Source organism: Patagioenas fasciata, chromosome 3, assembly GCF_037038585.1.
Source record: "Patagioenas fasciata isolate bPatFas1 chromosome 3, bPatFas1.hap1, whole genome shotgun sequence".
NCBI lineage: Eukaryota > Metazoa > Chordata > Aves > Columbiformes > Columbidae > Patagioenas > Patagioenas fasciata.
This window is the reverse complement of record NC_092522.1, coordinates 125,637,998-125,776,885: the sequence shown is the minus strand read 5'-3', so window position 1 is coordinate 125,776,885 and position 138,888 is coordinate 125,637,998. Positions and strand designations below refer to the sequence as shown.

At 58.8% G+C, this 138,888-nt stretch overlaps 2 protein-coding genes across 2 annotated transcripts in view; both read left to right on the top strand.

Annotated features, from left to right (window-relative positions):
• Positions 1-14,582, top strand: part of KIF3C (kinesin family member 3C) — a 17,165-nt gene extending 2,583 nt beyond the window's left edge. The window contains exons 2-8 of the mRNA XM_065833701.2: positions 3,203-3,304; positions 3,388-3,510; positions 3,599-3,717; positions 6,360-6,476; positions 6,686-6,794; positions 9,276-9,451; positions 10,273-14,582. Coding sequence (XP_065689773.1) covers positions 3,203-3,304; positions 3,388-3,510; positions 3,599-3,717; positions 6,360-6,476; positions 6,686-6,794; positions 9,276-9,451; positions 10,273-10,366 — 840 coding nt within the window. The 3' untranslated portion in view covers positions 10,367-14,582. The remainder of the gene's footprint in view (positions 1-3,202; positions 3,305-3,387; positions 3,511-3,598; positions 3,718-6,359; positions 6,477-6,685; positions 6,795-9,275; positions 9,452-10,272) is intronic.
• Positions 14,583-36,509: 21,927 nt separating this feature from the next.
• On the top strand, positions 36,510-136,608 carry ASXL2 (ASXL transcriptional regulator 2). The gene is made up of 13 exons (XM_071807223.1): positions 36,510-36,735; positions 58,834-58,916; positions 78,670-78,778; positions 83,990-84,140; positions 109,052-109,167; positions 113,692-113,863; positions 119,001-119,141; positions 120,197-120,360; positions 125,170-125,266; positions 126,671-126,776; positions 129,034-129,757; positions 131,451-135,806; positions 135,839-136,608. Exons 1-12 carry the CDS (start codon positions 36,679-36,681, stop codon positions 133,758-133,760), a joined length of 4,230 nt encoding a protein of 1,409 aa, XP_071663324.1. The 5' UTR covers positions 36,510-36,678; the 3' UTR covers positions 133,761-135,806; positions 135,839-136,608.
• Positions 136,609-138,888: the final 2,280 nt, after the last annotated feature.

Genomic DNA, 138,888 nt, shown 5'->3' with positions numbered 1-138,888 from the left:
GCATGACAGTGCCCAGGGACGTGTGGCCGTGCCCAAGGATGCATGGTCATGTCCAGGGATGCGTGGCCTGGATGCCTGCATGGGTATGGGGGCTCACACTGCGACGTGCCATTGGGGCAGAGCCGTGGGGGCACACCGGTTGCTGTGTGGCCTGTCGGGTGCCCCATGCCGGGTGCCCCATGCCGGATGTCCCATGCCGGGTGCCCCATGCCGGATGTCCCATGCCGGGTGTCCCATGCCGGATGTCCCATACCGGGTGTCCCCTGGGGTGTCCCGGCAGAGCAGGATGCCCGGCGCAGGGGTGGGCTCCGCAGCCGGTGCCCCGCGGCGGCGCAGCGCGGGTTGTGGCTGGCAGCCGTCCCGCGCGGTGGCCTCGTCCGGCACGGTGCAGCCGGGCTGGCTCGGGGCCACCGCGTGTCCTGTAACTGCTGAGTAACGGGCAGGGCTGGAGGCGCGATGACGCCGCGTCCCCTTCGGTGGCCTGCAGGACCGTGGGGTGCGGTATGGTCACACCAGCGAGGTGTCGCCCTGGGGGCAAAGATCCACCCCCCCGCCCTGGGCCAGCGGTGGGGACAGAACCAGCTGTGATTGTCACCGCAGGCACTGCCAGGGCCCTGCCCAGGGGACATTGTGGGGGGCACGCGGTGGCCCCCGGTGCCCAGGGGCAGCTCTACCACACGGCACAGCCAGCAAGGAGGCACCGGCGTCAAAAGAGACCCATGTCCTGCTCACACGTTTGATGTCTCCATAGTGACCACGGCACAGGCGGTCGCAGTGACCGGGGGGCACAAGGGGTGCCTCACACATGGGTGACACTCGCTGGGTCCCATCTTTCTGTCACACTCGTGGATGTGGGCGCTGCCTCTGCCGTGTGGCACTGCCGGGGCCCGGCTGGGACACGGGGGGACGCTGAGCCCCCGACAGACGTGCACCTGGGCACCCAGACGTGCACCTGGGCACCCAGATGTGCACCTGGGCACCCAGACGTGCACATCAGCACCCAGATGTGCACCTGGGCACCCAGCTGTGCAGCAGGCGGGTGCGGCGGAGCCCCTGCCCGGTGCTGTGCGCAGCCCCGCGCCCCACGGCGTTGGCAGCTGCCGGGGTCAGCGGGTGGGGAAGAGCGGGGGACGTTATTTGGGTGCCGGAAATGAGTTCCGTGAGAGGCTTAACCTTCCATCTGTGCCAGGGTAAAGGACATCGGGACTCATTTCCTTAGAGGGAACGAGTGCTTGGGCAGGGTGAGATCAGCAGGGCTGAGAGACCCCTTGATCCCGTGGGGACCTGTGGGGAGGGGACAGCACCCTGCCCGGGCCCAGCACCGTCCCCCGCCCCCGGCAGCGCGTAGGGGACATTTGCTATCACAGTGTGTGACTGGGACCAAGAACCGGCTCTGGAAGAGGGGGCGCGAAGGGCCCAGAGCACCCCAGTGCCCCCAGTGCGGCTGCTATGGGGAGCGCTGGCAGCGGGGGGACAGCACGGGGCTGAGGGGCTGCCCTCGGGGGTCTCAGCCCCCCCGGCACCCCGGTGGCTTCCGGCAGGATCCCCCGCCAGCGGCACTGGCCGAAGGCAACAGGGCTGGGGGGGCCCTGTGCTGGGGCTGGGGGTGCAGGGTGGGCTGGATGGGGCACCCGTGGGAGGTGCGCCCTGTGGTGCTGAGCGGCCGTGGGGGTCTCACAGGGGAGCTTTGCATGTGGGGTCCTTGATCGAGGGGTGCAGGGGGACCCCGAGGGCACACACCCGCGGGGGAGGGCAGGCACTCGCTGGTATGTGAGGGTCAGCAGCTGGCGGTGACGGTGACGGTGACGGTGACGGTGACGGTGACGGGCGGTGCTGCCGCAGGCGCTGGCGGGGACATTAATTTTTAAAGCCATGTGCAGTGGTGCGGGGACGTCTGGATCCATCCCTGCTCGTGCCCCTGAGCCCCCCGCCCTCCCCTTCCCCGGTGCCAGCCGCTCCGTCCCACTGACACCCTGACACGGACGTGGCTGCGGGCGGGCACGGGGCTGCACACGCATCTTGCACGGGTGTGCACACGCACAGTGCATGGTGCGCACACACACGGTGCATGGTGCGCACACACACGGTGCATGGTGCGCACACACCTGCGTCTCTGTGCATGTGTATTCAGTGTGTGCACACACCGGCACACCTGTGCACGCGTATTCAGTGTGTGCACACACCGGCACGCATGTGTGCATGTATTCAGTGTGTGCTCACACCGGCACACGTGTGCATGTGTATTCAGTGTGTGCGCACACCGGCACGCATGTGTGCATGTATTCAGTGTGTACTCACACCGGCACACGTGTGCATGTGTATTCAGTGTGTGCACACACCAGCACACCTGTGCACATGTATTCAGCATGTGCATGTGTATTCAATATGTGCACATACCTGGTATGCATGTGCACGTGTATTCAGTGTGTGCACGTGTATTCAGTGTGTGCACACACTGGCATGTGTGTGTGCGTGTATTCAGTGTGCACACATCAGCACGTGTGCCTGTGTATTCAATGTGTGCACACACCAGCATGTGTGTGTGCGCGTATTCAGAGTGTGCACACACCGACACGTGTATGCCTGTGTATTCAGTGTGTGCACACACCAGAATGCGTGTGTGCGCGTATTCAGAGTGTGCACACACCGACACGTGTATGCCTGTGTATTCAGTGTGTGCACACACCAGCACGCGTGCGCGCATCCCTGTGCACACTCATGGGCATGCATGCGTGTGCTAATGTGTGTGTGCATGGGGTGTGCACACCTGGGTGTGCTCTCATGTGTGTGCCCTGGGGCTGTACACAAGCGTGTGTGCGCACAGCGCGAGGGAGAGCAGACAGAACCCCGGTTCGGCTGGGGCCGGTCCCGGCAGCTGCTGCACATCTGGGCTCGCAGCTGTGCGGAAGGAAGCGGGACCCCAACCAGCCCGGGCTCGGTGCCAGCGGCCTGTGCCACGTCCCCGTGGAGGGACACGGCGCCTGCTCCCCCACTGCAGCCCCCGGCGGTGCCGAACCAGCCCTGGGCCGGCGGGTGTCCGTGTCCCCCGTCCGCTGGGGCCGCAGCACGTGCCACACCAGAGCTCCCACCTCCCGAAGTGGGGGGAGGACAGGGTGCCCCGGACAGGGACCAGGGCTGGGGGTGACACCTGGGACAAGCGCCGTGGGGCCGTGCGCTGACCCCCGCCCACCTGCCCCCCCAGGCGATGGAGAGCAAGCTGCTCATCGGCGGCAGGACCATTGTGGACCACACCAACGAGCAGCAGAAGATGCTGGAGCTGAAGCGGCAGGAGATAGCCGAGCAGGTACCGGCGCGGGGGCCTGGGTGCCAGAGTGTCCCGGGGGCTGGTCCCCCCTCCCCGCTCTGAGCGTTCCCCCCGCGCTGCAGAAACGCCGGGAGCGGGAGATGCAGCAGGAGATGATGCTGCGGGACGAGGAGACCATGGAGCTGCGGGAGACGTTCACCTCCCTGCAGCAGGAGGTGGAGATCAAAACCAAGAAGCTGAAGAAGGTGAGAGCGTGGCAGGGGGACACAGCCGTCCCTGCGCCCCCTGGGCCCCGCAGCCCCGGGCCGCGGGCTGAGGGCTCCTCTCTCCCAGCTGTACGCCAAGCTGCAGGCCGTGAAAGCGGAGATCCAGGACCAGCACGACGAGTACATCCGCGTGCGGCAGGACCTGGAGGAGGCGCAGAACGAGCAGACGCGGGAGCTGAAGCTCAAGTAGGTGCTGGTGCATCCCCCCTGCCCCGGAGCTGCCGTGCAGGGGTGTGCAGGGCACGATTGGGGTGCACAGAGCAGGGCTGGGGTGTGCAGAGCAGAACTGGGATGTGCAGAGCGATCTGGGGTGCACGGAGTGATCTGGGGTGTGCAGAGCAGAACTGGGGTGCACAGAGTGATCTGGGGTACACAGGGCAGAGTGGGGGTGCACAGAGTGATCTGGGGTGTGCAGAGCAGAACTGGGGTGCACAGAGTGATCTGGGGTGTGCAGAGCAGAACTGGGGTGCACAGGGCAGAGTGGGGGTGCACAGAGTGATCTGGGGTGTGCAGAGCAGAACTGGGGTGCACAGGGCAGAGTGGGGGTGCACAGAGTGATCTGGGGTACACAGGGCAGAGTGAGGGTGCACAGAGTGATCTGGGGTGTGTAGAGCAGAACTGGGGTGCACAGGGCAGAGTGGGGGTGCACAGAGTAGTCTGGGGTGTGCAGAGCAGAACTGGGGTGCACAGGGCAGAGTGGGGGTGCACAGAGTGATCTGGGGTACACAGGGCAGAGTGAGGGTGCACAGAGTGATCTGGGGTGTGTAGAGCAGAACTGGGGTGCACAGGGCAGAGTGGGGGTGCACAGAGTGATCTGGGGTGTGCAGAGCAGAACTGGGGTGCACAGGGCAGAGTGGGGGTGCACAGAGTGATCTGGGGTACACAGGGCAGAGTGAGGGTGCACAGAGTGATCTGGGGTGTGTAGAGCAGAACTGGGGTGCACAGGGCAGAGTGGGGGTGCACAGAGTGGTCTGGGGTGTGCAGAGCAGAGCTGGGGTGCACAGAGTGGTCTGGGGTGCACAGGGCAGAGTGGGAGTGCACAGAGCAATCTGGGGTGTGCAGAGCTAAACTGGGGTGAGCAGGGCAATGCTGGGGTACACAGGGTAGAACTGGGGTGCACAGGGCAGAGCTGGGGTGCACAAAGCAAAGCCGGGGTGCACAGGGCAGAGCTGGGGTACACAGGGCGGAGCTGGGTGCACAGAGTGATCTGGGGTGCACAGAGCAGAGCTGGGGTACCCAGGGCAGAGCAGGGCGCACAGAGCAGAGCTGGGGTACCCAGGGCAGAGCTGCGGTACCCAGGGTGGAGCGGGGTGCACAGAGCAGAGCTGGGGTACCCAGGGCAGAGCTGGGGTGCACAGGGTGGAGCTGGGGTACCCAGGGCAGAGCTGGGGTGCACAGGGCAGAGCTGGGGTACCCAGGGCAGAGCTGGGGTGCACAGGGTGGAGCTGGGGTACCCAGGGCAGAGCTGGGGTGCACAGGGCAGAGCTGGGGTACCCAGGGCAGAGCTGGGGTGCACAGGGTGGAGCTGGGGTACCCAGGGCAGAGCTGGGGTGCACAGGGCAGAGCTGGGGTACCCAGGGCAGAGCTGGGGTGCACAGGGTGGAGCTGGGGTTTGCAGAGTGATCTGTGGTGCACAGAGCAGAGCTGGGGTACCCAGGGCAGAGCTGGGGTGCACAGAGCAGAGTGGGGTGCACAGAGCGAGCTGGGGTACCCAGGGTGGAGCGGGGTGCACAGAGCAGAGCTGGGGTACCCAGGGCAGCACTGGGGTGCACAGGGCAGAGTGGGGTGCACAGAGCGAGCTGGGGTGCGCAGAGCAGCAGTGGGTGTGCCGCCGGAGGGGGCGATGCGCCTGCCGACAGGGACGGCTGAGCGCTGCCTGCCCTGCCAGCGGTGGCAGAAGCTGTAGGACAGACTTACCCCGTGGAGCGGGGCGCGTTGCGTGCAAGAGCATTAAAACAGTGCTGCCAAAGGAGAGAAACCAGAAAATGCACGAGCAGAAACCCGAGCGCGGCAGCACCGTGGCTGTGGCTGAGTGAGTGACGGGACGTGGCGGTGGGGGCTGGAGCGCAGTGTCCCCCCAGGGCACAGGGACACCTGCCCGGTCCCCAGCGCTGTCGGCACAGGGAGAGCAGCCTGGGGGAGTGGGGTGGCCCCAGCGCCGCAGGAGCTGCTGGCACCACGGCAAAGCCGGGCGGCGCTTCCCCAGCAGGAGCCGCAGCTGCGGGTCCAGCCCCTCGCTGGGTTTGGTTTCACCTCGAGCAATGAGCGTATTCAATGTCTTTAAAAAACCCCACCTAGACAAATATATATACATATACATATATATAAACATGTTCAAGATAAAATATTTATACTTTTACTAGAAAGAAAATTCTGCTACCTGTTCTTTCAAACACAATTCCAACCTTTCAAAAGCCAGTGGCTCCATGAAGCAGCTCATCGACTCGCAACGATTTTCTGCAGCTGCTCAATTTGCCCCCCAAATGTGGACAAAAAAGATTCCCTTTGGGTCTGTTTTGCACCATTGAGTTTTCCTTTGTTTCCTGGTGGGGAGCAGCGGGTCGGAGGCTGCCAGAGCTGCCAGAGCTGCCAGAGCCTTCGTCCTCACCATCCCTGCCCTCCCTCTCCCACCTCTCTGTTGGCCACATTTATTGCTTCAACTGCTCCATTTCTGCCCTGTCTCCGTCGTCTGGATGTTCTCCCATTTCCCTGTCTCCCTCTCTTCCTGACATCCCTTTCCTCTCCCTTTCCCACCTGTTTTCTGTCACTTGTCACATTAACCCCATCCTCTCCCGCTCCGTCTCTCGCTGGGCCGCTCACTTGCTCAGGTACTTGATCATCGAGAACTTCATCCCACCAGAAGAGAAGAACAAGATCATGAACCGCCTGTACTTCGACGGTGAGGAGGACCAGTGGAAGTTCCAGCCGCTGGTGCCCACCGGAGGGTATGTCCCTGTTCCCAGGGCTGGGGGACATCAGGGGTCCTGGGATGGTCGCAGGTGCCTACGGGTGGAAATCATCTCCAAGCCAAGCCCCAGCAGGAAGGGCGCCCCTTCACTCCCCATGGACGAGCTCCGTTCATCACTGTTTGGACACGTGTTCAGTAGGGATCCATGTTCTCTAACGTATGCTCCCCTCTTAATGTATTTCTCAGAAACAGCAACCAGATGAAGAAGCGGCCGACCTCCGCCGTGGGGTACAAGAGACCCATCAGCCAGTACGCACGCGTGGCCATGGCCATGGGGTCTCATCCTCGCTACCGGGTACGTGGGAGGGCACCAGTGGCTGCTGGGGGACAAGAGGTCATTGGGTAAATGGGAGGGGGGGATGGCTGGGTGGGTGGATGGGTGCATGGGTGGATGGGTGTTTGGGTGGGTGGATGGATGGGTGGATGGATGGGTGTTTGGGTGGATGGATGGGTGTTTGGGTGGATGGATGGATGGGTGGATGGATGGGTGTTTGGGTGGATGGATGGGTGTTTGGGTGGATGGATGGATGGGTGTTTGGGTGGATGGATGGGTGTTTGGGTGGATGGATGGATGGGTGGATGGATGGGTGTTTGGGTGGATGGATGGGTGTTTGGGTGGATGGATGGATGGGTGTTTGGGTGGATGGATGGGTGTTTGGGTGGATGGATGGATGGGTGGATGGATGGGTGTTTGGGTGGATGGATGGGTGTTTGGGTAGATGGATGGATGGGTGTTTGGGTGGATGGATGGGTGTTTGGGTGGATGGATGGATGGGTGGATGGATGGGTGTTTGGGTGGATGGATGGGTGTTTAGGTGGATGGATGGATGGGTGGGTGGGTGGATGGATGGATGGGTGGGTGGATGGATGGATGGGTGGGTGGATGGATGGATGGGTGGGTGGATGGATGGGTGTTTGGGTGGATGGATGGATGGGTGGGTGGATGGATGGGTGTTTGGGTGGATGGATGGATGGGTGGGTGGATGGATGGGTGTTTGGGTGGATGGATGGATGGGTGGATGGATGGGTGTTTGGGTGGATGGATGGGTGGGTGTTGGGGTGGATGGATGGATGGATGGGTGGATGGATGGGTGTTTGGGTGGATGGATGGGTGGGTGGATGGATGGGTGTTTGGGTGGATGGATGGGTGTTTGGGTGGATGGATGGGTGGGTGTTGGGGTGGATGGATGGATGGGTGGATGGATGGGTGTTTGGGTGGATGGATGGGTGGGTGGATGGATGGGTGTTTGGGTGGATGGATGGGTGGGTGGATGGATGGATGGGTGTTTGGGTGGATGGATGGGTGTTTGGGTAGATGGATGGATGGGTGTTTGGGTGGATGGATGGGTGTTTGGGTGGATGGATGGATGGGTGGATGGATGGGTGTTTGGGTGGATGGATGGGTGTTTAGGTGGATGGATGGATGGGTGGGTGGGTGGATGGATGGATGGGTGGGTGGATGGATGGATGGGTGGGTGGATGGATGGATGGGTGGGTGGATGGATGGGTGTTTGGGTGGATGGATGGATGGGTGGGTGGATGGATGGGTGTTTGGGTGGATGGATGGATGGGTGGGTGGATGGATGGGTGTTTGGGTGGATGGATGGATGGGTGGATGGATGGGTGTTTGGGTGGATGGATGGGTGGGTGTTGGGGTGGATGGATGGATGGATGGGTGGATGGATGGGTGTTTGGGTGGATGGATGGGTGGGTGGATGGATGGGTGTTTGGGTGGATGGATGGGTGTTTGGGTGGATGGATGGGTGGGTGTTGGGGTGGATGGATGGATGGGTGGATGGATGGGTGTTTGGGTGGATGGATGGGTGGGTGGATGGATGGGTGTTTGGGTGGATGGATGGGTGGGTGGATGGATGGATGGGTGTTTGGGTGGATGGATGGGTGTTTGGGTAGATGGATGGATGGGTGTTTGGGTGGATGGATGGGTGTTTGGGTGGATGGATGGATGGGTGTTTGGGTGGATGGATGGGTGTTTGGGTGGATGGATGGGTGTTTAGGTGGATGGATGGATGGGTGGGTGGGTGGATGGATGGATGGGTGGGTGGATGGATGGATGGGTGGGTGGATGGATGGGTGTTTGGGTGGATGGATGGATGGGTGGGTGGATGGATGGGTGTTTGGGTGGATGGATGGATGGGTGGATGGATGGGTGTTTGGGTGGATGGATGGGTGGGTGTTGGGGTGGATGGATGGATGGGTGGATGGATGGATGGGTGGATGGATGGGTGTTTGGGTGGATGGATGGGTGGGTGTTGGGATGGATGGATGGATGGGTGGATGGATGGGTGTTTGGGTGGATGGATGGGTGGGTGGATGGATGGGTGTTTGGGTGGATGGATGGGTGTTTGGGTGGATGGATGGGTGGCTGGATGAACAGTGGAAGAGGAAATGGAATAAACAAGCAGCAACTGATTTGAGATAGGTCAGATCAAGCCGCCAGCTTTATCCTCCCACGTGGCAGGATGGGTGGCCGTGCTCTCAGCTGGTCCTTGAGCTGCTGCCCAGCGGTGCTGGAGCTCCTGCTGTTGGGAGGGATGGGGCCGTGCAGTCTGAGGAAGGACCAGCAGAGCCTGAGCAGAGCAGGGACCCGGGCTCCAGTTTGGGGCCAACCCTGAGACTGCGACAGCCAGAGCAGGGTCCCGCTGCCCGGTGTGCCCATCACCTTCTCTTGGCAGCGTGGACTTGCCGGAGCTGGTGCCGTGTTCTGCCACACGGTGACTCCCAGTGGTGGCTTTCCCTTTGCCCTGTCCCGCTGCAGGCTGAGAACATCATGTTCTTGGAGCTGGACCTGTCCCCCCCAGCCATCTTTGAGTTTGAGCGGAGCAGGGACCCGGCGGAGCAGGACCCCCGGGCTCTCCACCTGGAGAGGCTGATGCGCCTGGACAGTCTGCTGGAGCGGCCGGCGGCCTCGCGGGTGAGGAAGTCCCGCTCCTGGTGAGTGCCACGCTGGGGCCGCGGGGGCCGCGGGATGTGCCGCTGGGACGGTCTGCGGGCTCGGGGCAGGCGGAGGAGCCGCAGCAAACCCCCTGTTCCTTTGGGGCGGAACTGGCCATGAGTTGTTGGGGTGTGATGTGTTTCAAACGGCTGACCTCGCTTTGCTGATGGTTGTTGGATGCGAATTAAAAATAGGGTGTTGTGTATCATCATATGCAGCTCAGCACAGGACACACACGGAGCTGCTGCAGAGGGGCCAGAGCAGCCCCAGGAATGACCCGAGGCTGGAACAGCTCTGCTGGAGACAGGCTGAGAGAGCTGGGGGGTTCAGCTGGAGAAGAGAAGCTCCGGGGAGACCTTAGTGCGGCTTTTCAATGCTTAAAAGGGGTGATAAGAAAGATGGGGACAGACTTCTGAGCAGGGCCTGTTGTGACAGGACAAGGGGTGATGGTTTAAACTAAAGGAGAAAGAAATTGTTTGTGCTGAGGGTGGTGAGAGCCTGGGCAGGTACCCAGAGAGGTGGTGGCTGAACCATCCCTGGAGACATCCCAGGCCAGGCTGGACGGGGCTCTGAGCACCCTGAGCTGGTGCAGATGTCCCTGTCATGGCAGGGGGCGGGGGGGCTGGGAAGGTCCCTCCCACACAAGCCATCCTGCGACTCGATGATACAGACACCCCGGATGCTGAGACACGAGGTCTCGTCCTGCCCAGCGCTGGGTGTCCCTCGGCGCTGCCCGTGTAGGTGCCTGAGACAACAGGTGGGTTTTGGGGAAAGGGGAGGCGGGGGGAGAAGGAAATGAAGTCTTCCCATCCCGCCCCAGGTGCCAGACGCCGCGGTCGCTGCCGTCCTCAACCACGCATGTGTCCCTCGCCGCCAGCTCCCCGCGCGCCACCACGATGCCAGCTCAGGAGTGACCTCCCGGAGCCCCTTGTCCCCCGACGGCCCAGGCCGGGGCCCCAGCCGGCAGCATCTCCACTGGTCCCAGTTCGTCTTTGTCTTCAGCTACTTTGTGTGCTCGTGTGTTTGTGTGAGCCGCTCATGAACAGCCCCCGGGGCGAGGGGAGCTGCCCCAACTCCTTCTGCCCCTTCCTGCCCCATCCAGATCTGTCACTTTATTTATTTAACGTATTTATTTATGGAGTGGTCGATGCGCCGAGGCAGAAGGCGCCTTGGGACTGGAGGACGCCCGAGGCGGGCAGCGGGCACCACGCCGAGCGCGCCTCGGGGACACTGGGCTCCCCGCCACCCCCGGGCCACTGCCGCAGCCCCCGCGCGTGGCTGGGACATGGGGACACTGCCGGGTGGTCACCGCTCACCATCGCGCCCCACAGAGCCTGCAGGGGGGCCACGGGCCCTTCTCTGGTGGCTTCTGCAGGCACTGAGGCTGTCCCCGACACCGGTGGGGCTGTCCCCGACACCGGTGGGGCTGTCCCGGACACCGGTGGGGCTGTCCCGGGCACCGGTGGGGCTGTCCCCGACACCGGTGGGGCTGTCCCGGACACCGGTGGGGCTGTCCCGGACACCGGTGGCGCTGTCCCCGACACCGGTGGGGCTGTCCCTGACACCGGTGGGGCTGTCCCCGACACCGGTGGGGCTGTCCCCGACACCGGTGGGGCTGTCCCAGGCACCGGTGGGGCTGTCCCTGACACCGGTGGGGCTGTCCCCGACACCGGTGGGGCTGTCCCCGACACCGGTGGGGCTGTCCCAGGCACCGGTGGGGCTGTCCCTGACACCGGTGGGGCTGTCCCCGACACCGGTGGGGCTGTCCCAGGCACCGGTGGGGCTGTCCCGGACACCGGTGGGGCTGTCCCAGGCACCGGTGGGGCTGTCCCCGACACCGGTGGGGCTGTCCCCGACACCGGTGGGGCTGTCCCAGGCACCGGTGGGGCTGTCCCTGACACCGGTGGGGCTGTCCCCGACACCGGTGGGGCTGTCCCAGGCACCGGTGGGGCTGTCCCGGACACCGGTGGGGCTGTCCCCGACACCGGTGGGGCTGTCCCCGACACCGGTGGGGCTGTCCCGGGCACCGGTGGGGCTGTCCCGGACACCGGTGGGGCTGTCCCCGACACCGGTGGGGCTGTCCCGGACACCGGTGGGGCTGTCCCCGACACCGGTGGGGCTGTCCCGGGCACCGGTGGGGCTGTCCCGGACACCGGTGGGGCTGTCCCCGACACCGGTGCTGCGATTCCAGGGAGTCTGGTGACTTCTACAAGGATTTGGGGACTTTGCGGTGGCAGCTCCTCACACTGGGTTTGTGAGACGCCCAGAGGGACTCTCCAGCTCTGGTGGCAGCAATGACATCTCATTGACTTCTGGGCATGGCTGGCACCCAGAAACGCTGGTTCCATCCACAGAGAGGACTTGCAGATCAACCAAACCGTGTCAGTCCTGGTGGTGCCGGGACTCTGTCCACCTGTGCCGCGCTCTGGAGATGGCCAGTCCAGTCCTGTCCCGTCACCTGGCACCCAGCTCCCGTCCCTATGAGGGTGTTTAGCTCCTTACAGCAAGCACAGGAGGTGGGAATCTCCGTCCCCTCCCGAAGACGCCCGCAGTTGGGGAGCGATGCTACCTGAGAGAATCCAGAGGGGAGTCTCCACCATCCTGGCAGCTGAAGGCAACGGAGAGTGCAGGACAAGATGGAAGAAGCAGCGCTGAGCCAGTGTTTGAAGCGGTGAAGGGTTTAACGCTCTAGTGCGATGGCGGTGATGCCTGGAGCAGCGATCGGCGTCGCTGTCCCCCGGGCTGGGTTGTACCACGTGGAGGTCACCGTGGGCTTGGGAGATCATTCCTGGTGATGGCGTGGGTCGTGGAGGGATAGACGTGAGTCACGGGTAAGGGGACAGGGACAAGCCACGAGGCCATGCTGGCGATCTGAAACCCGTCCCAGGCAGCAGCGCATGCGGGCGCCCGGACGTGGCTCGGGGCTCCTAAAGGTTCAGCTTTCGGCAGTTGGATTGAGGGCAGGTGGTCCGTGCTGAAGACCATCCCTGGCACGGCCAGGCCAGCAGCTCTGCCTTCCCTGGGATGGTTTCCAGATGTGCGGAGATGGGCAAGATCCATTTGTTTGGCAAGATCCTAATGAATGAGGGAGAGACCTGCAGGCTGACGTGGGAGGATACGGGTTTTCGGAGGGAGAGACTCGGGCCGGGCCCAGGGCAGGCAGGTCAGAGAACATTGCAGGTAGGGACCATGTCTTGGGGTGATGGAGAGAGTCACTGCTCACGCTGATGGCTCCTGCATGCGGGAGGGAGAGGGAACGAGGCACAGACACGGAGCAGAACCATAGAATCATAAAATAGTTTGGGCTGGATGGGACCTTCAGAGGTCATCCAGCTCAAGCCCCTGCAGTGAGCAGGGACATCTTCAATGAGCCCTTTGACCAGGAGTGTCAGTTGCGTCTGCTTGAGAGCAGCGCAGGTCCCACCAAGCAGGAGCGACCCCCTGCTCACTGGGGCACCCAGAGCCCTTCCTGCCGCCTCCCAGCCCGTCTCCTGCTCTGGCCTCTGTCCATCCCTGTCACACCGTCCTGCTCCTGATCGTTGCCCTCTGCCACCGTCTCTCCCCCCCACCAGTGCCCCTAACACCGTCTGCCCTCCGACCGCCGTGTCCCCGTGTCCCACGCAGCAGCAGGCGGTGTGGGGGAGCTGTCTGTCCATCGCTCCTCGTTCCGCAGGGCAGCAGCCGGTCCAGCCACGCTCGGCCTGGGGAGGGGGCGCAGGAGGGTGTGCGGGAGCCGGAGGTGGGTCCGTGCTGCTCCGGGGCCAGCTCCTGCCCGCAGGCACCGCTGAGCCGGTTGTCCACGTGCATCCCCAGAGCGAGCTGGCTCTGCCCTGCGGAACCCGCGGGGTGAGAGGCCCTGTTCCTTGTTTCAGTTCCAGGGGAGCTTCAGGGAGCCCGGGTCGGGAAGCACAGACCCCAGAGGGGAGAAGCCGTCTGCCGGGCAGCCCGTGGGAATGTATTTTCCTCCTTGTTTTTGAATTGCCCCGAGTTCATCTTCAGCCGAATCAGCGGCTCGTGGGGCCCTGAGGCGGTGAACCGGTGACAGAGTCTCTTTCACCACTCTCTCTGTCCAGGATAAGGGAGGCAAATCTCGAGAGCTGAGGGTGTCCAGTGCCAGGGTGAGTTAATGGTTGGACTCGATGATCTTGAGGGTCTCTTCCAATGTAATTGGTTCTCCGCTCATTGCCGCGGCTTGCCCGGCAGTGGAGCGGTGCAGAAGGGTGGGTGTGCTCCGCAGGGCTGAGCTGGTGGCGGTGGCACCACAGGACACCCTTCCAGCAGAGCACAGCGCGGGACACGTGTGCCCAGCGCCGGGGACGGGCCGAGCCGCTCCCAACATCCAGCGCCGCTCGTATGGCGTCTGCGGCGGGTCCGGCACCCGCTCCGTCCCTGCGCCACCGCCGGCCACCAACCGCCGGCCACCAACCGCCGGCCGCCTCGCGGCACAAACACGGGCAGGTCGCGAGCAGACGCCGGTGACCCGAGCGGGGACCGGGCGAGCTGGCGGCGGCGTTTTCCCGCTTGCCCCGGCTCGGGTGCCCCCGCAGCCCCTGCGCGGCGGCTGCCTCGGGTGTACATTTGCAATGTTCTGCGGTCTCTGTGCGTCGGTGCGTGTGTTTGCCCGGGCGCGTGTAGGTGTGTGAGTGCGCGCGTGTAGCCAAGGGGTCTGTTCACTGTCGGTGTGAGGGGCTGTACAGGGGAAACTCCCGGGGGGGACGGGGCTTGTTTTGGTTGTTAAATCGTTTCGTTACCTTGGGTTCCAGGTTTGGATTTCTTTTGCGAGGGGGTGGGTCGGGGTCTGTTCTGGATTGATTGACAAGGTGAGGGGCCTTGATTAGGACCAAATTTTTGTGCCTGTTGCTCTGGTGATTTATTTAGAAATCAGAAGTTTACTGTATGGTGGCCCATCCTTGTCACTCTATACATATGAATATACAGGACATATTATAAATATATATATATTATACATACTGTATGGAGAGAGGTCATTAATCACCCTCTGGCTTTGGATGGACACCTCCTGACCTGCTGTAATGTAGCTTTGACCCGGTGCTGGGAAGGACCAGAAAGCGCCAGCGCCCGTTGGAAAACTGGCAATGACACCAATAAAGGAATGAGCATCATCGCAAAGGGCGTCTGCAGCTCCTTCCTGCGCACCCGCGCGTCCGTCTGTCCGAGCGCAGCTCCGCGTCACGAACCCAGCTCGGGGAGCCTCACGGGCTGGGGTGGCACCCCAGGTGCAACCGGATGGGGCTCTGAGCACCGAGCTGGTGAAGATGTCCCTGCTCATGGCAGGGGACTGGGGAGCTTTAATGGTCCCGTCCCACCTAAACCATCCCGTGGTTCCATCATTCTATGACTTCTGTTTTGTATAAGAGGGAGTGTTTCTACTAAAACAACTGTTATTTGCAGGGAGCTTCACTAGGACAAAGTCTAAGCAGCAAAAGCTGGTTTTGCTAGGTAGGAGCTCTCTCTTGATCTATAAAAGGCAGTGTACAAGCCCTAAGAGTGTAGAGAGGCCCATGTAAAATTACTGAGTTTATTTGGGGGGGATTTCATTTTACGTACTTGCCACGTTCCTTCCAGCTTAGCGATGACAGCACCAGGAGTGGGTCCCGGCATGGTCTGGTGTGTCGGCAAGGTCTGGTGTGTCAGCAAGGTCTGGTGTGTTGGCAAGGTCTGGTTTATCAGCAAGGTCTGGTATATCGGCATGGTCTGGTGTGTCGGCAAGGTCTGGTACATCAGTAAGGTCTGGTGTGTCGGCACGGTCTGGTGTGTTGGCACGGTCTGGTGTGTCAGTGAGGTCTGCAGCAGCGTGGGGCACACGGGGTGACAAAGGGGGGCGCTGGCATCGCTGCTGGCCACAGGATCGTGAGATCACAGAGTGTCCTGAGCTGGAGGGACCCACAGGATCACGGAGTCCAACGTCTGTCCCTGCACAGGACACCCCACAGGTCACCCCGTGTGTCTGAGGACCCTGTCCAGTCTCTTCTTGAACACTGTCAGGTTGGGCCGTGACCCCTCCCTGGGAGCCTGTTCAGTGTCCAGCACCTCTGGGTGAAGAACCTTTGCCCCATGTCCCACTGGCCCTCCCTGGCACATCTGCTGCCGTTCCCTGGGCTCTGTCACTGTCACAGGGAAGAGCTCAGCACCCGTGGGTCACACGCATGGGGAGGGGGGGATTGCCAAGAAAGAAGGGAAGAACCTGGGGGTAGAAGCAAAAATAAGAGGAGTGAGGTTAAATGGGGACAGTCACACCCCAAAAGGAGAACCGGGACCCGTGGACATTCTAATATTGGCCTCAGCATTCACTGTCAGGCTCTGGACCGGGGCAGCAAGGTCCCTCCCGCTGTGCGGATCAGGATCGTGACCACCCGAGGAACATGGACACACACAGACCCGTGGGACCCCAGGGGACACGTCCGGAGTGCCGCGGGTCCCCAGGGGCAGTGTCCTGGTCACGCTCTGTGGGTTCCGAGAGCCCGGCACTCGGGTAAAGCCCCTGGGGATTGGAGGAGGGGAAACATCGCACCCGTTTTAGAAAGGGTAGAAAGCAGGATCCTGGGAACTGCTGACCCGTCCGCCCCACCTGTGCCCGGGGAGGCCATGGCGCGGACCCTTCTGGGCGCTGTGCTGAGGAACATGGGGGACAGGGGGGATTCGGGGCGCCCAGCACAGCCACACCGAGGGCAGGGCCTGCCTGACCAGCTGATGGGGAACCTGCACCAGCGGGCAAAGGGGGCTGGAGCAGCTCTGCTGGGGACAGGCTGGGAGCTGGGGGTTCAGCCGGAGAGGAGAAGCTCCAGGAGACCTTAGTGCGGCCTCTCAGTGCTTAAAAGGGGCCCATAAGAAAGATGGGGACAGACTTTTGAGCAGGACCTGTTTTGATAGGGCAAGGGGTGATGGTTTTAAACTAAAACGGGAGATTGAGGCCGGACATGATGCAGAAATTGTTTGTGCTGAGGGTGTGAGAGCCTGGCCCAGGTTGGGCAGAGAGGTGGTGGCTGAACCATCCCTGGAGACATCCCAGGCCAGGCTGGACGGGGCTCTGAGCACCCTGAGCTGGTGCAGATGTCCCTGTCATGGCAGGGGGACTGGGGGAGATTTAAGGTCCCTCCGACCCAAACCGTCTGTGGTTCCATCGCTCTGGTGACTCTGGGCTGTGGGGGAGGCAGGAGGTGCCCTCGCAGTTTCAGGAGCAGCGATACCGAGCAGAAGGACACCGGCCATCCCCAAGTGCCGCTGCACGTTCCCCCTGCCATTGGAAACTGGGGAGATTCCCATGTCTTACGCATTAACACAGCTCTCCCGAAGAAAAGCCTGCGAAGGCGCAGGATTCCCGTGCTCTGGGAGGGTCCTGTCCCGGCACCCTTGGTGTGCTCTGGGATCACGGGTATTGGGAGTCGCTCGCAGCCACCGCCGGGGCTCCTTGTGCTGCCCAGCGTGGGCAGCCCGGGCCCAAAGGTGACACAGCGAGGGACAAACAGTGTGAGACAAGGCAGGGGAAGGAGAAGGAATCCACAGCTGCACCGGTGGGAGGAGGAAATGGAGAGAAGGATGCTCCACCGCGCACCGGGGAGCGAGCGCTTGCGTCCGAGCGAAAAACTGAGCATGCAATCATGTTTATTGCTTCAGTCTTCGTTTAAAAGGTCACTTGCGATCAGATGGTTGACAGCAAATGTCAGCGGAAAAGGGCTGAGGACTCTGGCTAAAATAAGAAAACAGAAGGTTACAGATTTGTTCTGCACGCTGGATGTTTCCGAACGGGCTGGGTCTGATTTGATCCGTTCCGACGTGTGTAGGAAGCTGGTAAAGCAGCCCCTGGGCTCAGCGAGGGGTTTGGGGAGCTGCAGGGAGCATGCAAGGTGTCCGAATAGCAACCGGGAAACATAAAGAGTATCTCTAAAACACGGGAAAGGAGGGTTCAGGGAATTATGTACAAAACTTAACTCCTCAAGAGACCTTGGATGGGTCAACAAGATCCATCTGTGTCTGCAGGGACCATTTGTCAAGATTGGTAAGAGATCAAGGGGAAGCGTGCAAAACCATAGAGGCTGAAAGAAACGGGGTCGGGGAGGTTTCCATCGGGGGCTGGAAGGCTGGAGAGAGGTGACAGTGATCTTCAAACACCGCCGAAGGCACTGCCGCAGGAAGGGTCACCCTGCTGCGGCTGTAACAGGAGACAGGGCACCAACTTCTGCTCGTAAACACAGCGGCAGCGTTTAGATGAGAACGTAGGAAGTGCGTTGTAAGCCCCCGAGGATAACGCGGCGCTGGAACTCCGGCCCACGCGGGCGATGCAGAATCACTGCCGCTGGAGGCTCGGAGTGCGGGTCGGACTGACAGCTGTCAGGAGCCATTTCTGAGCCGTTAATTGCGCTGGAGAGCCAAGGACCATGCGGTGACCCCTGACCGTCTCCTCCGGTCCTGTTTTGGTGATTCTGCGGTTTGAAATCACGGCAGGGCCCGAGTCGGGGTGCCGGGGGGCGGCCGAGCCCTGCGCAGAGCTGGAGGAACTGGAGGGGGGAGATCGGGAAGGAGAAAGTTGGGTTTGCCACGTTCGGTCTGTGCCTGTGCTGCCCCCGGGGCGGCCTGCGAGCAGAGCCCCGGGCCATAAAGGGACAATGAAAGGGGGGGAAATGTCACACTATAAGCATCGCCATGCGGCCAGGAGCTCCACTCATTCCAAGGGCGATCAATGATCGCGCACGAAAGGTGCAGAGAAGGGCAAAGGATTTTTCCACGCCGAGTAGAGCTGCCAAAACCATTCGGAAACGACAGCTGTGGCAATGTGCACGTCGTGTCCCACAGGACAGGAAGGTGGCAGCAGGCAGGTAAAGATGCTCTGGTCACCAGCAATACGCTGTCCTTGCAAACTGTGGAGTGTCCAGTTAATGATGTTGCAGACTCGGGGCTGTTTGGTTTTCCCTGCGCTGGCAGCAGAGTCACTGGGGAGCAGCTGCGGGCCGGGCTTCATGAACACCGATACCTCCAGAATCACGGGATGGCAGGGGTTGAAGGGCCCTGGAAAGCTCACCCAGTGCAATCCCCCCGGAGCAGGAACACCCAGCTGAGGTTCCACAGGAAGGGGTCCAGGCGGGTTTGAATGTCTGCAGAGAAGGAGACTCCACAACCTCCCTGGGCAGCCTGGGCCAGGCTCTGACACCCTCACCCCCAACAAGTTGCTTCTCCTCTTTCAGTGGAACCTCCTGTGTTCCAGTTTGCACCCATTGCCCCTTGTCCTGTCACTGGTTGTCACCCAGAAGAGCCTGGCTCCATCCTCCTGACACTGCCCCTTTCCATATTGATCCCCATGAATGAGTCCCCCCTCAGTCTCCTCTTCTCCAGCTCCAGAGCCCCAGCTCCCTCAGCCTTTCCTCACACGGGAGATGCTCCACTCCCTCCAGCATCTTGGTGGCTGCGCTGGACTCTCTGCAGCAGTTCCCTGTCCTTCTGGAACTGAGGGGCCACAACTGGACACAAGATTCCAGGTGTGGTCTCCCCAGGGCAGAGCAGAGGGGCAGGAGAACCTCTCTGACCTACTGACCACCCCCTTCTAACCCACCCCAGGTACCATTGGCCTTCCTGGCCACAAGGGCCCAGTGCTGGCTCATGCTCACCCTGCTGTCCCCAGGACCCCCAGCTCCCTTTCCCCTACACTGCTCTCTAATAGCTCATTCCCCAGCTTACACTGGAACCTGGGGCTGCTCCTGCCCAGACTCAAGACTCCACACAGATATTTCCTCTGTCTTTGTTCGTCTCTCCCACCCCGACACGGGCAGAGCGCCCGCGAGCGTGCACGGGGCTGGTGCAGCGCTGGGACGGCTCAGCCACCCCTCGCCATCAATATTCATCATCCACGCTCATTTCCAATGCAAAGGATCCCCAGGAGGGGCTGTGTTTTCCAGCTCCGCTGGCTCGCTCTGTGATCCGTGTGCTTGTTCTTCGGGTTCGTCTGTTCACAGCGTCTGCTCCGCGTTCTTTGATGACCACGTTCAGCGGCCTCAGCAGCCAGGGGAGCCTTCTCACGTTCAAGGTCTCTGCTTCCTGCAGAATTACCCAGAACGCTGCAGCTTCCATGAGAATATTGAATCAGGTTATAAAAACGTGATTTTAAAGAGAGACGTCCCATCTACTGACCGCTCAAAAAATATTATAATTTCTAAGTGAAATCCAGAAAATTTGAGGTAAATTCACTATAACAATATTGGGTTGATTATCCCTACAATATGTAGGACTTTTTCTGCCATGAATTTAAAATGTATGCCTAAGATTTGTATGGGTCTATATGCCAATATTTACATTTTCAATGATGAGTGTAAGTGAAAATTTTAAAGGGCCAAACACCCACATCCCCCCACCTTGGAAGAAAAACGCCCGTGGAGACCGATTGTCCCCTGTGACCCCTCCGTGCTGGTGCAACACGGGCAGGCTCCGGAGCGAGGGACACAGGAGCCACACGCTCAACACAAACCAAGGAGCAAGAGAGGCCGGAGCTGAACTAGCAGAGCCGTGCCACGCCGTACACGCCGGGGTGGCCGGCTGGTTGTGGTGAAGATTGGGGGCGCACGGACGCAGAGCAGATGCTTGTGACTTCAATAAATCCTGACATAACCCCAGTGTTCGGATTCTCTTGGAGGTGGAAACCCCTTTGAAGACACACGTTGAAGAACCAGCAGAAAAACCTGCAGGAGAAGCAGCAAGAACCAGCAGAAGGCTGAAGAACCAGGTTGAAGAACCTGCAGAAGAACCAGCCAGAAGCTTGTGTGTCGCCAGCAGAGGGTGAGTGCGGTGGGATGGAGGCAGGTGGCTACCAGGGCAAGCTCCACAGCCTACAAGTGATGACATCTCCCTGCAGAGTGCCCAGCTCTGCTTCTCAAGCGCCAGAAGATGGCTTTAGTGGGCAGCGACCTGCAGGGCGGGGGACACGGGTGGCAGAGCCAGAGCTGCTCCCTGCGCCGTGAGACGCAGGAGAGGTTCGGAGTGGAGAACTCACGAGAAAGGGGTTGGGTTCCTTCTGGAATGGGATGGCTGCAGAGCGGGTGCTAGAAGCGCTGGTCTCTGGACCAGAGTCAGTCTTAGAGCAGCAGAACCACACAGTCCCAGGCTGGTGGGGCTGCAGGAGCTCTGAGGATCCCCATCCCAGCCCTGCTCACACAGGGTCACAGGGCAGATCACACAGGGTCACAGGGCAGATCACCCAGGGTCACAGGGCAGATCACCCAGGGTCACAGAGCAGATCACACAGGGTCACAGGGCAGATCACACAGGGTCACAGGGCAGATCATGCAGGGTCACAGAGCAGATCACACAGGATCCCAGGGGGTTTGAATGTCTCAGAGAAGGAGACTCCACACCCGCTCTGGGCAGCCTGGGCCAGGCTCTGGCACCTCCCAGCAAAGAAGTTTCTGCTCATGTTCACATGGAGCCTCCTGTGTTTCAGTCTGTGCCCGTTGCCCCTCACCCTGGCGTTGGGCACATTCATGGGGTAAGTGATGCGAATTCAACCCCGTCTGAAGGGGAACTGGGTGCTAGAGCCATGGTCATCAAAACCACACCTGTGCCGGGGAGGGACATGGGCCCCCTCAGCGTCCGTGCCAAGGACAGAAGGATGTGCTCGGGGAAATTTGTACAGCTCCTGGATCCTCTTCTTGCTCTCCTCTCATGTGTGAGGAACAAGCCACCCAGACAGAGGCTTGTGTCCAAAATCTCTGCAAGGTGTGGTTGAGACGCACAGGGTGGCTCAAAGCAAGGTTCACCAAGTGCTTCAGGTCCGTCTCATTCAGCACAACCAGTAACGTTTGCTGCTTCAGCCCTGCCCTGCAGCTCTGGGTGTGGGTGACTGAGGTCCTGCAGCTCTGGGTGCTGGTGACCGGGGTCCTGCAGCTCTGGGTGTGGGTGACTGGGGTCCTGCAGCTCTGGGTGTGGGTGACTGGGGTCCTGCAGCTCTGGGTGCTGGTGGCCGGGGTCCTGCAGCTCTGGGTGCTGGTGGCTGAGGTCCTGCAGCTCTGGGTGCTGGTGGCCGGGGTCCTGCAGCTCTGGGTGCCGGTGGCCGGGGTCCTGCAGCTCTGGGTGCTGGTGGCCGGGGTCCTGCAGCTCTGGGTGCTGGTGGCCGAGGTCCTGCAGCTCTGGGTGCTGGTGGCCGGGGTCCTGCAGTTCTGGGTGCTGGTGGCCGAGGTCCTGCAGCTCTGGGTGCTGGTGGCCGGGGTCCTGCAGTTCTGGGTGCTGGTGGCCGAGGTCCTGCAGCTCTGGGTGCTGGTGGCCGAGGTCCTGCAGCTCTGGGTGCCGGTGGCCGAGGTCCTGCAGCTCTGGGTGCTGGTGGCCGGGGTCCTGCAGCTCTGGGTGCTGGTGGCCGAGGTCCTGCAGCTCTGGGTGCTGGTGGCTGAGGTCCTGCAGCTCTGGGTGCCGGTGGCCGAGGTCCTGCAGCTCTGGGTGCCGGTGGCCGAGGTCCTGCAGCTCTGGGTGCTGGTGGCCGGGGTCCTGCAGCTCTGGGTGCTGGTGGCTGAGGTCCTGCAGCTCTGGGTGCCGGTGGCCGAGGTCCTGCAGCTCTGGGTGCTGGTGGCCGAGGTCCTGCAGCTCTGGGTGCTGGTGGCCGGGGTCCTGCAGCTCTGGGTGCTGGTGGCCGAGGTCCCAGGAGCACACGGAGGGGACAGGGACATCGGGGTGCTGCTATCGGGACAGCTCATCACTCCCCTGACCCCACTCCGGAGCCGTGGTGAGCAACCTCCTCCGAATCCTCATTTTCCTGTTGCTAACGCGGTGCCAAAGCCTTGTTACCCTCTTTGCAAAATACTTTGAGATTTACGTTTTAGAAAGAGTTGTAAAAGAGCCGAATGTTTTTAGTGCTGAGTAGCTTTTAAACACTTTCAGCAGCGAGGTGAGCACAGCCGCTACAACACACACTGCGCGGCCGCCCCAGGACCGGAGCCGCGCAGGAAGCCTTTGTTCGGAAAGGCTTTCGGGGGTGGGGTATTTTGCTGTTCCTCGGTCTCTGGTGACACCCTGTGGACTCCCCCTGCACTACTGCAGCTGTGCGAACACCTGGCCATTCACTCCTTCTCTCCCCAATGGCTCTTCTGCTCCATTTCCCTCCGTTTTCCTCTGGTGACCTTTTTCTTCAGTGTATTAACCCAGTTTTCAATGTTTTTTAGCAAGGGGGTTTTGTCACTAACATGACCTGGCATGTTCTGTCCCCGTGCGTTGCTCTTGCTAACGTGTTGTTCTGCAGTCAGATGGAGCGACTCGAGCTCTCCGTGACCAGCTGTGCTCCGCAGCACATCTGGAGGTGCAGCAGCAGGTTCCAGGTGTTCCGAGCGCTCTGTCTGCTGGGACGATGGGGATTTGACACCTCCACAATGGACTCCCCCGGTCAGACTGTCTGGAGGAACACCCTTGTCCTTTGTCCCCTCGGTCCCAACTTCTATGCCTTTAGAAGGATGTATTTGTTATTTGTAGCCTCAAAGCGGGTTGCCCGTGTGCTTTGTGGCGTTGTGGGCACGTCCAGGACCGAGCGCTGGTGGTGGGGCCTCCCCACGCCATCCGCACGGCTCTCAACATGGGACGGGCTTTTCCTTTAGTTCCCTCAATCCCAGAACAGATATGAAAGGATGGAAGAAGTAGGAGTCAAACTTTCTCCTACGAGCGTTTGTCTCCATTGGAGTTCACACCGTGGATGGAAGCAGAACCACCCAAAACAGCTGGAAGAGAGCATCGGAGTTTGAAGTGGGCAAGGATTAGGCTGAGGACACTGGAGTTTTCAGAGCCCCAGGGAGCTCCTGCACAGCGCCAGGCTGGGTCATTGATAACGCGTGGGCAGATGTCGGGTGACGGCGCTGCAGAGCAGACACATCCACGTAACACACACAAAGCATCAGCCCCCGTGCACGCAGCTCGGGGCAGAACAGTCAATGTTCTGACAAAGTGAGGTTCAGACTAAACCCTGCAAGAAAACTTTGGCTGGATTTTATCAGTAATATCGTCCCAATTGATAGCGACAGAAGAAGAGTCAATCTTAGAGATTTTGATCGTCCTCTTCAGTTTCTCAGTGGTGAAAGCCACCAGGAAGTCTGTCTTTACTGGAAGATGAGGACAGTGGACAGCCAAGGGCTTGCACGGCAGCTCCACTGAGACCACATCAGGCTCAACCACCCCCAAGGAATCTTGTGGGTAATGAGGGGAAACCCTTGAGGGATTATCAAGCATGTAAGCATGGAGAAAGAGAGGAGCGTTCCTCCGGGGGGTGAGGGCAGACACAGCCATCGGGTTTATTCCAGAGGCTGGTGGGGATCTCAGAATACCTCAGCCCAGCAGTAGTTCAAAACGCTAGGTGGAATACATTGAATGGAGGCGGCTGGGGTGGACGTTCACCAGGAGGGAATTCCAGCCCTTTGGTTAGACGCCCGCTGGAAGGTTTTCTGCTCAAAAAAGCACCTGGCACCCTGCTGTGAGCTGGCGGAAGATGCAGCTGGGCTGAGAGAGAGGGGATGATGGATGGTGGGATGATGGGATGGTGGGATGGTGGATGATGGGATGGTGGGATGGTGGGGTGGTGGGGTGGTGGGATGATGCGATGGTGGGATGGTGGATGATGGGATGGTGGGATGGTGGGATGGTGGGGTGGTGGGGTGGTGGGATGATGCGATGGTGGGATGGTGGATGATGGGATGGTGGGATGGTGGGGTGGTGGGGTGGTGGGATGGTGGGATGGTGGGGTGGTGGGGTGGTGGGATGGTGGGATGATGGGATGGTGGGATGGTGGGATGATGGGATGATGGGATGGTGGGATGATGGAATGGTGGGATGGTGGGATGGTGGGATGATGGGATGATGGGATGGTGGGATGATGGGATGATGGATGATGGGATGGTGGGATGGTGGGTTGGTGGGATGATGGATGATGGGATGGTGGGATGGTGGGATGGTGGGATGATGGATGATGGGATGGTGGGATGGTGGGATGGTGGGATGATGGGATGGTGGGATGATGGGATGATGGGATGATGGATGATGGGATGGTGGGATGGTGGATGATGGGATGGTGGGATGGTGGGTTGGTGGGATGATGGGTGATGGGATGGTGGGATGGTGGGATGGTGGGATGATGGGATGGTGGGATGATGGGATGATGGGATGATGGATGATGGGATGGTGGGATGGTGGGATGGTGGGATGATGGGATGGTGGGATGATGGGATGATGGGATGATGGATGATGGGATGATGGGATGGCGAGATGGTGGGATGGTGGGATGGTGGGATGGTGGGATGATGGGATGGTGGGATGATGGGATGGTGGGATGGTGGGATGGTGGGATGATGGGATGATGGATGATGGGATGATGGGATGGTGGGATGATGGGATGGTGGGATGGTGGGATGGTGGGATGATGGGATGGTGGGATGATGGGATGATGGGATGATGGATGATGGGATGATGGGATGGCGAGATGGTGGGATGGTGGGATGGTGGGATGGTGGGATGATGGGATGGTGGGATGATGGGATGGTGGGATGGTGGGATGGTGGGATGATGGGATGATGGATGATGGGATGATGGGATGGTGGGATGACGGGATGGTGGGATGGTGGGATGGTGGGATGATGGGATGGTGGGATGATGGGATGGTGGGATGGTGGGATGGTGGGATGATGGGATGATGGATGATGGGATGATGGGATGGTGGGATGATGGGATGATGGGATGGTGGGATGATGGGATGGTGAGATGGTGGGATGATGGGATGATGGGATGATGGGATGGTGGGATGAGGGAGTGGTGGGATGGTGGGGTGACGGGATGATGGGATGGTGGGATGATGGAATGGTGGGATGGTGGGATGATGGGATGATGGGATTGTGGGATTGTGGGATGGTAGGATGACGGGATGGTGGGATGGTGGGATGGTGGGATGGTGGGATGGTGGGATGGTGGGATGATGGGATGGTGGGATGGTGGGATGGTGGGATGATGGATGATGGGATGGTGGGATGGTGGGATGGTGGGATGATGGGATGGTGGGATGATGGGATGATGGGATGATGGATGATGGGATGGTGGGATGGTGGGTTGGTGGGATGATGGATGATGGGATGGTGGGATGGTGGGATGGTGGGATGATGGGATGGTGGGATGGTGGGATGGTGGGATGATGGGATGGTGGGATGATGGGATGATGGGATGATGGATGATGGGATGATGGGATGGTGAGATGGTGGGATGGTGGGATGATGGGATGGTGGGATGATGGGATGGTGGGATGGTGGGATGGTGGGATGGTGGGATGGTGGGATGATGGGATGGTGGGATGGTGGGATGATGGGATGATGGGATGATGGATGATGGGATGATGGGATGGTGGGATGGTGGGATGATGGGATGGTGGGATGATGGGATGATGGGATGGTGGGATGATGGGATGGTGGGATGATGGAATGATGGATAATGGGATGATGGATGATGGATGATGGGATGGTGGGATGGTGGGATGGTGGGATGGTGGGATGATGGGATGGTGGGATGGTGGGATGGTGGGATGGTGGGATGATGGGATGGTGGGATGATGGGATGATGGGATGATGGATGATGGGATGATGGGATGGTGGGATGATGGGATGGTGAGATGGTGGGATGATGGGATGATGGGATGATGGGATGGTGGGATGAGGGAGTGGTGGGATGGTGGGGTGACGGGATGATGGGATGGTGGGATGATGGAATGGTGGGATGGTGGGATGATGGGATGATGGGATTGTGGGATTGTGGGATGGTAGGATGACGGGATGGTGGGATGATGGGATGGTGGGATGGTGGGATGATGGAGTGATGGGATGGTGGGATGGTGGGATGGTGGGATGGTGGGATGAGGGAGTGGTGGGATGGTGGGGTGACGGGATGATGGGATGATGGATGATGGGATGGTGGGATGGTGGGATGGTGGGATGATGGGATGGTGGGATGATGGGATGATGGGATGATGGATGATGGGATGATGGGATGGTGAGATGATGGGATGGTGGGATGATGGGATGATGGGATGGTGGGATGGTGGGATGGTGGGATGGTGGGATGATGGGATGGTGGGATGGTGGGATGATGGGGTGATGGGATGATGGATGATGGGATGATGGGATGGTGGGATGGTGGGATGATGGGATGGTGGGATGATGGGATGGTGAGATGGTGGGATGATGGGATGATGGGATGATGGGATGGTGGGATGAGGGAGTGGTGGGATGGTGGGGTGACGGGATGATGGGATGGTGGGATGATGGAATGGTGGGATGGTGGGATGATGGGATGATGGGATTGTGGGATTGTGGGATGGTGGTATGACGGGATGGTGGGATGATGGGATGGTGGGATGAAGGGATGAGGGAATGATGGGGTGGTGGGATGATGGAATGGTGGGATGGTGCGATGACGGGATGATGGGATGATGGGTGATGGGATGGTGGGATGGTGGGATGATGGGATGATGGGATAGTGGGATGGTGGGATGAGGGGATGATGGAATGGTGGGATGATGGAATGATGGATAATGGGATGATGGATGATGGATGATGGGATGGTGGGATGGTGGGATGATGGGACGATGGGATGATGGGACGAGCAGCCAGTCAGCAGAGATCCTGGTACAGGGATGAGTCAGATCCCAGGACGATGACTCAGGTTGCTCCCCGCCGTATCCCTCAGCCAAGTTTGGAACAGAAGAGAAAAGCAGCACATCGACTTCACCTACCGAGGGAGGAGCAACGCCCCGGGGAGGACGGTGGAGCCGAGGCTGCTCTTCCTCCTCTGTGCACGGGGACGCGGGCAGGAAGGCTCAGCTGCAGAAGATGGGTCCTGTAGTCCAGCTGCATGGGGTGACCCGTCCACCGACCCATCCGGAGCCCGGGCTGCAGAAACTCGCACCTGGAGCTTAGCGCATCACTTCCCAAGGAAAGGGAAATGGAGTTTGCATCCTTTTTTGAGGGAAATAGAACAAAGGGATCTTATTGTTTGTTATCGTGTAGGACAATCCTGTGTGCATGAGTGAAAGCCCAGACCTGCTCTCATCGCTCCCTGATTTCGAGGATGTTGATGCATCTGCATCCTGGAGCACAAGTGTGATGGAGCGGCTGAGGGAGCTGGGGGGTTCAGCTGGAGAACAGGAGCTGAGGGGAGACCTTCTGATCTCTGAACTGCCTGAAAGGAGCTTGGAGCCAGGGGGGTCGGGCTCTGCTCCCCAGGAACAAGCGCCAGGAGCAGAGGAAACGGCCTCAAGTTGCACCAGGGGAGGTTGAGGTTGGATGTGGGAACAATTTCTTCCCCAAAGGGCTGTGGGGCATTGGAACAGGCTGCCCAGGGCAGTGCTGGAGTCACCATCCCTGGAGGGCTGGACAGACGGACAGGAGGTTCTCAGGACATGGGGCAGGGACAGGGCTGGGTTATGGTTGGACTCCATGATCTTGAGGGGCTTTTCCAACCCAAATGATTCCATGATTCTATGTTCTTGTAATACAGGTGAGATCACCAATTCTGAGCTTTGTCAGCTGGAAATGAACTCACACCCAAGCACGGAGTCACGTTTTCCTGTCGTTTTGGATCATGAAAGAGCACTGGAAGTCATCCCATTGTGTATCTTGTTCTAGATTTGCCCAGCTGTGGTTGTCCGGAGGAACAGCTGGTTAGTAAACGAGATTTAGACAATTCTGCTAAACAGGGTGAAACCCGTGGGGGTCAGGTGAAGTCTGCCGTGAGGAACCGTGGTCACGGGCGGTTCAACGACTCAGGACTCCCAAACCAACCTTTTCATCTGTAGCCTGAGAGTCCCATGTTCTCTGAACAGGATCTTACAGATATTCTTCACATGGAGGGTTTAAAGTTTAATACCAAATTTACGTATTTATTTGAGGATACCTGATGCTACGTGTGATTTGATTAAGCAGAGCTGTGTGCCCGAGTCGTCGTTTCAAACCAGCGTGGAACAGCTTCAGCAGCAAAATCCCACCCAAGGGTGAACCCAGGAGAGCAGCTGGAACAGCTTGAGGGGAGAAATCCCAATTCGCTCACCCAGAACCACCACGGTCGGAAGATCTGGGCTGAGACTCAAAGCACTTGCGGGTCAGTCGAGCGAGGGTGGGTTTTAATCTATTGTCTCCCAGGGGGAGTTACCAGTCCCCGTCCTTAGTTCAGTCGCGTCCCACGACTCTTGTGCGAGTCCTTGACACGGTGGGCAGGCAAAGTCCCGGGACGTGCGAGCCACACGCGGACGGGCAGGAAACCCCCGCGAGGAGCCCATGTCGGGAGTCAATGCGCTGCTGCGGGCACAACGGTCCCAACTCAGTGACTTCACTTTGTTTCCTTTATTGTCAGCTCACGTAAACGTTTCATTACTGGTTTAGGTACTGAGAAGAACTAGAAGCAGTTCAGCGAATGCTTGGGGAAGTTGTTCTTCTCCCCCGCCCCAGGCTGACCCTGGGTCCAGCAGCTTTGCCCCCGTGAGTCGCTGCTCCCCTTTCCCGGGAGGCAGAGGGTGTGCAGGAGCTTCGGGCGCTTGAGGTGTCTGCCCACCCCTCCTCGCTTCTTACTCCCTTCTCCTGCCGTGCTGCGGCAGCCGCAGCCCCTGGGGGTGTCCCCGCTCCGCTGCGGTCCTGCACACAACACACACGTCAGAGCTGCCTCCTGTGGCACCAAGCGGCGCCTGTCGCGTGTCCCCGGCCATGTCACCTTCCATGCGCTTTGTGTGCTCCCTCCCTTTGCGTTCCTTCTCACCCACCTCCTCCTGCGCCCAGGTTGTGCCCGTGGGTGTCCGAGGAAGCTCAGCCTCCCTGAGGCCAGGGTCGGTCTCCAGCTGCATTCACCACTCTGTCAGGAGATGGCTTCTCCTGGCATAGAGCCACAGTCATTCTGTAAGTGCTTGGGACAGAATGACCCCACCTGAAACAGGCGCTGCGGGAAGAGTCCCTGGAAGAGATCGGCGAGGGTTTGGAATGGGAGGACTTGCAGGGTTTGCGGATGGACCTGCGGGGTGGGGAGCCCTGGTACCACTCTCCAGGGAGCAGGTTGCCGTGACATTTCACTTCTGAATAGCCGGGAACAGGGGCCGCTGGGCGGGAGGGCCGGGTCCTCATTCGCACCCGTGGTGTCACCTCAGATTGTCGCTCCGGCTCCAGGAGCGAGGTACAAACTCCAGGGAGGTTTGTCCCTCCCCACTCGCCAATGGCACAAGGGCTTTAGGAGCTCATGGCCCACGCTGGACCCGGTTGGGAAAGGGACAGGGAGTTTTGTGAATAGTGGGGACAATTAGTAACTAGTGGGGGTGCCTGCGGGTACAGGGATGAGCCCAGAAGATCGTAAGACAGCTCGCAAGTTCAAAGTTAACAAGCCCTTATCAGTACTAAACAAGGACTCCAAAGGGGGTGCTCTCCTCTGCTTTGTGTCTCCAGGAGAGCAGGAGAAGCCAGGAAAAGCCGCTGAGCAGCTCACAAGGCTGGTGACAGTGTGAGGATACCCCGGGTAGGCACCCATCGTGGGGACAGAAAGTGCCTCTGTGCCTCTGCTGAGGGGGAAAAGCTGGCGGGAAATCACAGAATCATTTTGGTTGGAAAAGACCTTTGGGATCGTGGAGTCCAGCCATTAACCGCACGCTGCCGAGTCCGCCTCTGAACCACGGCCCTAAGGACCTCGTCTGCAGACGTAGCACAGCTATTGCTGCTCCTGCAGCAGAACTGGCTCCTAAATATTTAGCCTGATTGCCACTGCACCGTGTTCCTACTGTTTCGTTTTCCAGACGATGCACAGCCCAAGGCCGGGGCAGCACGTGGTTGCGGCACAGTGGTTCACCCGCTCACGCTTGGATTTAATGGCACCAGTGCTGAGGAGTGCGCGATTTGCAAGGTGGCTCTGCAGCAGCCCTGCTTGGATTTCCTGCGGATAAAGCTGTGCCTGACTAAGGACCCGAGCTGGACCTGCGTAAGCCCAGCTCAGCTCAGCTATCTGCATCCCAGCAACCCAGACCTCCTGCCAACGGCTAACAAGGGGCAATGGCCAATACAGCACCGTGCTGTGCAGCGTCCGTGTTACATTTCTCCTCTCCATTAGAGGCTGCATTCGCTCATTTGCACAAAGATTTGGGTTCCTGGTTTTTGTATCACTTTCGGAACTTAAAATAATTTCTGAGAGGCTGTATCCCCGTGGCCCTCCCCGCGAGAACGGCCGTCTGCTCCTCGTTCCAGCTTCTCCCCGGCTGGAAGCACCAACGGCAACCACCTCACTGCTTGCTTTGAACTTCAGTTTAAAAATGGGATTTAAACACCGATTCTGCTTTAGCATTCATTCCTGTTTAATAAATACAAGTTGCTTAAGCTTAAAGCAAGTTGATCGTGATAACCTTGCTCCTGATGTTTGTGAAGTGGGACGGTGCTGTGTTCATGTATATAAGGCCAGTGAGGGCTGGGCTGACCCCGGACACTGAACCACGTGCAGCTTCCACCGATAAAACCAGACCCAGGACCAGCCGAGCGGCTCCGAAACTTCCCCGGCCGGCTGCACGCCGTGCTTCAGCCGTCCTGCTCTTGCCACGCTGAGAGCCGGATCAAGTACGAATTGAAAGGGGATGGAGGGGTATTTCTGAAATAAAAGGCAGCAGTTCGATCCCGTGGCTCCCGCAGCTGCTCTGGACAGACAGACGTGTCTGGAGCCCGGCTCCGGGGGGGCGCCGGCGGGCAGGGCTGGTTCGGGACACACAGCGGGGAGAAGTGGCCAGGAGGCGGCGGATGCCCCGTCCAGCCTGGCCTGGGGTGTCCCCAGGAATGGAACCTGGGCCAGGCTCTCACCACCCTCATGGGGAATCATTTCTCTCTCATATCTGATCTAAATCCACCCTCTTTCAATTTAAAGCCTTCACCCTTGTCCCGTCACAGCCCCTTGTAAAAATTCCCTCTCCAGCTCTCTTGCAGGTCCCTTTAGGTACTGGAGGCCGCACTCAGGTCTCCCCGGAGCTTCTCTTCCCCAGCTGAACCCCGGCCCCCTCAGCCTGTCCCCAGCAGAGCTGGTCCAGCCCCGCACCGCCTCCATGCCTCCCAGGGCTGGCTCCAGCAGGTCCGTGTCCCCTGATGCTGCCCCGGGGCTGAGCGCAGCGCTGCAGGTGAGGTCTCCCCAGCGGTGACCATCTCAGCAGAGGTCACGCCGCCCTGATGTCCCTTCCAGCTGAGCGGTGACCATCTCAGCAGAGGTCACACCGCCCTGATGTCCCTTCCAGCTGAGCGGTGACCATCTCAGCAGAGGTCACACTGCCCTGATGTCCCTTCCAGCTGAGCGGTGACCATCTCAGCAGAGGTCACACTGCCCTGATGTCCCTTCCAGCTGAGCGGTGACCATCTCAGCAGAGGTCACACCGCCCTGATGTCCCTTCCAGCTGAGCGGTGACCATCTCAGCAGAGGTCACACTGCCCTGATGTCCCTTCCAGCTGAACGGTGACCATCTCAGCAGAGGTCACACTGCCCTGATGTCCCTTCCAGCTGAGCGGTGACCATCTCAGCAGAGGTCACGCCGCCCTGATGTCCCTTCCAGCTGAGCGGTGACCATCTCAGCAGAGGTCACACCACCCTGATGTCCCTTCCAGTTGACTGGTGACCATCTCAGCAGAGGTCACATCGCCCTGATGTCCCTTCCAGCTGAACGGTGACCATCTCAGCAGAGGTCACACTGCCCTGATGTCCCTTCCAGCTGAGCGGTGACCATCTCAGCAGAGGTCACACCGCCCTGATGTCCCTTCCAGCTGAGCGGTGACCATCTCAGCAGAGGTCACACCGCCCTGATGTCCCTTCCAGCTGAGCGGTGACCATCTCAGCAGAGGTCACACCGCCCTGATGTCCCTTCCAGCTGAGCGGTGACCATCTCAGCAGAGGTCACACTGCCCTGATGTCCCTTCCAGCTGAGCGGTGACCATCTCAGCAGAGGTCACACCACCCTGATGTCCCTTCCAGTTGACTGGTGACCATCTCAGCAGAGGTCACATCGCCCTGATGTCCCTTCCAGCTGAACGGTGACCATCTCAGCAGAGGTCACACTGCCCTGATGTCCCTTCCAGCTGAGCGGTGACCATCTCAGCAGAGGTCACACCGCCCTGATGTCCCTTCCAGCTGAGCGGTGACCATCTCAGCAGAGGTCACGCCGCCCTGATGTCCCTTCCAGCTGAGCGGTGACCATCTCAGCAGAGGTCACACCGCCCTGATGTCCCTTCCAGCTGAGCGGTGACCATCTCAGCAGAGGTCACACCGCCCTGATTTCCCTTCCAGCTGAGCGGTGACCATCTCAGCAGAGGTCACACCGCCCTGATGTCCCTTCCAGCTGAGCGGTGACCATCTCAGCAGAGGTCACACCACCCTGATGTCCCTTCCAGCTGAGCGGTGACCATCTCAGCAGAGGTCACACCGCCCTGATGTCCCTTCCAGCTGAGCGGTGACCATCTCAGCAGAGGTCACACTGCCCTGGATGTCCCTTCCAGCTGAGCGGTGACCATCTCAGCAGAGGTCACGCCGCCCTGATGTCCCTTCCAGCTGAACGGTGACCATCTCAGCAGAGGTCACGCCGCCCTGATGTCCCTTCCAGCTGAGCGGTGACCATCTCAGCAGAGGTCACATCACCCTGATGTCCCTTCCAGCTGAGCGGTGACCATCTCAGCAGAGGTCACGCCGCCCTGATGTCCCTTCCAGCTGAACGGTGACCATCTCAGCAGAGGTCACACCGCCCTGATGTCCCTTCCAGCTGACGCCTGCACGAATTTGTGACTCACAACACAAATCCTGGGGGCCACCCCGACATCGCGGGTTGGAGCGTGTACCCTGTTACATTCCGGTAAAAGAGGAAACTGAGATTCCGGGAGTCAGTTTGGGATTCACTTGGGAGGTGAAGAAGCGGTTTTGGATCTTAGGTTCCGGGTGGGCTCACCTCCCGCGAGGGCGCAGGCTGCCCTAGCGTATTGAAAGAGACTCCTTAGCGCTCTTTCACAGCCTCGGTGAGTGGTTCTTTTTTCTTCGAAGATTAGTTCTCAATGAGAACTTGCTCCTTTCCCTCGATGCTCAGTTCAACATGGTCTCGTGGCCATTGATGCTGCGCATTCATGCCCATTGCTCTGTTTTGGCATTGTTGTTTAATCGTTGCTCAGAAGCTCCGACCCCCCAAGGTGCTGTGAGAATTGAGGTGCACAAAGACCTCTAAGGACACCGGCCCTGACCCCCTCGTGTCGCTGTCACGGCGCTCGCTGACGGTGGCTTTCCCACACTGCAATTTTCCACACTCTTTTCCCATAGAAACAGGACCATACGATGCTGCACACCGTGAGGAGCTGCTCATTTTCCTATGAAACCACAATATGGAAAGAGCAACCGTCTGAGGCGCTGCACAGGCGTACGTCCTTCGCAGGGGGTGACAAGGGCTGGCTGGCAAATAGCGCAGTCATTGGCTTTTCTATCCGGCCAGGGATATCTTCCTTTAGCAGAGAGGATGGAAATAAAATGACCAGTCTGGGTGGGTGGGGGTGTCACCGGGGGGCTCCTGGGGCTTCAGGGGCAGAAGTGGCTCTTGGTTGAGGGAGGACGGGAGCAGACTGGGGAGGGCGAGGTGGGCTGGGGGCGCTGTGCTGAGAAGGGGACGCGGAGCCTGCGGAGCAGCGCTGAGGGACAATGCTGACAGCTGGGGGTGCGAGGGCACACGTGGTTCAACCTGTTCATCAGTGGCCTGGCTGCAGAGCTGAGTGCACCCCAGCCAGTCTGCTGCCGGTGCCAAACGGGGAGGACGGGCTGACCCAGCAGAGGCTGCGCTGCCGTGCGGAGCCCTGGCCAGGCCGGGCTGGGCACACAGCACCTGAGGGGTTCAACAGGGGCAGGTGTGGGGTCCTGCGCCTGGGCAGGAACAACCCCCAACCAGCACAGGTTGGGTGACCTGCTGGAAGCAGCTCTGCAGAGGGACCCGGGAGTTCTGGGGACAGCGGGGTGACCACGAGCCAGCAATGTGCCCTGTGGCCGAGAGCCAGCGGGACCTGGGGGTGTGAGGAAGAGTGTGGGCAGCAGGTCAGGGAGGTGAATCCTCCCCCTCTGCTCTGCCTGGGGAGGCCACGGCTGGAGTTGTGGGGCCAGTGCTGGGCTCCCCAGGGCAAGGACCAGGAGTCACTGCAGAGTCCAGGGAGGGACACAGAGATGCTGAGGGGTCTGCAGCATCTTTGTGATGAGGAGACTGGGAGAGCTGGGGCTGCTGAGTGGAGAAGAGAAGCTGAGAGGGATGTGATCAATGATCAGTAGCTCAGGGGGGTGTCAGAGGATGAAGCAGACTCTGTTCAGTGGTGCCCAGCACCAGGGTGAGGGGCAACGGGCACAGACTGAAACACAGGAGGCTCCATGTGAACATGAGCAGAAACTTCTTTGCTGGGAGGTGCCAGAGCCTGGCCCAGGCTGCCCAGAGCGGGTGTGGAGTCTCCTTCTGTGAGACATTCAAACCCGCCTGGACCCACCTGTGTGATCTGCTCTGGTGACCCTGTGGGATCTGCTCTGGTGACCCTGCGGGATCTGTTCCACTGACCCTGCGTCCCCAGAGGTTCCTCCAGCCCAGCCAGACTGGGGTTGTGTGCAGGCACTGCCAGAGGCAGGTGGCCCCTGGGATGGCGGTGACGGTGGAGCTGGACACCCGAGGATGTGGGCAGCAGCCCCGAGTGCAGGTGCGGGTGTTGGGGAACACGCGTGGTCACCAGGCGGGGGCTGCAGGGTTGGTTGGGGTGTGTTGGCCACGCCAGAGCAAAGGGCTGTGCGGCCAGGGAGGGCACACGAGGGGCAGAGGTGACGCTGCTGTCCCTAAACCAGGTGAGCCAAATTCTGCACACAGACCAGGTACTGGTTTTATTATGGAGCTGTGCAAGTCCAGGTGCTGGATCAAACCAGCGTACCGGCAACACCGAAGGCTCAGTCATGTACACAAACCCGTGTTGCTATACACGCGGCCCCAGGGCAGGGCTGATCGGCTGCAGTGTTTGCATGTTATACCACGTAACCCTCACCACGCACCGGCGAGCCGGGTCTGCCCTGGGCGGCGGGCGGCCCCCAGCAGCCACGGGCGGCCCCCAGCAGCCACGGGCGGCCCCCAACAGCAACCGGTGGCCCCCAGCAGCCACGGGCGGCCCCCAGCAGCCACGGGTGGCCCCCAGCAGCCACGGGCGGCCCCCAGCAGCCACGGGTGGCCCCCAACAGCAACCGGTGGCCCCCAGCAGCCACGGGCGGCCCCCAGCAGCCATGGGCGGCCCCCAGCAGCCACGGGTGGCCCCCAACAGCAACCGGTGGCCCCCAACAGCGACCGGTGGCCCCCAACAGCCACGGGCGGCTTTGGGTTAAAACCATGTTACAATGGGCAAAGTTCACTGTGGGTTAAGTACGCCCACCTTTGGCAATGACCGCTGGATAATCAACTGTCGATGGCTGACTTCTCCACTCCAGGATAGATTTTGCCGTACAATTGAAAGTTAATTACTGCTAGACGTTTAATCTCTTTAATTAGTCTATTATTAACTTTTTCACTGTCCTCATGCTCAGGTCCTTTGGCCTGTCTGGTGACAAAGCCATGAGGGGGTGTGGGCGAGCTGGGGTCTGTGGCTGCCCGTGTCGGGACACGGCGGTGGGTGGCGGTGGTGACACGGGAGGGGCTGGTGGCCCCATGGCGAGCGAGGGCACAGGCAGCGAGCGGGGCGGTGGGCGGGCGGGCCTGGCGGAGCCGGAGGCCGCTGCTGGCGGGCGGTGGCGGGGCCGCTATGGCCGGAGCGGCCGCTGTTCCGCGGGGTGACCCTGGGGACACGGAGCGGCCGCCACCGCCACTTCCGCGCAGCGGGGAGGGCAGCGCCAAGGCGGGGAGGGGCGGGGCCAAGGCGGGGAGGGGCGGGGCCACAGCGGGAGGGGCGGGATCACAGCAGGGGCGGCCGCGCCCTTTGGCAGCCGCCGCGGGTCGGGCAGCGCGCATGCGCAGGCAGGGGAAGGGCGGGGCTGCCCGTACAGTAGGTGGAGTCACGCGGGCGGGGTCACATGACCGAGGCCCTTTACAGTGGGTCCCAATATGGCAGCGGCGGCGGGTGCTGGGGCTGCTGCGCTCCGGGCCGCCCGCGTTTAGGGCCGCTCCCCGGCTCCCGTCCGCTGCCCGCCGCTCCCCGCCCGGGCGGGAGGAGCTCCTAGGGTACCCCGGAGTCAGCTGCGCCCCGTCGCGTCCGACATGAGGGAGAAGGGCCGCAGGAAGAAGGGCAGGACCTGGGCAGAGGCCGCCCGGACGGTACGTGGGGCCTGCGGCCGCGGGGGGTGAGGGCCTGCGGGCCGCCGCTCCGGGCCGGCCGGGCTCCTCCTGCGGGGGCGGCCGCTGCCCGGCCCTGCCGAGAGCCCCGGTGGCGGCGGGGCGGCCTCGGGCTCCGGCTGCGTGCGGGGCAGCGCGGGGGAGCTGCCCGGGCCGTGCCGCCCTGGCCGTGCTGCCCCGGGCTCTGGGCGCCGCTCTGCCCGGCGCCGGCCGCTCTTCGGACGCTGACCTGTTCTCCAGTTGCTTAGTGTTTTCAGGCACAAATTTATACGGAAATGTTGGTGGGGGAGGGGTTATCTCTTCGTATTTACAAAATGCTGTGATTAATGAGGATGTAAGTAATTTTAGCAAACAAGCCATGTGCACAAGGGGGTTTCTTTTTTTTTTAGTATTCTGTGTCTATCAGTGTCTTTCGTGCAGCAGAACTTGTTGCGGTGGGGCCTGCTGGGCTGCATCAGGTCAGGCAGTGAGTTGCAAACCCTGATAGGAGAATTCTTATCTTCTAATTTACCTGGCAGTCTTTGTTTTTATGCTGTATCTGAGATGGACTTAACTACAGTTTCTGTGTGGGGCAGGCACGCTGGGGAGTGGATAAAAGGGAAGTTGGCTGGTGGGATGGGTGAGAGAGGAAACCGCACAAGGGCAGCGTGCGGGAGCTGGACGGAGCGTTGAGCTGCGGGAGTGCAGCACGCGCTTCCCAGAGAGCTGCATTTCCAGTGTGGGTTTCAATCTGCCCAGTGGAGAGGGGGAGGAGTTCAGGTTCCACCATCAGCATTCTGAAAGAGGTATCTGTTAAAACAAGACTTGAAACGCCTGGCTGGGAAGCAAATGTAAATAGGCATCTGCAGCTGAGGCTTGCAAGCGCTATTTTCATAAATAGGAACTTATCTGGGCCTTGTATTTACAGTTTGAAAGGCATCAAAACAGCCGCCCTTCTTTTCTGAGCTGTGATGCAGTTAGCTGCTTTAAGAATACAAGATGCTATCCTGCAGGTGGACACTTGGGTTTCTCTGCGTGTGCTTTTGTGTATCTTTTTTTTAAAATTTGTTTGGAAAGAAGAGTGGAAGAATCTCCAGTGCAGGGTAGAAGTGGAATCGGATCTTTTTCAGCCCATGTGCGCTGCTGTTCATCCATTGATCTCTTCCAGAAGCCACTTAAAGGCTAAAACACGTATTTAGAAAAGCTGCACTGAAAAAGTTCAAAACTGAAGGTTGCATGTTACCCTGGGCTGCGTACCTGGATTCGTGGCAGAGGCAGCCAGAACTGGGAAAAGATGAGTAAACGCTTGCCAAAACCTCTGTTTTGGCAAATATTTCTGTATTCAGCGGGGATGTTAAAATATTCTGGTTAAACTCCAGCTCCAACCTTCAAAAAGTTTCCCTGCGTTTTTGGTTTGAAATAATGTCTTTTGATTCTTGTCCTAGCATGTGTGCTCCTCTTGGCTTCCCAGCTGCCGGGGGCTGGAGTTTGTAGGGTGCATTATGAAGCTGTGGTAAGAAACGTGGCAGCTCTCGGGTGCCCTGTTCTGCTGCTCCTGGAAGGTGACATGAAGCTGGAGGAAAGCTTCCATTTGACCTGCAGCAGAGTGCTGCATCTCTGCGCCCTGTTGTGCTCACCCTTGGAGCTCCAGGCTGGCCGTGGGGTGAGCCCTGGTGGTCCCAGCTCAGCATGGGGCTGCAGGGCAGGGCTTGGGGTGCTGGGTTTTGACAGCCACTGGCTGTTGGTCCTGAACAGCAGCGCAAGGTTGTCACAGTGACTGTGTCCCCCCTCTGCCCCCTTGCTTGGTCACCTCACCGCTGGTGCCATTGGGTGGTGCAGGGAGCTAAACCACCAAAATACCATCATCATTGTGGTGCTGATCTGGCTTTATGCCCATTTAGCCTTCCTAACCGGGCTGGGTCTCCTCTGGTTCGAGGGAGGTGGTGGGAATGTGGGGCAGGGAGAGCTCCCAGGTACCTCCACTTAAATTAGCTTAAACTGTTGTAGCGGTTGGGGCTGAGCTGGAGCAGGGCGGTGAGCAGCGGGAGCCCGGCCTTCCTGCCCGGGGGAGCGCCCGGGGCGTGTGTGGGTGAGTGGGGTTGGTGGGACGCGAGCTGTGCTCCGTTTGGGTGTACGGGGCCGTTCGGCGGAGCACAACTGCAGTGTGAAGGAAGGAAAGGGTGCCCCGGGTGCAGTGTAAAGGAAGGAAAGGGTGCCCCGGGCAGGCAGCGCCTTCAGGGAGGAAGTCGCTGTTGATAAACAACCTTCTTCTTATTTCCTGGCTCATTCAGTCAATTTGCAGCTGCAGTTGACTGTTAACTTGTGACTTTTCTTGGGACAGTGGCTGGGTGTCCCTGCAGCTAAAGTAAAAACTTCATTAGGAAGCTGATACTATATAGTACACAAGCTAAAGAAAATAGTGTGCAATTTAAAGATATCAATAACTACACTGTGTATGTCTCTAGCCTGGAGCGCACTCTTTAGATCCAGTGGTGGGACAACCCAACTGCAGACACACACCAGTGGGCAGTGTGTCTAAAGGAAGGAGGTGCTTTATCTCTCCAGATGAGACCTAGAACACGCAGGTCACACCTGTGCTGGTGAACTCCGCTTTCAGGGCTTGTTTCCTGGCCCCCAGGCCAGCGGGCAGCGTTGTGCGTACCCCAGTGCTGCCCCTCCGTCCCTCGCGCTGGCTGCCTGCGGCAGGCTGGCCTGTGCCTGTGCCTGAGCTGCACCCTGAACCCGCTCTGGGCTCCGTTTGTGACCCGGTCAGCCCGTCTGTGCCGGGGACCTTGCACCGAGCTCGGGGTGGGGGCGGCCGGGCTGTGCGGGGCCTGCTCGGTGTCCCAGTGCCCAAGAACTGCAGCTGATGCCTGTCCAGCTGGTGCAGGCAGAGGAGAACTAATATTCAGTGCTACTTGCTTTGGTCTATTTGGGTAAGCATTATCATTATAGTATTAGCTCCAGGGAGACCTTACTGCAACCTGTCTGGACTTAAGAGGGGTCGATAAGAAAGACGGGGACAGAGTTTTGAGCAGGGCCTGTTGTGATAGGACAAGGGGTGATGGTTTTAAACTAAAGGAGGGAGATTCAGGCTGGACATGATGCAGAAATTGTTTGTGCTGAGGGTGGTGAGAGCCTGGCCCAGGTTCCCAGAGAGGTGGTGGCTGAACCATCCCTGGAGACATCCCAGGCCAGGCTGGATGGGGCTCTGAGCAACCTGAGCTGGTGAAGATGTCCCTGCTGGTGGCACTGGGGGAGCTGAGGAGGGCCCTGCAACCCAAACAGTCCTAATAAACCTATACAGTGGCTGTGGCTGAAGGGGACAGTGCTACGTTGTGCGTGGCAATGGGACTTTGGTTGTGCCACAGAGAAGTTCTGTGCTGTGTTTCACTGCTCAGGTCTCGCAGTTGTTGCTCTTCCTCTTGCTTATTTAACACGGCCCTTGTGGTGCAGCTTTCCAGGCCGGTGAGGGGGGAGCCCAGCGGAACGCCCCGTGTGCCCCCCGCTCTGCCGAGCGATGGAGAACGGGCTGCTGTGCCGCGGTGGGTCCTGCTCAGACCCGGACAAGAAGCCCCGTTGCTGGACAGGAGCCACAAACAGGCTGTCTCTGTGCTTTGTTTGCCTGGAGGAAAGCCTGCGAGCTGTGTGCCAAGTCTGAAGAAATTTGGTGTTTGTTTTCCATGGGAAGTCCCCGTGTGTGACCTGACAGAACCCTTTCTGCCGTGCAGCCTCCGAGTGCCGAGGCGCTGGGGCTGGGCCATCCGGGGACACAAAATGCAGCTTTTTACACTGCCTGGTCCTGCGGGGGGGGGGCCTGGTCCTGCGGGGGGGGGGCCTGGTCCTGCGGGGGGGGGGCCTGGTCCTGCGGGGGGGGGGCCTGGTCCTGCGGGGGGGGGGCCTGGTCCTGCGGGGGGGGGGCCTGGTCCTGCGGGGGGGGGGCCTGGTCCTGCGGGGGGGGGCCTGGTCCTGCAGGCTGGGTCACACTGGCAGGAGGGTGGAACCAATGTGAGAACAGGCGGAGACCCAACCGTGTGGTGCTGGGCATCCCCAGCGGGTCGGTGTCCCAGGGTGGGCCCTGCTGTGGTGCTGGGAGTTCCTGCGCAGCTCTTGCAATGTGAACTCTGCTTCTCTTGTGCTGTTGGGGTTTTTTGCGTTGATTGTGTCAGCTGAAGAATTAAAAGCAGAAGACAGGCCGTCCCTGCAAGTGGCGGCGCAGAGCGTGCCGTCGGATCGGGCGTTCGCCTGCCCATCTGCTGTGTCAAACAGAAGACGATGTCGTGAGGTCAAGAGGCAAGATTGAGTAGAAAGCTTATTTGTTTGGGAAACAAATGGTGCGTGCTGCAAGGTGATGTTGTGGGGACTGTCCTGTTCAGAGGCTGCTGTTCACTGGGGTGGTGGGTGAGGTGTCGGGGATGTCCCTGCTGGCTGTTCAAGGAGGAGCGCGGCTGGAGGGATCCAAACTGTAGGAGCTGCCCACCTGTCCACAAGTACCCGGGTCCATTTGCTCACCTGTAGCTACAGACTCGAAAATCTGCGGATTCCAAGACTGCTGCAAAAATCCGCACAAATCGAGAGGGTTCAGTAAAAGGTGAAGCTGTGGGGCGGATCAGCCTGGTAGATGATGCTGCTGTTTGTCACTGCTGTGTTGTTCCAAGCGCCCACTACAGCTCTGTGGTGTGCAGGCTGGAGGAGCCCAGCGCTGTGCTGGCGGGTTGGTTTGTGAGAGGAGCCTGTCTGGTGCGACGGGTACAGAGTACAGGCGCTGTCTAGGAGGGTTTGTTCCACCGGCCCTTCGGGGGTCCCGTAGCTCCGTCGGAGGAGATCTGGGGGCGATGTGGAGCAGGGCAGGTGCCTCCTGCTGCACCTGAGCGCTGGCTTTTCCCTTTTCAGCGCGGTACTGAGCGAGGTGGCGCTGGGGGAGTGCAGGGATTAGTTGAACCTTGGCACTAATTTGTTACGTGTTGATAGAGAGCTGCAGTTTTCTTTGCTTACCCGTGTGTCTCCTATTGACCGCAGCACTTGGATGCATTTTTCTTGCATCTTTTCATCTTTATTTGTTTTCAGGATTTAAAGTCGGAGCTCGCATGCTGCTTTGGCCCAGTGCTGGTGGTACCTTTGATATATACTCTTCTGGATAATAAAACTTCTAGTGAACTGGAAGTTGCTTTAGACTCCTCTTGGTAATCTGGAAGAGGGAACTAGAGGCTTAAAAAATTGAGTTTAATATGGAAATAGAATTTTGAAAGAATGAGGTAGGGGAGCAGTCTGCTATTGCTGGAGGAGCAAACCAGCAGGCCACAGAATCTGCCCTTCTAATCCCAGTAATCCAATTATTTGACTGCCATTTAAAAATCTGATTTCTAAGCTATAGCCTGTGTTCCTGGGAGCAGCTTAAACCTTGTAAAGGCGTCAAAATCCAGGTGGGTTATTGCATGTGCGGGTACCTCCTGTGTGGGGCTCAGCAGCCTGGGCTGGCGGCTGATCAGGGGCTGACGCTGCAGAGCTGGGCCACGTGGGCTTTGCTTATTAGGAGTAATACAGCTGGAGTTTGCTAACGTTGAGGTTGGGTCTGGGGAACAATTTCTTCCCCAGAGGGCTGTGGGGCATTGGAACAGGCTGCCCAGGGCAGTGCTGGAGTCACCATCCCTGGAGGGCTGGACAGACGGACACGAGGTTCTCAGGACATGGGGCAGGGACAGGGCTGGGTTGTGGTTGGACTCCATGATCCCGAGGGTCTCTTCCAACCAAAACAATTCTGCGATTCTAACCTTTTTTCAGAGATACTGGAGGGGACAGAGCCCAGGGAATGGCAGCAGATGTGCCAGGGAGGGTCAGTGGGACATGGGGCAAAGGTTCTTCCCCAGAGGTGCTGGACACTGAACAGGCTCCCAGGGAGGGGTCACGGCCCAACCTGACAGTGTTCAAGAAGAGACTGGACAGGGTCCTCAGACACACGGGGTGACCTGTGGGGTGTCCCGTGCAGGGACAGATGTTGGACTCAAGACCCTGTGGGTCCCTCCAGCTCAGGACACTCTGTGATCCTACGGGTGGTTTGAGGGTGCTGCAGTCCGCCTGGCTGCACGTGGGGGTGTTTTCCCGGCAGAGCAGGGCGCGCTCCGATGAGCGAGCGAGGCCGCGGGAGCAGCGGGACCGGCCGGGGATCCCCAGCGCTGTGCAGCCTCCCGCTCTGCCCGCGGAGCCTCCCGGGGCGCTGGGGACTTGGGCGACTCTGCGCCTCGTTCCCTATTCCGGTAGAAAAACTCAGTGCTCCTCTGGAGACATTCAAACCCGCCTGGACGCCTTCCTGTGCCACCTGCTCTGGGGACCCTGCTTTAGCAGGTGCCTTGGACTGGGTGATCTCCAGAGGTCCCTTCAACCCCAGCCAGTCCGTGATTCTATAAGGGATCTTTTCTTTTTCTTTTCTTATTGAAAAGTAATGCAGTTTAGATATTAATTTTATTAGAGAGTTTTGATATAACTTTCTTTGGAGTCTCTTGTTAACTTTAGCACAGAAGGTGCTAAAGGTGTCACGCAAACCTCCTTGGTTGAGCTGGTCTCTGAAGCTGCAAAAGCACCGAAATGGCTTTTCTGCACAAGCTGTGGTCTCCTTTCGCCAGCTGAGAAGTGCAGGTGTGCTGGTGGCTCTTGAGTGGTTTTGAGCGATGCTTTTCCAAGGGAGAAGGTTTGAGAACAAAAGCTGGTTCTGTTTCCTGGATGTGGTCTTTGCAGCATCTGCACAAGGTGGTTAAAACGAAGCAAACCACTGTGTAGTAACCAGCGCGTCGTCTGCCATCCTACACAAATGAATCATCTTTTACTAAAATGTAGTTGAATTCTGTGTATCATGCAAACTTTTTCTACAAGAAGGGGGAAATTAAAATACTTTGTGCTTAAGACCCATGCCTTACCATCTGCATTTTGTGCACCAAGTGCTATTTGCTTCAGCAAGGAATAGGGACTGATAAAATCACCCTGGATGGTGAGGAGGAGTCGATCTCGGTGCTGTGGCTGCTGCGGGGCTTTGCTTTGAGGTCACAGAATCGTTTGGGTTGGAAAAATCCCTCAAGCTCATGGAGTCCACCCATAACCCACCCTGTCCCTGCCCCATGTCCTGAGAACCTCCTGTCCGTCTGTCCAGCCCTCCAGGGCTGGTGACTCCAGCACTGCCCTGGGCAGCCTGTTCCAATGCCCCACAGCCCTTTGGGGAAGAAATTGTTCCCAGATCCAACCTCAACCTCCCCTGGGCAACTTGAGGCCGTTTCCTCTGCTCCTGGCTTCACCCATAGGGAACCAGTTGCGTTCTCCAGCGGCTGCTCCGGAACGGGACCTGAGGCACCTGCAGACACATCAGAGCCGGCAGCCTGGGCGCCCTCCCGGTCAGAGGTAAAACTACAATTACACAGATGTGAGAGGCGGGTGTTATTGCCCAAATACACCGATGCTGGGTGGAGATCATCCAGCAGCACCTTGGATCAGTCCTGTGTGTGTGTCTGTTTCCCTACAGTGCATGTTAAAATACACCAGATGGGGATGCTTGATGTATCTGGGGGGGTGTGTGTGTGTTTTCTTTTTCCTCATGATGGTCAGGATTTGTGCTGACGGGGTCAGCTTAAACTGTTTGGAGGAGTGAAAATAGGGGGCCAAGAAAAGCCAGGCCTTTTGGTCTAATTTTCCCTGGGGCTGCTGTAACCGGCTGGGGGGACTCGCACAGCTCCGGTCTGAGTTCCCGGGGCTGCTGTAACCGGCTGGGCGGACTCGCACGGCTCCGCTCTGAGTTCCCGGGGCTGCTGTAACCGGCTGGGGGGACTCGCACGGCTCCGCTCTGAGTTCCCGGGGCTGCTGTAACCGGCTGGGGGGACTCGCACGGCTCTGCTCTGAGTTCCCGGGGCTGCTGTAACCGGCTGGGCGGACTCGCACGGCTCCGCTCTGAGTTCCCGGGGCTGCTGTAACCGGCTGGGCGGACTCGCACGGCTCCGCTCTGAGTTCCCGGGGCTGCTGTAACCGGCTGGGCGGACTCGCACGGCTCCGCTCTGAGTTCCCGGGGCTGCTGTAACCGGCTGGGGGGACTCGCACGGCTCTGCTCTGAGTTCCCGGGGCTGCTGTAACCGGCTGGGGGGACTCGCACGGCTCCGCTCTGAGTTCCCGGGGCTGCTGTAACCGGCTGGGGGGACTCGCACGGCTCTGCTCTGAGTTCCCGTGTCTGCTGTAACCGGCTGGGGGGACTCGCACGGCTCCGCTCTGAGTTCCCGTGTCTGCTGTAACCGGCTGGGGGGACTCGCACGGCTCCGCTCTGAGTTCCCGGGGCTGCTGTAACCGGCTGGGGGGACTCGCACGGCTCCGCTCTGAGTTCCCGGGGCTGCTGTAACCGGCTGGGGGGACTCGCACGGCTCCGCTCTGAGTTCCCGGGGCTGCTGTAACCGGCTGGGGGGACTCGCACGGCTCTGCTCTGAGTTCGTGTCCTGAACGAGGCAGCTTCAGCAGGACGTATTGAAGATACTTTTCATTGCTACCGAGTAGATTTTCACATAAATGTGAAAAACTGGATAATCATGCCAATTGCTTATGTTCTGTAGATGCTACAGAGCACCACTGTACGAAGTGAAGCAGTGTTACTGTTGTGGAGGTGAGTACAGAGGAAAATTGGGAGGACTAAGCTTACCACTTGCCAGCCGTGACAGTGAGGTTGTACCTGGAAAGCAGGAGAGGGCTCCAGCGCCACAGCGGCGGGTGCTGAGCGCGGGAGCCGAGGCCGGAGGTGCCCGTTCGGGAGGGGATGCGAACGCGCTCCTGCAGGACCCCGGGGGTGCGGGAGACCTGTGCTCGGGTCACCCCGTACCCGCAAACCCCTTGGGTTTTGTGAGTCCTGAGCAGCTCCCGGGGTTTTGGGTGTGGGTGGTTACACGGAGGGTCCATGAAGCTCTGCTGTGGCCTCGTGTGGACTGGGATTTCAGTGCTTGGTCCCACTTCAGGCCACCAGAACAGTTTCCTGCTTTTCTGTGTGAACAAAAGGTTTTCCTGGTTCCTGAAGAACCGGCCAACACGATCCCAAGTTGGTTCTTTGTTGTCCGCAGAGGACTGTGGTGACTGGGGAAGGCTCCTGGGAGGGGGAACGTGTCCCGTCACCTCCAGAGCGGTGGGGACACCGGCTGGTCCTCTCCGCTGGGCCCTTGGGGAGGTGTGGGCAGACTCTTTGGAACCTGCTTTCTCGTGCATGCAGAACGTGGGTGTGGGGACGGCTAGAGTGGACAATCCTTTTGGAGCTGAGTATCTTTGAGATACTGAAATGTAGTTTCATGTTGTAATAGGTAAGCGTTGGCTCTTCTGCAGGTGTCTGTGCTGTGGTTATAAATGTGCACGATGAACTTCCTCAGTCTCTCAAATTATCATGGGTTTATTTGCCTGGTTCAAACCAACTCTGTACCTGTAGGCTCTGCAGCTTTGAAAGTATACACCCAGCTGGGTTATGGACTTGGGTGAGTTTTGTTTAAATCTGAGAGATATATTTTAAATTACTGAGGTATATGTACAAAGTGAGCAGCAGCAGGGTTAGGATGTGTCTGACACTGCGCCGCGAGCGCAAACCCGCCGCACTACGGGCAGTGTTGCGGTTGCGTGTGGTTCTGCAGCAGTTCCAGACAAAACATCCACAGGAATCCTTGCTCAAAGGCGTTTGTGTTCGCTCCAGGCCCAACCGATGTGACGCGCGGCCACGTCAGCCAGGACGCGCTCCCGGCGTCACCGCGGTGACGCAGCCGGGGCAGGAACGGAGCCGCCGAGCTTCTCCCTTTGGCGCAGATTCCAGTTTGTTCCCCAGAGCACAAAACACGTGCGTCCCACGGCTGGTGACGGGGTGTTGCGGTGAAGCTGTGTCCAGGGGCGTTGCGGATGGGAGGTGCTGTCTTCCCTTCGCAGAGATGGCCCTGTTCTTCTGACAAGCCATTGCATTCTGCTGGGAAGAATTCTTTCTTCCACACTTTTTTATGTGGGGAAATTTGAATTTGTTCTTAAACCTATTATGAGATACAGTGATAAACATGATCGCTTAGGCTTGCAGTTTAGCTGTTCGGAAGCTTTTTCTGAGCTCGGTCTACGCTCTGTCCCAATGCACGTGTGCAACCTAAACAGAGCTCAGCAAGTCAGGAGAACCCGCAGAGCAGGGGCTGCGCTGATCCGCTTCCCTTCCTCTTTTACAGTTACCTGCGGTCTTATTTGGTATCGGTGTAAAGCTGGAAATACTGCACTGAGGTTTGCTTTGTCTTCATGTAATGTGGCCGTAGCTCTTCTGGTGGTCAGCAAATCACTTCTGCACTTTGTCATGGGAATTAAAGGGCAGATCCTTGCCCTCTCCCCAGCGCGGCTGTGGCTGGACCGGCCGGCACTGCTCCAGCTCTCCCCAGGCAGGGTTAGATCCCAGCCAGCGTTTGTTTTGTGGCACTGCCATAATGGCACTGAAATTGGCTTTCAGCAGCCAGTGGGCAGGAGGAAAGCAGCTGTTTCGGTGTGTGTTGTGTGAACGACCGCCTGCCCCTAGAACAGGGAGGTTTGGGGGTTTCGGCGCTGAGGTGGGTGATCTCTGTTCTCAAGCCATGGTGTGCGTTTATACGTTAAAAGCTGCAGGTCTCCGGGTCTGCCCCCTCACCTCCTCGCAGCTGATCCCGTCGGAACTTGCAAATCCCAGTTCTTGTTTGAAGGTCGAACCAGAACTCAGAAAACGGCAAAGAGAATTGTATCCTCTCAGCAGTGCTGTTCCAAGAACGGGTTTGTTCTTGAATTGTCTCCTCTCAGCAGTCCTGTTCCAATAACGGGTTTGTTCTTAGTCAGGAAGACTTTGTTCACGTCTGAATTCGGGTGGTTTTTCTTCCACTAAATAAGCCTCTGTTTTGGAAAGGCAGCAGAAGTGAAGAACACCCGCATCTTGGCGTTTGGCCCTCTGGCTTTGGGCTGCAAGGTGAGTTACCGCGAGGGCCGTGCGGCACGGCACAGGCAGAGCCCCGGGAACGTTTCCGTGTTTCAGGCGCTGGGCCCTGCTCTCTGTCTCTGACCTCACGGCTCCTCGGGAGCTGCGTGCGGCTCCACCTTTCCCAGTCCTCAGAGGAAAGAGTGAGCGGAAAGGTTTCCTCTGTGCTCTGCAGACCGAGAGTGCGGAGCAGGGTGATCGTTCCAGACCGTCCTCACCATGAGCTCGTCGACCCCTCATCTCACGAGCACCCAGGGTCCGCTGCTCAGGGTCCAAACAGCTGCCGTGGCCTTGGCTCCCAGCGAGCGCCTCGTGTTGAAATGCGGCCTGAGAACGTGAGTCTGGGGGGTGAAGGGTGATCTGTGTTCAGCCCTGCCCGCAGCAGGCGGTGCTGCTTCCAGAAGCGTGGTGTCCGGGGTGCGGGTTAAGCAGCCCCCGAGCCGCTCCGTGGCGCTGGGCGGCCGTGTGCGTACCACGCGCTGTCGGGAGCGCGCGTTTCTCGCTTTCCTCCCCACAGGTGCCGGTTCTGCGGTGCTGGGAGCCGTCCCAGCTGCTGCCAGATGTGGGCTGCGCGATGCCTGCTCTGCCCCTCCACCCGCCTCGCTGCCGTGGGCTGTGCCAGGCTGCTTGCAAACTCAGTCCTTAAACCGTGCTGGGCGGGCTCTTTTCTTTCTGTGATGTTTTTTAGCTCGGATGAGGTCCCTGCTCTTGCTGAGCCCTTTGCCAGCCCATGGGAGGAAGGGAGATGTGCCAAGGGCACAGGACCAGCTCCCAGCATCGGCCCGGACCCTTCACCCCCCAGGGTCTGGGGTTTTAATGGGATGTCCAGGCGTTGGAGACAAACGTGTTTTCTTGGCAGCGAGGGAAGTAAAATAACTTGCCTAAGCTCAGTAGCTGGTTGTGTTGACTTTAACACGCCCGTGCTCTTGTCTGCAGACACTGAGCACTGGTAGGCCGGGTTTGCTGCCTGCTTTAGGAGCTGGGCTCAGCTTAGCAGGGCGGCGTCTGGGGACTGGTGACTTTGGAGATGTTGCTGTTGTGCCGCTGGGTCTGGGTTCTGGCCCTGTGACCCGCCTGCTCTGCAGCTACCTCGCTGTTCACTTTGGGGCTGGGAAGGGGTGATGGCCCCAGCCCGCACCCCTCGCTGCCAATCACAGGCACCAGGCACGGCTCAAACTCGGTGGTGTCGATTCCACAAACGCTCGTTGGGAGCTTAAGGCCATTTCTACGTGAAGAAGCATGTATGTGTGAACATGAGAACTCTGTAGTACTTCACATCGGAATCCTGAGCTGCGGAGCGGTTTGGGGCAGCCAGAATCAACCAGGAGCAGTTCAAGTCTTGCTTAGTGGTGGTCGCTTGCTAATTGTGGCCTTCTTGTTTCACTCTGATTGCTCCTGCGAGACTCCTCAGCCCTCTCCTCTCTTGAGAGAGGATGCGGAGGGGTGTGATTGGGAGTTTTGGTGTGTGTCAGTGGGTTTTTGTTCTGGTTTGTGCTTTGGAAAGGCTGCTGTTAGTCCCCCATGGACCGCTGTCTGAACGCAGGATTGCTGAGGCCCCCCGGGAGGGGCCTGTTGTGCTCCGAATGGGGCTGTCGGCCCTCCATCCAGAGCCCCTGACCTGGCTGGTGGGGATGGTCGCTTGTTTTCCCGCTCTGGGCACCGAGCTCCTCCGGTGGCTGAGGTTGGAGTCACCGCACAGCGGCTCTCCCGCCGGTGCCTGAGTTGATCAGCTCAGCTCTGCGGGCGAGCACCCCGCCTGGCCCTGGGCGAGCACCTCACGGTCCAGGCAGGAACCCTCACAGCGGAGCATCCGAATACAGACCGCTTTGGGGGCAGGCTTCTGGTGACACGGAATCGTCCGTTCCTTCTTGACCTCGTTTCTGGTTGAAGCCTTGACCAGCATTTGGCTAATTGGATGAGCAGAAAAGACCTTGCAATTTAGGTCAGGTCTTTCAGCCCCCCCTTCTCTCCACGTGCTACTGCCGGAGTCAAATGGCGTTGTGTGTTCTGCCCGGTGCTGCTTCTGTAGGATGGGCAGAAAGGCAATTTCACATACACTTTGATTGTTGATTTATTTTTATAGCTGGCCCACTTGTCTGTAGAAGTTTGCATGGCACACGGGTTATTTGTCGCGGGAGGAGTGTGTAAGGAGATTTGCACCATTGCTGGCTCCTGCAGCTGGAGTTCTCCCCCGGGAGGCGAAGAGCGGGAGGTCAGAGGTTGATGGAGCTGAGATGGAGCTAAGGAGCAGGTGTTGCCTGGCCCTCTGGAGCCCGGGCCATCGAGGTGGTAACCAGCTCCTCTGGTTGCTGTGGATTTGTGGCTTTTAGGAAGTTTAAATTCTATTTCCAGGAAGAAGGCCAAGTGTAAGCGATGGTTACGTTTACTGCATTAGGTTGCCAGTTTTAATTTCCCCTTTGTATAGGGGAGTAATCAGTAGCAAGGGTTCCTGAGGGCAGTGTTGCCAAAGCTTGCTGAAAACGTCAGTGGACTACGGTGCTTTTCCTTACTGAGCCTGGGAGACTCTCTTGCTGAAACCTTGCTGGGTAGATTGTGTGAAGAAAAACACAACCAAACCAAGCGACAGAAAACCCCAAGCAGTTCCAACACTGATTTCCGTGGGTTGCTGTCACAGTGTTCGTCCTGCTTGCCTGGTATCCAGCCCCGCGTGTCCCGTTTTGTTCAGCACTTCTGAGCGTCCTGGAGCCGCGGCACTGGAAGTGGGGGAAGGAGCTGGTTCCGGGTGTTGTCTGGAAGGGCCCAGCGCCGGGAGCGTTCAGAGCCCGGTGTCCAGCTCGTATCGTATGTTCCAACAGCGTTGTTTCATGGTTCTACTGATGTTCTTCATGTTGGCATTTAAAGATGGGAAGATGGCGCTGGGATGGGTGCCTCTGGTGGGGGGAATGGTGCACAGTCTGTCCTGACATGGGATGTGTCCGTCTGTCAGTCAGATACCAGACCGTAGTGAGACCCGGAGAGCTTCCTCATGCAGAAGATGCTGAAAGCTGGGCTGAGCAGAGCAAAGCCTGTTCTCCCAGCTTTCGAGAGCCACCAGCAGCTGGGCGAGGCGGGGGACGTTCAGAGGCAGGGGAAGACGTGCCGACGGACGGGGTTCAAACGGCTTTGCCAGAGTTATTGTGGTTTTCTTGCTCTGCTCTTCCCACCAGTAGCTGGGCAGATCCCCCGGAGCTACGGTTGTGTTCTCACTGAAACTCGGAGCCTTGCAGTGTGCAACAAGGAGCAGGTCACTAGGAATCACAGCTGAAGGGCTGCTGAGGTGGGCACAGGGCTGCTTGAGGGGGCTTCTGCGAATGCTGCAGCACGAGGGGATGGAGCATCGCGGGACTCGGACCCGGACACGGGCAGCCCTCGGGTGCTCGCTGGTTTTTGGTGAGCTTTCCCTCGTGCAGATAAGAGGTGAACATAGGTGGGGTGTGCCTGGAAACCGCGTCTTCAGCCCTTTGGTCCCCAGCAGGCACTGGTGGGATGAAAACCACGTGGTGTCACGTTGTCTGCGCCTGCACGGGTGGAATGGAGGAGCCACGGGTGTCGCGTGTGCCGGGTGAAGGAGCAGCAGAGGCTCCTGCTGTTAAGCAGGTGATTGAATCTTCGCTGGGGTGTTTGTCGAGCTGGGCCAGCAGTGACACCATCTCCGGTCGCTCTGACTGCGTGCAGGACGCTTCAGACCCATGGTGGGAACACGCGGTGGGCTCCGCGCCGGTCCAGGAGCCTCAGGGTCCCTGAGGTGGTGGTGCAGACCAGGAGGGGAGGACGATGCAGCTCCTCTCTGGATTTGTGATCCGCACAGGGACCATTGCTGGGGCCATGGGGAGGGAGGATGATGCAGCTCCTCTCTGGATTTGTGATCCGCACAGGGACCATTGCTGGGGCCATGGGGAGGGAGGACGATGCAGCTCCTCTCTGGGTTTGTGATCCAGCACAGGGACCATTGCTGGGGCCATGGGGAGGGAGGATGATGCAGCTCCTCTCTGGGTTTGTGATCCGGCACAGGGACCATTGCTGGGGCCATGGGGAGGGAGGATGATGCAGCTCCTCTCTGGGTTTGTGATCCGGCACAGGGACCATTGCTGGGGCCGAGGCTGAGATGTGTTTTGCTGCAGACAGACCCGCCTGTTCCAGGGCTGCCTGGAGGGGAGCTCCTGGCTGACCTCTTGCAAGGACACTCGGTTGCCCCTGTTCCTTCACACACATTCAGTTAAATTAGTTTTGCAACTACTACCATCTAAGTCTTCCTGTATCTGAATAATGACTTCTCGTCAGAGTTACAAAGCGGTCATACAGTCTCTTGTCTTCCCTAGAAATACAACTACAGAGGGTGCCTGGGAAGCAGCGTCCCCGGTATCTCGGGGACGTGCGGGGCTGTGTTCCAGTAGGTGACTGGAGGGGGGTGTCTGGTTCCCAGCGCGCGGTGCTGTTGGGCTCATTGTGTGTCATTGTGTGTCATTGTACCGGGGCGCTGGTGGCCACGTCACGGTCCGTGTTCTGCGTGGCATCTCCGCTCATGGAGCTTCGTTCCTGTGGAGCCGGGGGAAGAGCCGCCGTGGCCTTCGTTATTCTCACCTGCTGGCTTCAGGGCCTTCGTGCTGGCTCTTCATGAGCTCTACAGGAAGAGCGGTTTTACTTTTCCAGTAAGGAGCTGTAGGAGGATGCAGAGTGTGAGGAACCACACATTTAGTCTGCCTGGTTTTAGGCAGAATCTCGGTGTGGAAGTCCCTGCTGAGCTAAGCCTGGATCTTCGGCTCCTGAGCACGTCTCCATGTGAATGCCGGCGCTCCTATTGACTGGCGTGGGCCGAACGCGGGGGTGCGTGGGCCGAACGCGGGGGTGCGTGGGCCGAACACGGGGGTGCGCGGGCCGCGGTTCTCGCTGTCTCTGCCTCAGCTGCTAGCAGATCATCGTCAGTCCGTGTGGTCCTGGCCTTGGGCTTGTTCTCATGCTTTGAGGTTCTTCCTGAGGTTTCCCTTCTTTTCTGTCCAAGGGTTGAAGGAAGGAATAAAATCCAAAGTGGGGAGGTTGTCTGGTCTGTCTGGTATTGTATGAGAAGATATCGTTGCAGTTTTAACTGTTAGACCAAAGGTGTAATTGTATAACCAGAGCTGCAGTTCAGAGATCAATGTCCCACTGCTTGCAGGTCGGGTGGCCCAAGACGCCAACGTTTCTCGTCCCGTGCTGGTTTAACAGCACTGATGCGGGTTGGTTTGTGAGTGGCGTGCGGGTCGGTGTTGGGTGGATTCCCGGGGCAGATCTGGCTGTGCCAGGGCCTGGTTCACGCCGCACGTGTGCGGGCAGCGCTCTCCTCTTCCCTCCCTGTCTCTTACAGCTCTTACCTTGCTGCTCGTCACTGGGAGCTGCCGGAGCCCCTGCTGCCCTGGGGCTCGGAGGCTGTCGAGGGTTGAGATTGCGGGGTGACAGTAAAACCACAGCAGAGGTACAGTGAACGCCACCCCCCTTCTCCCCTTCAGCCCCTCGCTCTCCCCCTTCCCACTCAGGACAGGCGATCGGGAGGGAAAGAAGGACGGGGAGAAGAGAGTTGGGAAAATTAACAATGTTTTACTAATGCTACTGATAAGAAGAGAGAAAATAATACAAAATATACAAAACCAATCCTGAAAGTCCCAGCAACCGCAGAGCCCACACCCGAAGTCCTGGACTGGACTCTGCAGCCACCCGGAGCTGGATTCAGTCTGTCACTGGGCTCAGTTCCAGGGACGACTCGCGAGGTCCTCTCCTAATGTCGCCATAGGGAAAAGGGACGAGATCCTCGTGATCTCCCACTTTTCTATGGAGTATTCACGTGAATGGGATGTTATACTCCGTTGGTCGGTTTCTGGTCACCAGTTTCTGGTTGCCCCTCTGGCCAGATGTCCATCCGTGCTTATCAATAGCTTCATTCCATTGCTGTGTTCACCAAAACATGGACCTGGTTCTCCAGGAAAATGCAGCTGATATGAAGCTTGAGCTGACAGGCACATTCACTAAAAGAGAAACTTGTTTTTAACAAAGCCAGGGCAGAGATAAGAGCTGATCATTGCCTTTGAAAAGAGTCTAAAACGAGCAGGAAGCCTTGATGGAGAGGTGGGATTGTTTGGTTTGGGGTTGACTGTGACAGAAAACACGCGCCGGGCTACGCCCCATGCAGCCAGCCCTCGATAACCACGGGCAGAGGTTGATTTGTGTTGAACTTCTAAACCCCCCGTTTGCACTTCACTTGTGTCCTGTTGGCAGTAGGGATGTTCTCCCTGCAGGTGAGGAGGACGCTCGCTCCTGGCAGTCCCGTGGGCAGGAGGTGCTGTCAGTGCCGCTTTGTGTGGGAACCCGGCTGTTCCTCCTCAGGGCCGGGGTGGCGCTGGGCAGCGTGTCCAGAGCTCAGGGATCCCCCGCGTCCCCCTGGTCCCGGCTCGGCCTGGGAGCAGAGCTTGGAGCTCGAGTTCAGTGAGCTGTGAGTACAGAGATGAGACTCAAAGTGATTTCTGTTGGCAAGTTTACTTTTATGGGATCTCTTGTCTTGAAACATCATCTATTTGGACATTTCTCTGTTTTATTGCACGTTCTGGAATAACCCCTCTGTTCACATCTTTTCTTCTGAGATGTGAAATTAGGAAATGTCTCCTCTTCCGATGGTCGTGTTTTCTTGGCCACGTGAGCAGCAGCCAGGAGCGTCCGCTGGAGAAGAGAGAACTGGCACTGGCTTTGTTAGTGATAAGGCAATTAGAATATTTCAACACTGAACACAGCGCAGTTAGAGCATCAGTGCCACCGTCTCTAGTGCGTGGCTCTGCCGATACTGGGCACCTTTTCCGTGGGTTCGCCGCAGCTGATGCTGAGCATGGGACACAGCTCGTTTATAAATCCCCACTCTCCATTCTAGAATGCCTCTCAAGTTCAGTTCTTTGGTGGGTAGTACTGGTTTATTTATTTACACACGGTAACTGAAAAAGGACTCAAGTGCAAGATCTGATATAGGATGAAACGGGCAGAAGCCAGAGCAAAGAAGCCATTAGGGTGTATCTATATTTTTAAGAGTCTCTTTAATCTCCTTACACCCGGTTCTTCTGGATCAGCTCGCAAAGCACAGGGGTTATTGCTGCGCCTCCCTGGGTGAGCTGCTCCGCTTATCTGGGCGGGGTGGGTTGGTGCTGAGCAGGGTGCTCAGAGCATGAGGTGACAACCGTGTTGGGCTGGTGCGGGCGTCTCGGTCCTGTGTAGCCAGAGCTGGTGGCTCTATCGGCTTCACCTGCGGAGGTTGCCCAGCACACACACTGGGGTCCTTGGTGCAGGATTAGCTGAAGCTAACAAGACGAGCTTGTCTAGGCTATGTTTAAGTATCAGGTGTGTTTCACAAATCTTAGACCCTTCTCATGATTTTGTTCTATTTAAACTGTATCTAATTACTTTAGATCACAGAGAATCACAGAATGGACTGGGTTGGAAAAGACCTTGGAGATCAAGTCCAACCCTTGGTCCAACTCCAGTCCATTACCAGATCATGGCACTAAGTGCCATGTCCAGTCTCAGTTTACAAACCTCCATGGCTGGTGAGTCCAGCACCTCCCTGGGCAGCCATTCCAATGCTGACCACTCTCTCTGCACAGAATTGCTTTCTCATCTCCAGCCTCAATTTCCCCTGGCAGAGTTGAAGCCCCTGCCCCCTTGTCCTGTTGCTGACTGCCTGGGAGAAGAGCCCAATCCCCCCTGGCTAGAACTGCCCTTCAGGTAGATAAAATGGACAAGATGTGTCTGGTGATCCGGAAGCCTGCAGACCATGCCCTGTTCCGTGCATGGGTTGGCAGTAATGTCAGGTTTCACTTTCCTCCTGGGATGTGTTCCTGAGCTGGCAGGTGCCGGGGGTTTCCGTGGCTCCCTATGGCACAGGAGCAGCGGGTGCGCGGGCTCTGTCCTGCGGCCAGGCCTTGGTCCCGCAGTCACAGGGAGCCGTTCAGACTACGGTCCACACCCGTTTCAATCTGTACTTTTCTTTCTGACCATGACTTGTTTTGTTGCCTTGCGGCTTCATGTGCTGGTTTTCCGGTGCTTTGGGGTGAAGGCAGCGTGGGGATCAGAGCTCTCCGAGATTTCTTCCCGTGCGCCGTGTTTGCATCCTTGCCTTCCCCGTCGCGTTCCCGTGCTCGGGTGGCAGTCCGAGACCCCTCTTGCTGGGTGGCTGCTGAGGTGACGTGGATCCTGACATCCGTGGCTACTCTCTGAAGGCTGTTTCTATTGTTTTAACAATGTCTGTGTTGTCTGATCAGACTCATCCATCATAGTAGTGTCTTGACAATAGATCATAACAAATGCTTGAGGAAAAGTCTTTCAGCGAAGTGTGGAGGGGTGTTCCACTCCCTGTGCTCTCCCAGCTGCCTTGGTGTGAAGTTCCTAAAGCCATGGTGTTGGATTTTATTAACATTTTCCATGAGCTTGCTGTTTTTTGGGCATTGTTCAACGCTCTCAAGAGCCCATGCCAAGTGGTTCACAGCTGGGATGGGAAACACCTCCCGTGGATTTAACCTGGCAGGAACCGAGAATCAGTGCTGATACTCGACCTCAGTCTGTAGTGACTGAACCAGCTGCTCTGATGGCTCGGGGAAGGTCTGGATCGCGGCATCGCAGCCACTGGGGCTGGAGGGGCCTCTGGAGCCTGACCGGGGCAGTCGCTCTGCCCAACAGGTCCCAAGGTGGAACTTGTGGAGAGCACGGCCACGTGGTGAACGTCAAGAGGAAAACGATGCCTGAGAAAGAAGATGCACACGCAGGTTTTGGTGTGTGAGAAGTGCCCTAGAGTCCCCGTTAATGGCATCACGGCACTACTCTGCGCTCGTGTTTCCTTGTGCCGGCTGCAATGGAGACGTTGGCACCAGGATGGAAGCCGAGATGGCCGGAGCTCTCCTGCCCTGCGCGGGCCCTCCCGTGCGGACGCGCTCCCCGACCGGCTCCGCGGCAGTGGGATGGAGGCTTGCAGACTCTCTGGCAGTGCCGAGCAAGCGTGGATTAGGTGCTGATACGAATCTAGAACCTGCGGTGATCTGGCTTAACGCTCTGCAACGACCTTAATTTTGTATGGTTTCACTGCAGGCATCCTTTGTTACAATATACCTCGAAATGAAGGGGAATGGATCACTGAGGCTGATGCCAGAGGGAGTGTGAATGAATTCTGCTGAAATCTGTTTTAAGCTCGCCTGTTTGAACGCGCTGCTCCGCGGTTGCAGAAGCGGCAGGACGCGGAGCCGTGCGGGTCGGTGCCGTGCCCGGAGCCTTGGCGAGCCAGCGCCCGCTTTAGGAGCAGCTCACGGTGCTGCGGGAGCCAGGCTTCGGCATAACTCAAACCGGAGGTCTAACGGGACGGGGACATCGGCCGGGGCTTCCCGGGCTGGACACAGAGCTGTGCTCCGCTGGGCACAGCCGCAGCACCGGGACAACGGCTGTGTTGGGAACTTCTCACATGTTGCATATGGAATTGGGGTAAACATAAGGAAAAAAACCATCCGAGTTACTGTCGGCACCTCCTTACAGCTTTGTGCTGAGGGCTTGAAATACAGCGTATTCCAAGCGTGTTTTGTGTGCGAGGTCGGGTTTGGGTCCCTCTGGGCAGCCTCCTGCTGGGTTTCCCGCCGCTGGTGGTGCGGAGCTCATGGGCTTCCACGGTTCATAGAGGACCTTGGTTTTGGCCTTGACTGCAGCATCCAGCGTGGTGCTTTGTCATGGGTTAACCTGTAATTCTGTAGCAGGGATTCATTTGACGAAGTTAATCCTCCTGGACCGCTTATGTTTTCTTTATATCTCTTTTCCATTCCTAAGGATCAGGAATTCACCTATTTCTTCAAAAGGAGCCAGTGTCAAACTCCCCGAACAATTACAGTGATTCCACAACTTGTTTGTAATCAATTATTTTCCCATTTGGATGCTCTAGTTTTCTGAAATCAGTGATCATTTTTTGATCAGTAGATATGGCAACTGAGCTGTTGAAGTTTTCTCGTATGCTCAATCCCTGCACAAATTACCCTTTTGATTTTCCTGGGCATGGTGGGCTGGCACCCAGTCGCTTGTATCAGTGAGTTGCTGTGTAGTTGCTCTTCCGAGATGCTATTTAAAATGTACGAGCACTGGTGGTTGCGGCTGATCCGTTGCAGGTTCGTTTCAGGCATTTGTGACATTTTCTAATCAGCTGTGCAAAATATCCATCATTTGTCAGAGTAACTTCCAGATGTTTGTAGTGTGTGCTGGTCTATTTGTTTCACTTCAGGTGGGAGCCAGCAGCTCCGCAGCTGTGGAGCGGAGGAACCGAAACTGGGCATTTCCCTCTGCGGGGGCACTCCTGGGGTTCTGTGCTCACCAAACCCACGGTTGGGTTCTGTTAAGTCAGAGCTCAGGGGCTGATGTGCTGGGCTTGGGTCAAAGCGGATGATTAAGAAGGAAACGAGGCATTTCCTGCCCATCCCCCCAGCACAAATATTGCTTAAAATACCCAAATGACGTCTGGTGGCCGGCGTCCTCCCCCGGGAGCCTCCAGCGCCCTCCGGGCCGGCGTCCTCCCCCGGGAACCTCCAGCGCCCTCTGTACCAGTGGGAGTCGCTGGTGCACCCCGGGCCTGCGGGCAGGGAGCCGAGGGGCTGGGGGCTGACTGACTCCATGGAGGAAGCGTCTTCCTAGGCCGGGGTTACAAACGTTAGGCTTGGACTGCGTGCAGAGACTTTTCAAAGCGTCCTAACAGTGTTAAAACACCAAGTTTCCTGTAGCTGAAGTGCTGAGCGCTTTGGTGAGTATTATTCAACTTTGCAAGCATTAAGGATTTGGGTTTTGGAAGCTTTATGCCTGAGAACTCCTGAATCATTCCCAAGTGAAGCTGATGGTTGTGAAGCCACAGTTACCGTGGAGCATTTAATTCTCCAAGAAGTGTTACCTGTGGGCAGTGCCTTTGAAATAAAGTCTGGAATCGCACTACAATGAGTCGTTTAGCGAGTGTTGTAGAGCCGCTTTGCTCTTGCGCTCTCCGGATGTGGCTGGAGGCGAGGGCCGGCAGGCTGGGGTTCCTCCTCGGTTTGCCCTTGAAATGCAGTTTTCTGTGCGGTAGAACGTGAGTGAAAATGCCGATGAGTAACTTCCTCTCCATCTCCGTTTGCTTGCAGGTCCTGGAGAAGTATCCGAATACACCCATGAGCCATAAAGAGATCCTTCAGGTTATCCAGAAAGAAGGGCTGAAAGAGATCAGGTGAGTGAAGTACCCGTACCGCTAAAACACGTCCATACTTGGCTTCTGATTAATTCAGTTTACTGCTAACCCCACCTCACAAGTATTTTGGGGACTGGAATGTAAAATACCTGCAGGATTGGAGTCTGGGTCCCATTTGCAAACAAGCTCTCAAGTCACTGGTGCTTCTCATCAAGCAAGCTGGATCTTAAGTCAGACTTAATTTCTAGGTATGAGCTGGATGCCTCTTGTCTGCAGCTCTTGTATGAGCTAAGCCAGACCAGGTCAGGTAGTCCACGCTCCAGCTACTGAAGGAAACTTAAATACCTTTTTTTTTCTTTTTTAAAAGGTGAAATAAAGAGGGCGAATAGCCCGTTCAATGGCAGTGACCTAAACCAAACCCTAAAGCTATCCAGGAGATGAAAAGCAGTCTTGTTTACGCATCCATATGTAGAGAGCTTTCTGCCTCGCCCCGTGTTCCTCGGCATTTCTGGAGCAGAGCGTGGCTCTGCTGCGGAGGTGGTGCTGAGCCCAGGAGCAGACGGGGGGTCTGGGGCGCTGGGCACCGGAGGGCGGCTGGGCTGGCGCCGACTGCCTCGGGGAACCAGAGCGGCCCGGGGGCTGCGGCCCCAGCTGAGCTCTGGAGTCACATCTGTGCCCAGAGGTGCGCAGGGGATCCGAGATGGGGAGCAGTTGTCCGTGTGAAGTACAAACTCTACACTCCTCTTTTCTGAGAGCAAAGAGAAAGGGAGAGAACAGAGGTCTGGATGTGGCGGTTTGTGTGTGTTGGAGGGGAACAGCCATCCTGGGTCTGAGTTCGTCGCGTTCTGCACGTTGCAGGGTTCACACAGCAATCCAGCTGCTTTGGCAGAAACGCTCGAGGCCCAAGTGCAGGAAATCTGCTCTCGGTAGCAGGATCTTCCGCTGGAGCTGTGCACAGTGCCAGGGTGGCTTGCTGTTTGCAAATGTCAGTTTGTCTGAAAGTAAGGAACCAAATACAGTGATTTAGCTCGCCAGGAGGTGCCAAAAGCAGGTTAATCCCTGCCCTGGGCGTGCACCGTGCTTGGGGCAGCACTGCAGTCAGTCCGTGGATGGCTGAGCTGTCCCGGGCAGCTCCAGCTCTGTGTCAGACGCTGTGGATCATCAGGAGCAGTCCATGGATGGCTGAGCTGTCCCGGGCAGCTCCAGCTCTGTGTCAGACGCTGTGGATCATCAGGAGCAGTCCATGGATGGCTGAGCTGTCCTGGGCAGCTCCAGCTCTGTGTCAGATGCTGTGGATCATCAGGAGCAGTCCATGGATGGCTGAGCTGTCCTGGGACAGCTCTAGCTCTGTGTCAGATGCTGTGGATCATCAGGAGCAGTCCATGGATGGCTGAGCTGTCCTGGGACAGCTCTAGCTCTATGTCAGACGCTGTGGATCATCAGGAGCAGTCCATGGATGGCTGAGCTGTCCCGGGCAGCTCCAGCTCTGTGTCAGACGCTGTGGATCATCAGGAGCAGTCCATGGATGGCTGAGCTGTCCCGGGCAGCTCCAGCTCTGTGTCAGATGCTGTGGATCATCAGGAGCAGTCCATGGATGGCTGAGCTGTCCCGGGCAGCTCCAGCTCTGTGTCAGATGCTGTGGATCATCAGGAGCAGTCCATGGATGGCTGAGCTGTCCCGGGCAGCTGCAGCTCTGTGTCAGACGCTGTGGATCATCAGGAGCAGTCCATGGATGGCTGAGCTGTCCCGGGCAGCTCCAGCTCTGTGTCAGACGCTGTGGATCATCAGGAGCAGTCCATGGATGGCTGAGCTGTCCCGGGCAGCTCCAGCTCTGTGTCAGACGCTGTGGATCATCAGGAGCAGTCCATGGATGGCTGAGCTGTCCCGGGCAGCTCCAGCTCTGTGTCAGACGCTGTGGATCATCAGGAGCAGTCCGTGGATGGCTGAGCTGTCCCGGGCAGCTCCAGCTCTGTGTCAGACGCCGTGGATCATCAGGAACAGTCCATGGATGGCTGAGCTGTCCCGGGCAGCTCCAGCTCTGTGTCAGATGCTGTGGATCACCAGGAACAGTTCATTGTAAGCTGACCTGTCCCGGGACAGCTCCAGCTCTATGTCAGATGCTGTGGATCATCAGGAGCAGTCCATGGATGGCTGAGCTGTCCCAGGACAGCTCCAGCTCTATGTCAGATGCTGTGGATCATCAGGAGCAGTCCATGGATGGCTGAGCTGTCCCGGGACAGCTCCAGCTCTGTGTCAGATGCTGTGGATCACCAGGAGCAGTCCATGGATGGCTGAGCTGTCCTGGGACGGCTCTAGCTCTATGTCAGATGCTGTGGATCACCAGGAGCAGTCCATGGATGGCTGAGCTGTCCTGGGACAGCTCCAGCTCTGTGTCAGACACTGTGGATCACCAGGAGCAGGAGTGTGAGCAGCAGCTCTGTGTCTGCCCTGGCTCACACACAGGGACCAGCACACCTGGTGGTGAAGCACCAGCCCAGCAAACACCCAGCGCTCGGCCAGGGCCTCTGCAGCGATCCGGAGCGTTCTTGGGCTGAGCTGTCGCGGGAGCTCAGCTGTGCCGTCGAAGGCCCAGGCTCCGGCTGGCCAGGCCACGTTTTTGACCAGACAGCCGTCAAAAAGGCTCCGAACGGAGATGCCGTGGTGCCTTACGGTCCTTCTGAACCTCGACTCTCGTTGGAGCTGATCTGGGGAGTTGCTCTCCTGTCTAAAAAGCTGCTGCTGAGCACCAGGACAGCGCAGACTCCTCAGCGCCTTAAGTCCCAGAAGAGGTTTGTGGGCGCAGTCGGACGTGAAGCTCAGTTTGTTTAGCTCAGTGATCCACCGCTCTGGCTCGCGGTGCTGTGCTGTATCTCCCCCTTCCGTCGGTGTAACAAACCTTTATGGAGGCGAAGACCTGCGGCATTGCCAGTCCCTGGTGCAGCTCCGGCCTGCCCCGCTGGGCCTTCCTTCCAGCCTGTGTGTCAAGGTGTTGAGTTGTTCCTCAGCGCAGTTTGCCCTTAATAAATGAAAAAGGCAATTGTTTGGATCGTGTGTAACGCACAGGCCGCAAGCTGTTGTGGTTGCGCTGCTGTGGCGGGTTTGGAATCGCAGGGAGCCGAGCGCGGTGCAGGCGGGAGCAGAGTGCAGTGCGGACAGGAGCCGAGCGCTGCCGCCTGCAGGACAAACGGACGTTTTGGACGCGGTTTGGGCTTTCCGAAGATGTTCTGTTTTGTAGTAGCAGTACAAAACCCTCGGGTGATAATGGCTCATTATCTTACCTGCCTTTATAATTTGATCCTAGTACTCAAATAACGAGGTTTTTAGAGGTCAACCCAGGACCGGTGCTCGGTGTCAGTTCCAGAGATCCGAGGCATCCCGAAGCCAGAACTGTTGGTTTCTGTGTGATCTGCCGTCCCCATTTGCTCTCTTTGCTGTCTTGCCTGGCCACCCTGGTCCCGTGGGGCCCTCTCCTGCCTGCAGGGCGAACCCGAGTGGGTGCACACCGGGTGCACTGGCAGCCTGAGCCCTGTCTGGCCCTGGGCTTTGCTTTGGGAAGTGCTTTGTGAAATCAGAATTGTCCGCTTGTCGTTGGGTTTCATTGATCCCCTTGGGCATGTTGAAATCGGCACGAGCGTACCCGAGGAGCTGCTGGTTTTGGGAGATACCTTCCACCGCGTTGTTCTTATTAGCCATTGGGTTTTTGTAGGGGACACTAAAACGCTGCGCTGGCTTGTGAACCTCTGGCCCAGCACAGTGACCTTTTTGCCGTTAGCACTAATTAAGCAATGAAACACATGCGAACATCAGCTCAGTGTCAGTGAGAGCTGACACTGCACGTGGTATCTCGCTGCTTTTTGGGCATCCCTGGGATGTGTGGCACAAGGGAGCTCCGCGCTGAGCTGCCCGCCCGCAGCCCTGGGTTCCCAGCAGCCTTCTTCACTCCTTCCCCCATTCCTCCTGCCTTTGCTGGCTGGAAATGAGAAGCCCGCCATGGTTCTGCAGGCCATTAATCCATCTTTTAGACGTTCTTGCCCAATATACAGGATTATTATGGAAAATATTTGATAATCCATTTGATTTCCCATGGAGTAAGCGTGTCCAGAGTTTTGCCTCCATCCTTGATGTCTATAGTCAGAATGATGAGGAAGCCATTTGTGCTGTGCGGTCTGCCTGCTGTCTCCTTTTGATGAAGATCTGTGCCTTGGCACCTCAAGGTTGTGCTGAGCAAAGCGTGTTTTCCTGGTGAGCTGTTGCCGAGAGCTCCGATGCTGAGCGAGGAAACACGCGCAGGTCAGACAACACTTACAGTGTTGCTCTTAGGCTGGGCTCAGGCCCTGGGTGAGCTCAGCTTTAGCGTCTGCTCGTTCCTCTGGCCGGGCAGGACGGGACGGGGCGGCGGGACCTGCTGCAGGCCCGGCTGGGCACGCGGCTCCTGCAGTGCAGATACACAAATGCAGTACAAATACACACTGATGCCTCTAGAAAATAACGCAGAGACTGTCGTAGCAGCATCGTCACGTCTGACACGCAGGCTTTTCAGTGCCCGCGTTGTGTGGATCGCGTGTTCCGAGGCCCGGGCGGCCAGTGCTGTGGAGCTGCAGGGAGGGATCCGCCAGGCAGCCCTGTCCGTCTGTCCGCCCCGTGTCTGTGCAGCCTTCCCTGAAGGGCTCTGCCTGTGGCTGTGGCTGAGCTGGTGCTGTAGGGGTCAGGATGGGTTGTTCTGTGGCTGAGCCGGTGCTGTAGGGGTCAGGATGGGTTGTTCTGTGGCCGTGGCTGAGCCGGTGCTGTAGGGGTCAGGATGGGTTGTTCTGTGGCCGTGGCTGAGCCGGTGCTGTAGGGGTCAGGATGGGTTGTTCTGTGGCTGCGGCTGAGCCGGTGCTGTAGGGGTCAGGATGGGTTGTTCTGTTGCTGAGCCGGTGCTGTAGGGGTCAGGATGGGTTGTTCTGTGGCCGTGGCTGAGCCGGTGCTGTAGGGGTCAGGATGGGTTGTTCTGTGGCCGTGGCTGAGCCGGTGCTGTAGGGGTCAGGATGGGTTGTTCTGTGGCTGTTGCTGAGCCGGTGCTGTAGGGGTCAGGATGGGTTGTTCTGTGGCCGTTGCTGAGCCGGTGCTGTAGGGGTCAGGATGGGTTGTTCTGTGGCCGTTGCTGAGCCGGTGCTGTAGGGGTCAGGATGGGTTGTTCTGTGGCTGTGGCTGAGCCGGTGCTGTAGGGGTCAGGATGGGTTGTTCTGTGGCCGTTGCTGAGCCGGTGCTGTAGGGGTCAGGATGGGTTGTTCTGTGGCCGTGGCTGAGCCGGTGCTGTAGGGGTCAGGATGGGTTGTTCTGTGGCCGTGGCTGAGCCGGTGCTGTAGGGGTCAGGATGGGTTGTTCTGTGGCCGTGGCTGAGCCGGTGCTGTAGGGGTCAGGATGGGTTGTTCTGTGGCCGTGGCTGAGCCGGTGCTGTAGGGGTCAGGATGGGTTGTTCTGTTGCTGAGCCGGTGCTGTAGGGGTCAGGATGGGTTGTTCTGTGGCTGTTGCTGAGCCGGTGCTGTAGGGGTCAGGATGGGTTGTTCTGTGGCTGTTGCTGAGCCGGTGCTGTAGGGGTCAGGATGGGTTGTTCTGTGGCTGTTGCTGAGCCGGTGCTGTAGGGGTCAGGATGGGTTGTTCTGTGGCCGTGGCTGAGCCGGTGCTGTAGGGGTCAGGATGGGTTGTTCTGTGGCCGTGGCTGAGCCGGTGCTGTAGGGGTCAGGATGGGTTGTTCTGTGGCCGTGGCTGAGCCGGTGCTGTAGGGGTCAGGATGGGTTGTTCTGTGGCCGTGGCTGAACCGGTGCTGTAGGGGTCAGGATGGGTTGTTCTGTGGCCGTTGCTGAGCCGGTGCTGTAGGGGTCAGGATGGGTTGCTCTGTGGCCGTGGCTGAGCCGGTGCTGTAGGGGTCAGGATGGGTTGTTCTGTGGCTGTTGCTGAGCCGGTGCTGTAGGGGTCAGGATGGGTTGTTCTGTGGCCGTGGCTGAGCCGGTGCTGTAGGGGTCAGGATGGGTTGTTCTGTGGCCGCGGCTGAGCCGGTGCTGTAGGGGTCAGGATGGGTTGTTCTGTGGCCGTTGCTGAGCCGGTGCTGTAGGGGTCAGGATGGGTTGTTCTGTGGCCGCGGCTGAGCCGGTGCTGTAGGGGTCAGGATGGGTTGTTCTGTGGCCGTTGCTGAGCCGGTGCTGTAGGGGTCAGGATGGGTTGTTCTGTGGCCGTGGCTGAGCCGGTGCTGTAGGGGTCAGGATGGGTTGTTCTGTGGCCGTTGCTGAGCCGGTGCTGTAGGGGTCAGGATGGGTTGCTCTGTGGCCGTGGCTGAGCCGGTGCTGTAGGGGTCAGGATGGGTTGTTCTGTGGCTGTTGCTGAGCCGGTGCTGTAGGGGTCAGGATGGGTTGTTCTGTGGCCGTGGCTGAGCCGGTGCTGTAGGGGTCAGGAGGAGGTGCGGAAGGAGTCGTCCTTCCAGCCGTTGTCCTTCCCCACGGAAGCAGCAGCTTTGGTGCACTTGGTTTGCAGTGCTGATTTATTCAAACAGAGCTTTTCACAGCTTCTGGCAGTAACCGGTCTGCTGCCGTTTGATGCTGTCCCGCGGTGGGAGGCCGGTACCCGCTGTTTGCCAGATCAGCACCGTGCGGGGTCTGGGGCGGGTGGAACTGCTCCCGGCTCTGGCGGCACCGAGTCACCCACAGCGGAACCTCCTCCCGCCTCAGCTCTTTGTACGCCAGGACCCTTCAAAGCTGCTGCATCCGAAACGGCTTTTTGTAAGCTGGTGGCTGCGTTTCTGGTGAGCGTTCACTTCTTCCATAAGAAGAAAACCCTGTGACCTGGAGCCAGGCTCTCCATGGGGGCTCACAGCGCTGGACTGAGGGCAATGGGCACACACTGCGAGCTGGGGAATCCTGATTAGGTGTGAGAGGAGGCTGCTTTCCTTCACCGTAAGGGTGCTGGAACACCAGAGCAGGACTCGTGGAGATGGTCAGAGCTGGACTGAGGTACCTGCTGCAGCCGCTCCTGCGTTGGTGGAGGTTGGGCTGGCGGCCTCGGCGGGTTCCTGCCCATGGCAACGGCTCCGGGTCGGGGGCCCGGCCCCAGGGGCCTTAGCACAGCGGCCTTTGGCTGCGGTGCCAACCGCAAACAGGCTTATTTGTGGCCATGGAGCTTGGCTGAATGGGCTGCTCCTCGATGTGCAGCTGGGGCACGGGCGTCCAACCGCTCACACTCTTCATACAGAACACCTCTGACTTTCCCAGCTCCCAGGGTGTGAAGCTGCAGATGCTGGAGCTGGCTGGGAAGGTGCTGAGCTGTTTGGGAAGGTGCTGAGCTGGCTGCAGCCATCAGCTGGCTGTCCACTAACACCACATTCTCCAATCCGCAGCTGCTTTAAAGGTGCCCTCCAGGTGAGCTGGAGCAGCTCGTGCGCGTCTCACGGGTTGGATACCGGTGACGCTGAGCGCGGACGGGGGTGCACAGGGCAGGGGCATCTGCGCTGCTCGTTCAAGAACCAGCACGCTCGGGTTGCCTCCAGTCTCTCAGGTTTGTTTTTGTTCATTCTGCGGGAAGGCGGGAATGAAGTGCCCATGGAGGTGTTGGTGAGCTGCTGGGGCTGTCCCGCGCAGGACTCCGGGCTCTTTCCTGCTGCTCTGCTGCAAAGGGGACGGGCAGGACGCGGCTGCCTCGGGGCCGGCAGCAACGCGCCGGGTCGGTCCACACTCATCTGCAGCTTGGCTCCGTTCATTACCGAAAGCCTTCAGGAGAAGGGGCTGGAGCAGGAAATGCTGCCGCAGTCCTTTAGTCAGCTGGAAGCTGGATTTGGCTTTTCCTGGAGCAAACAAAGAGTTACCAACTTGCATTAGTAACTGAAGACCAGCAGCACAGGGTATTCTCTGAGACCTTCATGATGTCTTGATGTCTAAGTGGGGTTTGTGTGGGAAGTCTCTGCTGCCAGGTACAGGTTAGAGCTATTTTTGGCCAAAGGGCTGTCAAGCGTTGGTCATAGTGATAGTTACACATTAATATTTAACGAGGTCAGGGGTATTTTGGGTGAGTTGTCTCTTCTGGCCACTCAGGATCTTCTGCACTGGGCAGGGACTCCTGACCGGGACTTTTCCTCAAGTGAGGAAAAGCTGGAGGTGCAGCTCATGGCCCTTGGCCACCACCAGCCCCAGGCTGCCTTGTCCCGTGGTTCCGTGTCCCCAGCCTGTGTCTGCAGGCAGTGCCCACGCTGCACGGGCAGCCTGGATTCATGGGGGTACAGGGTGGTTTGGGTGGGAGGGACCTTCCCAGCTCCCCCAGTCCCCCTGCCATGAGCAGGGACATCTTCACCATCTTTCTTATCACCCCTTTTAAGCACTGAAAGGCCGCACTCAGGTCTCCCCGGAGCTTCTCTTCTCCAGCTGAACCCCCCAGCTCTCTCACCTGTCCCCAGCAGAGCTGTTCCAGCCTCGGGTCATTCCTGGGGCTCCCCTGGCCCCTCTGCAGCAGCTCCATGTGTGTCCTGTGCTGAGGACCCAGAGCTGGACCAGCACTGCAGGGGGGGCTCACCAGAGCGGGGCAGAGGGGCAGGATCCCCCAAACCTGATGCTCACGGGGCCGGGGACGCAGCCCAGGACACGGGTGGGTTCTGGGCTGCCAGCGCACATGGCCGGGTCATGGCCAATGTCTCACCCCAGCACCCCAAGTCCTCCTCCTGGGGCTGCTCCCCATCCCTGCATCCCCAGCCTGGACCGATACCGGGGTTGCCCTGACCCAGGGGCAGGACCTTGCACTTGGCCTTGTTGAACCTCATGATGTTCTCATGGCTCCACTGCTCCAGCTTGTCCAGGTCCCTCTGGGTGGATCCTGTCCCTCAGTGTCCCCTGCCCCACTCACATGGTGTCACTCCAGCCTTGCTGATCCGTGCTCCCTATCAGTCCCAGCACACAGAGCCGATCCTGCAGGGTCCCCAGCTCTGGCTGTGCTCCCTATCAGTCCCAGCACACAGAGCCGATCCTGCAGGGTCCCCAGCTCTGGCTGTGCTCCCCATTGGTCCCAGCACACAGAGCCGATCCTGCAGGGTCCCCAGCTCTGGCCGTGCTCCCCATTGGTCCCAGCACACAGAGCTGATCCTGCAGGGTCCCCAGCTCTGGCTGTGCTCCCCATCTGTCCCAGCACACAGAGCTGATCCTGCAGGGTCCCCAGCTCTGGCTGTGCTCCCCATCGGTCCCAGCACACAGAGCTGATCCTGCAGGGTCCCCAGCTCTGGCCGTGCTCCCCATCGGTCCCAGCACACAGAGCCCATCCTGCAGGGTCCCCAGCTCTGGCTGTGCTCCCCATCGGTCCCAGCACACAGAGCTGATCCTGCAGGGTCCCCAGCTCTGGCTGTGCTCCCCATCGGTCCCAGCACACAGAGCCCATCCTGCAGGGTCCCCAGCTCTGGCTGTGCTCCCCATCGGTCCCAGCACACAGAGCCCATCCTGCAGGGTCCCCAGCTCTGGCTGTGCTCCCCATCGGTCCCAGCACACAGAGCCCATCCTGCAGGGTCCCCAGCTCTGCAGCCCCTCACAGCCTGTGTTGCTCTTCTGCTCCATTACCATTCATTCAGCTGAAAGCTGACATACCAAGGGTTCCTGTGCCACTTGGTGTCTGGCAGAAGCATGGGGATAAACCCGTGGGTGCCATAAATAACACATGTAAGGGGAGATGATGATTGAAAAATAATAGTTCCAAGAGAGTACTTATAGAGGAAGATTGTGGTGTTGCCATTAGCAGGGAGCGCTAAATGCATTTATTTTATGTAGGACGAACTCTGACTAGGTGCCTCTTTCCATGTCCCTTCTGGAAAGGCTCAAATCCATGGCTAATAGAGCGTTCCACTGCTCTGGTCCTGTCCCGGGCTGTGCTCGTAGCCGTTTGCTGTGTCCCCATGGAATTGCACATGGTTTGTGTCACGTGTGGGAGTGTATTGGCTGTTGCGAGGGGAAAGGGGTGTAAGAGGTGCTCGGGTGGTGAACTGCGGGAGTCTGACAGGCGGACGCTCTTCCAGAAAACACCAGAGCCAAGGTCTCAAAACACACCTGCGCTCAGGGTTTATCCGCACTGTGACCTGGCTCGTGGTTCTGTAGCAGAAATATAAAGGGGGGGAACTTAAATACTTTGAAACTTCAGCTCTGTGCCCCAAAACCCGTAGGGGCAGATGCTTCTGTATGGATTCCCCGTTTAAAACGAGCACGCGCTGGTGTCCGCGCAGCCCCCGGGAGCGAGCAGCGCGGGTCGCTGGGGATGCTCGGGGCGCGGCGCGGGGCTGTGACCGGGGCCGTTCCAGCGGGAGCCCCAGCGGGACGGGCAGACGAGCTCTCTGAGGGCTCGGGCTCGGCTCGTGTTCCACAGGCCGCTTCAGTCGGCATCACAGACTGGTAATACAAATGGTAAAGTCCGATTTTGGCGTGTTATCACGGCTCCAGGCTGATCCGATTCCCTTCACCCCGTGTCCGCGACTCCATCCGCGCTCCCCTCGTTCCCACCTTGCACCGGTCCCCGTGCACTCTGTGTGCTGGCGGTTAGAAGTGGTTTATAGCACAGACACGTCACCTGCCCCAGCCGGTGCTGCATCGCTGGGCGCTGTTAATTACCCGCGGAGGTGGCGGTTAGAGGTTCATTAGCTGGCGGAGGCTGGGAACGCGGCCCTGGGGCTGGCGGCTGCACGGCAGCTGCTTTGGGAACAGCCTGGGAGAGTCTCCGTCCCCCGCCCGTACCTGTGTGACGGGACCTGCTCGCAGTGTCAGTGCGGCTGTGCCTCAAACTCTCAACCGCAGTTCTGGTGGCCGGGGGGGGGCTCTGTTAATGCTCAGCCAATTGTTGTGCTCAAGTTTTTAAAGGGGTGTTTCTCTCCTTTTTTTGGGTTGCACTCCAACTCCAGAAGGTAAGAACCACTGCTGATTGTCGTAAAGCTGCTCCTCTCCGCTAACCCAAGCTGCAAAGCCTTCGTTACAACAGCACCTGCTTGCGTGGCGCAGCCGTAGCCCCCGGTGCTGGTGGTTTCCCCGGTGCTGGCGCTTCTGCTCCCTCCCCATCCCTGCATGTGTTTGCATTGGCGCTGCGATGCAAACCCCAGTGTGCACGTGTGTGACGGCTGGGGATCGGGGACAGTGGCATGGGGGGTCCCAGCACCCCGTGTCCCCGGCACCCCGTGTCCCCGGCACCCCGTGTCCCCGGCACCCCGTGTCCCCAGCACCCCGTATCCCGCCTCGGGCTCGCTTTGCATGGCCTGTTCTTGTGCGGCTTTTGGCACTGCAGGTTGGGCTTTACAGCGTTTAACGTGTGAAACCAGCTGCTTTTCTGAATGGTGAATGTGTTTAACGAGCTCGGAGTTGATTCTGCTCACGTGAACGTGTTTAACGAGCTCGGAGCTGACTCCGCAGTGTCCGCTCACAGTTCCTCTGCTCTGTTACTTCTGTAGATCTGAAATTATTCGTTTTCAAACCCATCGTATTTTAACATACTAATAAACAGCTGTTTGTGTGAATGTCTGATTTACATGGCAGGTGGGGAAGAAGGGGATGCTCAAAGAACCCCAAGTGGGGCAAACCCCTCACTCCTAAACCCCGTTCAGTTCACTGGGGCATTTTTACCCCGTTACCCGCGGTGCGGTGCCGACGTGAAATGAAGACGCTCGCTGTTGGATGCACTTTATATTAAGCTTCCGTTTAGAGCGGAAGACAAAGGGTTTGAAGTGCTGTGATTTAAGGATGGCTCGAATTTGACGTTTTCAGAGGGAAAGTTGGGTATGTACGTGTGTGTCTGAAACGTCGAGCAGCTCAGAGCAGGGCGCGAGCTCAGCACGTGGGTCTCCCCTTGTGCCATGGACGGGCCTCGCGGCTCCGCTGCCCCCGGCGCTGCTATCCCGGGGCTGGGGTTAGGCTGTTAGTTCTGCCCCGCTGGTGCCGTGTGGTCGCAATACAACGTTATTGTGCTGGTTTCGCCCCTGGTGCCGTGGGTGAAGTGCCTGCTCTGCACACGCAGGGACCGCCACTTGCTGCGCGTCACTTTGAGATGCACTTTCTGATCTGTTAATGGAAGCGCAGAGATGGGAAATGTTACTTTTCAGAATAGAGTCAATATTTAGAAGCAGCCAAACCCCCTCGCTTAGCCAGCAGTGTTAAAAACACGGCGTATGTAGCCGTCACAAGTTTCTAAGTATAGAGGTCCATGAGTTCGGTGGATCAGTGGCCTTGCTCGTGGTGAGCCGGGAGCCCGGTGCCGAGGAGCCGCGGTGGTTGTGGCCGGGGTCTGCACGGCGGGCACTGGTGCTCACCGGTACGTACGGGGGCGTTCGTGCTGTCACACACCCACACGCGGAACGATCCTGCTGCTGGCCTGAGCCCCCGGCAGCGCCCGGGCCGCTTCACCCCCTTCTGATCGAGGTCTGTTTGGACGGGTGGCTGCGCTGCTCCCTGGCTTTCCTCCGCTGGAACGTGCTGCCAGGGTAATGCGCGTGACACAGGGAAGTAAAATGGTTTAAGACTTCAACCAGCGAACAAATGGGTGTTCCCCAGTGTTTCTGAAGAAGGTCCCTGGCCTGGGCACGAGGGCCAGGATTGAGACCCCTCGTGGGCACCACGGGGCTGATTTGCGCCGGGTTCGCTGCCTGTTTGTGGCAGGTTCACCGAAAGGCTGTGCTGCCCTCGGCCTTGGCAGGAGCGAGAACGCGGGAGGTTCAGAGCGCACGCCTAACACCACGGGAACCAAATTAACCCTGGTTGATGTCGTTATAGTTACCTTTGCATCCTCCAAACCCTTGCAAATGTATTTATTTTACTGTAACACAAGCTCGTGTCAGTGAACAGAGCCTTAGGTGGCTGTTTACGTCAGCTGAGCCGGTCGGCCGAGTTAACGTTGTTCTGGTCCGAGCCGTCTCCAGTGTTGCTGGGGCTGAACCGCCCTGCTGTTCCTGCTGTCCGTTTGTCGCTGGCTGGCGCTGGGCAATCGATAGAGGTGAGCAGCACGTTTATCACCGCAATCATTGCAGCAGGTTTGCTGTTCTGGAGCTGTCGCTAACGCGCTGTTCCCTCGTGCGATAAGAAGTTTAGGTGATGCGTTGCTGTGAAAACGCAGCTAAGGATCCTTTCTGCCCACAGAAGCGCAGGCGCAGCTCCAGCGTGCGGCTCAGGGCAGGGTGTGCAGGGGAGCAGCAGCACCGTGCTGGCCCGCGGCTGCGTCCAAAGGGACCGCTTGGAGCCTTGGTCAGCACACCGGGACCTTCTGGAGCTGGGGGTGTCTGAGTCACATCAGGGTTTATCCTCTTCTCGTGCTTTTGCTGTCAGGAGCATGGTCTGATGGAACAGGAGTGTGTGACCGACATGAACTGCTTTGTTAGCAGAGGGCTCGCCTCTCCCCCGGCCGGGTGAACTTGCAACGCCTCGGCTGCGCACGGGGTTTATTTTAAGTGCAAACCGAGGTTCGGGATGAGAACAGCGCAGGTATTCTGGTGCTGAGCTGAGTTGTCAGGGGGAGGCAGGAGCCGGGACAGTTGGGTTCTGCTTGTCCCACCAAGGTGCAGAGCGGAGCTTCAGGCAGGAGCCGGGACAGTTGGGTTCTGCTTGTCCCACCAAGGTGCAGAGCGGAGCTTCAGGCAGGAGCTGGGACAGTTGGGTTTTGCTTGTCCCACCAAGGTGCAGAGCGGAGCTTCAGGCGGGAGCCGGGACAGTTGGGTTCTGCTTGTCCCACCAAGGTGCAGAGCGGAGCTTCAGGTGGGAGCAGCTCAGGCCGGGCTTTGCGAGGCCGGAGCAGCAGTGACCCGGCAGCTCTCACCTGCACCCCAGTGCGTGGCAGCCTCGTGGGAAATGTCATTTTTCACATCGTTTGTTAGTGCCTGTGATGTAAAACCACTTATCTGGCTTGAAAAACTTGCTGGAATCCTGCCTAATTAGCTGTAATAATACAGGATGTGGCATAACGTTTCAGTGTTAATGAAACATCCTGACTCTTCCAGCAGTTCCTGGGGGAAGCCCGAGCAGTTCGGTAGATCCGGAGCGTGCCCTGTGCAGATGGAGATCTTCGTTCCACTGGTTGATATCAAAACTCGCAGCTGAGTGCCGTGAACCCGGGTTGGCGTTGTGCCCACTGCTCTGTTAACAGGGGCTGTCCTGGCCCAGAGAAGGGCATCGCAGGCTGGGAGCTGGTAGGAGGAAATGTCATTTTGGTTCCTCGTTTCCAGAACTACCCCAAGCTCCAGCACCCACGTGTTGCACCCACGTGTTGTACCCATGGGGTCCAGGCGTTACGGGGTGTTCTGCTGCTCATGTTCAAATCCAGCTGCTATGCTGGGCTTCCTGGGGTGCGGAACACCTGAGACTCCTCTGTGCCCTCAGTGCTGTCATTGGCACCAAATTGCCAGCATCTGGCCAAATATTTTGACCTCGCATTGACTACGAGGGTGAGATCCCTTTGCGGCCACTCCGTAGCGGTCGTTAATATTGGGTGAAAACAGAGCGGTCCGTGAGCACAGGGGGACGTGGAAACTTAACACGATGGGAAGAGTAATAAATGGTCTTGACTCATTTGGGAAGATTCTTAACGAAACAGTGAAATGCGAACAGCGCTCCATGGGGATGGGTGGTGGATGGGGCTGGGGCAGGGGCGGTGTCTGCTGGGGTTTCCTTGGGAGCAGCCGCTGTTTCTGAGCGCGATGGGGGTTTCTTTCTCCGCTGCGGTGCTGTCCGTCCGCACCGGGAGGATCTGCTGGCCGGGTGGCGGTGGAACGGAGCAGGTTTGTGCATCCCCTCCACTCCCTCGGCTTCATGGCAGGAGCCACAACTTGAGCTTACCGAGAGCCCGGGGCGGTGGACGAGCGTGGCTGCAGCGCTGGGGAGCCCTGCGGGCCAGAAGCTTTGGAAATCGAGTGGGCGCTTGAGCTCTACCGGATCCCCCAGGGAAGCGACGGGTTCCCCAGCTGGAGATTGAGCTGGACAGGGCTGGGCCAGCTTGGCTAGACCAGGCTTTGCCAAGGAAGGCTGGACCTTGGGGTCCCTTCCAACCCGGTGTTCTGTGATTCTACGACTCGGGTCCAGTGCAGCTTCCCGTAACGGGACATGGAGTAGATCAGAGCTACAAAGCAGTCGTGTTGTAGTCCGACTGAGCTCTGCATCATCTGGTCTGAGGGATGCGGCCTGTGTGAGGCCTTGGAAGGACCGGTCTGTCAGCGATCCTGTTATTAATGATGGTTTATCAACAGTCCTATTAACCATGGTCAGTTGGCAGTCCCATTAATGATGGTTTATCAGTGGTCCCATTAACCATGGTCAGTTGGCAGTCCCATTAACGATGGTTTATCAGCAGTCCCATTAACCATGGTCAGTTGGCAGTCCCATTAACGGTGGTTTGTCAATGGTCCCTTTAACCATGGTCAGTTGGCTGTCCCATTAATGGTGGTTTATTAGTAGTCCCGTTAGGGATGGTCAGTTGGCAGTGCCATTAACGGTGGTTTATCAATGATCCCATTAAGGATGGTCAGTTGGCAGTGCCATTAACAGTGGTTTATCAATGGTCCCGTTAACCATGGTCAGTTGGCAGTGCCATTAACAGTGGTTTATCAATGGTCCCGTTAACCATGGTCAGTTGGCAGTGCCATTAACAGTGGTTTATCAATGGTCCCGTTAACCATGGTCAGTTGGCAGTGCCATTAACGGTGGCTTATCAATGGTCCCGTTAACCATGGTCAGTTGGCAGTGCCATTAACGGTGGTTTATCAATGGTCCCGTTAACCATGGTCAGTTGGCAGTGCCATTAACGGTGGTTTATCAATGGTCCCGTTAACCATGGTCAGTTGGCAGTGCCATTAACGGTGGTTTATCAATGGTCCCGTTAACCATGGTCAGTTGGCAGTGCCATTAACGGTGGTTTATCAATGGTCCCGTTAACCATGGTCAGTTGGCAGTGCCATTAACGGTGGTTTATCAATGGTCCCGTTAACCATGGTCAGTTGGCAGTGCCATTAACGGTGGTCCATCAGCGGTCCCGTTAACCATGGTCTATGAGTGGTCCCGTTAGCGATGGTCAGCAGCATGGGATGTGTCTCTGTGTGCAGAGCAGGACGGGTTTGGGCGGGATGGACGGGGCTGGAGTGAATTAGTGGGTAACGATGGATCTGGAGTGGCAGGAGCTCGTGTGTCCCTTCATCTGCTTCTGGCGCTGCTGGTTCTGAGTGCCAGGAGCCGTTGGACACGGCTGCTGATCCGCTGCGTGGTCCTGGCCAGTGGAGATGGCCTGTTATTGGAAAGGGAAAAGAGGCAGCAATGAAATAAATGGCTGGCTCCTCCGGCCAGTCTTGGGCACCTATTGCATTAAAACAACAACAGGTGGGCTGCGTGCGAAACACAGGTAGCTGGAAGAACTATCAAGTGAGTATTGGGGGACTCTGAGCGAAGGGGCAGCAAAGAAAGAGCAAGGGATGAAATCTTCCCATTCAGAGGAGAACGAGCTTCATCTCCAACAATAAACGTCACGCCAGCCTCGCTGCACGTTTCTTTGTTAGCAGGCTGTTGGAGCACGGGGCAGGGGCTGCGGTGGTGCAGCAACACCTCTTCCCAAAGGAAAGGGCCCCAAGCTCCGGGTGCTGGGTGCTGCTCAGCCGGCTGTCGTGAGCCGGAAAGGAGTGGAAACGGAGCCCTGTCCAGGGGCAGCGACGGGAGTGTGACGATGAGCGGTGGTGGGACAGGAGAGCTGTGCGTCCTGCCAGGTACGGCTGCGCCGGGACAGACGGCACTTGTGTGCAGCTCTGGGGTAGTGCCTGCTGTAGAAATCCCGAAATCCCAGTGTTCCCCTGCAGAAATCCCAATGTTCCCTTGCAGAAATCCCAGTGTTCCCCTGCAGAAATCCCATCCAGGAGCGACAAGATGCCGAGGGGCGGCTGTGCCTGGGGTGAGACCTTGGGAAAGGATCTGGAAGTGTGTAGGAAATCACAGAACCACACAGGCCCAGCCTGGCTGGGTTGGGCTCTCTGCAGATCCCCAGCGCCCTCTGCTCACGCAGGGTCACAGAGATCACGCAGGGTCACCAGAGCGGATCACGCAGGGTCACCGAGCAGGTCACGCAGGGTCACCAGAGCAGATCCCGCAGGGTCACAGGCAGGTCTGAATGTCTCAGAGAAGGAGACTCCACACCCGCTCTGGGCAGCCTGGGCCAGGCTCTGGCACCTCCCAGCAAAGAAGTTCCTGCTCATGTTCACATGGAGCCTCCTGTGTTTCAGTCTGTGCCCGTTGCCCCTCACCCTGGCGCTGGGCACCACTGAACAGAGTCTGGTCCATCCCCTGACACCCCCCCTGAGCTATTGATCATTGATCACATCCCTCTCAGCTTCTCTTCTCCACTCAGCAGCCCCAGCTCTCTCAGTCTCCTCATCACAAAGATGCTGCAGACCCCTCAGCATCTCTGTGTCCCTCCCTGGACTCTGCAGTGACTCCTGGTCCTTGCCCTGGGTGCCCGGCCGCCCTTCCTGCAGGCTCAGAGCTCTGCTGCTGCCGTCAGTGTCACAGACAAACAGCTGTTCTCTCCTGCTTGGGAATTTCATTTAATCACAACTTAAAGATTTTGGTCAATTCGATGGTTCTGGTTCCAGCCCGTGGGTGTTGGGGGGCAGAAGCCTCTTGCTTATTTTCTGTGCAAGAGCTGTGCTGGGTGTTGAGATGCTCTATGAGCGAGGACGCCCGTGTGGCAGAGGACATGCTGAGCCTGACCCGCGGTGGGGACAAAAGTCACTTGTCCTTCCGTGTCCACCCGCGGTTGTCCCTGTCGGCAGCGGGACGGGGTCAGACAGAGAAACTCCACGAGCAGCGCTGGGAGCACGGGTGCTCTGCCCCGGCTCTCCTGGCTGGGACCGAGGATCCCCGCTCTTTTTGGGGAACATTGTGTGATTGGCTTCCACGCTTTGTCCCGCGGCCCTCGTTTCAGTGTGCCGGGGGCTCTAAAACGTCCCGCGCTTTGAAATATCTCTGCATCGTCAGCTCGGGACAGATCTGCCCTAGGTCCGGATGAGCAGCACCGAGCATCCAGAGCTTTAGCGGTGTGGGACCGCCCGATGTTCTGCACAAACGCTTTGGAGAGGCCGAACTTGGGGTTTCTTTGCTGTTTTTCCTCCCTGGGACGGGAGCGCGGGCGCATTGCGCTGGTTTCACGGCGCTGCCGGGGCAGCTTCAGCTCGGGTTCTCTGCGGGAAGAGAAGGTGGACGTGGGACGTTGGGGCTGTGCGTGTGCGGGGCTGTGTGTGTGTGTGTGCGGGGCTGTGTGTGTGTGTGCGCGGGGCTGTGTGTGTGTGTGCGCGGGGCTGTGTGTGTGTGTGTGCGCGGGGCTGTGTGTGTGTGTGCGCGCGGGGCTGTGTGTGTGTGTGCGCGCGGGGCTGTGTGTGTGTGTGCGCGCGGGGCTGTGTGTGTGTGTGCGCGCGGGGCTGTGTGTGTGTGTGCGCGCGGGGCTGTGTGTGTGTGTGCGCGCGGGGCTGTGTGTGTGTGTGCGCGGGGCTGTGTGTGTGTGTGCGCGGGGCTGTGTGTGTGTGTGCGCGGGGCTGTGTGTGTGTGCGCGCGGGGCTGTGTGTGTGTGCGCGCGGGGCTGTGTGTGTGTGCGCGCGGGGCTGTGTGTGTGTGCGCGCGGGGCTGTGTGTGTGTGCGCGCGGGGCTGTGTGTGTGTGCGCGCGGGGCTGTGTGTGTGTGCGCGCGGGGCTGTGTGTGCGTGCGCGCGGGGCTGTGTGTGTGTGTGCGCGGGGCTGTGTGTGTGTGTGCGCGGGGCTGTGTGTGTGTGTGCGGGGCTGTGTGTGCGTGTGCGCGGGGCTGTGTGTGCGTGTGCGCGGGGCTGTGTGTGCGTGTGCGGGGCTGTGTGTGTGTGTGTGCGCGGGGCTGTGTGTGTGTGTGCGCGGGGCTGTGTGTGTGTGTGCGCGGGGCTGTGTGTGTGTGCGCGGGGCTGTGTGTGTGTGCGCGGGGCTGTGTGTGTGTGCGCGGGGCTGTGTGTGTGTGTGCGCGGGGCTGTGTGTGTGTGTGCGCGGGGCTGTGTGTGTGTGTGCGCGGGGCTGTGCGTGTGTGCGCGGGGCTGTGCGTGTGTGCGCGCGGGGCTGTGCGTGTGTGCGCGCGGGGCTGTGGGTGTGCGCGCGGGGCTGTGGGTGTGCGCGCGGGGCTGTGTGGGTGTGCGCGCGGGGCTGTGTGGGTGTGCGCGCGGGGCTGTGTGGGTGTGCGCGCGGGGCTGTGTGGGTGTGCGCGCGGGGCTGTGTGGGTGTGCGCGCGGGGCTGTGTGGGTGTGCGCGCGGGGCTGTGTGGGTGTGCGGGGCTGTGTGGGTGTGCGGGGCTGTGTGGGTGTGCGGGGCTGTGTGGGTGTGCGGGGCTGTGCGTGTGTGCGGGGCTGTGCGTGTGTGCGGGGCTGTGCGTGTGTGCGGGGCTGTGCGTGTGCGCGGGGCTGTGCATGTGTGTGCGGGGCTGTGTGCGTGTGCGCGCGCGGGGCTGTGTGTGTGTGCGCGGGGCTGTGTGTGTGTGTGCGCCGGGCTGTGTGTGCAGGTCTGTGTGTGTGTACCAGGCTGTGTGTGCGGGGCTGTGTGTGTGTACCAGGCTGTGTGCGCGGGGCTGTGTGTGTGTGTGTGTGTGTGTGTGTGCGGGTCTGTGTGTGTGTACCAGGCTGTGTGTGCGGGGCTGTGTGTGTGTACCAGGCTGTGTGCGCGGGGCTGTGTGTGTGTGTGTGTGTGTGTGTGTGTGTGTGCGGGTCTGTGTGTGTGTACCAGGCTGTGTGCGCGGGGCTGTGTGATTCGGGCTGCGGGGCCGGCCCCGGGCGCTGACGCTGTGTCTGTTTGCAGCGGGACGTCTCCGCTGGCGTGCCTCAACGCCATGCTGCACACCAACTCCCGTGGCGAGGAGGGCATCTTCTACAAGGTCCCGGGCCGCATGGGCGTCTACACGCTGAAGGTGAGTGTCCGAGAACCATGGAATCCTTTCTGCCGTAGGATCATGACCAGTCCTGTCCCTGCCCCATGTCCTGAGAACCTCCTGTCCGTCTGTCCACCCCTCCAGGGATGGTGACTCCAGCACTGCCCTGGGCAGCCTGTTCCAATGCCCCCAGCCCTTTGGGGAAGAAATTGTTCCCACATCCAACCTCAACCTCCCCTGGGCAACTTGAGGCCGTGTCCTCTGGTCCCATCACTTGCTACTTGGGAGCAGAGACCAGCCCGTCCCATCTCAGCTGGGAATTGTGTTGGAACACTCAGCTGAGTTTTCTCCATGTACAGACGTGCTGATGAGGGTCATCCCGAAGAGGGGACTGTCCCCCTATAGAGGAGCTGTAGCGTGAGCTTGCCCTCCTGACGCAGCCACCGCGTCTCTGTGGGCAGTGGGCCCCGTGTGCCAAAATGCATTTCATGGTGGGGCAGTTTGCTGATACTAATTACCATCCTAGAAATGAAAGAATAGTTAACATTGTAATGAAATTCTAGCCCTAAAAGGCAAACTTCATTTTCACTGATTCAGCCTGTATCTAGAAATGAAATATTACCTTATCCTCACTCTGTTAATGGTAGGCAGGGAACATTTGTAGGGGAAAAGTGTGGATTCCTCGGTTTGCCTGCTTAGCTTCTCTAAAAGTCGTCTTTGCTTGAAGCCCTTTCCCAGTTGAGCTCTGTAGGGCCGCGAGCTCGCGCTGTTGATGGGGCGGCTGGGTCCGGGGGCCGTTCCGCAGCCGGGACCCAGCGCGGTGTCCCCGCGGGAGCCGCGGCCCTCGTGTCACTCCCTGCCCCCCCCCAGTGACTCCCAAGGTGAGGTTTGTACCCACACGCACTGAACTCACACACACTAAAATGCTCCAGTTTTCCACCCAAGGGAGCTGACTCAGAGTTGCCCAGAAGAGGACGTCCTCGTTGTCAAAATGTACTTCTGTCCGTCTCGTCCGCCCACCCCGGGCGCTGGGAACGCGCCTTGTTCCCTGAGTTCTCGTGCAGAATGTGACCGCAGAGGGTCCCTTTGGGTGCCGTCCGTGGACACCGGCGTCCCCAGAGCTGCCAGGAAGGCCGTGGCAGGACACCCGACAAACTCCTTCCTCTGAACGTGTTGTACCAAGCAGAGGTTCAGCTCCTTTTGGTGAGAAGCCCATAAAGCACTGTTTTGCCAACACCTTTGTGTGAGGTCAGGACTGGCGGAGGAACACCCAGCAGCGAAGGGAAGGTGCTTACCTGTTTGCTGATAAACTGCATTAATTTTTGCGCCATTTTTCACTACACGAAGCCGGAATATTTTACGTTTTGGGAATGAAGAACGCGGAGCCCCGGGCAGGGAGAGCGGTGCCCTGGGGGAGCACCGGGGCTCGGGAGAGGATCTGCATCTGGTGGCAGACAAGGAGCCGAGTCCTCGGCGGTGGGTTGTGTGTCACAGGCACCAAAGCTGCGCTGGAAAGCTGCAGAGAACAACAAAGTGACTCAAGATGTAAAAAACCACCCAAGAAGTCCCTTTTGAAAGGTTGCGAGCACGCTGTTAGTGGGGCAGGTCTGAGGCGAACTGCGTGTCTAGTGCTGAAATCTGGCCGAGTTTAAGTGCGTTTGAGCACCAAAGCAGAGCTACTGCTCGGTTTGTTTTGCTCATGAGACCCACAAGTTCAGACTGACGATATTTCCTAATGTTAAGCTTCAGCGAACTCCAGCGTCGTTTAACTGAGTGGAGGAGCACGCAGGTGAAATGCAGTGGTTGGTGTGATTGAGGAGGCTGGAGCAGCGGCCGAGTCCCCGCTGTGTCCCGTGTGTCCGTGTTGTCCCCTGTCCTGCCGGGGCTGAGTCCCCAGTGTCCCAGGACAGAGGGACACGCTGAGCCCGGCTGCCCCGTTCAGTCCCAGCCCAGTGCCGGGAGGACCCGTGAGCTGGGAAGATGCTGCGTTGAGCGAGGAGCCCTTTGGAGGTCCGGGGTGAGCAGAACACACCAGTTGATGGAAGATGGTGTTTTGAGGTCCCTTCCTGCGAGGGCAAAAACTCACGGACTCCACACAGTTCAATATGAATTCAAGTGAAGCCACTTATTACAGAACCAAGCCTCCTTATGTATGCAGTTGTTTCCTGATCACGCGTCCACGCTCCAGGCGTGCATTGGCTGGTTGGATATCGTCCGTGGTCACGAGCTACCCACGCGCCCGAGTCTCACTGCTGCTAGTCTGTTGATTTACATCGTGTTTTCAGCTTTCCGAGGTGGCCTTGAAGCTCCCTTGGGCCTGGCTGGTTCGGTAACAAATCTCCATCTCACAGAAACCCATCCACACGTGAACGTCAGGAAAACCCCTCGAATCTCCCGCACCTTCCGGTCCCTGGCGTTGGGAGGGAGCGATGACAAGCAGAGCACGTTGAGCGGTGTGTTGTCACACCGGGGGAGCCTGGCGATGGCTGCATCAGCTGCTGCCAGACAACGGTCCTGGGGACACTTGGTGGTGACAGAGCTGCACTGTGGTTTTGGTGGCTCGGGTCCCTGGGTGATGGAGTCACCGAGCTGTGTCGCAGGCAGACCGGCCAGACGGGGATCTTCCTTTCATTTATTTTTCTTCCTAGACTTGGTGATAAGGATGTTTAAAACAGGTTAGAGAATGAAAACCATGGAGTATGGGAGTTCTGTGAAGTACCAGATGAGGTGTTTTGGGGGCCAGGAGATGCTCTGCAGGAGGATGCCTGGGGGCAGCTAGCAACTGAACTGAACTTCATGTTAATTGTTATTAATGTGATTTTACTGCTCCTGTTTCCCAGCGGGTGATCGTGCTGTGACCGCAGGGCTTGGCCGCGTTTGTCGCTGTGGCGGTGGCGCGGCCGCGGTGGCGCGGAGCAGGACCAGGGGCAGGCCGAGCTGCCCAGGAACGCGGCTGCGCTCCCTCAGAGCTGCGGGGGCTCGTCCAGGAGAGCTCAGGCTGCGCTGCTCTGGAATCTTGTGTCCGGTTGTGGCCCCTCAGCTCCAGAAGGACAGGGAACTGCTGCAGAGAGTCCAGCGCAGCCACCAAGATGCTGAAGGGAGTGGAGCATCTCCCGTGTGAGGAAAGGCTGAGGGAGCTGGGGCTCTGGAGCTGGAGAAGAGGAGACTGAGGGGGGACTCATTCCTGGGGATCAATATGGAAAGGGGCAGTGTCAGGAGGATGGAGCCAGGCTCTTCTGGGTGACACCCAGTGACAGGACAAGGGGCAATGGGTGCAAACTGGAACACAGGAGGTTCCACTGAAAGAGGAGAAGCAACTTGTTGGGGGTGAGGGTGTCAGAGCCTGGCCCAGGCTGCCCAGGGAGGTTGTGGAGTCTCCTTCTCTGCAGACATTCAAACCCGCCTGGACCCCTTCCTGTGGAACCTCAGCTGGGTGTTCCTGCTCCGGGGGGATTGCACTGGATGAGCTTTCCAGGGCCCTCCAACCCCTGGCACCCTGTGATTCTGTGAAATAGAAGGATTTTTTTCCTGCCTTGGGTGACACCTTCTCCTCCACCGTGGTTCACAAGTAGCTCTTAATGTGCAGTTCAAAGAAGTTAATTTCTGAAGTGCAGGATGAAAATATGATTGAATATCTGAAGCCATCAGCTCACCTTGCTGGTGGGAGAAATGGGGAATGAATTAAATTGGTGACAGTTGCGTTGTCTTTAGTGCTTTTTGGCCTGAGGTGTGGCAGTCAGAGCTGTGAGCGCAGAGCAGGGCCGGGCAGTGCGCTGGGTCGTGTGTGTCGGGCTGTGTGTGTCGGGCTGTGTGTGTCGGGCTGTGTGTGTCGGGCTGTGTGTGTCGGGCTGTGTGTGTCGGGCTGTGTGTGGCGGGCTGTGTGTGGCGGGCTGTGTGTGGCGGGCTGTGTGTGGCGGGCTGTGTGTGGCGGGCTGTGTGTGGCGGGCTGTGTGTGGCGGGCTGTCTGTGGCGGGCTGTGTGTGGCGGGCTGTCTCTGGCACACAGACCTGTTCTCTGTCCGGCTCTGCCCGCCGCTGCCCCGTTTGCCCTGGGGACATTTACAGCTTCAGTGACATTACTAACGAGGATTTCAGGGCTCAGCGTCATTTTGGGTCCGTGGGCCAGCAGGGGTGTGGGTCCCATGTCCATGGGGACGAGCTGGTGCCTCTGCTGGGTGCCCGCAGTGGGTTTGGGTGGCCGGACAGCGGTGGCATTAACGGCCACAGCCAAACAGCTCATCAGCAGAACATGGTTTGTTGTCACCATTTAGCGCTGATTTCCAATGGAGGTTGAGATGTGGGTAAGCACTAGAGGGCAGTCTGGGTTTAGGTGCAGACACGGTGGAACCCACGGTGGTTCTGGAGGTGACCGCGGGGTCTGGGGGTGATGGCGGGTCTGGGGGAGACCGCGGGGTCCAGAGGTGACTGGGGGATCCATGGGTGACTGGGGGGTCCGTGGGTGATGGTGGGGTCGGGGGGTGACAGCAGGGTCCGGGGGAGACAGCGGGTCTGGAGGTGACCGGGGCGTCTGGAGGTTACCGGGGGGTCTGGAGGTGACTGCAGGGTCTGGGGGTGACTGGGAGTCTGGGGGTGACTGGGAGTCTGGGGGTGACCGTGGGGTCTGGAGGTGACCACAGGGTCTGGGTGTGACCGTGGGGTCTGGAGGTGACCACGGGGTCTGGGGGTGACCATGGGGTCTGGAGGTGACCACGGGGTCTGGGGGTGACCTCAGGGCCTGGAGGTGATGGTGGGGTCTGGAGGTGATGGTGGGGTCTGGAGGTGATGGTGGGGTCTGGGGGTGACTGCAGGGTCTGGGGGTGACCAGCGGGTCTGGAGGTGATGGTGGGGTCTTTGGGAGACCGGGAGGTCTGGGGGTGACTGCGGGGTCTGGAGACAACTGCAGCCTCTGCAGCCCGGACGTTCCCCGCAGAAACAGCCGCCAGCTCCGGTTTGGAAGGAGCTGGCAGGACAAGCAGCGTTACCTGGCCCCACTGTTCTTGTGTCAGGGAGTTCCAAAAGGGGCTGGATTTCTGGTGAAGGGGACGAGCGCCGGCGCTGAGAGCAATTTGGGTGGAGGGTGACGGGTCGGTGCGGAGCTCGCGCCAGCGGGGCTGCGCTGGTGTTCGATGGGGGCCCGCAGGAGCCAGCCGAGCGCTTCTGCCAGCGCTCCGTGGTGGACGGAAACCCGCTGCGCTGGGAGCCGGGGGCGATCCTGCAGGGCGAGTGACGGTGTCTGTCTTTCCGTGCGCAGAAGGACGTTCCGGACGGGCTGAAGGAGCTGTGCGACGGCTCGGAGGAGAGCAGCGACGCGCGCTCCGACTCGCCCAGCTCCGACAACAGCAGCAGCAGCAGCGACGGCTGCGGCAACAAGGACGGGAAGAGAAGCAGGTGGAAAAGAAAAGGTAATTGCCCTTCTGTGCAGCGATGGCTTCTGGCGCGGTCCATGCCTGTGTGGGACCGGGAGCTTCTCATCCGCCACATCTGATGCTTTATATTGACAGTTAAATCCTAAAATCTGCTGTTGCCATTGGTGCTCGTGGATTGACACATATACTGTTGTAGGCACCAAAGAGGAGCAGGCACCTGTAATTAAGTGTAATTAAGGCCTCGACACAAGTCACAGCCCAGCAGGCAGTGCTGCCCGCCCGGGAATCAGTTTCTTCCCGGTTTTCTCCGCTATCCATCTGCTTTCCCAGGAAGTCTGCGCTTTTTCCTCCTGGCCCTGGTGCTTTGACTGCTGTGCCAGCTCGGCACGGGCTCGGAACGGGCTCGGGACGGGCTCGGGACGGGCTCAGAACGGGGGGTTAAAGCTGTGTGTGAACCGCGGGTCCCATGGGCTTGACTGCTCTGCGGCCATGGGAAACCAGGCAACGTTCACCTGCCAGCACTGCCAGTGAAATCCTTCACAGCCTCAGGTAATACAGGAAAGTGAAATCATTTACAACCTCAGATAATACAAGAAAGTGAAATCATTTACAACTTCAGGTAATACAGGAGAGTGAAATCATTTACAAGCTCAGGTAATACAGCAAAGTGAAATCCTTCGCAACCTCAGGTAATACAGGAGAGTGAAATCATTTACAACCTCAGGTAATACAGGAGAGTGAAATCATTTACAAGCTCAGGTAATACAGGAGAGTGAAATCCTTCACGAGCTCAGGTAACACGCTAAAGTGCCGCTCTTTCCTCCACTGCTCTGTGTGGGTGGCAGCTGAAGTCGGACGCTCCCGTGGTGCTCCCAGGGTATCCAGAAGGCGGGTTTTCCGCAGCACGGTGTTTTTGGGAGCGCGGGGCGCCCAGCAGAGGCAATAGTGGGTTTCGCTGTGTTTGGAGGCTGCGAGGCCGCGCCGTGCTCGTGGGGGCCGCGCCGTGCCCGTGGGGGCCGCGCCGTGCCCGTGGGGGCCGCGCCGTGCCCGTGGGGGCCGCGCCGTGCCCGTGGGGGCCGCGCCGTGTGTGTGGCCTCCGGAGCAGGGGGTCAGAGCCCCTCCGCCCCCGTCGCAGCGTTCGTTCGCGTCCTGGGTCAGGGACGGGCCGAAGGTCCCACCCCTGGCTCCAGCCCCCGCTCAGCCCACCGGCGCTGCCTCGTTCTTTCCTCCTCAGCACTTGGACGTCTGCTGAGGTACTGGGAGCTGAATTAATTAAAACAAAGCTGTAATAAAACGCAGAGGTGTGGCGTACATTGTTCTCTAGAGATAGTCTGGCTAAAATAACTTCTAACAAAGCTTCTCAAAATATTCGGTGAGTAAGGGGCTTTTTTCTGCTACTTTGCCCACGCCTCCCATGTTATGATGCTGTGTAAAAACCTGCAAGGGAACTTAGGAAACATGTTTGTTGGTGAGGTCTTTATGTAGAAATACACGTATACATTTTGCAGGAGAGTTTTGTGTCCTGCGCCAGTGAGTGGGTGAGGGAGGAGGAGCGGGGTCAGGAGCCCGGGGAGCAGAGGGGTTGGAGCGACCCGAGCAGACCCGTGGCGCGGAGGCTCCGGTCGGTTCCGTTTGCTGGCAGAGCTGAGGTGCAGGCTCTTTGCAGCCAACCCTCCTCACTTCTCCACACGCCAAGCCAGTGCTTTCTTTTAAATCCCCAGCAGCAGAGGCCGTCCCGAAGCAGGAGAATGAACCGGCCAGTAAGACACGCTTGTTTGCGTTGTACCATGTACCGTGTCGCTGTTCTCTGCAGCATTAGGTTGATTTTTCTCTTCTATTTTCTCGGGAGCTGCTGAGGCTCTCCAGAAGGTGCCCATAAGTAACGGTTTGCAGGTGGAGCCGCCTGCGCGGCTCAGAGCAAAGGGCGTTTCGCCGCGGCAGCGCCACGCGGCTCTGCTGGAGCGGGGACTGCGCGACGTGGGCGGCTTTGTGGTCAATGGCTGGGGAGCCGGTCCGAGCGGCGCAGCCCGCGGGCGCCTCCACGGCCCCGCGGACACGGGGATGCCGCGGGACGGTCGGTGCCGGGCTCCGGGACCGCAGCACCAGACACACAGACCGTCTCGGTCGTCTCATGGCATTTGCTGCGTCTTGTCCGGTTGTACCGCGTCTTCTTTGAGGTCGGTGGGCAGAAGCGCGCGTACGTGTCAAGGCACACGTGCTCTGTGAATGCGCGGGGTGGTCTGTCCTCGCTTTTATTTTATCTTCTAGTAACTCTTCAAGAAGTGTTTGCTCATTCCTCTCCATCTTATTTGCCGAGTCTTTGCCTTTTTGCGTTGCCATTTGACGCGTGGCAGCTCCGGGGCCTTTCCTGAGCGTGGTGGCTATGGAGGTGGTTGTTCCTGGCGTTGTGTTCGGTGTTCCCCAGTTCCAGCTGCTGCCCTGGCGAGGAGCCGGGAGCTGCCTTTGCGGTTTGGTGTGTTCGGTCTGAGTGCAGCGCCGCCGGAGCTGTGCGGGGAGCTGGGGCCGTGCTGCCTTGGGCACCCCGCGGGTGCCGCCAGCTCTGCCTCCCGTCCCGTTCAACCGCCTCTTAATCTGCATGTGGAAGGGTCTGCAAGGCTTCAGTAGTTTCCTGTTCCTAAACCGGCCAAGTTCATTTCCAACTCCCAAGTCATGTTTGGTACTTGATAGCCCCTTTCTTTGGGGGTCTCTGTGAGCCGTGTCTGGCCGGCTGGCAGTGTCACTGTCACTGTCCCAGCGCCCTGCACCGAGCTGCGCAAACCGCCCGGCCAGACCGGGTGTCAGCTCGGGCTGGGGTGGGAAACAAAGCTTGGCTCTTGATTTTGGTCTGGTTTTGAACTGAAGCATTTAAAACGGATTTCAACTTAACCGCGTAGCCGGAGGGGTTACAGAGATCGTTCCGTTCCTGCTTTGCAAGCAGCCGCTGGGTGGGAAGGGAGAAGAGGCCCCGTAGCTGCTGGAGCTGGAACTGGAGCTTCCACGTGAGGATACAGGAGGATGCCTGAGGGCGATGCAGGAGATGCTCGAGAAGCTCAATCATCAATCAGTACCAGCACATCAATATACAGCAAATGGGCTTTGCCAGTTCCAGGTCTCATTTCTTCTCTCTTCTGTGGTAGCTGTCAGTAAATAAGTCACCTGCCTCATCTTCCCGGCTCCGTTTCCTGGCTGCAATGTCATGTTGCACCAAGACTAAATGATCCAAAACGGTTTAGTGAGCTAAGATAAGGTACAGTGATGGTAAACGGTTTAGAAACGTCTTTGCATGAAACATTTTGAAATTCTAGTATTTTAAGCATCTCTCTTAGGTCACGCTGTCCCTCACTGTTCTTTGCAGACCGTGGTTTTCACGGGTGCACCGCACGCTTGCACCGGTTGAGGTTCCCCGGGTGCGGAGCGGCTGGACTCGGAGAGCCGGGTATAAAACCACCCGTGCCTGCCGGCCGCAGGGCAGACGCGTTTCTTCCATTCCTGGTCATTCTTCCACATCACGCATCTGGAAAATTGTGGTTTCCTCTGGCAAAGCCTGGGGCTCCATCATCCTGCTCTCCGCAGACGCCGACCTGCACTGGCTGTCCGAGGAGCCGCCGTGAGGAGCTCACGCGAGCAGAAGGTGCCCGCAGGCTGCGATCGCTCTGGGCTCTGCCATCGCAATGTGACACGTGGCAGCGAGTGAACGTGCGCCCCGTGGGAGCTCCCGGCGTGGGGCGAGCTGACACGGTGCTGGCGCTGACGGCTCCTGGGGCCTCTGTGCCTCATGCTGCTCTTTTCTGCTTTGCCATAACCAGGGTGGCACCACGTTCCGATGTGAGAGGTTCCTGCAGCGCCCAGCGCTGCGGCGTCCCCTGGCATGCCCAGCGGTGCGGTGTCCCCTGGCATGCCCAGCGGTACCGTGTCCCCTGGAATGCCGAGCGATGCGGCGTCCCCTGGCATGCCGAGTGATGCAGTGTCCCCTGGAATGCCCAGTGGTGCCGTGTCCCCTGGAATGCTGAGTGCTGCGGTGTCCCCTGGCATGCCCAGTGATGCGGTGTCCCCTGGAATGCCGAGAGGTGCTGTGTCCCCTGGAATGCCGAGTGATGCGATGTCCCCTGGGATGCCCAGCGGTGCCGTGTCCCCTGGGATGCCCAGCGGTGCCGTGTCCCCTGGGATGCCCAGCGGTGTGGCGTCCCCTAAAATGCGCAGCGGTGCAGCATCCCCTGGAATGCCCAGCGGTGCGGTGTCCCCTGGCATGCCCAGCGGTGCCGTGTCCCCTGGGATGCCCAGCGGTGTGGCGTCCCCTAAAATGCGCAGCGGTGCAGCATCCCCTGGAATGCCCAGCGGTGCGGTGTCCCCTGGCATGCCCAGCGGTGCCGTGTCCCCTGGGATGCCGCACTCCTACACAGCCGCTTCCTGCGCTGTGTGCACGGAACACACAGAAACCTCCTCCTTGTTTAAAACAATCCAAAGCTCCAGAGGAGCACAGATTTCAGCCAGAACTGGCTGCTGGCATGGCCACTGGCCACAGGTGACCGGGGTGCTGGCATGGCGTGGCTGCTGGCCATGGGTGACCGGGCTGGTGGCATCATGTGGCTGCTGGCCATGGGTGACCGGGCTGGTGGCATCATGTGGCTGCTGGCCATGGGTGACCGGGCTGGTGGCATGGTGCAGCTGCTGGCCACGGGTTCCAGGGTGCCGCATGGTGTGGCTGCTGGCCACGGGTTCCAGGGTGCCGCATGGTGCAGCTGCTGGCCACGGGTTCCAGGGTGCCGCATGGTGCAGCTGCTGGCCACGGGTTCCAGGGTGCCGCATGGTGTGGCTGCTGGCCACGGGTTCCAGGGTGCCGCATGGTGTGGCTGCTGGCCACGGGTTCCAGGGTGCCGCATGGTGTGGCTGCTGGCCACGGGTTCCAGGGTGCCGCATGGTGTGGCTGCTGGCCACGGGTTCCAGGGTGCCGCATGGTGTGGCTGCTGGCCACGGGTTCCAGGGTGCCGCATGGTGTGGCTGCTGGCCACGGTGACCAGGGTGCCGGCATCCAGAGACCCGGTGGCAGCGGGGGAAGCTGCTCCGGCTTGTTCGCAGGGGTGGGGAGGATGGATCTTATTGTGAGAATGCAGAATTCTGATAGAAATCAGTGAAGTGGATGCAGACCGGGGCAGACAATGAACAGAGGAGCTGTGCTCGTCTTATTTTGCTGAGAGGCTTTGACTGGAGCTCGTTGAGACCGCAGTTTAGCCTAACGGGGCATTATTTTCGCTCATATACATATAAAACAGGAAGCGCATTCAGATAACATCAACAGCCGCTGCCTTATACGTACAAAAATAAAGTGCTCTGACAGCAGCAAAACCGGGGCTTTGATTGTAGAGAGGACAGAGACCTCGTGCGCCACAGCCCCGCACGGGCGAGACCAGCGCGGAGCAGGGACAGAGCTGGAGACGGCGCCGGTGCCATCGCCTGCGGCTCCCACACCGAGCACCACGGGACACAGGTGCGGCGCTGGGGACACAGCGGCAGTGGTCACAGAGCAGTGTGGCTATGGGGCTGGGGACACAGCGGCGATGGTCACAGAGCAGTGTGGATATGGGGCTGGGGACACAGCGGCAGTGGTCACAGAGCAGTGTGGCTATGGGGCTGGGGACACAGCGGCGATGGTCACAGAGCAGTGTGGATATGGGGCTGGGGACACAGCGGCGATGGTCACAGAGCGGTGTGGCTATGGGGCTGGGGACACAGCGGCAGTGGTCACAGAGCGGTGTGGATATGGGGCTGGGGACACAGCGGCGATGGTCACAGAGCGGTGTGGCTATGGGGCTGGGGACACAGCGGCGATGGTCACAGAGCGGTGTGGATATGGGGCTGGGGACACAGCGGCGATGGTCACAGAGCGGTGTGGATATGGGGCTGGGGACACAGCGGCGATGGTCACAGAGCGGTGTGGATATGGGGCTGGGGACACAGCGGCGATGGTCACAGAGCAGTGTGGATATGGGGCTGGGGACACAGCGGCGATGGTCACAGAGCAGTGTCGGTGTGGGGCTGGGGACACAGTGACACTGTTCCTGGGGGGCTGGGGACACAGCGGTGCTGTTCCTGTGGGGCTGGGGACGCAGCGGCGCTGTTCCTGTGGGGCTGGGGACGCAGCGGCGCTGTTCGTGTGGGGCTGGGGACGCAGCGGCGCTGTTCGTGTGGGGCTGGGGACGCAGCGGTGCTGTTCGTGTGGGGCTGGGGACGCAGCGGTGCTGTTCCTGTGGGGCTGAGGACGCAGCGGTGCTGTTCGTGTGGGGCTGGGGACGCAGCGGCGCTGTTCGTGTGGGGCTGGGGACGCAGCGGCGCTGTTCCTGTGGGGCTGGGGACGCAGCGGCGCTGTTCCTGTGGGGCTGGGGACGCAGCGGCGCTGTTCGTGTGGGGCTGGGGACGCAGCGGTGCTGTTCCTGTGGGGCTGGGGACGCAGCGGTGCTGTTCGTGCCCCATCTCCGTGCGGTGCCCCGTCCATAAGCTGCCGATGCCACAGGTTTTGGCGGTGGGAGTGCAGCGGGCGCTCTCCTGGCTGGGGTCGCTCTGTGCCGCTCCGAGGTGACACGGGCGCCTTCTCTGTGGCCTCGGAGCAGCGACTCGGCTGCCGCCGGCGGGGTCTGGTGAGAACAGAGTGAGGTTGGATTCGGTGATGTAAGACGATACTGCCGTGACTCCCTGAGCCCTGCGCTGTTTTCAGTCATCCTGAACCTGCACGTGCAAACGCCTCAGCTCCAGCTGCTTTTATCGCCGTTTTGCTGTGTTTTGTAGGCCCCTGTGCAGGTGGTTTGTTGTGGAGCGCTCGGTGAAGGTGCGTTCAGCACTCGCTGGTGCTGGCTGCGTGCACCTGGGCTGCTCACCTGGGCTGCACTCCTGGGCTGCTCACCTGGGCTGCTCACCTGGGCTGCTCACCTGGGCTGCTCACCTGGGCTGCTCACCCGGGCTGCATTCCTGGGCTGCTCACCCGGACTGCACTCCTGGGCTGCTCACCTGGGCTGCTCACCTGGGCTACACACCCGGGCTGCTCACCTGTGCTGCTCACCCGGGCTGCTCACCTGAGCTGCACTCCTGGGCTGCTCACCTGTGCTGCTCACCCGGGCTGCTCACCCGGGCTGCTCACCGGGGCTGCTCACCTGGGCTGCTCACCGGGGCTGCTCACCGGGGCTGCACACCTGGGCTGCACTCCGGGGCTGCACTCCTGGGCTGCACTCCTGGGCTGCACACCTGGGCTGCTCATCTGGGCTGCTCACCTGGGCTGCACACCCGGGCTGCACACCTGGGCTGCTCATCTGGGCTGCTCATCTGGGCTGCTCACCCGGGCTGCACTCCTGGGCTGCACTCCTGGGCTGCTCACCTGGGCTGCTCACCTGGGCTGCTCACCTGGGCTGCACTCCTGGGCTGCTCACCTGGGCTGCTCACCTGGGCTGCTCACCTGGGCTGCTCACCTGGGCTGCACTACTAGGCTGCACTCCTGGGCTGCTCACCTGGGCTGCTCACCTGGGCTGCTCACCTGGGCTGCTCACCCGGGCTGCACTCCTGGGCTGCTCACCTGGGCTGCTCACCTGGGCTGCACTCCGGGGCTGCACACCTGGGCTGCTCATCTGGGCTGCTCACCTGGGCTGCTCACCTGGGCTGCACTCCTGGGCTGCACTCCAGGGCTGCTCACCCGGGCTGCTCACCCGGGCTGCTCACCTGGGCTGCACTCCAGGGCTGCTCACCTGGGCTGCTCACCTGGGCTGCTCACCTGGGCTGCTCACCTGGGCTGCTCATCTGGGCTGCTCACCCGGGCTGCTCACCCGGGCTGCTCACCTGGGCTGCACTCCTGGGCTGCACTCCTGGGCTGCTCACCTGGGCTGCTCACCTGGGCTGCTCACCCGGGCTGCTCACCCGGGCTGCTCACCTGGGCTGCTCACCTGGGCTGCTCACCTGGGCTGCACTCCTGGGCTGCACTCCAGGGCTGCTCACCTGGGCTGCTCACCCGGGCTGCTCACCTGGGCTGCTCACCTGGGCTGCACTCCAGGGCTGCTCACCTGGGCTGCTCACCCGGGCTGTTCCCGAGCCCCGGGGCTGGTGCCGTCTGTCCGTACGGCGCCTGCAGGTGAAGCACGTGAAGCGGGGCCGTGCGTCTGCGCTGGGCGCACACAAACGCTCCTGGTTCCGGTGTGTTCTGCCCGCACCGCCGTTCCCATGGCAATGGAAACGGCTGTGGAAGTGGGATCGTTCTGCAAGTTCTGCCGTGTCCCTGCTGCGCCCCTCGTCACCAGAGTCGTCCTGAGAGAGAGGGAACTTGTTGGCCTTCTCTGCAGGAACAGCTCTCCTCCAGCAAAACCCAACCCACGTTTGATGTATTAAAAAATGGGAAAATTAAGTAACCTTGAAGGGAAAAGAGGGACACGAACTGGGCAGGGTTATTGAGGATCCTTGTCCATGAGCCGATGACCAGCTTGTCTTGCTTTTTCATACAACAAACTCACTGGTGGGTGCTTGCGGCTCCCGGGCAGAATTTTGTTTGACCAGACTGGTGTTCAAAGTGAGAAGTGACTGTAGTGGGGACCATCGTGCACTGAAGATAGATTAGAAGATTCTGCTAAGGTTAGAACAGGGCATCACCATAAACTCTTCTGAAATAGGGCAGCGAAGGAAAATACCAGGAGTTAAACTTCTACACGATGTTCACTGCCAACAACCCATACTTAGGAGAACAGGGATAAGAAATAAACCACGGTTGTGTGTCTGAAATGTTGTGCATTATCCTGGAGCACAGAGGACACCGTGTGGCTCCGGATGCACAGAAGCGCCTGTTCTGGTTGGAGGGCACGGCCCGTGTTGCTCTGAGGGCTTCCCCAATTAGCACCGGCGCTGATCACGCTGTGCCGCACACGCCTGCAGCAGCCGCCGGAACAGCTTGATAACAGAACTCTGGGTTATGTGATCCTGTTTCTTCCCGCTAAAGAGTTGGTAGAGATGCCCGCGTTTCTAGAGGCAGTTCCTGCTCGTGCCTGCGGAGGAAGCCGTTTCCTGGCTGCCACGTTATGCAGTTTACCGAGGAATGTGCAGACACCGAGCCGAAACGGTCCCGTTTTCCTCTGTGTGGGCTGGTGATCTGTGGGCTGGTCCATGGCAGCCAGCCGAGCTCGTGCGTTGCCATCAGACCTCACGGCAAGCGCCGGAGTTGTTGGGTTGTGTGAGCAGCGGTCGCTGGGCTGTGGTCACCGGCACTGACACCTGCGTTTGCCTTTGGGGAGCGTTTTAGACGTGGAAGAATGTCCGGCCTGAATCTCCCTCCTTTAGTTTAAACTGTCACCCCTTGTCCTGTCACTACAGGCCCTGCTCTAAAGTCTGTCCCCATCTTTCTTATCACCCCTTTTAAGCACTGAAAGGCCGCACTCAGGTCTCCCCAGAGCTTCTCTTCTCCAGCTGAACCCCCCGGCTCTCTCACCTGTCCCCAGCAGAGCTGTTCCAGCCTCGGGTCATTCCTGGGGCTGCTCCGGCCCCTCTCCAGCAGCTCCGTGTGTGTCCCGTGTGACCTGGGGTCGGTGGCTTCGTGCGGCTGTTTGGTGAACAAACCAAAGCCCAGGCCATTGCTCCCACCCCGCGTCCCGACCGGTGCAGAGGGGACAGCGGCTTTGGGGCGGTTATTCCCACAAGCACCGTAAGGTACTGCCTGCCCTGGGGTGGTTATTCCCACAAGCACCGTAAGGTACTGCCTGCCCTGGGGTGGTTATTCCCACAAGCACCGTAAGGTACTGCCTGCCCTGGGGCGGTTATTCCCACAAGCACCGTAAGGTACTGCCTGCCCTGGGGTGGTTATTCCCACAAGCACCGTAAGGTACTGCCTGCCCTGGGGTGGTTATTCCCACAAGCACCATAAGGTACTGCCTGCCCTGGGGCGGTTATTCCCACAAGCACCGTAAGGTACTGCCTGCCCTGGGGTGGTTATTCCCACAAGCACCGTAAGGTACTGCCTGTCCTGGGGTGGTTATTCCCACAAGCACCGTAAGGTACTGCCTGCCCTGGGGTGGTTATTCCCACAAGCACCGTAAGGTACTGCCTGTCCTGGGGCGGTTATTCCCACAAGCACCGTAAGGTACTGCCTGCCCTGGGGTGGTTATTCCCACAAGCACCGTAAGGTACTGCCTGCCCTGGGGTGGTTATTCCCACAAGCACCCTAAGGTACTGCCTGCCCTGGGGTGGTTATTCCCACAAGCACCGTAAGGTACTGCCTGCCCTGGGGCGGTTATTCCCACAAGCACCGTAAGGTACTGCCTGCCCTGGGGTGGTTATTCCCACAAGCACCGTAAGGTACTGCCTGCCCTGGGGCGGTTATTCCCACAAGCACCGTAAGGTACTGCCTGCCCTGGGGTGGTTATTCCCACAAGCACCCTAAGGTACTGCCTGCCCTGGGGTGGTTATTCCCACAAGCACCGTAAGGTACTGCCTGCCCTGGGGCGGTTATTCCCACAAGCACCGTAAGGTACTGCCTGCCCTGGGGTGGTTATTCCCACAAGCACCCTAAGGTACTGCCTGCCCTGGGGTGGTTATTCCCACAAGCACCGTAAGGTGCTGCCTGCCCTGGGGCGGTTATTCCCACAAGCACCGTAAGGTACTGCCTGCCCTGGGGCGGTTATTCCCACAAGCACCGTAAGGTACTGCCTGCCCTGGGGTGGTTATTCCCACAAGCACCGTAAGGTACTGCCTGCCCTGGGGTGGTTATTCCCACAAGCACCGTAAGGTGCTGCCTGCCCTGGGGCGGTTATTCCCACAAGCACCATAAGGTACTGCCTGCCCTGGGGCGGTTATTCCCACAAGCACCGTAAGGTACCACCTGCCCCCAGAACGTTTCCAGTGAAACGCAGGGAAACGTGCTCCGTAAGCCCCTGGTTTGTTCTGCAGGCAGCAGCTGAAGCGTGGGCAGCCGTGGAACACATCAAGCGTTTTCCAGCAAAAAGCCGCTTTTCTCGGGGGTTCTCGTCCCCAGGCTGGTGGGGTTTGGTCCCAACGGTGCCCGTTTGGGACCTGGGGAGGGTGCGCGGTCCTGAGCTCTGTCCCCGTGCTTTGGGGACGTCCCCTGCGCTGGAGGTGCTCGGAGCTCGAGGGTGAGGACACCCAGCGTGTGTTTGTGAAGAGTCACCGAGCACCGATGTCTCGTTCCCTTTAATGGGGGCTTTCCAGCTGTGTTCCATTACAGCCAGGAACGCTTCAGCTGCCGCTCCGTGGATGCGCTTTCTCACCAGGGTCTTGTCGTCGTTGCTTCAGCCTCTCTGCTGGCCCTGGAGGGTTCGCGGTTCCCTCCGTGTCAAGCGAAGTCTCGGTGGTTTGGCCTTTCACCCTCACACACTGTGTCGTGTTCCATTTGACCCACAAAAAGGTCTGTCAGGCGCCTTTCCTCTCCAGCAGAAAGGTCATCTGTGACCTGCCGCTCCTCAGCTCTGTGTCACAGAAGAAGGCAGAACAAGCTTGAAAATGCTCTCTTCAGAAGGAGCCGCGTGGAGGAGGCAAGGGGCAGTGGGTACAGGTTGCACCAGGAGAGGTTTCATCTTGACATAAGCGATTTTGTACGGTAAGAGCAGCGCTCCCTGGAGCAGACCCCTGGGGACGCGGTGGGGTCCCCGCTGTTGGGGTTCTCACGGTGCGGTTGCATGGTCCCAGCACCAGTTTGGGGTTCAGCCGCGCTTTGCGTTGGGCTTGGGCAGCAGCGCCGGCTCCACGCGCACGGTGGGGCTGTGGTGGGGCTCGGCCATGCTATGGGCTTTGGCACAGGCGCGCTGAATTTGGTTGAGTTGCCTGTCTGATGACACATAAACTGTATGTATGCACACGCTATTGAAACTTAGGGGTGTGAGGAATGGTATTGTACAGGGTTTTCCCAGAGTGACCGGAAACATCCAGTAGAGGACACAGATGTTTCTGGCCTTACCGAGATGTAGGTGGTAGCAATGGGTCCATGTGTTCGGGACGGGCTCTGTGCACCGGCTGTGCGGTGGTACAGCTACCGCCGGCCGACTCGGGACGGGCTCTGTGCACCGGCTGTGCGGTGGTACAGCTACCGCCGGCCAACTCGGGACGGGCTCTGTGCACCGGCTGTGCGGTGGTACAGCTACCGCCGGCCGACTCGGGACGGGCTCTGTGCGCCGGCTGTGCGGTGGTACAGCTACCGCCGGCCGACTCGGGACGGGCTCTGTGCACCGGCTGTGCGGTGGTACAGCTACCGCCGGCCGACTCGGGACGGGCTCTGTGCACCGGCTGTGCGGTGGTACAGCTACCGCCGGCCGACTCGGGACGGGCTCTGTGCGCCGGCTGTGCGGTGGTACAGCTACCGCCGGCCGACTCAGGACGGGCTCTGTGCGCCGGCTGTGCGGTGGTACAGCTACCGCCGACCGACTGGGGACGGGCTCTGTGCGCCGGCTGTGCGGTGGTACAGCTACCGCCGACCGACTGGGGACGGGCTCTGTGCACCGGCTGTGCGGTGGTACAGCTACCGCCGGCCGACTCGGGACGGGCTCTGTGCAGCGGCTGTGCGGTGGTACAGCTACCGCCGGCCGCCGCCGGCCGACTCGGGACGGGCTCTGTGCAGCGGCTGTGCGGTGGTACAGCTACCGCCGGCCGACTCGGGACGGGCTCTGTGCAGCGGCTGTGCGGTGGTACAGCTACCGCCGGCCGACTCGGGACGGGCTCTGTGCAGCGGCTGTGCGGTGGTACAGCTACCGCCGGCCGACTCGGGACGGGCTCTGTGCGCCGGCTGTGCGGTGGTACAGCTACCGCCGGCCGACTCGGGACGGGCTCTGTGCGCCGGCTGTGCGGTGGTACAGCTACCGCCGGCCGACTCGGGACGGGCTCTGTGCGCCGGCTGTGCGGTGGTACAGCTACCGCCGGCCGACTCGGGACGGGCTCTGTGCGCCGGCTGTGCGGTGGTACAGCTACCGCCGGCCGACTCGGGACGGGCTCTGTGCGCCGGCTGTGCGGTGGTACAGCTACCGCCGGCCGACTCGGGACGGGCTCTGTGCGCCGACTGTGCGGTGGTACAGCTACCGCCGGCCGACTCGGGACGGGCTCTGTGCGCCGGCTGTGCGGTGGTACAGCTACCGCCGACCGACTCGGGACGGGCTCTGTGCGCCGGCTGTGCGGTGGTACAGCTACCGCCGGCCGACTCGGGACGGGCTCTGTGCGCCGGCTGTGCGGTGGTACAGCTACCGCCGGCCGACTCGGGACGGGCTCTGTGCGCCGACTGTGCGGTGGTACAGCTACCGCCGGCCGACTCGGGACGGGCTCTGTGCGCCGGCTGTGCGGTGGTACAGCTACCGCCGGCCGACTCGGGACGGGCTCTGTGCGCCGGCTGTGCGGTGACGGGCAGGGCCGGCGGGACCGACCGGCACACCGGTGTTTGGTTTTACACAACCGCCCTTGACCTGAGTAATTTCACTTCTGCCTCTCAGCTCCCAAGAGCAGAGACGTTTAGGTGAACTGGTACGTGCTTTGGGCTCTAGGGGTGTTTTTAGGGAAGAGGGCAGTGTTCTTGGTGTGGAAACCTGTGTTTTAGGTAGAGCAAAAAGCAAACACGGAGCTGTGTGCAGTGCTGTGCGGAGCGCGGCTGCTGAAGGGCTTTCGGTGGGTGTTGGTGTTTGTCGCCGGGTTGTTGCTGCTGTCCCAGCGCCTGTCCTCAATAACTCGCATTGCCCCCTCCCGTACAGTCTCGGCCTTTTCCTCCAGGCTCACGTCTGCTGTAACCTTCGTTTTTAACAAAAAATCCCAAACAACAGGACAACTCCTGGATGTTGGCGAATTTGATGTCAGCTGAGGTAATCAGCACTTTTAGCTGTAATTTTTTAACGAGTTTATATGAAGTACTTTATTTCTCTTCTTCCTTCCAGTGCAACAGCTACAAAAATACTGTTTGGATCAGTAAAAGAGCGTTTTGATGACTGGGGTTCGACTGCTTGCACACCCAGGGCGCTGCGCCTTTGTCGTCACCGCGTGGCCTCCAGAAACCCGAGAACGCCTGCGCATAGGGAGTGATGGGTACACGGTACCGGGTGTTTCTGAGTGTTTCCTTTAGTTCTGCTTGGTTTACAGTCGGATTCCGAGCAGGCGGGCTGGGCACTTGTTCCTCTGGCACACAGCGCAGCAAGGTCACCAGCTGCTGTTCCTGGATGCGCCGCCCATACTCAGCGCCACACTGAGCCCTCCCGTGCCCGGACGGAACCAGAGCCATGTGTGTGGTTTAGATAAGCCCGGGCTTTGTTGGGCGGGAGATCCCCACACCAATGTGGCTCTGTGACCTCTGCTGAAGAGCCGCTGGACACGCGTGGGTTTGGTGGCACTGTCTCCTCTGGTTGATGGAGGATGTTTGGGTGCTGGTCCCAGCTGAGCTTCTCCAGGAGATCCAGTGCTCTTCGTGCTCTTGAGCTGCTTGGTGCCAGTTCTGTTGCTTCGCTAGAGCAGAGAGCTGGAGAGCTCTATCTTTCATCACTCCCCCTCTTTCTTGAAGTGTGTGTTAGTATTCAATTGGTGATCTTTCCTGGGGTTGAAGAATTACCCAGCGTAACCAAGAACACATGTAGGTGGAATCACAGAGCCGCTTTGATTGGAAAAGCCCCTCAAGATCACAGAGTCCATCCATAACCCACCCCTGTCCCTGCCCCATGTCCTGAGAACCTCCTGTCCGTCTGTCCAACCCTCCAGGGATGGTGACTCCAGCACTGCCCTGGGCAGCCTGTTCCAATGCCCCACAGCCCTTTGGGGAAGGAATTGTTCCCAGATCCAACCTCAACCTCCCCTGGGCAACTTGAGGCCGTTTCCTCTGCTCCTGGTGCTTGGGGAGCTGGGGTGGGCTCGCCGGGCATGCAGAGGAGCAGCGATCAGACCCAGACCGCAGGTTGGTGTCTCAGAGCTGCCGGTGCAACACACGCTCCAGTCTCTCCATATGAAGCAAAGAGTTGATCTTTTTTGTGTTTATAAGGCTGTAATGGCTGGGAGGAATGCGTTGTCCTGGCGAGAGCAGCACAAGGTTCACCCTGACCAGGGCAGACATGGGAGATGCAATTGGCCGCTGTTTTGGGGCACTATTTCTTCCTTCATTTTCGCCAGGAGCAGTGGAGGGGGAGAGCAGTTCGGACGTGGCCGTCTCCCTTGCGCCCGTGGTACTGGTTTCGTATGCACCCAGATTCCAGTTCCCATTCTCACTGTGGTAAACGGCAGCACTGCAGAAAAGGAGGCGCTGGATTAGCAGGGAGCGTTCGTGTGCTTCTCAAAACGCCTTCTAATGGCTTTCGCTAGAAGTTTTTCATGTGATACATCTGGATCACATTAGCTGTTTAAGATTAGGTTATTCTGAGCGTATGACTGCGCGTGGTTGATGGGGGTTATTGTATTTTTAGTTCAGCTTTACTGTACTTTCTTTCCAAATTAGTAAAGCGCAGCCTTTTCTTTCTGAACGTGTGGATTTTGAGGCAGAAAACCCCACGGGAATGCATGCGACCCCTTGAGCAGGAACTCTCTTGGCATGGGTTTGGTGCTGTACTCCCCAAACGCAGAGCCGGAGCCCCCTGAGCCCTCCCCGCCCGCTGCTGGGGACCTGGCCCGTGTGTCCCCGTGTGAGCGGAGCGGGCGCAGGGACGTCGCTCGTGTTCGGGCTCCTCTGCCGGCCAGGAGCCCGCGTGGGCGCCGGACCCTGCGCGGGAGGGCACTGCTGCTTCTGGGCCAGACGCACCGGGTCCTGCTGGCAGCGGGTTCCCCGTTTCACGCTCCTGGTGAGCGGGGGGAACCGTGAGGATCCTGCCCGTTCATCGGGCGGCGGTGACTTCTGCAGCCGCAGCGCTGTGGGAGGGGGCGTTCCCGAAGCAGTTACCCGGCAAAGAGGGTTCCAGCCCTGGTAGAATTTGCATAAATTTGGATAAATTGAGCAGAACGGTTCCATTACTCCAAACCAGTTTGATTCCACTTACCCAAAGGTGAGGGTTTCTTTTATTGCACAGTATATTAGAAACTACAATTAGCTCTGATCTTTAGGAGATAAAGGGTGGGAGATCCAGTAGAAGCCACAGCTCCAGGAGCTGCTGTGCCCTTGGTGTCTTGGTGTGTCACCGAGCCTGTGGCACTGACAAACCCCATGGTCCCCACGGTGTGTCCTTGGTGTGTCACCGAGCCTGTGGCACTGACAAACCCCATGGTCCCCACGGTGTGCCCTTGGTGTGTCACCGAGCCTGTGGCACTGACAAACCCCATGGTCCCCACGGTGTGTCCTTGGTGTGTCACCGAGCCTGTGGCACTGACAAACCCCATGGTCCCCACGGTGTGCCCTTGGTGTGTCACCGAGCCTGTGGCACTGACGAACCCCATGGTCCCCACGGTGTGCCCTTGGTGTGTCACCGAGCCTGTGGCACTGACGAACCCCATGGTCCCCACGGTGTGTCCTTGGTGTGTCACCGAGCCTGTGGCACTGACAAACCCCATGGTCCCCACGGCGTGCCCTTGGTGTGTCACCGAGCCTGTGGCACTGACGAACCCCATGGTCCCCACGGTGTGTCCTTGGTGTGTCACCGAGCCTGTGGCACTGACAAACCCCATGGTCCCCACGGCGTGCCCTTGGTGTGTCACCGAGCCTGTGGCACTGACAAACCCCATGGTCCCCACGGCGTGCCCTTGGTGTGTCACCGAGCCTGTGGCACTGACAAACCCCATGGTCCCCACGGTGTGTCCTTGGTGTGTCACCGAGCCTGTGGCACTGACAAACCCCATGGTCCCCACGGTGTGTCCTTGGTGTGTCACCGAGCCTGTGGCACTGACAAACCCCATGGTCCCCACGGTGCGCCCTTGGTGTGTCACCGAGCCTGTGGCACTGACAAACCCCATGGTCCCCACGGCGTGCCCTTGGTGTGTCACCGAGCCTGTGGCACTGACAAACCCCATGGTCCCCACGGCGTGCCCTTGGTGTGTCACCGAGCCTGTGGCACTGACAAACCCCATGGTCCCCACGGCGTGCCCTTGGTGTGTCACCGAGCCTGTGGCACTGACAAACCCCATGGTCCCCACGGCGTGTCCTTGGTGTGTCACCGAGCCTGTGGCACTGACAAACCCCATGGTCCCCACGGCGTGTCCTTGGTGTGTCACCGAGCCTGTGGCACTGACAAACCCCATGGTCCCCACGGCGTGTCCTTGGTGTGTCACCGAGCCTGTGGCACTGACAAACCCCATGGTCCCCACGGTGTGCCCTTGGTGTGTCACCGAGCCTGTGGCACTGACAAACCCCATGGTCCCCACGGTGCGCCCTTGGTGTGTCACCGAGCCTGTGGCACTGACAAACCCCATGGTCCCCACAGTGTGCCCTTGGTGTGTCACCGAGCCTGTGGCACTGACAAACCCCATGGTCCCCACAGTGTGTCCTTGGTGTGTCACCGAGCCTGTGGCACTGACAAACCCCATGGTCCCCACGGTGTGCCCTTGGTGTGTCACCGAGCCTGTGGCACTGACAAACCCCATGGTCCCCACGGCGTGCCCTTGGTGTGTCACCGAGCCTGTGGCACTGACAAACCCCATGGTCCCCACGGTGTGCCTGCCCTGAGGTGTTTGGGACGTTGGGCTGGCTGATCTCCAGCCTCAGCTCAACCAACCCTCTTCTTGTCAGATCAGTTTTGGTTTTGCCTAAACGGGCAGTGAGGTGGACTGGGAACTGGCTGAAGGGAAGAAGACAGAGAGTCGTGGTCAATGGGGCAGAGTCCAGTTGAGGCCTGGATCCAGTGCAGAGCCTCAGGGGGCAGTGCTGGGTCTGGTACTATTCAATATATTCATCAGGAAGGCCAATGGTACCTGGGGTGGGTTAGAAGGGGGTGGTCAGTAGGTCAGAGAGGTTCTCCTGCCCCTCTGCTCTGCCCTGGGGAGACCACACCTGGAATATTGTGTCCAGTTGTGGCCCCTCAGTTCCAGAAGGACAGGGAACTGCTGCAGAGAGTCCAGCGCAGCCACCAAGATGCTGCAGGGAGTGGAGCATCTCCCGTGTGAGGAAAGGCTGAGGGAGCTGGGGCTCTGGAGCTGGAGAAGAGGAGACTGAGGGGGGACTCATTCCTGGGGATCAATATGGAAAGGGGCAGTGTCAGGAGGATGGAGCCAGGCTCTTCTGGGTGACACCCAGTGACAGGACAAGGGGCAATGGGTGCAAACTGGAACACAGGAGGTTCCACTGAAAGAGGAGAAGCAACTTGTTCCTGGTGAGGGTGTCAGAGCCTGGCCCAGGCTGCCCAGGGAGGTTGTGGAGTCTCCTTCTCTGCAGACATTCAAACCCGCCTGGACCCCTTCCTGTGGAACCTCAGCTGGGTGTTCCTGCTCCATGGGGGGATTGCACTGGATGAGCTTTCCAGGGCCCTTCAACTCCTGACAGTCTATGATTCTATATTTTTTTCTTCTGATTTGAAAGTATTTTGACTCCCAGCTTCTCCCAGCAATTACAGATGTATTTTTCCTTGACTTCTGGCACATTTTTAGGTGGTTTTCTTTTGTTTCCTGCTGTTTAACAGTTAGCACGTATCTGGTAAAGTGAGCTGCCAAGGCTGACCTTAAGCTGGTGACCCTGCCAGTGATTTTCTGTGGAGCCAGTGCCATAGAGCCTGTGTCAGTGCGAGGCTGCGCGTCACGCTCGTGTTCTCAGCAGCACCCCCGCGTCTCCGCTTGGACAAGCCCGAGAAACCCGGCTGCTCGTTTCTGCTGCACCAGGCTAAGGCAGTCTCAGTGTGGCTTCAGGAATTGCCTGGGCGGCTGCCAAACCAGCACCGAGCTGTGTCCCCCCGTGTGTGCTGGGATGTCCCTCGGCGCCGCTGTTCCCCGCTGCGTCTGCTCCAGGTGCCTGAGCCTGCGTCTGCACACAGTAAACCCAAAGGGAAGCGATCGGCCGAGCGAGCCAAGGTCTCTGCCGCTCTGTGTGAGAGACACGTCGAGCCGCACGGGACCTCACCGTCGGTCTTGGATCAGCTGCCCCGTGGATTTTCTCGTTGCTGTTTACCTGGCATCGTTCGTGAAGGACAAACGTGAGCCGGAATACTGTTGTTAGCTCGCTTTAGGCGAGCGAGCAGATGTGTGCTGGAAGGGATGTACGCTGGGAGCCAGTGGGACTTCAGACCAGCATCCTGGTGCTCCCACACCCTGAAGGATAAAACACCTGTGCAAGGCGACTCGTCCAAGAGGAAGCAAAACAAGCGAAATGCTCTGGGCACGCTCAGCTTCCCGTTGTTTCCAGGCTCGTGGGAGCAGACACCAGCGGAGAGCCGCGGGTCCCGCTGCCGCCGCTCAGCAGAGCCTCTGCAGGGGTGCGCCTGCGGGACCCGGTTGACCGGGGGCTGCAAACCTTAAGGGAGCCCAAAACCTTGTGAAACGTTATCAGACCTTGCCAGGCTGGAATTTCTAATTTAATTGACCTTTAACATAATTAAAGTTCTGTTGTAATTTCATTTCTCAGAAAAAATGCCCTGGTGTCAATGGCATTCCAAGTAAGAATTCAAAAGAAGGCTCTATTTAAGCGTCGTGCCTCTGCTGGGCTGTGCGCGGCCTTCTTAGAAAGGTGCAAAATGATGGGCTTGTGTGTCCAGCTGTTTTCCAGGTTGGAAAAGCTGAGTTTTCTTTGTTCAAACACAGCATAAACATGAAAATGTGACTAGAATGTGAGGGTGAAGAAGAGCAGCCTGCATTCGGCTTCACGTTCCCGCTTCACACAACGCGCAGTGTCGGCAGCGATAGGCTGCGAAGAGGATGTGGTTTGTGATCCTGCCCTTCAGATGTCTCACACCCAGTACCAACCTGTCTGTTTCTCTGCCTGGCTTTCAAATGTTAAACTGAACTGGTGTTCAAGAGCTGCGAGCGGGGATTAGTGTGGGAGGAGAGCTGTGTGCAGACCCAGGGCGACGGCACCGCCAGACCCGGCCGCGGAGCTGCAGCTTCATCGCTGCATCACTGCATCGCTTCATCACTGCATCGCTGCATCGCTGCATCTCGTCTGCTCCACTCGCGCTCCTTCCTCCGAATAACACACATGGCTCAGCATCTCTGCCCAGGTAGCAGCTCACCTGAGTGCCCTCGAGTTTTGCTGATGTTGTGTGGTCAGCACTGCAGTGTGAGGTGGTCAGCGTGGGATCGCTCGGCGGGAGCAGAGGAAACGGCCTCAAGTTGCCCAGGGGAGGTTGAGGTTGGATGTGGGAACAATTTCTTCCCCAAAGGGCTGTGGGGCATTGGAACAGGCTGCCCAGGGCAGTGCTGGAGTCACCATCCCTGGAGGGTTGGACAGACGGACAGGAGCTTCTCAGGACATGGGACAAGGACAGGGGTTTGGGAAGGGTTGGACTCCATGATCTTGGGGGTCTCTTCCCACCAAAATGATTCTGTGATTCTCTGATGACACTTTTAGATACATCCTCTTCACACACGGCATCATTGTCATCATCTTCACACATGGCATCATCGTCATCCTCTTCACACACGGCATCATCATCATCTTCACACACGGCATCATCATCATCTTCACACATGGCATCATCATTTTCACACACGACATCATCATCATCTTCACACGCGGCATCATCATCCTCTTCACACACGGCATCATCATCCTCTTCACACATGGCATCATCATCTTCACACACAGCATCATCATCATCTTCACACTTGGCATCATCATCCTCTTCACACACGGCATCATCATCTTCACACACAGCATCATCATCATCTTCACACATGGCATCATCATCCTCTTCACACACGGCATCATCATCTTCACACATGGCATCATCATCCTCTTCACACACGGCATCATCATCATCATCTTCACACACGGCATCATCATCATCATCATCCTCTTCACAGGTGGCATCATCTCGCTGGCCATTTTCCTGGCCCTGTTGGCTGTAACAGATCCCGTTCCTGGGCTGGCACGGTTCGTTTAGATTGCTGCAGGTCTATGAGTATCTTGGGGTTTTTCCCTCAAAATGTCTGCTTACTCCTTTTTTTGATGTTGTACTTTGTATTTCTGGTCTTTCGTCCTGTGGGTTGTATTTCTCGGAATTTGCACTCAGTGTCCTTAGCGAACCAGAATACTGAACATTCCACGCTTCCCATCGCCGGGGTCCGAGCTGCTCCTGCTTAGGACGGGACCTTGCAGAACTGTTCCCGATTTCTTGCCCGATTACCATTTGTTTCCGTCCTTCGCCTCCCCTCCAGCCCAGTGCCAGGGTTGTGCCGCTGCTTTGTTTGTGAAACAATAGCCAAATAATGTTTAGAAGCCTTTTGTTGGAGGTGTCTGAGCGAACCCTTAGCAACAGACTTCTGGCAGCCCTTCGTGTCGCTGCGCGGGGCGTCGGGGCTGCGCTTCCCCTGCGCGTGCTGAGCGGACGCTCATCCTTTCCAGCACCTCCTTCTTCAGCTGCGGTTTCAACCAAATCGAGGAACAAACGCAAGTTTACCAACATTCTTACTGCTTTCAAAGTGCAGATACAGCTTTTGCTTTCCAGGCCTTGGTGTAACATCGGGGGGTTTTGCCTTTTCAGTGGTAACTCTGCTTGCTGTGCGACTGTGTCGTCTTTGGTCGCGTGTGTGTGTCACCGGGTGTGATCTTGTCAGAGGCTTTTAGATTCCCACTTCTTTTATTGTTGTTTCAATGCCATTTCGGAGGCGTTCCTGCTGCGTGTGCCTGCTGAAACACTTGCTCTTTTCATTTGACGCCCATGCCAAGTGTGAGAATTTTGCTTTCCATAGCTGGTTGTTACTAATGCTGTGGATTTTATGGCAAAGCCGCGTTCCGGTGCTCGCTGTGCAGCCGCACTCTGGCTGCTGTTAACCGAGAGCTGACGCTGCTGTCTCTGAGCTCCTTGCAGCTGCACAAGGATGGGCGTCACCTCCTGTATTCTACAACTAATGGCTCTAGGAAGCATTCATTTAAATAGTCCATGTGTGAATCCTTTTATTACCCTTATGGAACAAACGTTCCTTTGCTCTTTACTCTTCCCCTGATCTTACAGTGGCCGTTGTTATCTGCACAGATTTACATGCGGATACATACACAGCCCGTGAATTTGCTGAGTTACGTTGTTTTCTCTCTTACCTTCCTGTCTCCATGCCCAGGCCCACAGATGTGCCCTCAGGGTTCACGGCAGGGACAGCTGAATCTTGCTGATCTTCTTGGTGTTCACTTTGTCCTGGCCATTGCGCAGTGCCGGCCGTCCCGTTCACACCATTCTGGTGTCTGTCTGGTTCTGTCCCGGCTGTCTCGCAGTGTCAGCCGTCCCGTTCACACCATTCTGGTGTCTGTCTGGTTCTGTCCCGGCTGTCTCGCAGTGTCAGCCGTCCCGTTCACACCATTCTGGTGTCTGTCTGGTTCTGTCCCGGCTGTCTCGCAGTGTCAACCGTCCCGTTCACACCATTCTGGTGTCTGTCTGGTTCTGTCCCGGCTGTCTCGCAGTGTCAGCCGTCCCGTTCACACCGTTCTGGTGTCTGTCTGGTTCTGTCCCGGCTGTCTCGCAGTGTCAGCCGTCCCGTTCACACCGTTCTGGTGTCTGTCTGGTTCTGTCCCGGCTGTCTCGCAGTGCCGACCGTGCCGTTCACACCATTCTGGTGTCTGTCTGGTTCTGTCCCGGCTGTCTCGCAGTGCCGTCCCGTTGGTGTCACCGTGCTGCCTGTCTGGTTCTGTCCTGCCTGTCTCGCGGTGCCGACCGTCCCGTTGGTGTCACCGTGCTGCCTGTCTGGTTCTGTCCCGCCTGTCTCGCAGTGCCGTCCCGTTGGTGTCACCGTGCTGCCTGTCTGGTTCTGTCCCGCCTGTCTCGCAGTGCCGACCGTCCCGTTGGTGTCACCGTGCTGCCTGTCTGGTTCTGTCCTGCCTGTCTCGCGGTGCCGTCCCGTTGGTGTCACCGTGCTGCCTGTCTGGTTCTGTCCTGCCTGTCTCGCGGTGCCGTCCCGTTGGTGTCACCGTGCGGCCTGTCTGGTTCTGTCCTGGCTGTCTCGCGGTGCCGTCCCGTTGGTGTCACCGTGCTGCCTGTCTGGTTCTGTCCTGGCTGTCTCGCGGTGCCGTCCCGTTGGTGTCACCGTGCTGCCTGTCTGGTTCTGTCCTGGCTGTCTCGCGGTGCCGTCCCGTTGGTGTCACCGTGCTGCCTGTCTGGTTCTGTCCTGCCTGTCTCGCGGTGCCGTCCCGTTGGTGTCACCGTGCTGCCTGTCTGGTTCTGTCCCGCCTGTCTCGCAGTGCCGACCGTCCCATTGGTGTCACCGTGCTGCCTGTCTGGTTCTGTCCTGCCTGTCTCGCGGTGCCGTCCCGTTGGTGTCACCGTGCTGCCTGTCTGGTTCTGTCCTGCCTGTCTCGCGGTGCCGTCCCGTTGGTGTCACCGTGCTGCCTGTCTGGTTCTGTCCTGCCTGTCTCGCGGTGCCGTCCCGTTGGTGTCACCGTGCTGCCTGTCTGGTTCTGTCCCGCCTGTCTCGCAGTGCCGACCGTCCCATTGGTGTCACCGTGCTGCCTGTCTGGTTCTGTCCTGCCTGTCTCGCGGTGCCGTCCCGTTGGTGTCACCGTGCTGCCTGTCTGGTTCTGTCCTGCCTGTCTCGCGGTGCCGTCCCGTTGGTGTCACCGTGCGGCCTCTCTGGTTCTGTCCTGGCTGTCTCGCGGTGCCGTCCCGTTGGTGTCACCGTGCTGCCTGTCTGGTTCTGTCCTGGCTGTCTCGCAGTGCCGTCCCGTTGGTGTCACCGTGCGGCCTGTCTGGTTCTGTCCTGCCTGTCTCGCGGTGCCGTCCCGTTGGTGTCACCGTGCGGCCTGTCTGGTTCTGTCCTGGCTGTCTCGCAGTGCCGTCCCGTTGGTGTCACCGTGCGGCCTGTCTGGTTCTGTCCTGCCTGTCTCGCGGTGCCGTCCCGTTGGTGTCACCGTGCGGCCTGTCTGGTTCTGTCCCGCCTGTCTCGCGGTGCCGTCCCGTTGGTGTCACCGTGCTGCCTGTCTGGTTCTGTCCTGCCTGTCTCGCGGTGCCGTCCCGTTGGTGTCACCGTGCTGCCTGTCTGGTTCTGTCCTGCCTGTCTCGCAGTGCCGTCCCGTTGGTGTCACCGTGCTGCCGGTCTGGTTTTGCTGCCCGGTTCCGTCCCGAGCAGCTTTGCCTCGCCCCGGCGTGCGGGTTCCCTGGTTTTGTGCAGGTGGATTCACTGTGGCCGCTGCCCAGTGCCGGATGGGTTTGCCAGGACAATGGAGGCAAACCCGCGGTTGCCAGCGCTGGAACCGAGCGGTTTCCCCGGCTGGCTGTGTCCATCACCTCGGCGCTGCCGGGCGGGTGTTTGGGTGTTCTGTGCCAAACAGGCACCTTCACGCTACGGGACCAGCTCTTACTCAGTTCCCGTCTCCGGTTTGTTGGTTGTGACGAGACCGTTTTGAGGTCGCGATCACCTGGAACTGGACGCTTTGCTCCAGGACTGCGCTGGCTAGGACGGGATTCCCTGGAGCGCTGGGCTCAGCCGCTGGGAACACGTGCCCATTTACGTGTTGAGGTGCGGGGATATCCTGGGTATTCCCGTGTTTGTTGTCGGAAAGGAGCAGGTGACGTTCCATTTCCTCGGCGTGTCGTTTGCTTCCTGCTCTTGCGTGGGGTTCAGATCAGTTCTGGTCAGCAGAACAACCCGCGCCTGTGTCCGGATTTAGACCGGAGTTGGCTAAGCCTGTGTGAACCTGGAGCGCTTTCCAAGCCCCAGCGTTGTTCGACTGCAGCTCTTTACAAGATTAATAAAAAAAGCGATGGGCAAGAGATGAAAGCCAGGAGTTGGTCACAAGAACTGCGGTTGGCTTTCAGAGAACGGCTGCCGCGGCGCTGGGGAGGAAACAGGAATCATCCCTCCTGCTGGAGGTGCAGCTTTCATGAGCCTCCTGGGACGGTGTGAAATGGTGAGGACCGGCTAACGTGCTGATGTGTGAGGGGCAGCTGATGTATGTGTATCTGTCTTTCTTCCCGTAGTGTCATCCAGGCTGTCCCAGACGTCCTCCCCCCAGCCGGGCTGCCCGTCGCCCTCCATCCAGCCCGGCAAAGCCATCTCCTCGTCGCAGAAGCACAGCAAGAAGGCGCTCAAACAGGTCAGTGTGCTGAGCGGGCCCGCTCTGGGGCTCAGCGCCGTCCTTTCGTTGCCCTGGTAAGCGGTGTTTGTCGGTGGAGCTCACTCTGCAGGGAGGTGATTCAGGACTTCCCGGCTGTCTCGTAATTAACAGAGGTTTGCTAAAACATCCCTCTCTCTTAAAGGTGATTACAAGTATTGTGGTATTTAGTTATGTGCTTCTTCCCCACATGAGCATCTGAACATTTTTTATTGTTATTATTTTAAAGAACGGATGTAAGATGTCATTTGTTTGCACCCAGCCTTTTGGTGAGCGTGCTCAGCTCCCTGCGCTCTGTGTTGGCGAACGCGCGGCGCGTGGCCGCGGGGGGGAGGAAGGGCAAGGAGCACCCACTGCGTTTGGGTGGCGCCCCCTGGGTGCTGGGGGAGGATTTTCCCTGCTCGGAGTGGCCGTTGTGCAGGCCGCGTTCATTCTGTGCACGCGGGATGGAATTGGGTGGGCTTTTGTATTTCAGTGCTCTATTTCTCCTAATGAAAAAAGCAAGAGGGATGAGTCCCCGGAGCGGCTCATTTGCAGGTGTTTCCCAGCTGCATTGTGAAGTTCTCCATGACCCTTAGAAAGGAAACGCGTTGTCGGGGTTAGGTTTACCCTTTGGTAAAGTAAAAGTCTGTAAGGACTTAGGAATCAAGCTGCAGAGGAGGTGCTGGTCCAGGGGTTACGGCAGCTTGGCACCAACAGATGGAACCGCGACGGGAGGACGGTCTCACCAGGGGATGTTCTTGAGGAAGCTGTTACAGATATGGCCTCTGGGTGAACCGGAGCTTTGTTCCCAGCAGGAGAGCTGGGTTGGTGTCGAGATGGGACGCTGGCTGCAGGGAATCTTCCCGCTGGCTGGTTCTCAGCAGAAGTGTCGGTGTGACTGTGCGGTTGTGCGAGAACCGCGATACAGCAGCGAGGTTGTGTTGGCACGTCAGGCAGAGTTTCTTCCGAGGTTCAGAGTAAAGCTCCACTTGCACTTGAATCCCCAGAAAATTGCTTCTCACTAATTCAGCGATACATTGACTGCACTCTTTGCTTTCCCTCCGCACCCCTCTTGAAGCCTGGCCGCAGTCGTTTCCCTCCGGCATCCGCGAAGGCTTTTCTCTTCAGGAGAGCGACCGAACGGGCTCTGCGTTTGTTAGGAGCAGCCCCTTGCAGCTCAGCTGCTCCGCGGTGTTCTCTGCTCTGACGGTCCCTGTGCCACAGAACCAGGGGCTGGAACGGCCCTCTGGGGAAACGGACGCTCCATTCCCAGCCCCGCTCCATTCCCAACCCCGCTCCATTCCCAGCCCCGCTCCATTCCCAGCCCCGCTCCATTCCCAGCCCCGCTCCATTCCCAACCCCGCTCCATTCCCAGCCCCGCTCCATTCCCAGCCCCTCTCCATTCCCAGCCCCGCTCCATTCCCAACCCCGCTCCATTCCCAGCCCCGCGCCATTCCCAGCCCCGCTCCATTCCCAGCCCCGCTCCATTCCCAACCCCGCTCCATTCCCAGCCCCGCTCCATTCCCAGCCCCATGCCATTCCCAGCCCCGCTCCATTCCCAACCCCGCTCCATTCCCAGCCCCGCGCCATTCCCAGCCCCGCTCCATTCCCAGCCCCGCTCCATTCCCAACCCCGCTCCATTCCCAGCCCCGCTCCATTCCCAGCCCCATGCCATTCCCAACCCCGCTCCATTCCCAACCCCGCGCCATTCCCAGCCCCGCTCCATTCCCAGCCCCGCTCCATTCCCAACCCCGCTCCATTCCCAGCCCCGCGCCATTCCCAGCCCCGCTCCATTTCCAACCCCGCTCCATTCCCAACCCCATGCCCTTCCCAGCCCCGCTCCATTCCCAACCCCACTCCATTCCCAGCCCCGCTCCATTCCCAGCTTCACTCCATCATCTTCTCTCCTCCCAGCCTCTGTCCTTCCGTGCCGGTCAGTTTTCTGGTTTCCATCTCTGAACTCCCCATGCTGCTCCCACCCGCCTCCCCCCCTTTCTGTTCATTCCCTCCCTCTCTGCTCTGTCCCCCCTCCACCCCCGCCTTTCTTACCCCGAGATGTCTGCTGACTGAGCACCCTTGTTCTGGCGCTGCCTCTACGTGTCACGAGGTATCTCACAGCCAGTGAGTTCCAAAATTCTCGGTTTCACTGGTAGTATCATTAGTTTGGGGAAAAAAAGGCAGGAAGCCTGAGAGAGAAATGTGGAGCCACGTGGAGGCCGTGGTGTCTGCGTAGCGAACCCGTTGGTACTCGATGCTTCTCCGCAGGGCAAAGAGCTGGTGGTGGCGGTGGGCGCCTTCCATCACGGCCGCTCTGCTCCCCGAGCTCAGCTCTGGTGGCCCAGAGAAGAGCAGCAGGTTGTAGCACCGTGGATTATTCGCCTTCCAGGCACACAGGGAGAAAAGGTGTTGCCAAAGAACACCGTAAGCGTTCGGTCGTTCTAACCTACCTGCCTCCCGAGGTGTGCGCTGCCTTGGGACCAGTTAGGAACAACCCGCGGCCAAAGCCGTTGCTTAATTTTAGTTCAGCGGAATTCTGCCGTTTTGACCAGACAACACATCTTCCTCCTCTTCCTAAACACAGGAGCCACTGTCGGCAGGAAAAGTTGTGAGAAGTAGGCAAAATGAACAAATCCAGATAGCAGGAAGGAGACGGCAATGGTATGAGTAGTAGGGGAAAGATACTGAGTGGGACAAGAATTAAAGAAAGCTTTCCTATTTGTAATGATGTGTGCGACCCGGGTTACCTGGTAGCGTGTGCTGAGAACACAGCTGGGCTCAGCCCGGCCATCCTGAGCACTGGGTCACCATGAAGTTATGGAGGGAGAGAGCACCCTGGCGTTCTGTACAAATGGTGGAGGGTGTAGCAAGACGAGGATCAACAACCATAAGTGGAGGGGTCTGAGGAGAAAGGAGAAGGTTTGTCCCCACGAGGCCAGTCTGGTGGTGACACCAAAACCCCCCAAATGCTTATAGCAGAGAGCGTAAGTGCGAAGCTGACGCGGTTTATAAGCGGTGTCTACTGAAGGGTTGTTCCCTGTCCTCCCACACGTGCCTCAGCCACCCCGGCACGGGCACCGCTGCGCAGTGACAGCTGCGGTGACACCCAGCAACAGCAGGATTGTTTTACCTGGGCCGAGAAAAATGCAGCAATTGGATGGCAAACAGAATGGGCGAGCTGAACGCACCGAACCTTGAATATGTGATTTGCACAGTGCAGCCATGGGATTCACCCAGCCCCGGAGTGTGCTGGTCACCTCTGCCTTCTGGTGCGTTCTTGGCATTCGCTTTGTCCGCAGTTCATCTCCAGACCAGAAGGGATTTGTAAAACCTCGCTTGAACTTGCCGATGGATTTTTGTTATTCGTAGGAACGCCAGGTCTCTTTTCAGCCCTGGTCTCAAGAACAGGGTTCGTTGTGCACTGCAGAGGATTCTTCCCCTTACTGATTTCAGTGTTGCTGGGCTTCAGATTGGCCGATGTTGTTTTCATCGCTTTAAGGCTGTGGTAGCTGTGTAATATTATTCTGTAATAAACTGGAAGGCAGGGATCTAGCGTGTCCGTTCCCATCGGTGTCCTGTTGTGGCCGGTCTCCCTCATTTGTGTCTCTACAAACGGGAGCTCAGTCTTTGTTCTCCTCCTGTGGCAGATTCCGCAGGTTCATGCGTATTTTTATTCTCTCTCCTTGTTGTAACTCTACTATTATTGTTGTCATTAGGATTATCATTGTTGCTTTAATTATTATTGTTATTATTATTATTTCAAGATACTGATGATCTCTAGTTAACAGTCCCACTCATTTGTGTATACGCAGCATAATATTTGCCATTACTTCCCATTTTGAAAGTCCAGGGTGTGCTCGACCTGTCGTGATGTATGGTGCTGTTAGGCTTACCTGGCTCTGGAGCTGAGCGTTTGCAGACGGGCACTTTGGGAAACGCTGCAGATGAACCGAGCTGGGCCTTCCCGGCTCAGCCCCGCGCCCGTCGGGCTGCGGCACGCTCGCATCCACAGTCTTTGCGGAAACAAAGGATTTCTTTTCTTCCCTTTGGTGTTTTAGTCCTTGTTACTCTCTTAACTTAAGAAGTCCTTCCTAATGGGTGGTGTTTCCATTGAAGGTTTTTGGTTAAGTTGCTACTTGCTTCTCTAGGAGACGGAAATGAATTACACATGGTACTTTCACTTTGAAGTTATTCGTATATTTATTCTTGGACCAACTCCAGATGTGGAATCCTTTGCGTTCTCTAGGGGTCATTATTTTCATGAAATGACACAACGTAAGATGCTCTGCAGCCATTAACTTTTTGCTGTAGACGCAAAGGTAGGAGATGTGTCCGCTGGTGCATTAAACAGGCAGGATCAGCGTCCTACCCAAGCGGAACGTGCTTCATGAGTTTTGAACTCTTGACGTAGTTAGAATCAGAACCCAGCTACCGGTTGCCGTACAACAAGCGGTGTGTGCTGTGTGCTAATGGTTGCCGAGGGTATTTTGCACTCCCCTTGGTCACGTTCTCCTGTCTGCCCCGCAGGCCCTGAAGCAGCAGCAGAAGCAGCAGCAGCAGAAGCAGCAGCAGAAGCAGCAGCAGCAGCAGCAGCAGCAGCAGCAGCAGCAGCAGCAGCAATGCCGTGCCGCCATGCCCAGCCAGCACGCCCTGCTCAAGGCCGTCAAGGCGGCCGCTGACTCCGCACCCGCAAAGTCTGGTACGTGCGGTGAGGCTCCGGTGCTTTCTTGGCCTGTCGTCCTCTTCAACCCACCCGTTTTGTTCTGAGGGGATGAGAGAAGAAAGCGCTCTTCTCGCATGGTGTTCTTTTTGTTTCTGAGAGTCTAGCTTCTGTTTTCCCAGCTTTGGTCTCATTAGCAATGCATTCAGTTAAGAACAGATCCTGAGGAGATCTTGTTGTGCCACTGTCTGGTTAAAAGCTGTTTCTGTGACAAATGACCTCCCTGGGAGCCGCCTGGACGCTGTGCTCAGGTACTTCCCCTGGCAAAGCACGTTAGGTGGTGCTTTTCTTAGTACTTCTTTTTTTCCGAAGCGGCGTCTCGCTGCGCAGCGTGGTTTCACGTCCTGTTCCCAAGGTGTGTGTTCTGACCTGAAAGCCCCCAGAGAACCACAGAATGTCCTGAGCTGGAGGGACCCACAGGATCATGGAGTCCAACGTCTGTCCCTGCACAGGACACCCCACAGGTCACCCCGTGTGTCTGAGGACCCTGTCCAGTCTCTTCTTGAACACTGTCAGGTTGGGCCGTGACCCCTCCCTGGGAGCCTGTTCAGTGTCCAGCACCTCTGGGGAAGAACCTTTGCCTCATGTCCCACTGACCCTCCCTGGCACATCTGCTGCCGCTCCCTGGGCTCTGTCACTGTCACAGGGAAGAGTTTGGTGCCTGCACCCCTGTGAGGAAGCTGTCACCGCGATGAGCTCCCCTCTCAGTCTCCTCCAAGCTGAACAAAGCTCCATGTTTGTACGGACTGGGTTTTGTGTCGTGCAGGTCAACGGCTCTGTGGGCTGACACCATCGTTATTCTATCAATCCGAAACCGTTACCAGCAGCGGCTCTTGTGCCGTCCCCCAGGTCACCGAACACCGGTTTGCTTTGGATCGTGGTGGTGTCGGAGCCAGAGCGGGGGCGGTGCCGTCGGACGCCCTGTCTCCAGCGCCGCCGCGGCCCGTGCGCTGGGAGGCTGTAAAAGCGGAGCAGGGGTGCAGTAGCGCTCGGGGACCTCCCAGGCAGGAGGGGCTCGGGATCGCTTGTGCCGGGTGGGATGTTCCTCAGTGGGTTTGCCTGGCCTGGGGAGTGGCCACGTTGACTTTGTTGGTGCCTTGTGGCAAACGCCACACTGTAAAAACTACTCGGTTTTGTTTGTTTTGAGCCGGGCTCCTTCTGCTTCTATTTGTTTCCTTCTAATTATCAAACAGGCAATGAACAACTAGCGTTTGTTCAACAATTTTGCCGCTTGTGAAACATCTCTGTTTCAGCCTGAAGAACCGTACCATACAATCTCATTCCTCATGTGGAAAGCTCTCTTATTTTTGCAGTCGAGAATGAAAACTGTACACGGTATTCAGGGTGCAGGTGCATTCTGAATCTGTTTAGCACCATTTTGCTGTTCTGTATACCAAAGGAAAGTTTGTCATGATGAGAATAATCAGCCACTGGAATGGGCTCCCCAGGGACGCTGTGGATTTCCCAGCGCTGGACACGTTGAGGATTCGGCTGGACAGGGCTGGGCCAGCTTGGCCAGACCGGGCTTTGCCAAAGAAGGTTGGGCTGGGTGATCCTTGAGGTCACTCCCAACCTGCGATTCCAGGGTTATATTTTGTTCATCTTTTCTTAACAGTTCCTAATGTTCACTTTGCTTTTGTTGACCCCACCAAAAGCAGGCGTTTTCCTACAACTGTTGAGATCCCAAGACTCTTTCCGAGGTGTCATTTCCTATTTTGGGGCCCAACACTATGTCTGTAAGGTCAGGGGAGTTCTTTTTGTACATCACTTTGTGTTTCTTTGTTCACTCAGCCGTTCCTGGCCGCTGCATCCTCGTGCCGCTGTGATGGGGACGGGGCTGTTGGCACCTGAGAAGGACGCAGGGTTTAGGCAGGCAGGGCCGGTACGCGTGGTTTGCAGCCGGAGCAGTGGTGGTGCGTACAAGAGGAAAGGCGGCCTGGCTTCCAGAAGGCAATGACCTCCTCCTCTGCTTCGCAGTCCTGACCCCGCTCTGTTCCCCTGCAACGCGCACAGGCCCCGGCTGGTGAAGCTGTGTCTGCTTCCGAAGCTCTTATTGCCCATCTGCTGCACTGGTTACGGTGGGTAAAATGCTGCGCTATCTGTCAAACTCAGACACTTCTGAGATGGAAATTCCCTCCCTCTCAGCAATTACCCTCTTTTCCATCATCCACCCTTGATGTACTCGACTGGTCCTGGTTCATCTCAGGAGGACGATGCTCGTGAAAATGTGAGCGTGGAGGAGACGCAGCCAGAACCTCTCTGAAGGGCTCCTGTCGGGTGTTCTCTCGCGGAGGGAGCGGACGACACCGGTGGCTGTGACACCCGCACAGAGGGAGAGAAAGCAGCCAGATCACAATGAATTACGCCTCCAATCCCAAATCCTCAGCTGTTTTCAGTCTCCTTAAAAATGACTTTTTGGTGAAGATGGGTAATAGGGAACCGTTCTCTTACCGAACTGAGCCCCACAGCTCCTCCCCGCTCTGAGCAGCCGGTCCTTCAGCCCCCGAGCCTGTGCTCAGACGAGGAGCAGCGGCGTGCGGGGAGGGCAGAGCTGCGTCTCTGCTCCGTTACCCATTGCCGCGGGACCGGGCGCAAGAGGTGGCGCTCGGTCAGTCCGTTCTGCGGCATCGCTGGGCACGGCCCGCGTCCAGCTCCGGCCAGACGTGGTTCCCTGCGGGCGGTCTGAGCGTGCCCAACCCCGCCGTGACACGGAAAGCACCAGGACGTGGCCACGGCCGCACTGGACCCCTGTTCTCGGGGCCAGGGGTGCCCCATGTCACCCGGCTGTTTGCTGGTGTGGAAGCAGCCAGAGGACTCTACGGCAGCAGTAGGACAGTACCGGCAGGAAAAAGACGTTGCTCTTGGTTATTCTTCACGCAGTGGTGTGAATGTCTGGCTGAAATGCAATGATTGGGTTGGGAAATGACAGAGCCAGCAGAAACCGGGTGTTCTCCTCCGTGTGTTCCAAGAGAAGCTGTTGATGCAAAGACCAAAACTCCCAGCAAGTCCTGCCCCTCCTGCTTTATTAGCTTCATCCTTACCAAGTTTTTCTTAGCCTCTAATCAGAATCTTTTCTTGCTTCCTTGGGTTTAAACCCAAGATTTCCTGGTCTATCCACCGTGGAATGTATCTGGTAACATCTGGTCAGACATACACAGGGTTACGGAACAGGCACGTTTGTCTGGGACTTCGTGCATCGTCGAACAGCAGAGTGAGGACTGAAGAGCTGCCGAGGTTTCCTGATGTTCCCAGGCAGATTTGTAGTTCAGACCCTTTCAAAAAGGGCAAGGGGAAAATGGTCAATATCTTCCTGATAGTTTGAATTTCAGCCCTAAGATGTGCTTGTGCCCTTTGGGGTGCAACGTTGGCCTTTCTTAGTTGTAAAGAATCTCCCACAGTCTTCATGTCTGGAATGGAGTGGAGTGGAGCATCTCCCGTGTGAGGAAAGGCTGAGGGAGCTGGAGAAGAGGAGACTGAGGGGGGACTCATTCCTGGGGATCAATATGGAAAGGGGCAGTGTCAGGAGGATGGAGCCAGGCTCTTCTGGGTGACAACCAGTGACAGGACAAGGGGCAATGGGTGCAAACTGGAACACAGGAGGTTCCACTGAAAGATGAGAAGAAACTTGTTGGGGGTGAGGGTGTCAGAGCCTGGCCCAGGCTGCCCAGGGAGGTTGTGGAGTCTCCTTCTCTGCAGACATTCAAACCCCCTGGACCCCTTCCTGTGGAACCTCAGCTGGGTGTTCCTGCTCCATGGGGGGATTGCACTGGATGAGCTTTCCAGGGCCCTTCAACCCCTGCCATCCTGTGACTCTGTGAGCTGGTAGAGAGAGGCTTTGTAAGGATAGGGTGGGCTCCCCAGGACCTTGGGTTCAGCTCGTGGGGCCCCGTGGGCCCGTGTGGGTAGAGACCACCTTCTCGGCCCGTCCTCCCCAAAGAGCCGATGTCTCCCCACGCCGTCGCCCAGCCTGGGGAGCTCTGCTGCCTGAGGGGTTGTGCGGGACGGACGGAAATGACGGATGGAGCTCATTTCACGGGTGCTTTCAGGGAACCGTGCTCCCCGGCTTTGGCTGTGGCTCGTAGGTCTGGCTTAGGGCAGGAGCGGTGTGTGTTCATACAGCCCCACTTAGGCTGGACAGTGGTCTCTGTAAAAGCTGCATCGTGAGCGGTGTCTGTGTGGTTTTGTGAGCACCCAGGGAGTCCCTTTTCCCCTCCTGGCCGTGTGAGAGCGATGGGAACAGCTCACAGCTGCACAGCGGGATATAGCGAGGTGGAAAAGTAAATGAAACCTACAAGCGGAGAGCCAGCGATACTGTGACACGGCAGTGACTGCACGGGTCAGGGAGGCGTTGGCTCCGAAGTGGAGCGGCCAGTGCAAGAAGGAGAAGGACCCAGGCAGAGCAAGGGAGGCAGATGGAGGACAGAGCTGGCACGGGCTGGGCGAAGGCAGTGATTAGTGCCGCTCGTTAATTGGAGCCAGCATTCAGCTGCTTTGTGGCTCCATCACATGTACCAGGGAGTTTCTCTTGGGGGCTGGGACTCCAGGACTTTCCACACCTGAGTGAGTACCCGTGGTCACGCTAAGCCCAAGGAGAGCGGAGGGAAGAGCGGCTCGTGTTCTCGTCCGTCTGAGCGCAGGAAAACACCGCCCTACGAAAGAGACGTGGGTGGCGGTGATTCCTACGGAGAAACCACGGTGCTGCAATCTGCGGTTTGGCTAAGCAGTGACTTTGGGGAGGACGTGGAAATATCTCTGGAGTATTTGAAAGAGGAGCACGAATTACCGAGGGCGGTCTGAAAGAACAGGGGCGACAATAGTAGGTTCGAATTTAGAAAGCACATAGAAAGTATGAAGAGGTTTTTTTCTGACGGTGAACAATGACAGAAACTAAAGCTGCCCGTGAAAGGGAGGTTTAACGAGACCATTGCTGGAAATAAGATGGGACTGACTGGGGAACAGACTCAAAGCGTGAGTGGGATGGCCGTTGGTCCCTGGTGGCAGCGCCCGGAGCGAGGGGTGGGAGCCGCGCGCCAACCTGTGTTCCGGTGCGAGCAGCTGTCTCTGGGCAGATTTCCGTGTCCATCCCCGTGTTTAACCGTCTGCATTTCCTGCGCAGCTTGGGACGCAAAGCAGCCGGATGGGCGGTCGAGCAGCCCTCACAACTCCACCTCCAGCTCCTCTCCCTCTGTGAAGCTGGAAAACTCCTTGCCAGGGCTGGGGAAGAAGCCGTTCCAGAGATCCGACAGGCTCCACGCAAGTAAGAGTTGTTCTGCTGGCACAGATTTGGTTGCTCTGATAACAAACAAAAGCCTAAGCAGCAAAATTGAGTCAAATGCGTCATTAATTCCATTGCTAAAGTGGCTTCTGGACAGCTCTGGAAGGTGCTGCTAGTATGCAGCGTGAATTGGGATCAACAATTCAAACCCTACATATGCAAAGATGCAATTGAGCCTCTTCTTATTCCTTATCAGGGGTTCCTACCTGTGGAAATTCTGTACCTTCAGTAGATTATAAACCTGCTGAGCCATTTTCTGAGTCACTTCTAATAGTGCAAGCTGCCTCTAATGCAACATTTATTTTGTTAGGTACCGTTACCTTAAAAACAATTGCTGTCATCCCTGCGGCCAGGGCGAGCGGTCTGTCTGAATACCACCCGTTCTGCTAATAGCGCTCTTCAGCCTCAGCTTCGAAACACATGGGGTTTTGCCAGCACCAGGCAGGGGGTGCCCCGAAGGAAGTAAAGCACACGGCACAGGTGCTCTCTGCATGATCCTTCTGTGAGTCTGCAGCACGCACCCGGCGCTGGCTGCAGCCGCAGGGCTGGTGCTGGGCGTGCTGCCTTTGCGGCACAGCCGCGGGGAGAGCAGTGGCACGTGTGTGCCGTTTGTCTGCTCTCGTGCTTTCTACGCAAGCACAACGAGCTGATGAATTCTGAGAACAAAGTAGGAAAGTCCAAAAAGAAATCCCAAGGAACAAACTGACCTCAACTGGAGGCTTAAAATAGCAAATCGGTGGAGCTAAAAGCAGCTCTAGAACCCTCTGAGAAAGCCTCTGTACCCGTCCCCAGGCAGCCAGGTTCCCACAGAAGTGAACTGACAGGGGATGCGATAGGTTGGGTATGGACATTTTCTGTGCTGGAAGGGACCTCTCGCATTTGGTTTTTAACTGTGTGTGCGAAGGTAAAACGTGTGTTTCGAGTCCAGGATTGAAATGGGCGGCTGCGGCGGCGCTTTGAAACCCTCGGGTGCCGTGCGTGCCGGGGAGGCCGTGACCTGCCCGGTCGGGCGTTGCTGACCGCTGTGTTCATTGCAGGGCAGCTGAAGAGGACCAAGTGTGCGGAGATCGACGTGGAGACTCCGGACTCCATCCTGGTGAACACCAACCTGCGGGCGCTCATCAACAAGCACACGTTCTCGGTGCTGCCCGCCGAGTGCCAGCAGCGCCTGCTGCTGCTGCTGCCCGAGGTGGACCGGCAGGTACGGCAGGCCTGGCTTTGTGTCTCGTGGCTTACACCTTTTCTTCTCTGCACAGTGTAAAAAACATGGGAAAATTCCTCAGTAATTCATTCGGGTATTTGCTGCTACCAGGAAAGGATTCAGGTTTGATAACCGGTGGCTTTGTCCCTTTGAGCAGCTCAGTATTCCCAGCTCCGGCGAGAGCTGTGTTTCTGTTGCACCAGAGCTGGGCACAGCCAGGAGTGGCGGGGACGCAGCGTTGTCACCATCGTCCTCTCCGTCCTCCCCAGGCTCCTCGGTGCAGCACTAACCCCGCAGCTTTCAGCCCGGTGCCTCCCCACCCAACGCCTGAACCGCCGCGGCCGTTTGGTTCCAGCGTTCTCGGTCCTCGGGACCTGGTGTAGCTGCTGCCGCGTTGGGATTTGGTAACGCGAAATCCGAATGCGCTTTCTATTGCGTGCCCAGGTTGCCAAGGAGACCTGAGCTGCTCCAGAGCACCCGTGTCCTGTCCCGACACACGCTAGACAGAAGGCTCCAGACGTGCAGGGTCAGCCCCGAGGGCAGCTTGGTTTTGTGGCTTGTCTGTCCAAGATCTCTGTGTGTGAAGGGACAGGTCTGGACAAGCAGAAAAGCAGGAATGAGTTGTTGCGCTCCGGGATGGCACAGGAGGAGCAGCGAAGGTTTTCACGAGCTCTTCACTGAACGGTGACAACGGGAACAATGAACTGAGTGACGAGGGGTAAGGACTGGGCCTGCAGCGCTGAAGGAACAGCTCAGGCGTCTATTGGAGAGCCAGTTATTCCAGCTCAGCTGGATCGGATGAATTCCAGCCAAAGGAGCACATGAAAGAACAGCCTGAAGCAATGGCACCCTGCAGCAGTTCCCTTCAGCAGCTTGCGGAAGGCGCTGAGAGACAAGGACAAGTGTAGCACTTGCATGTAAAAGGAGGTAAAAACACTCAGCTGAGGAAGTGAATTTCATTCTCCTCATGCTCGGTTCCAGAAGAGCTGTATCCAGAACAAGGACGCGTCCTTCCTTTGCCCTTCCCGTGTGTTGCGGTGTCTCCAGCACGGCGGGTTCGGAGCCCCGGCATTGTGCCCACAGGCTTGACAATGTGCCTGGGGGTGTGCCTGAAATGTCCCTTAGGCATCAAAGCTGGCTTCAAGATGCCACTCCAGATGGAAAGGTTCGGCATGTCCTGTCTCAGATCTGCAGGTCCCTCGAAGACACTTTCTGTGTGCTGGATTTGTTCACAACCTCGGGCGCCTCCAGGGCTCTGCATCTCAGCTGGTGCCTCAGCTCCTCTCACGGAGTGGAAACCCAGTTGGTCCAGGAGCCTGTGCCCGGATCCAGGTGTCGGCTTCAGGACGCGATGAAGCGAGTCCCGACCTCCAGGCGCTCGGTTGCCCCCTCGCCCTGGGCTGTGCCGGGACACAGGTCAGGCGCAGGCACTTCCAGCGCGGGCGTCCTGCTCCGTGCAGGCACCTCCGCCTCGGCACTGCTGCTCTGGTTCTCCGCGAGCGTCGGCAGCGAGTCGGGCCTGGCAGCAGCGCCGGGCTCCACGGCACAGGGGGGCTTTGCAAACACATCCCGCTCCTTTGGAGCTGGGAGGCTTCTAATGTTTCGTGTCGTCTCTTCAGCTCCAGTCTTCAATCAGCATTCTTCAGGGGCTTGTCAGTCCAGGGCTGAGCCAAGGAATATTTGAAGGAATTGTTTTATAAGTCCCGTGGCCTTTGTAATAACTAGGTATGTGTCAAAATACCACGTGATGGACTTTGCAGCTGGAGTTTACTGGCAAGAACGTCACAGCAGATGGCAAGGCACTTGTGTCCTGACTTCCAAGTTTCATTGTCCTTACATTGAATGGGAGTTGGACTGAGAACAACTTTTGACTAACTAAATACTATTTCTTGGCACCAGAGAGGACAGATTTAACGTTCTGCTGTAGTAAATCTGTGGAGCAGCTCACCACGTCAGGTGCTTTAGAAAGCATCGCGCTTTGCCGTGGTCGGGAGGAGAGGAGCTGAAGGTGCTGGGCGTGCCGGTTGGGAACGGCCCGGCTGTGGTTGTGCTGGGCGGCGGCCGAGCTGAGCCGGCGCCGCTGCTGGGGCACGGGAGGCGGCTCTGCCGGACACAGCGCCCGCGCTGGCTCTGCCCCGGTTCTGTCACCGGTTCTGTCCCCAGCACCCTGTGCTGGTTCTGCGCCCGGTTCTGTCCCCAGTTCTGTCCCTGTACCCTGTGCTGGTTCTGTCCCCAGTTCTGTCCCCAGCACCCTGTGCTGGTTCTGCCCCGGTTCTGTCCCCAGTTCTGTCCCTGTACCCTGTGCTGGTTCTGTCCCCAGTTCTGTCCCCAGCACCCTGTGCTGGTTCTGCTCCGGTTCTGTCCCCAGTTCTGTCCCTGTACCCTGTGCTGGTTCTGTCCCCAGTTCTGTCCCCAGCACCCTGTGCTGGTTCTGCCCCGGTTCTGTCCCCAGTTCTGTCCCTGTACCCTGTGCTGGTTCTGTCCCCGGTTCTGTCCCCGGTTCTGTCCCCAGTTCTGTCCCTGTACCCTGTGCTGGTTCTGTCCCCGGTTCTGTCCCCGGTTCTGTCCCCAGTTCTGTCCCCAGCACCCTGTGCTGGTTCTGCCCCTGGTTCCATCCCCGGTTCTGTCCCCAGCACCCTGTGCTGGTTCTGTCCCCAGTTTTGTCCCTGTACCCTGCGGCAGTTCTGTCCCCGGTTCTGTCCCCAGCACCCTGTGCTGGTTCTGTCCCCGGTTCTGTCCCCGCGCCCTGCGGCAGTTCTGTCCCTGGTTCTGTCCCCAGCACCCTGTGCTGGTTCTGTCCCCGGTTCTGTCCCCAGCACCCTGTGCTGGTTCTGTCCCCGGTTCTGTCCCTGTACCCTGCGGCAGTTCTGTCCCCGGTTCTGTCCCCAGTTCCATCCCCAGCACCCTGTGCTGGTTCTGTCCCCAGTTCTGTCCCCAGTTCTGTCCCCAGTTCTGTCCCCAGTTCCGTCCCCAGTTCTGTCCCCAGTTCCGTCCCCAACACCCTGTGCTGGTTCTGTCCCCAGTTCTGTCCCCAGTTCTGTCCCCAGTTCTGTCCCCAGTTCCGTCCCCAGTTCTGTCCCCAGTTCCATCCCCAACACCCTGTGCTGGTTCTGTCCCCAGTTCTGTCCCCGGTTCTGTCCCAGCACCCTGTGCTGGTTCTCTCCCCAGTTCTGTCCCCAGTTCTGTCCCCAGTTCTGTCCCCAGTTCTGTCCCCAGTTCCATCCCCAACACCCTGTGCTGGTTCTCTCCCCAGTTCTGTCCCCGGTTCTGTCCCCACACCCTGCGGCAGTTCTGTCCCCGGTTCTGTCCCCACACCCTGCAGCAGTTCTGTCCCCAGTTCTGTCCCCAGTTCTGTCCCTGGTTCTGTCCCTGGTTCTGTCCCCAGTTCTGTCCCCGGTTCTGTCCCCGGTTCTGTCCCTGGTTCTGTCCCCAGTTCTGTCCCTGGTTCTGTCCCCAGTTCTGTCCCCAGTTCTGTCCCCGGTTCTGTCCCCGGTTCTGTCCCTGGTTCTGTCCCCAGTTCTGTCCCCAGTTCTGTCCCCAGTTCTGTCCCCGGTTCTGTCCCCGGTTCTGTCCCTGGTTCTGTCCCCAGTTCTGTCCCCAGTTCTGTCCCCGGTTCTGTCCCCGGTTCTGTCCCTGGCACGTGGAGCGGGCAGCACCCATGAGCGGTGGATTCTGCGCCCTGTAGCCCATCAGTAGAGCTCTGGACTAGAAAAGAGATCTCTGGTTTTGTGTATCCCCATAGCGGGCGCTCCTAACCCAAACCCGGAGAGCTCTTTAACAAAGCTCCCGGGAGCTGCTCCCACCGCTTGGACGCTGCCCGGCGAACGCTGCCTCGGGAGAGCGGCGGTGCTGCTCTTTGCAGCCCCGCACCGCTGCGCGTTCGCTGCGCAGGTCTCCCCGTGGAACCGCTGTGTCCTGCGGCTGAGCAGCTGCCGTTCGCTCGTTTGTTCACATTTATTATTTATGGCACAGCAGTTTTGCCCACTGCAGATTTTTGTGGCTTTCTGAATGATACGCGTGCGTTTGTGTCTCTGGTGGTGAAATTCCACGTCGACTTCTGTGGGGTAAAGAGATAAAGAGCACAGCAAACCTCATCCGTGTTTCATCCGCGGTTGTCGTTTCCCCACGCTGCGTTCCGCTCCGAGCCTCGCGCTTGCTCGTTTGTGCCCCACTCTGCAGCTTGAGTGCCCTCTTTGCTGAACCAGCTCCTGAGGACAGAATGGCTTTTGAGCTTCGTTTGTCCTGGATCGGCACGAATACGGTCATAGACATTTCAAGTTACTTTTCTACGCTATCTTTTCTGTCCTTCCTTTTCCTTCACGTGCTTTTCCCGTCTGCTGCTGCTCCGGGTGGTGGCTCAGGTGACGTCTCGGACTCTGGAGAGCTGGGCTGAATATCAGGAATAACGTCTTCCCAAAGGGCTGTGGGGCATTGGAACAGGCTGCCCAGGGCAGTGCTGGAGTCACCATCCCTGCAGGGCTGGACAGACGGACAGGAGGTTCTCAGGACGTGCTGGCCTTGGCAGCGTGAGCTTAACGGTTGGACTTGATGGTCTTAAAGGTCTTTTCCAACCAAAATGATTCTCTGATTCTATGATGAGGAGAATTTACCATGGCCTCCTGAATCCCAGACTTGGCTTAAGCACAGGCTCAACAAGGCTGTTTATTTTCTTCTGAGTGGGTTAAAGGCAGATCCCAGAGGGATTTGTGGCCGTGTTGGGACTCCCGCTCATTTTCAGGTCCCGTGGGACAACATGTGACGTTTGTCTTTCCAGCCCGCTAACACCTTTCTGTTTGCCGCGTGTCGCAGGTCGGGGCGGACGGTCTGATGAAGCTGAGTGGCTCTGCGCTCAACAACGAGTTCTTCACGTCGGCCGCGCAGGGCTGGAAGGAGAGGCTGTCGGAAGGTGAGGCTGCCCCGGAGCGCGGAGCAGGCCGCTGCGGGGCTCTCGCTGCTCGGGGCTCGGGGGGTGCGGGGGAGGCTCGGGGTGCGGGCTGGGCGCCGCGGTGAGTCACTGGGCGAGCGCAGCGGTGGCAGCGCGGCCGTGAGGTTAAACGCGGTTTAGAGCTGTCTGATCCTGTGGACACAGAGGCCTGCAGTAAGGAGTTCTCTTTTCAACTTAACATGGGGAAAAACTCTCTGGTAGAAATGAGAAAAGAAGGAAAAATGCACTTAAAATCCTGCTGAAATGGCAGGAAAGCTGTTGTTCTCAAGTTGAGGTAGCTCAGTGTAGCTCACTGAGCTCAGGAGAGAAGTGCTATTCCCAGAGTAACACACTTTGTCACCAGCCAAGTCACCTGGGCACGTGTTCTTGCTCCTCTGCCCTTCAGGAGTCACTTGAGGAAGGAATTAACCATTTCCCGTGCCCCGGTGATTGACTCTCAGCGGCTTTTCCATAGCACACGTATCCTGGAGGGATAACCCTTCATGTTGTGTGGGTGCCGGGTGTCTGTGCTCAGCGGTCGGAGCTGCTCCGCTGTTAAAACCGCTCCTGGTTCTGACCACCGTCAGTTGGTGCTTTCTCTTGAATGCTTCTTAGAAGGAGGGAGGGTTGGACAGACGGGCTGAGGTTCCCAGGACAGGGGGCAGTGCTGGAGTCACCATCCCTGGGGGGTTGGACAGACGGGCTGAGGTTCCCAGGACATGGGGCAGTGCTGGAGTCACCATCCCTGGGGGGTTGGACAGACGGACATGAGGTTCCCAGGACATGGGGCAGTGCTGGAGTCACCATCGCTGGAGGGTTGGACAGACGGACATGAGGTTCCCAGGACATGGGGCAGGGATGGGGCTGGGGAAGGGGTGGACTCCACGATCTTTGGGGGTTTTCCAAACAAAATGATTCTATGATTTCTTTACCATTTCTTTAGTAGTATCTTCAGCTCCTTTGGGAAATGGCACTCGCATAGCGCATGCGCACCTACGACGTGTGTCCTGAGTGTAGATCTGTATTCACTGAATAGGCGCTATTTCACAGAACGCGTCTGTTGGCAGCAGAGCGGACGCTGGCGGGGAGGGGACCTGTGACAGTGTGGGGTTGACAGGTGGGCTCCATGATCAAAGGCGTTTTCCAGCCAGCCCGGTTCCGTGGTTTGTGACAGTGGCACGTGAAGCTGTGGCCCGTGCAGCACAAGGAGCGGGTGGCAGAGCAGCTCCTGCGGCTCGGGGGAAACGCCGAGTCCCGCGGGCAGGGCCGCGGCGTCACCCGCTGCGCAGGGGCCTCCCGGGAGACAGCGCAAGCCTGAGGGCTCCTGCGCTTCTCCTGATCCCTTTTATCCGGAGTTCTGAAGATACCCTGTGTTGCCTTTTGCAGGTGAGTTCACACCAGAAATGCAGCTGAGAATACGGCAAGAAATAGAAAAGGAGAAGAAGGTGGAGCTGTGGAAGGAGCATTTCTTTGAGAGCTACTACGGTCAGAGGTGAGGCTGCCAGCACTGCCTGTGCAGACGGAGCTGGCGCTGCGTTTGTCGTGTGCTGTCCCTCCGGAAACTCCTCCTCCCCAGCCCAGCAAGCCGGCGCAGGTCTCTGGCTCCATCCCGCTGCCACGGAGCCGAGAAGGTGCCGAGGGATCCCGGTCAGAGCGATGTGTTCGCTGTCGCGGTTTCTAACCCTTTCCCCAGGGCGGGCAGCGCTGGTTCCCTCCGGTGAGGGCGTCCTTTAGATTTCCATCCGCGCCCCCTCCACCCCGTCCTGTGACACCTGGAGCCGCTCCGGCCGTTCTCCGGGTGTCGGGTTCCAGAGACAAGGGCTGCGCTGCCCGAGCGTGCCGTCCTGTCCCTTGCAGCCATCACCTCCTGCCGAAAATCTCCTGTGCTTCCCGCACCTTCTGTCAGACACAGCCTGCGCTGAGCTCCCACGTCTGCCAGCCTCTCATGCCGCTCTTTCCTTTGTGCTTCAAAACGCTCCCATCCCGCTCTGCAGAGCTGTTCAGGTTTCTGTGCAAATGTATATACTCAGAAACCTGAGAGCGAACGGACGCGTATGAATAACTAAGAGGGGCTTGGTCCTGCGTCCTGGTGCTGAACGGCTCCGCTCGCCCTTGGGCGCTCAGCCCGTTTCACTCCCTTTCAGCTGTGATGTTTTCACAGCATTTGGACTGTTTCAGGCCCTGGTTTTACCATTCCGTGGTCTGACCGCTGGCGCTCTGGCTGGTGTGGGGGTGTGGGTACACGTGTGTGTGTGTACATATGTGTGTGTGTACACGTGTATGTGTGTGTACATATGTGTGTGTGTACATATGTGTGTGTGTACACGTGTGTGTGTGTACATATGTGTGTGTGTACACGTGTGTGTGTGTACACGTGTGTGTGTGTACACGTGTGTGTGTGTACATATGTGTGTGTGTACACGTGTGTGTGTGTACACGTGTGTGTGTACACGTGTGTGCACGTGTGTGTGTGTACACGTGTGTGTGTACACGTGTGTACACGTGTGTGTACACGTGTGTGTGTGTGTACACGTGTATGTGTGTGTACACGTGTGTGTACACGTGTGTGTGTGTGTACACGTGTATGTGTGTGTACACGTGTATGTGTGTGTACATGTGTGTGTGTACACGTGTGTGTGTACACGTGTGTGTGTACACGTGTGTGTGTGTACACGTGTGTGTGTACACGTGTGTGTGTGTACGTGTGTGTGTGTACACGTGTGTGTGTACACGAGTGTGTGTACACGAGTGTGTGTACACGTGTGTGTACACGTGTGTGTGTGTACATGTGTGTGTGTGTACACGTGTGTGTGTGTACACGTGTGTGTGTGTACACGTGTGTGTGTGTACACGAGTGTGTACGGAGCTGCGGTGCCGCGTGAAGGGACGCAGGGCTGGAGCGCAGGGCCCTGCAGGCGTTACCCAAGAGCTGCGCTTGGTGCCTCACCCGCTCCTCCCAGCGCTGAAACCGCCATGGGAACACCTGGAGCTCGCTGGTGGCAGCTGCAAGGTGACAGCCGCAGGCTCGAAGCTTTAGGGGGACAGGGGACAACAGGACAGCGTTGAGGTGACGTGCACAACGCAGAACTTCAGTTCCCTCTGGCTCCTAAGAGCTTGTCTGGTAGAAGTGAGTCCTGTAGGTTCATCAGTCTGGCTTCGTCAGACTGTGGGTTCATGTTCAGATTTGATAGTACGTTAAGGGGGTGGATGATGTCAGTCCTACAGCAGATGGCCATTAGATTCCCAGCTTGTTCTTTTCTTTCCCAAATCGAGATGAGTAACATGGGCCCTGCGCCGGGTGGCAGCAGCGTGGGTGCTGAGCTCAGGGCCAGCGGTTCTGGCACCAGCCGTGTTGCTGGGGACCCCTCTCGGTGTCCCTGTCTGCACGTGTCCCCCCGGGAGCGCCGGCGCCGGCTGTGCGGGGTGTCCCGTGCTGCACAGACGCGTCCCGGTGGTTCCTAAAGGGAATATTGACTGCTGGCCCAATTCGTGTGGTTTGCGACCTGGGAGCTTTGTATCCGGTCAGAGGACTGGAGTGAACCTGTGTTCCGTGTATCTCATTCAGTTTGTTTTAAGCTTCGCTGTTAAATTGTGTTTCATGTGGAGGTGCTAACAGTACAGAAGGTTTTCAAAGATCATGGTGTAGAATTAGGAGTGTGAGACATTTCTTGTGGGTGTGGTACATGGAACCCTCTCTCTGTTTTTTGCAATAATGTTTTACAAAATGAAAATTCTGGCTTTATTGACAGTTCTGGACTAAGTCCCGAAGAGTCCAAGAGGCTGACAGCGAACACCAGCCCTGCCGAGGAGGAGCCCGAACGTCCCGCGGCCGAGCAGCCAAAATGCACGACAGCCCCACCGGCCCCGGCCCCGGCCCTGGCCCCGGCCCGCGCGGAGACGGCTGCGCCCACAGAGCCTAAAGCACCGGCGGCCCAGGAAGCAGCAGCCGCCAGAGGAGGAGCAGAGGAGAGCGGGGAGGACCCGCAGCCCAGAGCAGCCGGAGCCGTGGCGGCCTCGGGGTCCCCGGCTGGGAGCGCGGCGAAGCCCAACGGCCACACTGGCCCTGGGCAAGAGAAGGTCCAAGGAGAAGCCGTTGAAGAGAAACCCCCGGCCGCCGGTGGCCAGAAGGCAGAAGGAGACAGAAGGCACGTGGCAGCCCAGGCAGCGCCAGCCAGGGAGCCGGGCAGCACCTCGGCTTCGGCTCCGAGCAAACCAAAGAGCCCCGGCGCGGGTGAAGCGGCAGCGAACGTGAAAAGTCCAGAAGCACCGGAGAAGGCGTCCCCTGGCAGCGAGGACATGGAGGTCAGCGTTGAGGCCCCTAAGAGGAAGGCAGAGAGCTGCGAGGACGCTGTGAGCACTCCCGAGAAGAAGCCGCGTGTCTCGGAGAGCTGCCCGCCGGCGCCGGCGTTTCGCAGCCAGCCGCAGCCCTTTCCCGCCGCCGGCACCGCCGGGCCGCGCGTGCCCCCGCTCAAGGTGAGAGACCTGGAGGGACGCCCCGAGGCGCGGCCGTGCGGGCGGTGCTCGCGCAGAAATGCGCCGTCAGCTCCGGTTACGTTGGTAATTGCCTTCCCTGCCTATTAGAGTGATGGAAATATTCAATGCCAAGGTGTAAAAGCTCAGCTCTTTGCTAAGGGGAAGCCGCCGGCTCTGAGTCTCCCCTGTACACGTGCATGTGGTAAAAGATCTGGGTGGAAGCTCAGAGCTGTGCAGAAGCCCAGGGCTGGTGTGGCAGGGAGTTCTCGCCGGAGGCGGCGGAGCTGTGGGTAACAGACCCGCGCAGCCGTGCCAGCGTCCCCAGCGGCGCACGAGCAAACAGGCCCGGCACGGACGCTCCCAGCAGCTTCCTCTGTTGTACCCCGTCCACAAACCTAATTATTTACCTGTGTTCAAAAAAAGAGCACGTAGCAATAGCACAGTCCTGGTTCCAGAGCTGAACGCAGCGTGGTGCCGGACCAGCAGGCTCCTGTAGGGAACATCTCTGTTTCGCTGCTGAGTCCTAGCGAGACCTCGATAGGAAGGGAAAGGAACAACGAGCCGCTCGAGGCGGGCGTTACGGGCCCTCCCGGAAAGTGGTGCGGAGGTCACGCGAGCACAGGTGGCACCGAGCGGTGACAGTGGCCGCGTGAGCCGGAGCAGAACGGGTTTGCGCGGTCACGGGTGCTGGACGGACGGACCGGTTGGTTTCTGCAGGATGAGGCCTGCGATTTCCTACCAGAATTTGCCCTGGTGAGCGTTCCGCTCCCTGCTCTGGGGCAGAAGTTGTCAATGGAAAACTGCGGGATTCCTCTGCTTCCGTACGTCCTAGGAATTCATCTCTCTGGTTAAGATTCTTTTAGAGTAGGAAGAACACAAACACGGTGTTTTAAGAACAGTTTGTTGTTGTCACTGTGTTAGTAAGTACAGCGGGAAGGGAGGAAAGCATTAATAACAGTGACACAGAACTGGGGGAAAACTGTCAATAAAAGAGAACTGAAATACAGTGCAGGAAGAACGTTTGACCCTCAGTGTAATAAAAATGGGATTTAATTTAATCATAGAGCGAATTTAAGGGCGATTGAAAATAGTCTCTCCTGTAAGGTAGAAGACCTGTCAGCCCTCAGAAGCCAGCGAGTGGTGACCTGGTTAATGAGGAGGCAGCGGGTGTTGCGGACAGACGGACACTAATGTGCCCTTAGAACAGACTCGCGGACACCTTTGCAGTGGAGACAAGAGCACGAACCCGAGTGCCCAGTTCTCAGCTCTGGCGTTCCAGGGAGAACAAACGTACAGCGAGGGAACCGAACCCCGAGGGGGCGGAGGACGTGGCGTAGGGCTCAAATATTGGCGTCTCACCTACAGATGATAGATTAGTATTACTTTGTATAGAGATACTGAGGAGAAGGTATAGCCACGCAGGGGTAGCAAAGCAACGCAAAATGGAGCAGAATATAGGCTGTTGAAAAGGATATAAATGACATAGGAGTAAAGGGTGGAGCTTGGAATAAGGGATGATGGGGTTCAGAGCAGCGTGAGGGGCAGCGGGAGATCGCACGTGGCTGTGGGATCCGGCTCAGCGGGGCCGGGGGGGTCTCAGGGGGGTTTCTCTAGGGCTAAACCGCGAACACGTAGATCCTCGAGTCGCGCGCTGTTGGCCGTGTCTCAGCTGTGCTCTTCTCCTCTGTTGCAGATCCCCGTGTCCAGGATCTCCCCGATGCCATTTCCCGCGGGCCAGGTCTCTCCCAGGGCACGTTTCCCGCTCTCGCTCCCCAGTCCGGGCCGCAGAGGGGCCAGAACCTTGGCCGACATCAAGGCCAAGGCCCAGCAGGCCCGGGCCCAGCGAGCAGCCGCCGCCGCCGCCGCCTCGGCCGGGGGGGCTGTGCCGGGGCCTGGGCCGGGCGGCGGGGGGGCCCCTCCGGGCGGCGGAGCAGACCAGAGCAGCGCAGCAACCGGGGGAGCCGGCCAGGCGGGAGCTGGAGGAAGAGCACTGGAACTGGCAGGAACTGGAAGCGGGGGAGGTTCGGGAAGGTTTCTTCCCCACTGCGCAGGGACCCCCACGCACATGGAGACCCAGGCCGCGGAGCAGGCAGCCCCGCGCAGTCCTAGAGCACAACTACAGCAGACCCCCGCGCTGCAGCCCGCAGCTCCCGCCACACGCGCCGGCTCCTCGTCCTCCTCCGCATCGGCGCTAGAGACCGCGGGCAGCACCGGGCAGGGCGCCCCCAGCGCGGCTGCGGACGCGGCTCCAGGCTCCTCGCGTGCTGGTGGCGGGGACGGGCCGGAGAAGGCCCCGTGTGCCCCGGGCCAGGGCTGCGGGGCACCAGCCCTCAGGGATGGAGCGCTCGGCATCGCGGCGTCCACGGCCAGCGCCGACACCAACGTAACCAAGGTGGCACCCGCGGCCGTGGGAGGGAGCAGCTCGGATGTCTCCAAAAGCACATGCCCATCCCCCGTGGTGTCCTCACGAACAGCCGCCAGCTCGGGAGCCCAGGCCGGGGCTCTGGTCACGTCTGTCCCCCCCTCCAACGCTGCGTCAGCAGCACCAAGCCTTAAAACTCACACAAGTTCAAGCTCAAGTGCGACCCTCCCAAAACCCAGCTCCAGCATTCCTGCCAACAACCCTTTGGTCACGCAGCTTCTGCAAGGCAAGAACGTCCCTCTGGAGCAAATCCTGCCCAAACCTCTCACCAAAGCAGAGATGAAAACCGTCCCGCTAGCTTCTCACGAAGAAAAAAGGGTAGCGGCAGCAGCACCCAGTGCAGCCGGGAACGGCGCCGGAGCCGAGGGCGGGGACAGACAATCGAGTTGTGCCCCCCAGCAGCTCGGGAAGCTCTTGTGCCAGAACAGGCCCCTGCCGCACATCCCACGGACCTTTCCGCCACCCCCGGGAAAGGAGCCGGGTCCGGACCAGCACCCGTGCCACGAGGCGCTCAGCAAAGCCACGCAGGAGCAGATCCTGCAGACCCTCATCAAGAGGGTCCAGAGGCAGAATTTGTTGCCCGTCCTTCAGCCGTCCCAGCTGAGCCTCCCTCGCTCGGGCTTCCAGGTGGAAACCGGCTCCCCCAGCCAGAGGCTGGTGCTGGGGTTCGTGGGCAGGAGGACGTCCAAGCCCGCCATGTCTGGGCATTACCTGCTCAACATCTCCACCTACGGCCGGGGCTCGGAGAGTTTGAGGAGAGGCTTCTTGAACCCCGACAGCCGCGTGTGTCTGAACAGCCCCGCTGACGGCCCGAAAGCAGAGTTTGGGGAACACGAGGGGCCGGGCGGCCGCAGCAGCAGCGACGAAGGGGACGAGGATGACGAGAGCACCGGTGATGAACGGGAGCAGGTCAGTGTAAAGGAGGAGCCCCAGCGCTCTGGCCAGTGTGAAAAAGAGCAGGTGTCACGCAGCACAAGTTCCCCGGATTACAGCCCCCTCGCTAAAAAGGGGGCAGCGACGGCCGCGGCCGCCTCTCAGCAAGCAGCGGCGGGCAGGGAGAACGGGCAGGCCTTGGACGGCACCGCGCTGGCACGGGATTTCCTGCACGCCGCCCAGGAGCAAGTGGCACAGGCGATGCGGGGGAAGACGCCGAGCAACCCCGAGCGTTTCGGTGCCGCCGCCCCGTCCCCGGACCCCGCGCAGCCGCCGAAGCTGCCGGGGACCGCGGCGGCGCAGCTCCTGGCGCCCAGTTACAGCGGCACCATCAACGTGTCCACCGGGCCGGACGTGAGCCAGGGCTCGCTCATGACGGGGCTGGCCGACTGCAACCAGCTGGCCAGCAGCATGGCCAACGTCATGTCCTTCTCCGTCACCGTCACCGCCATCCCCGCCGGCTCCGGCGGCCACGGGCAGCCCATCCCCGGCCAGGCCTTCGCGGAGGACGGCGGCGCCGAGGATCCCCCCTCCAAATGTTACTGCAGGTTGAAAGCCATGATCATGTGCAAGGGCTGCGGCGCCTTCTGCCATGATGACTGCATCGGGCCCTCCAAGCTCTGCGTGTCCTGCCTCGTCGTGCGGTAACGGGCCGGGCGCGGGGGAGCACGGCTCCGTTTGGGGTTTGCTTTCGGAATTACGTTGGGAAGAAACAGGAAATTTACTGCCTTGCACAAGAGACACGTTACTGAATCAGGAATAGAGAGTACAGTCCTTCTTTCATTGAAGAAAGAGCACCTTCTTGTACAGTGAGTCTAAACTGCGCTCAACCGCAGGAATTGTGACAAGAGTTTGCACTTAAGGAATTCTGTAAATATGTCACATTATTTTGTTTAAAGATATTTTTTCAGTCTTTTAGGAGAGATGGTGTTGGAGTCGTAGTTGGGTTCAGCGCAGCCCGCTCCCCGGCACCTGCCGAGCTCTGCGCCAGGCGGGGGACGAGCCCCGCTCAACCGCAGCCCTTTGTCTGCTCTGCACGAAGGAGGACGGGATAATCAAGAGCGAGGTGCCTGTGCTGAGCGCTGGCAGAGCACGGAGCCCCCGGGGTCACCTCTGTCGCTCACGTTTTAGCTGGAACGTTTCCCACTGCAAGGCATTAACGTCGGCCCAGCCTTTCCCGTCCCGGCCGCTGGGCTGTGGCCGGGCTGTGCAATATTGGCTGGAGCTCTGGTGTGCGTGCCCTGGCCTCTCCAGTAGGGCACTGACCTGGTGTCCCCGTTTGCTCCTGGTGAATACTGAAAAAGGCAACCGTACTAACCGTAGGATTCCAGAGTTTGAATCACTAAACCAACCCGGTACCCGGTACCAGTGATCCCAGCTCGGTCTAAAGCAGAGGTCACACGCGTGCTGAGCTGCGTTGCGTGTCTGGGCTGCCGGACCAGCAGGAACCTCCTGGTGGAGGCGTTTCCAGTGAGCTGGGAAGCGCTGTCCCCTCGCTGTCACCGCGCGTGGTGGCGGTGACGGGCAGAGGTGTCACCGCGCGTGGTGGCGGTGACGGGCAGAGGTGTCACCCGTGGTCCCGCTGCTCTTGGGATGGTTCCTGTGCCCCAGCAGCCCCCGGCAGTCAGGCCTCTCGTTTCTGTAGGTTTCTGTTTGATGAAGCGCAGGGACAGGAGCACGCGTGTCCGTTGGTCCTCCCCGTCGGCCCCCGGCGGGTCTCTGTGCGCACGGGTGCCAGGCGGCTTGGCGCAGCGTGCTCAGCCGAGCTGCGGGGCTGCACCGCACCCGCGGCCGGACACGGGGGGACGCTCGCCCTCGCCGCCCCTGCTCACACATGGTCCCCGTGATGAATCGGAATTAAAGCGTTAGGCAGCGGTTCGGGTCCCGTTCCCGCGGGCGGACCGGCCGCAGGCTGGCCAGGGAGCCGCCGAGCTGCCGTTTGGTGGGTTGCGGTGTGTCCGGGTCTCACCGAGGCTCTGGGCGTCGTTTCTCTCCCGAAACAGCACGAGGGTCGCCGGTCCCCTCCAGCCCCGCGTTGTCGCATCCCGGTCAGGTCACTGATCTGTGTCTTTTTGATGGAAAAGCACTGAATTCACTTTTAATCCAAAGGCCTTTTTAAAATGAAGCAATATTAAGAGGAGAGGTGGGACAGGGGTTTGCGCTCCTCAGCCTCTCCTCCTCTCTGCCGCGGCGCTGTCCCCGCGCCGGAGCCGCCCGTGCTGCCGGTGACCCCGCACGGCGCCGGAGGGGGATGCGTGCGTGCAGGGAGCGGGTAACGGTGAAGAGAGGAGCTGCGGAGTTAATCCCGGCACGTTTCCGTCCCCGTCCCCGTCCCCGTCCGGCGAGCGCGGGGTCCTCCCGGCAGCGCGAGCGGGTCCGTGAGCCAGCGCTGCCGCGCGCCCTGGTCTGTTGTGCTCGTGGTGAATTGATGGGGGAGCAGTGACCCCCGCTTTCTAATTCTGCACCTCTGCTCGGCCATCGGGTGGCACAGAGCGTTGAAGGATTAGAAATAAAGTCCTTTTGTTTTCGATCTGTAACTGAAATCTCAAAAACCACCCCAAACCCTACACCGAATGACCCTGGTTTTCCCGCAGAGCTGCGCGGCGCTGGGGCCGGGGCGGTCCCGTGGCAGCTCGGCCCGCGTCCGCGCACAGGAGGGTTCGGCAGTGCCTCCCCAGGCACACGTCCCCCCAGGCACACGTCCCCCCAGGCACACGTCCCCCCAGGCACACGTCCCCTCCTGTCTCGGATCCCCCGCCACAACCCCGCTCGAGATCCATACAAACTGAACTGGAAAAGTTGTTCTTGCCTGGGCTGGGAACGAAGGGGTTTCGCTGGCACGTTGGATCCGTTCTGTTCACACCTCGGCTTTGGTCGCTGGCATTTTTCTTGCCTGACAAGGCGGCATTAAAGGGAGAAAGAGAAGATCATAGAATCATAGGATCATTTTGGTTGGAAAAGACCTTTAAGGTCATGGAGTCCAGCCATAACCCACCCCTGTCCCTGCCCCCTGTCCTGAGAACCTCCTGTCCGTCTGTCCAGCCCTCCAGGGATGGTGACTCCAGCACTGCCCTGGGCAGCCTGTTCCAATGCCCCACAGCCCTTTGGGGAAGAAATTGTTCCCACATCCAACCTCAACCTCCCCTGGGCAACTTGAGGCCGTTTCCTCTGCTCCTGGCGCTTGTTCCTGGGGAGCAGAGCCCGACCCCCCTGGCTCCAAGCTCCTTTCAGGCAGTTCAGAGATCAGAAGGTCTCCCCTCAGCTCCTGTTCTCCAGCTGAACCCCCAGGTCCCTCAGCCGCTCCATCACTCAGCCGTCACTGTCCCACCGCCAGGGCACCACGGTGGCTCCGGCCTCGCGTGGGACCGTGCGGGCACCTGGCGCGGTGCCGGGGTGCTCAGCCTGCTCAGTGCCTTAGGGATCTTCAACGGATCAGCACTTTTCTTGGGCTGCTTTTGTTCTATTCCTTTGTAAGACAATAAATCCTTCTAAGTGCATGTCTTTGGTTCTCACAAATGCTTTGAGCCACTGGGTGCAGCCTGATGGAGCCACCTCCGCAGGTTCGCAAGGGGCATTAAGTCGTTAGGAAATCGTTAGGAACAACGGGCTCGGTGTAATGAGCACTTACCCATGAGGTTGGGTCGTGTTTAGGGGAAATTGCAGCTGTGGCTCCGCTCCTCCCAGCATCGCCCTCCTGCCGCACATGAACCCGCACTTGCCCTCCAAGGGATGGCCGACGTGGCTCGGAACAGCAGCCTTTGCTTCCCCAGGTGTTCATTTAATAGCACCGTGGTAAATACTGACATAAAATCAAAGCTACAACCTTCTCAAAGTCTAACGTCAGACAACGTTTGTGGCGGTGAAAGCGACTTGAGTAAGAAAAGATACTTGGATTGAAATTTTCCCTCTCAGGCCACATCCAGCGTGAGAACCAGAAATGCAGCTCGATGGCTGGAGTTTGGCGTTCCAGCGCACAAGCCCCGTGCACGTTGTTGATGGGGGCGCCAACACGGCTCGGCAACCGAGCTGAGCTGTGGAGGTGGATCGGGCGCCATGGCGGGGAGCTTAGTGTCACATCTCCATGTCCCTTCTTGGGTCACAGACCGGGGTGCTCGGGGAGCTGGCTCGTGGGGGTGGGGGTGGGAACCAGCAGGGGGTCCTGGCCGAGTCACCTGCGCCAGGACGGTCCCAGGGGTCGGTGTGACCCGTGGTTGGTGTGACCTGCAAGTCACCTGTGCCAGGACAGTCCCAGGGGGTCACTGTGACCCGTGGGTGGTGTGACCCGTGAGTCACCTGTGCCAGGACGGTCCCAGGGGGTCACTGTGACCCGTGGTCAGTGTGACCCACGGGGGGCTCCAGCCCATGGTTGGTGTGACCCACGGGAGACTCCAGCCCATGGTTGGTGTGACCCACGGGAGACTCCAGCCCATGGTTGGTGTGACCCACGGGAGGCTCCAGCCCATGGTTGGTGTGACCCACGGGAGGCTCCAGCCCATGGTCGGTGTGACCCACGGGAGACTCCAGCCCATGGTTGGTGTGACCCACGGGAGGCTCCAGCCCATGGTTGGTGTGACCCACGGGAGGCTCCAGCCCATGGTTGGTGTGACCCACGGGAGGCTCCAGCCATGGTTGGTGTGACCCATGAGAGGCTCCAGCCCATGGTTGGTGTGACCCACGGGAGGCTCCAGCCCATGGTTGGTGTGACCCATGAGAGGCTCCAGCCCATGGTTGGTGTGACCCACGGGAGACTCCAGCCCATGGTTGGTGTGACCCACGGGAGGCTCCAGCCATGGTCAGTGTGACCCACGGGAGGCTCCAGCCCATGGTTGGTGTGACCCACGGGAGGCTCCAGCCATGGTCAGTGTGACCCACGGGAGGCTCCAGCCCATGGTTGGTGTGACCCACGGGAGGCTCCAGCCCATGGTTGGTGTGACCCACGAGAGGCTCCAGCCATGGTCAGTGTGACCCATGGGAGGCTCCAGCCCATGGTCGGTGTGACCCATGGGAGGCTCCAGCCCATGGTTGGTGTGACCCACGGGAGGCTCCAGCCATGGTCATTGTGACCCACGGGAGGCTCCAGCCCATGGTTGGTGTGACCCACGAGAGGCTCCAGCCATGGTCAGTGTGACCCACGGGAGACTCCAGCCGTGGTCAGTGTGACCCACGAGAGACTCCAGCCCATGGTTGGTGTGACCCACGGGAGACTCCAGCCATGGTCAGTGTGACCCACGGGAGGCTCCAGCCCATGGTTGGTGTGACCCACGGGAGACTCCAGCCGTGGTCAGTGTGACCCACGAGAGACTCCAGCCCATGGTTGGTGTGACCCACGGGAGACTCCAGCCCATGGTTGGTGTGACCCACGGGAGACTCCAGCCCATGGTCAGTGTGACCCACGGGAGGCTCCAGCCCATGGTTGGTGTGACCCGCGGGGGCACGGCGGCTGTGCCCCTGGGACATCGATAGCCAGAATTGCATTTGTTTGTATTTTTTTTAACGCTATACATTTGATATAACTGAAGATCGATTTTAAGAGCTTACAGTAATATATTTTAAGTAATATATATTTTAGTAACTGTAAAAAGAAACGGGCAAAGGATGGTTTATGGAGTCGATCAACAGGGTAGCGGGGCGTGCGGTTTCTCAGCAAGGCCAAGGACACTTCTATTACAGCACTGAAGAGTCAGTTTTTCCATTCATGCAATAAAACTGGGAGTTCTCAACAGGAAGAAATCCAGGGCTGTTTCCTGCGCGCTTTCCTTGTTCTGCCGGCCGGCCT

Excerpts from the sequence above, each read along its gene's own strand:
- ASXL2 (XM_071807223.1), top strand. The coding sequence starts at position 36,679 with ATGAGGGAGAAGGGCCGCAGGAAGAAGGGCAGGACCTGGGCAGAGGCC. Across the intron at positions 78,779-83,989 it reads TGGGCGTCTACACGCTGAAG|AAGGACGTTCCGGACGGGCT; the intron begins GTGAGTGTCCGA and ends TTCCGTGCGCAG. Across the intron at positions 113,864-119,000 it reads CTCCGCACCCGCAAAGTCTG|CTTGGGACGCAAAGCAGCCG; the intron begins GTACGTGCGGTG and ends TTTCCTGCGCAG.